The sequence below is a fragment of the Telopea speciosissima genome, chromosome 4 (genome assembly GCF_018873765.1).
Source record: "Telopea speciosissima isolate NSW1024214 ecotype Mountain lineage chromosome 4, Tspe_v1, whole genome shotgun sequence".
In the NCBI taxonomy this organism is placed as follows: domain Eukaryota; kingdom Viridiplantae; phylum Streptophyta; class Magnoliopsida; order Proteales; family Proteaceae; genus Telopea; species Telopea speciosissima.
In genome coordinates this window covers 13,916,598-14,060,322 of record NC_057919.1, presented here as the reverse complement: position 1 = coordinate 14,060,322, position 143,725 = coordinate 13,916,598, and the positions used below count along the sequence as shown (strand labels likewise).

The following is a 143,725-nucleotide window of genomic DNA, read 5'->3' as shown; positions in this document are numbered from 1 at the left end:
TTTCTATTTGAATACATCTCTTTTTCTATTTTTTTTTAACAAAATTTTTGTTCCTTGTCTTTGGAACTCATTATTTACATTGCATTAGGGCATTGTGGAACTCTGTTTTGCTAAGGTCTCTACGATGTTGTGCAATGCACATCACATATTGTGGAATGGAGGAAATCATTATGTGCATTGGTTATAGTGTTTGGACACATGTATAGCGGTCAACAAGTGGTCACTTGTGGAGATGGGTCCACTTTGTGGTTATTCCCCCATACCTCCATGGTGGAAAATGCATAATTGGTCAATTAATGAGGGAAGCTAGAGCGGAGCCAGTTGCTTAGCCAGTCCCACCTCCTTAGTCAGCAGCGTATGCGGGTAGTAGTAGCAGCACATCCAGTAGCATCCCAACACTTGGTTCCGTAACCACCGGCACAAGTAGCCGGATATATATGGAAGATCCAAAGCTAGAACGAGCATCCACGGTGATGGGGCCATTTAAGTGCAAGAACTTCAGGTTTGGCTTTGGCTGATTTGAGTTAGTTTTGGCTAGGATTGGCTGATTAGACTATTCCGGTTAGGTATCAATCAGAAGTCAGAACAGATCTGACTGCTCCATCCTTGTATGTGGTTTGTGGCCTAGATCTAACGAGCGGAGAAAGCATGGTTGTATTTAGACCAGACCCTATAGTTCCACCCAGACGAGATGCAAGAGTGCAGTTCTGTTTAATCTGATGAGAGAATTTGCAGTTCTGTTTAATCACCTGGAAGCTGTAGAGAATAAGCTTGAATGAGACATCGGAATCTTGATTGATTAGAGTTACCAGCAGGGGCCTTATAATGCAATAATTACTTTAGAGAGTTATTCCTGGAAACAATGTTTATAATTGTTGCCTCAATATTCATCATTGAACAAGCTTCAAAATTAAAGTCAAGCTGTGCCTCCAAGAAGAGCAGAGCGAAAAGGGGCTCCTTTGAGGGACACAAAGAGAAGAACCATGAGGGGCCAATCTTGCGATAGATTTGAGAATATCCCCATTGAACTGGCTGGTGAGCAATTGTGACGCCAATTTTGTCTATATATTCTTAGCTTGGAGAGGCCTTTTGCAGATCTTGTCTTGGTGGAAACTGAGCAAATGAGATGCACAATGGAATCCATCTTTGCCATCTAGAGGTCCAAAACTGTCCCTGAGCCCTTATCTAGGTCAATATTGTGTTCAACCCTTTTTCTCCCGAAGGTCCATCCTCTAGAGATCCGTTTTACGGAAGGATGGCCAAATTCACCTCCCCTGTTTGTTTTGTCTTGTAGAGCTCATGAATGGGACTTATTAAAATGGTAGGTCTACTCCTTTCTAGGTGTCTCCAACTCCACGTGCATGTTTCTTGTGGTAGCATTTGATATTCTGCTGATGGGTTCTGTATGAGAATTTGTTTTGACTTATTCATTTAATGAAATATTGCACTTATTCTGCATACTATTTTTTTATCAGCATGAAGTAGCAATTGAGGGTGAGACCGGAAAATTATACAGGGCAAATTTTCATGATCGGTTTGGGAGGACAGTTCTTATATTGCGACCAGGAATGCAGGTTTCTCTCTCTCTTGGTGCAATTGGATTATCTTTGATGAAGTGAGTGCAGTTTGTTCTGTTTTGGAAATTAACCAATTGTCATGACCTTCTTTTCCCTTTTGTACTTTTGGCAGAACACAAAATCACACGATAACCAGATCAGGCATCTAGTGTACCTGCTGGAGAATGCTATCCTTAATCTTCCTGATGATCAAGAACAGATGTCATGGTTAATAGACTTCACCGGCTGGTCATTGGCCAACAGTGTGCCCATAAAAACTGCCCGAGAGACTGCCAATGTTTTACAGAACCACTACCCTGAGAGGCTTGCTCTAGCATTTCTGTACAATCCCCCAAGAATCTTTGAAGCATTTTGGAAGGTTTGAACTCAACTCTTCCCTGAGTGCCTCTTGCTTCCTTGCTGAATGGATATTTTGAAAACCACTTAAAGATATCCATATTTCTTCATTCTTAAACTGAATAATAAGGCCCCATTTGGTTAGAAGTGAAGTAAAATGAAAACAATAACAAAATGGATATTTTCTAATTAATTTGTAATTGTGTGACTAAATAAAAAGCATATTCAATATCATAACTAAATTTTACTTCACTTTCTACCAAAACATCATTGCAAATATTTTTAACCTCTTACCTTTTCTATCTTGTGGACCCACATGTTTTCTTCAACCTTACTTCCAAACAAACACGTCAATTGGTAGTTTCTTCTTCAATTTCTTACATTTTATTTAACTTCTCTTGATCTCGAAATTTATTATTTTACTTCATTTCATATCTAGCAAATGGTGCCTAACTCTATTATCAATTTGCATGTGAAATGAACTCTTTCCATGCATGTGGTCTTCATAAAAATGTACTTGTTTCCATTTGTCACCTAGATCTGGCTAATTAAAACCCTTAAAAAGAAATGGTTTCATTTTATAGAAACCTAAAATGATTTTAAAAAAAAAAAAAAAAAAAGTCTCCTTAAAGTAGCCTACATTGTTGGTATAGAAACTACAATGTAAATCCGATTATCACCTTTTGCATAGAAATGCTATGGAGTTCAAAGTTAAATGATCTCACTCTGGGTGTTGGCCAAATGTAGGTAAGTAGCCTACAGTGTTGGTATAGAAACTACAATTTTTTTATGGGTCTTTAATACAGTAAAATTTTGGAAACAGCCTCTTTGAGAAAGCAGGGGTAAGGTTGCGTACATTATGACCCTCCCCAGATTCCCGCAGTGGCAGGAGCCTCGTGCACTGGGTACGTCCTTTATACTATAAATATTTTTGATAACCAAGATTTAACTGCTAAATGAAGAGAAGTTACACAAATTGGACACAACAACAACAGAGAAACAACCACAAGTAGTAGAAACTAAGCATCCACAGAACGCTGAGAACCATAGAAGGGAGCAAGGGCCCAATACAAACAAACCTCAGAAACCCCACCATTAGCCAACTCATTAGTCAATGAATTTGTAGATGGAGTTGTCCACATGAAAGTACATTGTTGTGAAGACCTAAATAGTGAGCCTTCTGGATTAGATGCAAACATCTCCATGGCCCTCCCGAATTTGCTTGGAGTCAACCAGTCATGAGCTTAAAGTGACCTTCAACAATAACCTGCATCTATCTCTGCTGCATAGAAATCTCCATACAAAAGAACTCCATCATAATCCCTAAAACACCTCCAATACAAGCCGGTCCTGGATTGCCTAGGGAACTACTGTCTGCATTGAGTTTGATCATGTTAGGAGGAGGTGGATTCCAAGCGTGCTGATGTTGTCATGCAAAACTGTTGGCGACTCCAACTCCAAATGTCTCATAAATTTTATTTAGTTCAACAAGTCAGAATCGGGCTCACCCGAGGCTATAGTCTACCGATAATACCACAGAATGTTTCAATAGTGATCTGAATCACTTGGTTGGTGGTTCTCTCCCACAGCAAGTGGTAACTAAAAACACAAACCACCACATAACCTTTCCCCTTTTGGCAAAAGAGATTAATTGCCAAAAGTCCATGAGATCACACACCCCTTGAAGAGGGTTCCAACTTTAGGTAAATAGGGTCACAAAGTGAGCCCAGATGGCTCTAGCTAGTGCACAATGGACAAAAAGATGACTCACGGATTCACCACTTCTCTTAGTTTAGGGTTTTTTAATTTAAGAGCTTTCAGATGGACTCCCAGAGTCATAGACCGTAGGAAAAATCCTTTCTCTGTTAAGAGTTCATATTCCATGGTTTAGCAAGTGTGTGAATTCTTACTAGTCATGCAAATTAGTTTCAGGTAGGGAATACAAGCTACTCACCATTCAGGTAACCATGTTCTCAATATGGAGTGGACATTGGATCATTCGGGCTTTAGCCAGTCAGCGTTCCAAACAATTCTTTTGCCCCTCCCTGCAGTCAGTCTGGAATCTTTTGGATAGGTACTGTATGTAGAACTTTACACCTCCTATTGATTGCCCAAAGTTTATTAAGTCCGGTGTAAAGAAAGGTCTTCAAAATAATTTGAAAGTGACTTGTCATTATGTCATTATCAAAAGTATCATTGTCTTGCACATTTTCGAGTACACATGTGAAATGATAAGAGATTTACCCTCATTGGGAAAAAATTGTTATACTAAAAGGGCAAGAAGTAAGGTGACGGTTTATTTGACACCTTAAAGAGTGTCAATAAGAAAATCTCCCTCTAAGTATAATATAACCTTAGGGGAAAAGATTTCTATGCTGCGTTTGTACAGCTTCCTCTATACCCTTCTCACATAATAAACAGTGGGGCCCAAATTGACACTCTCTATCCTATTCCCTCAACAATAACCCTGTAAATTTGTATCATGAGTTGTCTTGGAAATTGCCTCTGCTATGTGTTCATATGTTGCTCTCTCTCTCTCTCTCTCTCTCCATAATTAACAACTAAAGTCAATAATGAATGTATCCTGTATTCTAGCAACTTAATTGATTTACTCATTGTCTTTGCACTGCATGCAAGTCTTTCTGTTCAGATTATGTTTATAATATATTGGACTCTCAACTGCGTTGCACCTACATAGAATATCCAATTTGTAGTTTAAATGCTGTGGGATTTCTTCTGTCCATGCAGGTTGTAAAGTACTTCTTGGATCCAAAAACATTTCAGAAGGTGAAATTCGTCTATCCCAAGAACAATGAAAGCGTGGAACTCATGAAATCATATTTCGATGTGGATAACCTTCCAGCAGAATTTGGTGGGGAAGTTAAATTGCAATACGACCATGAAGAATTCTCAAGATTGATGGCCCAAGATGATGTAAAAACTGCTGCTCTCTGGGGAATAGACAATAAACTTAACCACATCAACAATGGGTGTCTAGGGGCAGAGTTGGCTCCAGAATCAGTGCAGCTATAACATTATGTATAAAGCAGACTTGGAAGGACCACCAAGAATGGATGAGTTAATTGGGATTACACTCATTGGAACTGATCTTTACTAATTGTTGGGGACGACTTTATCCACCATTTTATTTGTTACCCCCATGAAAACAGTAGTAGCTACTTGAACTTGACAAAGTTAACTTCTTAATGCTTATATGCCAGTTGTGCTGCAGCATGTGCCAATAATAAGAGAAACAGAGATAACATTTCCAAATCCACATGTATCTCATTTTCTGCGCATCAGAACACCATTTACCAGAATGATGCGCCAGCGATTATTACTATGCAGCGCTAAACTCCTCTTTTCTTTCCTCCCAGGTTGCACTAAAAACTTTGGGAGTCGCTGACCAGTGATGAAGCTAATAACAGTTCCTGTATGATCATAGTGAGATCAGTAGGAGCAACCTGCTTTGTAATCTACGACCGCAATCTCTTTCTTCACTTTTCCAGTTCAAAATTTCGTCATTGTCATAATAGCCTTGTTTAATAGATACATAATTTCACAAAGGCATACAAAGCGACAAAGGACTGTATCAGGTACTTATTAGTAACCACTTCAAAGTGGGGATACATGTCAGGAAGACAGGAACGAACGTAATTAAGTTAGATTCTTGGAAATTTTTTTTTTTTTGGGGGAGGGGGTGGGGGGGAGTAGAATAAAATTGAATGAACAAATTGAGCGTGGTTTACACAAGCCGCCTTTTGAAGTTTCTGGTGGTTGCTTGGTATGTGCGGATCAGCACACCTACTCCTATTCCAAGTCCAAGACAAATGCCAAGCCCAATCCCAACACCTACCCTCACACCAGCATTGAACCATGAGAGTTCACCTTCATCATTTTCTATGTATTCTTCCCCCGAGTACAGAAAGTTATAATCTTCCAAGCTTTCTGGTCTGTAATGGTATTCCGCCATCTGCAAACAACCGGAAAGGAAATGGGGAGTAAGATGGAAGTCAAAAGCAAGTTCTGTTACTGATTTATGTCAATTCTTAAACTGAAAAATTAGCAGGTTCAAGCTACTGGTTCTGCCCTTAGCTTGAGAGAGAGAGAGAGAGAGAGGTGTTAAGATTAGTAATATGGACAATCCCATAGTTCAAGGTAGAGGTACAATTGCCTATAGGAACAACTAAATCAACACCTTGAAGTTCAACTATGGATAATGGAGTTTGATTTAAATTGTCAAAATAGCAAGCCCTGGTTAATGTGAAAATGGATCTAGGAACTAGTAAGGTAAAAGAATATTAAGTTATAAACACAACAAGATTAGCCTAAAAATATATAAATCAATATTTTCATCATTTTTTAGCAACTCAGTCTGAATGTAGGTTCGCTAACTTTTCAAGGTTACTGACGTCTACCGGATTTAGTTATTAAATTCTACCCCATGACCAAAATTCAACAGGAATGGTATCAAGGAGATGTAAACCAGAATGGAGCACCTCAAGAAGTGAGGATTGAGCATCAGACCACCCAGGAATTCAGGACTTTAGAGATGAAAACTCTGATGACTGTCATGTCTAATGGAACACGAGTGTGGAAGAAGTCTTCTTTCAAGAACTCTGCCATTATAAGAGATGGGACTTATTTGTTTGATTCTAATATATCCACATTTATTAGAAGGGGGGGGGGGGGGTGGGAGAAAAATGAGAATAAGCAGTATGCACAAAAGAGGCTAGCAACCATAGGTGAGAAGTATTTTGGAGAAGACTTTGAGCCACAGAGTGCGTGGATATAATGACTGGTCTGAACCATATATTGTAATCACCATAGTAGCAAGGGGACAGGGACAAAAAAAAAAAAAAAAAAAAGCCAGCTCATTTTTAACCTTTTCTGAATTTTTCTTTCAACATGCTTGGAGTTTGGCAGTACTCACATGGAGAATACGAAAGAACAGAGATGATCTAAAAGCCACTAAAAGAAGAGTAGAAGGCTCAAAAGAGTAATTGGAGGTATCTCTCAAATACCCAACATTTCTTCATAGAAGTCCTTCAAAGTGGAGGAACTCGTCCCAAAAACAAAGTGAATCCCTCATCCTTTTTTGATGACTTCTTCCAAGAGTATAGGTGTATACTACTTTTCAAACACCCAGATTTATGTATGCATGTATGAAATGAATGAAATAACTGAGACTAATTACAAATGGATCAAAGGCAGGGATTCAAAACTAAAAGAAAAGGAAAAGCAGCGTAACTCAATATGAGTATGACAGTAATGTCTGATTTCTACACTTCTAAGTAGAAGATCATATAAGCATGATGTCACAGGGGGAAAGGGTAAATTTGCACTATCCATAACTTAAAAATATGTGCGCTTCCCATACCCCTTCTGACCCTGGCCAATCCATATAAGCATGATGTAACAGGAGGAAAAGGTAAATTTGCACTATCCATAACTTAAAAATATGTGCCTTACCCATAACTCTTCTGACCCTGGCCAATCCGTAAGATAAGATTGCTCTTTTCTTTTAGCAAAGAGGATAAATATTTATTGATGAGCAGAGGTTTACCACGATGCCAAAATGGGAAACCCCACCAATGAGAGGGCAAGGGAGACAAATCGTCCAATAGGAGGTCCGCATATTTATTGAGAAGAGAAAGTGTAAGTGTGGCCCCATGGGTCATTATGTGAGAGGGCGTGCGGATTCTTTCGCACTCTGGGGCGTCGTGCACTTCCTTTTAATTTTATATATTTACCTAAAACATAACATATAAAGTAGAGGGAGTGTTTCCTACAAGGGCAGTGTAGGAAGGATTTGCATGCTACACCAATGAAGGATTGCAAAATGGTATCATCCATATGGCGTCCTCATGATCAGAATAGGAGAATCAGTGTGTGCCCCATTGTTTATTATGTGAGAAGGGTATAAAGGAATCTGTACAAGGGCAGTGTAGCATCTTTTCCCCTAAAAAGTGTGTACAATGAAAGGCTGATTACACCGTGATAATATTTCACGGCCACCACCTGTGGCAATACTACTCAATCTAGAAGAATGTGGGATGTATAATATCCTAAAACATCAATCTCTGGCAAGAAACAGATACACATCCCAAGAGAGAGGCTTCTGATATTCATAACAAGAAGTTGATTAAGCATAAGTATGGTTGCCTGAAGTATTTTTTTCAACCCACAGATGCTTTTTGACAAGCATTTACGGCAATTGGTTGTGTGAACCAGACCCAACTAAAAGATAGGAGCACACTATCCTCAACTCAGACAATAAAGAATGCAGCTCGTCTCTGATTGCTGGAAGAATTGGCAAAAGAAAATCATCTTCCACTAGAACACAGTATCTTTGAATCTAGACCTGTGTTTGGTATGCATTCTGAGATGATATAAACAGTTGTTTATATAATCTTACGCATTAAAGATAGGAGCACACTATCCTCAACTCAGACAATAAAGAATGCAGCTCGTCTCTGATTGCTGGAAGAATTGGCAAAAGAAAATCATCTTCCACTAGAACACAGTATCTTTGAATCTAGACCTGTGTTTGGTATGCATTCTGAGATGATATAAACAGTTGTTTATATAATCTTACGCATTATCGGCTTAGAATGCATACCAAACGCAGCATAGAGGCCTGAGAAGTGTTTTTCCAACGAACATTTTCTAACACCTTCTAACTTAATATCAGATTTTTGGTCGAGCATCCAATCTAGCATTTCACTCACTTCCTACCCAACAAAATATTTTAAAATGACTTCACTCAACTTCCTTTCAAATTTCAGGGAAACCAAAGAGAATCCCATCTTCAACTAAACCATCCCCAACTCGATATCTGAAACAAACACCCCCTCCCCCCAAAAAAAAAAAAAATTTTTTTTACCCAACTTCTAAGGCAACCAGGCAGAAAAAGGGAAGTACCTAACAATGCGATAAAGAAAGGAGAAATAAAACCAAAAATGAATCTAAATGACAAATATTTGGGGTTGCTTAGCAAGTACCTGGTAGTCGAGTTCAGAAGGATCATCTTTTTTGCACTCAGTTGTCTCATACTCTGGGATTGAATCCAACGTACCCTTCCTAGCATGCTTCTTTCGAAGGCAAAGCTGCAGAGTTTTTGTTAAGATGATTGGAGTGCCAGAGAAACAACCAGCCACATAAACCTCAATAGTTGGCAAAGGTAATTCAGGACCCATGTGTTGCTTTCCTTTCAAGAAACCTGTGCCTGCAACTACATATGATTCACAATTCATGCTCCATCGCTTGCTATGGTTTTTTGATTCTCCATTAAAGCCATTGCCATTTGACATCTCCAAGACCCCAGAGATTATGAGATCGTCTTTATCATAAACATCAAATTTCACACTCCCAGTCATCCTTATACTATCTGTGCTCACAAATGTGACTTCCTCAGAATTCTTATCAACTCGATCCCTTCTAAGTAGGGAGGAGACACCTTCTGTGTAGATGCCACTTCTCACACCGTTAACTTCAAGGAGGGTATCTGGGTTCAGCGGGATATGATTGAGTGTGAGATGCTCGGGGGTCGAATTGTCAACCTCACAATTGCTGATCCTCACATAGAAGACCCTTAGATCAAACCAAGGAGATAATAGCTTGCTGCAGGCTTGGTATGGAGGCTGTCTGATGATCTTGCGCCCAGGTTCGGCGGATTCATCCCCGTTCAGTGTCTCATAAGAGCAATCCATGGCCTTGGAGTTTTAGTCCTCGTCACTGATATCTTTCCACATGCATAGGGATTCTTACTTGGAAATAACCACCTAAGAAACAATTAGAAGTGCAGAGGAAACCTGCAGTCACCAAAGAAAACATTTAAAGAGTCCATAGAAATTAATTTAAAGATCATTTCAGACATCTCAATATGGAATTAAAATGCAAAAACAGGAGCTCGAGCTATATCAACACAACACCAGCAGAATAAGATGAAGGCTGCCCCATGAAAATGGAACGAACATAAATCAATGGAACACTAGTGCTCACAAATTCATTACCAAGCAAAGTGCAAGTACTCACAAATAAAGAAAAGAGAAAGAAGAGGGATCCCAATTCAAAAGGGTTGCAACCCACGGGGGAAGCAAAGATTAACAGAAGAAGTATTTTTTGAGCTACAAATGATGCTGAAAACGAATGAAACAGAGTTCAGATAAACAGAAAGGAGACTAAATAAGAGGGGGGAGGGGAAGAGAGAGCCCAAAGAACAAGAAAGCACCTTAATGGTCTCTGTTCCAAACGACGAAAAGTCGACACCCAACCTAATTACAGAGACGGAGAGAGCAAAGAAAAATCGTTGATAAATGAAAAGGAAAAGGAAAAAAAAATTGCATTAATCTTCGTCGAGTTAAAGAAACCAAGCAGCACCTCCAACGAGCTCAGAAAGGAAGAAGGAAAAAGCTTACTTTTTATCGATTTGTGGTTCTGTTTCAATGCTAAACAAGAATAAATCCAACTTATATCACCCTCAATAAGCTGTCCGGGAAAAGAAAAAGAGTGGTGGTTCGCAAAATATAATATAGAAAAAGGACAAAAAGAAAACCGCATATTCGAACAAATTGCCGCCGCCGGGGACGGTAGCACGTCTCGCGGAAGCAGACAAAACGCGCCCTTTCTCTTTCAATCTCTCTCTGGCTCTTCCTGTGTTTTTCATTGCGATTCACGTCGAACATACAAAACCAGAAGCATTTATTCAATACCAATCTATAATTTATTTAAAAAAAACGCTTACCACAAACATCTTCCATTGACCAACTCTCGCTCTTCGTATTTTGCAGCCAAAGAATCGAATTCTAGGACCAAGTGAGTTATCGAATCGCTTTCGTAACGCAGGAGGCAGGGTTAGTGATCTTGGAGCAATTGTGACCAAGCAATGAATATCAATCAAAAAGAGAGTGTGCCCGTGGACTCAAATCTCATGTACAGACCCTTGAGAGAGAGAGAGAGATCTAGAAGAGGCGGGCTTTCATCTCCTTTTATTTTCCGTGAAGTTGAAGGAGAGATGGATAGGCCTAAGGCTAAGGGTATATTATAATATCCTATGAAGAGGACACACACATAGACACAGAGAGTGGAGATTGAAGAATCTGTGAAATCTGATCTGACTCGCATAAGGGATCTTATCCGGTAAACAGAATTCAGAATTGACGTTCACGAGGTGAATGTCTTGAAAGGGACGTCCAAGCTTTTGCATTTGGGGTGGAGGAGAAATGCGCAGGATAAGATCCTGTATCTTGAAGTAGGCGCACATTAGATAGAAATCGAAAGAGGCTCTTTTCTCTTCCTCCATGATGATGATGATGATGATGATTCCCCTCTCTCTGTGTAACAAGGAACAGTAAAGTACCTGCTTCTCCCCATTTTTGAATTAACAAATTAAGATACAGTAAAGGAGAAAATGGTAGAAGAGGAACAAGAAAGAAGTCGTTGCTGGGAGCCGCGATTCTGCTCCTCTGTTATTAATAAATGAGAACAGAACTCGCCTATAATGTTGCTGACGCGTTCAAGCCATGCCACTTGGCAAATTGGAGATGTAAGTACGTGGAAGTATGCCACTTGGCAAATTGAGGATGTAAGTACGTGGAAGTGTTGTATTTTATAAGGAAGAAGGTTTTAATTTTAAGATAGAGTAAATTACACGTCACCCTCTGATTTTCAAAATTGGTTTAAAATATCCAAATCACCTCATATTAGAACTTAATATGATAAATTAATCCTTACCATTATTTTTATGCTTTTAAGTGATGATGTCAGTCAGTTAAATAAATTTAAATCCTTAACTATCTTTAACATCCAAACATAGATTTTGAAAGATAGTATTGTAAATTTAATTCTAATGTCTTACTAAAGGATAAAATAATCATTTCACATCAATAACTGACTAACAGCAGATTAACACGGTTAATGTAGAAAGGGCCGGATGAATATTTTAAAAAACCAAGAGTGATTTGAATTTCGTTTAAAAATCAGCGGATGACGTATAAATTATCGTTTAAGATATCAACATGTCTCAGTTCAAATTATGACGTGGATGCGTGTCCAAGTCCTCCGTGTGGATGGATGGGTGGTTAAAGAGGAATTGAAGAGGATCCATGTCGGCTAGTCCTCTATCGTCTTTTCCTTGTCTTGGTTTGAAAAACAGCACGCTGTATCCCTCCTCTAAAATGCAGGTTTCAATGGAGAGCGAGTGATGGATATAAGAAGAGGAAAGGATTCCATTCGGTACAAGTAATCTCTGAAGTTGTGGTGGATAGTATTCAGAGGTGGATTCGAAAGTTTGAAACCTTTAAACATGCTACCATTACCAACAAAAACGGCCGCAGCCAGCCCTCAACAAGCCCGTCCTCATAATCATAAATATCAATAGTAGTAGTAGGATCACACTCACAGATCGGTGGGTATCTGTATCTGAGACTGAAGGATGCTTTAGATCAATTAAGGGCCTAATTGATAACAATTTCCCTCTCAATTCAAATCCTTCTTTGATTCCAGGTGGTTTTTTTTTTTTTTCTTCCTAATTCCATTCCATGATTTTTTAGGGTAAAATAATCAATTGATAAACTTTTTACTGGAAGGAATTGATTTCGGAGTACATTCAGAACAGAATCACTGCTTGGTAGGTATGCAACTGATAGAATATCATTATAACTTTCCAAGTTTAATTATGGAAATGTCATTTCAAGTGTTTAATCATTTTTTTCTAAGTTTCTAACCTTAAAAAGAGAAAGAATGAATAAAAAAAATGCAAATAACCATAATCCAACAAATTCTATAATATTGTTGTTATCTGCTAAACATTGATTTCAAAATTCTAACCAGTATTAAATTACAATCACGTCAAGTACGTCATATATGTAGTGAAACATGTCAGGTAGCAAGCATATTATTTTGCGTAACAACCATATTAAAGAGCACAAGAAGCTTACCAGAAAATTTTTTTTTTTAAAAAAAAGAGCAGAAGAAGCATCTAACAAAAGTACATTCTCTATGATCATGTAAATAGAGCAGTATTTGAGAGAAAATTAAACTTTCCAAACAACAAATTTAAGATAGCCCAGTGGTAAGTTCCAAGGTATAATCGATGGTTTGGCATCCCTTTCTCTCACATCATGCATGCCTCCTTCCTTATTCTTGTTTCCTGTACAAACAAACCTCAAACTCATAGCCCTCTTGCTAAAGTAATGATTAAGAACACAGCAATAACAGTTTGGATTATTTTGTATACCACAAGTTCAAAGTATTATTTTGGGGATAGATAATAAATTGATTGAATCCAATCTTGAAGGTCAAAAAAAATAAATATTTCAGATTACTACTATAAATGCCTCCCTGAATCTACAAGAAAAATAAATATCATCAAGGTTTTCATGACACGGAAAGAAATGATTTGGAAAAATCATTCACTTCCATGACACACAACGCATGATCCTCATCTACAATCACCCGTCACAGCCTATCGCTTCAAACAATGAAATCAAAACCTAATTAACTTGATAAGGTGCACAGGGTGGGTGCATCCATATGGAAGACCTTACTTGACCATTTTCATGATAAGTAAGTAACAGCACTCTGCTTTTGCAATTTCTTATTAGAAACTAAAACTTGAATTAGGTTGGGTGATCCATCAATAGAAGTTTGACGATATAGAGAACAAAACAAATATTAATGAATTGAGGAAACGGATTATGAAAAGGGGGGAAATGGAGTTTCCAAAAAGGATTAATCCTTGCTCTCAATTTGTTTCCAGAAATGCAACAATGGAGTTCCCACCCAAAAAAAGATGAAAATTTACCTCCCAATTTGTTGCTCGGGTGGAACCGGTATGAAAAGGGGAACAATTCCCTGTAAAACAATTACTCGGAGATTTCATTAGTCATTACAATTCCCTCCATAAAACCTCCAAATGAAAACCCCACTGGAGTCCATTATAGGGCTTCCAAAGAAAACGAATTGCAGTAATGTACATTTTGTAGTAATCTTGGTCCAATTATTATCATTAAATAAAGAACTAGATCGTAGTAATGTACATTTTGCCCTCTGTTTCTGATGAAGATACAAGCTAAGTTATTATACTAAGAAGCTCTATCAATCATTTAGAAGTAAAACTGTAGTTGTCAAAAATGCTTAAATTTTTGGGTCTCCCCTAGAAATGAAATGTTTGCCTTAGATCAGTACAATACAAATCTACGCACTTCACTTCAATCCTGGTTGAGTAAGAAACTAAAGAGGAAACCAAATAAGAAAAGCTTACAGAATGCTGTATCCGAGCTTCTCATCGACAGTAATTGATTGAGCCATCGTCTTCCTCCTCTCTGCAAACTAAACAATTTTCTAGTCTCTCCACAACAGTCTACACCCCCCCCTTATAGAGTCAACTAATGTCAGTCTCACAGCACTGGAGACCATGAAGGGCTTTCCCAGTCTTTTTCGTCTGCGACTGCGAGTCGTTGTTCGGTGGGAAACTGGAAAGAAACCAAACTAGGGCCCTCTCTTTTTGGCGGGTGTACAATCAGGTCAGAATAAACAATTGGATGTTTTATAACATATGGGGTGGTGGCGCAGTTGGCTAGCGCGTAGGTCTCATAGCTTCTGAGTGATCCTGAGGTCGAGAGTTCGAGCCTCTCTCACCCCATTAATTTTTTTTCTATTTTTTTGTTAATTCTTGGAAACTCAGGGTTTGGGTGATGAAGTGCACAACCCTCTAACAAGGGTTTTGATGCTCTAAGGTTAATTTGGTAAGTTCACTCCATCATCAAGGGTAGACTTACCATTTAAGGTTTTATTCTCATCTGATTTAAGCAACTAACAATAACTGACTAACAGAAGGGGCTTTGAGTAACAGGTTTTGTAAAGTAGGGATGGTTAGTGTAGTTTGTGAAACCTTGAGACTGGTCAGTGTATTTAAGCCTCGGTACAGGGGAGATTAGAGTAATTTATTCTAAAAGTTTTCATTATCTGGGAAATATCATAAAGTAAATTAAAAACTTTTCATGGTCATCCTTCACTCGATCCCTACATCAGCCAATTAATCACCTCTTGACAGTCCATCCATTGCTGCTATACTTGTCCATCCATGCTCTTTAGATCCCTTGCAAGCTCTAATGTAGGCCATTTATTCCTGATTCTTGAGGATTCCCTACAAAATTATTCATATAGGTCACAACAAATTGAGAGTTAATCATGAAAAAGCCTACCTTCTATTACCCATAATTGGTTCATTACTCGTATCACAAATTGAAAATACAAGAACCCCCATCAGATAACATTTGAAACCATATTTTAACATTCCAAATGAATAAGAAAAAAAAACTGAAGTTTATCTTAAATTCGATAATACAATGTCATATGTTTTTATTTTGGCAAAAGGTTTCATGCACGACCATGCCTTTAACTGATGGATGGGGATGAAGAACCATATACTATACACGATCATGCCCATCCAATGGTTGAAAACATAATCGTGCATCATGCACGATCGTGTATGAAACTCCTCCTCATTTATTCTTTAGGGAAGCAGTTTTCTGTCCGGGAGTGTGGACTACGTCAGCATTCCCATGAGTCTATCTCTCTCCTCCTTAAAACAAGGGGAGCAAAGGTGTCTTTTCACATGGGGAGGAGAGAGATAGACTCATGGGAGTGCTGGCGTAGGCCACACTCCCAGACAGAGATCTTTTTCCCTATTTTTTATAAAAGATGTTATGTTTTTTTTTTTATGTTGGAGAGCAGCGGCTAAAGGGAGAGGAGCTTGAGTTTACATTTCTACATTATTATTGTTCACTACCACAAAAGCTAAGTCTAGAAGCTACAAAGATATAGCTCACAGCAAAGCTCTATTGCCCGAGTCTAACCTGCACTCTAAGTCAAAGGCAACGGTGTCTTACAATCAGCTCGACCATTGGGAGATAGTGCTCTACACAAACATAAGGGCTCAAATTTTTGTTTCCCCACACAAACTCTAATTCAATGAAGGGAGAATGTTCTTTGTGCCTGGGCGCAAGCTGTGCTACGGCACAAAAAACATTCTCCCTGAAATGAAATTCACCTAATAACATGGCCTCCAACCCTTTGACTATCGAACAATGTCAAGTTGTAACGCCTAAATCGTTTCGGTACCCGAGTATCTCCATTTTTTTTTGTCTGAAAGGAAGAAAGAACTTATAAAGATAGAATATTGTTGAAGACTTCTCTAAAATCAGACCATCTTAACTTCATTAGTTAACCACCTAAACCACCAAGCTACCTCATGCTTTGCTTTAAAATATTACAAAATTATCATCATTCCAAATTAAGAATGAAGGCTTTGTTTGGTATGTATTGTTGGAATGCATTCTAGGTCAATTTTGGATTCTTGGATTAGAAAAATAGTTGCTTTTATTGTCCGAAAATGCAGAATCGACCTAGAATGCATTCCAAGAATGCATATTTATCGTCTGAAAATGAAAAATCGACCTAGAATGTGTTTCAAGAATGCATACCAAACACATGAAATCTCCAAAAGAAAAAAAAGACATCTTTTTTGCCACACCATCTCTTGTTTCAAGATCAACTTAGTAAGTAATTGAGAACGCGCTCGTCCATAATTCCTTCATCTGACACCCCATTCATTGAAGTCCATATAACAAGCTCTTATCTTTCTGCAAACCATAATCTAAACCCATCATGATAAACTACCGCTGGTACTAAATACCAAAAGCACAATCAAATTCATTATCAATTGAATTAAAGGAAACTCCAATTATAAGAACATAACAAGCCTGAATAGACAAATTTAACCTGCCTAGCATCATCAACCATCATAGTTTCGACAATCAGAAGGTGTTTGAACCGGAGAAGATCAGCAACTCACCTGAACACATTTCGGATAATACTAACAGGATCTGTTTTCAAATTTCAAAATACAACCTGATTCTTGTGGATCCATAGGAAACAACATTTAACACAAAAAACGCATGTTATATCTGTTGGGAAGAGATGTGGAAAAAACATTTCCACCTGTGTGAAATAAATAAAACGAAAAATGGAAACAAAATAAGTAACCACAATCGAAACGAACACACGATTTACCGTGGAAATCTTCCAATGTAAAGGAAAAAACGGACCTCAAGAATGACCCAAATGTGAGAGTAAAATCTCCACACAAAAAATCTGCACTTCTTCTTAGCTTCTCAATCAAGTTGAAACCCTTTCTCTTCTCAAACCTTGTATGTTCTCTCTTTCCTTAGAGAAAACCCACTAATTCTCTCTCTCGTTAGAGAAACCTAGTAATTCTTTCTCTCTTTAATTTTTTTAGAAAAAATTTCACTACACACTTCACAAAATGATTCTTTGAATTTTACAATCCAACCCACCAAGGAAAGATAGTGAATGCCAACTCATTGACCCTTTATCTTTACATAGGTTTTAGACCCAACTTAATCCAAACACCCAAACAACCCCACATGGGGTTGGACTAAAATAGTCAAATGCTCAACAATATCCACATGTAGAAATAAGTCAAACTCGAGAGTAACCAAAAACTCTAGAATTGAGAAACGTACTAACATTCAATTCTCCTTTATAGAAAAAATCACACGAGAAAGAGATATGTCATGTCCCCACAAAGAATTTAAGTAATTTTGTATCCGGGTCAAATTAGACTCACAACCCTCCATGTCAAATGACCATTTCAATCACTTGGAAGGATTTTTATATTTCTTCATTATAATGTTGCTCATTTTGTGAAAAAGTTAAAAGTTTTGGTATAAGTTTCTGATTTTCATTTTACTTTTCTACTATAAGTTTTGGATCAGGATCGTCTCCAGGGAGTAAGGAATGCCCAGGACGCTGTCAGCCATTGGGTTGTGCAGCATCCATCCCTAGACGTGCATCAAGATGTGTGCGGCACAGCTCAGCCACTGGATGCCCCCTGGCAGAACCCTAGGCGCACGTCTCCCTGGAGACGAGCTCAATTGATAAGTCTTAACACGTGCAAGCTGCATAGCATGGGATTTTCTCTAGTTGGAAATGCCAATTAATGGACAGTCCTAGAAAATCCTCTCCATTACTCTCTAAGACAGCGTTTGGTATGTATTTTTAAAATGCATTGTAGTTAATTTTACATTCTAAGATGATAATTCAAGAACACAAAGTAGAATACATTCAAAAAATGCATACCAAACACAGATAAGAGTCTAATTATGCTGCTTCTCTGCCATGTGCGCTTAGAGATCCTCTCCACCAATGGATAGGCAGGACACAAGGCGGATAGAATTGTAATTGGAAAAGTAACTCAGGGGTGAGGGTCCGGATTCATCGAGGAGGTTCTGGACCCTTGGGTGCAAAAGGAGATTTTTAAGGATTCGCTGATGAAAGTGGGTCCACAAACGGGCCAATGGAAAATAACTTGAAAGGGTGAGTGATTATCTCTTTATGGTATCAAATGGGTCCCATGTGGTGTCACTACTCACCAGTCAGCAATCTAAAGTGAGATGGCGGCGCTCCCTATAACACCTGCTCGACTGTCGGCACTCCGCATTCCGTAAAAGACCAAACGTGTGCCTTCCCCACTCTACGCGTCTACCGTCAAGTTGTCGACCTCGTGGCTCGTACTAAATTCCTCGGCGATTCTACCTCCCATCGCTAATTACATTTCCAAATCATCTTAAACCGTTTTAATCTTCTAAGCAACATTTTTATTCAATCCATTGGGGCAGGATAGTAATTTCATGCATTCTTGTGTCAGGCACAAGATCCATACAATCAGGCAGCCTTTTTTTTTTTTTATTATTTATTTTATTCGAAGAATAATTATTATTAGGAACGTTTATTATTTGATCAAATGTCGCAAAACATCTATTTTGATATGTGAAGAGATGATATTTCCATTTTGACTATTGGATAAAGAAGACACGACATAGATAGAATTGACATATTTCAAATTTCAAATGCTAATTCAATCAAATACCTTTTTTTGTATTGATACACATATTGTCTATGTTCATACATGTGCAATTGTGTATCAATACTCTAGGCATTACTGTGGATGCACGTTCCCAACTCAAAATGAGAATAGACAATTAAGATTAAAAAAATATTAAGATCAATAACTCAGATTTATCTTGTGATTTGCAAAAACATCACATTTCATTGTGACTCAGAATAGCAAAATGGAGAAGTTTGGAGTTCTTTCATCGATGACTTACTTTTTTTCTCCCCTATTGCCAGTAGAAGTAGGGGAGATCGACATCAATTAGAGAGGGCCGATGGAAACCCTGATTCTAATCCTTACCAGAGGGAGAGAAAGAGAGATCAAACTGATTTTTCTTGTGTCTTATACACAAGGTAACAACACTTTTAATTTTTAAGAAAACACTAAAACCTCTATGCTATATAGATAGGTTAAAGCACAAAAAATCAGTTCACGTACAAAGCCTTTTAAAGCCCAAAGAAAAAGATTCTTAGTTGAAGTACAAAGAAAAATGATGTTGTTAGTTCAAGAGTTCTTCTCTAAGGCCCAAAATCTCATATGTATAGGCATTAATTTACCTGTGCGGACAATCGCTAAAGACTCTGGACATTTGTTGGTCTCTATGGTCGAAAATATAACCATTGAAGCTTCAACGGTCAGAAATATGACTCTTAAAAAATGACTGTTTTCTAACACGGATGTCTATGCCAGACTTACGAACGTGCTCACAAGAGTGCAAACTTCTTCAAGTTCGAGAGACTTTGTTACCTATTATGAGATTGTCTGTTGAGAGTCTGGATCCTCTACTTCCGTTTGCTCTTATTTTCGTGTGCATTTTGTTTGAACAGGGGTAAGGTGGTCTTTAATTATGCATCTTGTTGTGTGTATGGGACATACGAAAATAGGAACAGGCGGAATTAGAGGATGTCGATTCGTCTGTTAAAGGGTGTGGACATCTCCTACCATCAAGAGGACCTGTACACTGTAGTGCTGACGTACCCAAGACTGAGATCTTTGTAAACCCAACCAAATTGTTTTGACATCTGCACAAGAGTGTGGGTATTAATCTGAGGTTGTGGACCTCGATCTCCTTAGTCATGCGGACGTATTCTGGACTCAGGACAAGGAATTTCTCTAATTAAAATCAAACGTCTCTGAAATAGTGCGGGCGTCTACTTAAGGAGTGCGGACGACTACAGACACGATTTTTTTTTCTTCTGTCTAGACAGTTTTAAGTCAGTTTTCTATCCTCATAAGTTAGAGGAATGTTCCAATTAGGTCCTTAGTGGCTTTTAAAGGGCTTTTCAAGTGCGAGAGACCTACAAACATAGGATTAATTAAAAAGGATATTACAAATTTAGGAAAAAATCCTATGCTATGGAGTTTTCTTCTTCATCGATCCTTCCAAGACTTGGTAATATTCATCTTTTGCTAAGCTTGGGTTTGGGAGAAGCTTTCCCATTTGATCTTGAAGGCTACCTTGACTTTAGCTCCTTTTGATGCTTGCTCACTTGATGATAAATCTCTTTAAAGCTTCTTTAAACTCATGAGATTGTTTAGACATTTTCATAAGCATACACATATTAGTAATCCCAATTGTTCATCATCCCACAAAGTTGTTTCTACACTTAGCCATTGGTTGTGTGACCTTCAATAGATTCCATGTAGGGATCATCAAAGTCTTCTTCTTGTCATCGTCACTGGTATCAAGGCTAAGTTTGAGTTCCTAAAAGGGCGTAAATTGGATGGGTGATCTCCTCCATGTGGTCGTTCAGATAGAGAATCATCACTATCACATATAGCGCTTCGAACAAAAGAACACACACTAGGCAACATCTTAGAGCTTAGGTTGTTCCCCATTCCTCCTGTTGTACCTCTCCTCTCTATGCAGGCTTGATTTGTAGTATATTTGTGATTCGTTCATTTTTTTATTTTTTTTCTTTTAGTTAGACTTTATCTTGGATAAGTCTATATAGTTCTGTTCTCTCTGTTATGATTTGTCTATCTCAGGTGATATTTCGAGATAGGTCTCAACACCCACCACCCTGATCACAATGACCGGGCCAAGAGCTTTTTTCTGAAAGACTGTTTCATTTCACTCTCTTGATCTAAACATAGGAGACAAGCGGCTTTCATACCTTTATGGATTTCAGCCTTGTAACGTAGTTCATACTCCCCCGGCTCAATCAATCAAGCTATATATCCTAATCCTTCATAAAGATGGCGAGGCCAACAAGAATTGTTGACTTTATATTCAATGTCTTCCTTTATATTTTTCATTTTAATATATTTTTCCTTCTTGATCCTCTGGAAGTGTAGGGTGTTGGAGATTTGGAATAAACTAAATCTTGTCTGAGATGGTAGAGGTCGGAGATGAGGCTCCGATTAGGCTCCGGTTAGGTCGATTAACCAAAACGAGTATGATATGGTATTAGTTTGGGAAGGGAAATTAAAACCGAATACTAATCAATTTGATTTCGGTCTATATTTATTCCATCTCGAATCAAACCGTTTAACTAGAACAAAATCAATTACACCCTTGGGCCCACCGCCCACCCATAGATGTGAAAAAACCTTAAAAAGAAGATCCACCTCTATTAGGTAAAGGTTTACGTTCTTGTCAATAAAGTTGGGGAAAAGGTTTTGTATAAGACCGCTTTCGGAAATCGAAAGCTTCATAAATAGGGGGTGGATTTTGGTATTTTAAAGTAGCTATATTCCCATCGTAGGGTTTCAAGTACGATCATGCATAAAACTTTTTGCCATAAAGATGTGAACTAAAAAGTTATAACCATCTTTTGATTCCCCTTGTTTTATTTAAGTAAAAAATTAAAAAAAATATAACTTTTCCAAAAATTTTGACAGCTACTTAACAATATGTTTCATTTTTTTTTGGTAATATAACAAGGGTGACCGGTGGCAATACGTACATTTTGCCAATTAATTCTTGCGTTTTTATACTGTAATCATAGATTAGGTATAAAGTTGATCTCAACCGTTCATTAAGTTTCACTCAGTGACAGGTTCTTGGCTCTTACGGTGAGAGCCTCGTGCTCTCTCTCTCTCTCTCTCTCTCTCTCTCCATCTCTCTTTCTGCAATCCTTCCCCTCCCATCGACCTATTTGCATCTCTCCATCTCTCTTTCTGCAATCCTTCCCCTCCCATCGACCTATTTGCATTTCTCTCCCGCCCTTCTCTCTTTGTCTCTCCCCCTTCTCAACCCTAGCTCTCTACATCTCCCTCCTTACGTTCACCATGAACCTTGCAGAAACCCCTCCCTACCCGCTCTGCGCCTCAACATCCCCTCCCATCCCACTTATTTGCATCTCTCCCATGCAAATCCAAGTGGCTCGTTGATTCTTTCCCATTTTAGTAAGATGGAAAGATGACATTCTATTCTTGCTTGCAATAGTTGGTAGCGTCGTCGATTCGGAGTTCCTAAAAACCAAATCAAACAACCAAACCGAACAGAGAAACACATTACATTTCATGGTAATGATCTAACTAGGGAAAGATTTTTTATAGACGAAAAGGAGAAAACAAGGGAAGATGTTAATTGCTATCTGCCAGACAACAAAGTAGCAGCTAGTGATTGATTTGCCCCTTCTCATTAACAAGGGGGTGGCCAAATAAGAGCAGATGCACTTCGAGAGAGCCTTCAAAATAAAACAATCTATCATTCAATTGAATTTTCTAAAATTAATGTTTGTGATTCATAGATATATGCCTTGGGGCCGCTCAATAAAGGGTGAAGGAGAAGATGTCCTTGTACTCTCAATCAAACCAAAGATAACTAATGGATTGACAGTAGGATGGGGAGGATAGGAGCCAGTAGCCTCTGAAATCACTCGCATTTCATCCACCTACCTCTGCTTCGGAGCACAAGCTCAAAATATCACATCACTTTTCTCATGAGAAATCGTCTCCTGTTCGTACCATTTCTCATGAAATCAATTTGTTCTCGGTTCCCTCAAGCTATGCAACTTGGCAAAGGAGGAAAAGTCTGTGCCAACTCCAACTTCCCACCTCTCTTAAATTACAAATCAAAGATCTGTAGGTATAGATAGAAGAAGATATCTGCTTCCTTTTCATGTCAGCGAAGAGTCATAATGCTTCCTTGATGTTCACTGTAAGAGAGAGAGAGAGAGAGAGAAGCGGGGAAGGGGACTACAGGAAGTGGGCTGCCATCTTTGGGGAAGGGGGGAGAGATCAGGTCGTAGCCGGTCTCAAGTAAATAGTTCAACGGCTGTGATTGGATAAGTTAAATCAACGGTTATCAATAGAAGAACGAACCGTCAAGTTGTTTTTGCGGACGTACTGCGACCTTTTAGCCATATAGGGGGTATAATAATATGTTTCATGAACTTTTCAACTGTTGTTCATTTACAATAATCTAACATCAAAAGAGTCGATCTCTTGACCTCCAGGGTGGTATGTGCTCCAACTGGCAATCTACTAGTAGGGGGAGGGAGGGGGAGAGGAGGGTGCCTTTTTTATACACAAATATGCAAAAATCAAAAGAGTCGATCCCTTGACCTACTGAGGGGTATGTGTGGGGATGTCAATACCAAACACGTACCGTTAGACCTGACCGATTAAAACCCAAATCGGATCGACCCAAATAGTAAACGTGTCGGGCTTAAGCCCGCACTGTTTATATTCGGTTGTTCTTGGTGTACAGGTTGGCACTGTCGGGTGCCCGATCGGATCGACCGTTTACTTCCCCGATCAAAACCCAACCCCTTTACCCCACCTAAGCCCGACCTTATAGGACGTTAGATATTTTCTAATCTACCCCCATTTTGGAATCTTGAAAGTTGAAAGGATTGAGTCACAATTCAGAAAGGACTCCCAAGTCCCAAACATTCAAACTTCAATGTGGCAAACGACTCAAAGTCTCAATTCCTAAGCCCTAAGGTTACATTTTTTACTCTTTCTCCTTAATGTTTTTATCTTCATCACTCTGTCGCCTGAAGCAGTGAAGCTTTTGTTATACAAAGCAAAGACTGTAAGACTAATCTGTAACACGGTAATAGAAAAATACCTGTTAGTAGCACTGAGACACGAACCAAAGAAGAGAACTCCGAACAGCACAAATAGAATCAATCACGAACAGGGTGAGTTGAGTCGTATCTGACAGATACTCTCCTTAAGGTTTTAGATGCCCCCACTTCTGCAACTGGGTTGACCTTGCACCTAACCTCCAAGAAGAAACAACTCCTAAACGTATAGGTTGCAGAACCTAATACGAGTACTGAGGATACCATACGGCTATACTAGCCCTCCATTAATTAAAAGAAAATACAATAAAGATTGGTCTCTGGAATGGACTGTTGCAAAGACAATTTGTTTATGTTGTGTGTATGAAATGTCAGGCAAGACTTGGTATTTATAGTGCTGGAGTACCCTTTCATGAAGGGATATATCCATACGAATACATGTGAGACAGTACGTATTTCCTTCACGTACAGGGAAGGGGTGTATCTATTTGTATACATGTGCGAATAGGCATATACGGTTCAACCGTATAGATGAACCATGGGTGAACCAAATCGAGTTTTAAAATGAAAAATTAAAACGCAAAAGTGCAAAACTTCTACTATCTAAAAATAAGGTTTTGCCCATACCCCGGCCGCGTAGCGCCGCGCCCCGTCGAATTCAAAAGAACCCAAGGACCCCCCCCACACACTAGAGAGTAGGGTGACTACCTCTCCAAAAGGCTCACACCTTAAGGAACCAACCATATATATATACCTCTCAAGTTACTCTCCCACAACCGATGTGGGACTATTCTTGAACTCAATATTGCCTCTTGCACACAAGAGTGTACAACAAATTCAAACCAAAAAAAGGAGGGAAGGTAAAAAGGAGGGAATGAACAAAAGACACTTTTAGAAACTTTGACTCTCTTTGACTCTAAAAGCACTTTTTAAAAATAATAGTACAACAACTTTGCTCCGCCGCTACAACTGTAAGTCTGCAACTCTCAGCTTGGAGCTTGAAAAATGGATTCAATTATTCTCACACACCTTTCTCTCTGGAGTCTCGACTAAGAAGCACGAACACAGTCAACCAGTCACTCCCTGAAGCTGTGCTCCGCCGGTTGCCGCTGCAACCCAAAGTCCCAAACCACAGTGCTTCACTAAACAAAAGAACTGCAAAAAAATATTTGAGCATGCCTGGATAAATCTGTGATTTTGCATTGAGTTCTATGGATGAATCTTGGACTCAAACAATGTGTTTAGGAGATAATTTTTCTCTTTACTTGTTTAGGAAGCTACAGCTACATTAAGGATGTTCTTGTAACACTTTTCAGGAATCTAATTCATATTAGCGGATTCTTTTTCCTTAAAACATTTTTTAATGAGTAAAATAGTTTACTATCCAGAATATTGTCAGCTACTCAGCTGTTTATCTTCCAGTTCTTTGGTCGTGTCTCATGAGATCATTCTCTCACTTGAGAATCTTTTCTAATTTGTTGTAATAGATGCAGCTGGTTTTCCTCAAATCAACATAAGTGATCCATATAAATGGCTTGGAATTAGCAAGAACTGACTGCCCAATCAACAAGTCCACAGTGTTTAGAGTCTGTTTAGAGTTAAATAGGCCATTAGCCCGACCGAGACCAGTTTCAGGTCCGTTTAGTCCGAATAAGGCTGCCCCGATTAAAGACTGAACACCGACTGACGAAAATGAAACCGTACCATGTCCATCCAAGGCAAACCAGAAGGCCTAAACGGTCGGACATGGTGCAGCCTATAAAATAGTGAGACCCATCCAGACCCGACCGAGCCTGACCAATTGACACCCCTATGTGCTTCAAATGGCAATCTGCCAACTAATTGACCAAGCAATGATTTACATTATGCTCTCAATTAGGTAATGATTTCTTATCAAGCTTTTTTTTTTTTTTTTGTAAAGGGTTTTAGTTCATGGTAACGAATCTGTTATCGATTACAACTGATATCAATATGATATCGATCTGTATCGATCAATATCAATTGCAATCAGCCAAAAAAAAATCATATTTTTTTTTATCGATTTTGATTTCCAACAATACATGTCAGCATTGTATAGTTATCGATCAAAGCCAAAATATATCGGTACGGATCTGCCGATCCAATATCGATCCCTATGGAATTGAGCTCGTCTCCAGGGAGGCGTGCACCCAGGGTTCTATCAGGGGACATCCAGCGGTCAAGCTGTGCCACACACATCTCGATGCATGCCTAGAGATGTATACGAAACAACCCAACGGCTGGCAGCGCCCTGAATGTTCCCTTCTCCCTGGAGACGATCCTGATCCATCCCTATGATCCTATAGCCCTGTTCTTATCCTTTTAATTCATTTACAATGCACTATGTGAAATTGTGAATCACGAAAATGACCCCTCATAGACCCTCGAGGGACAACCAGATAACACAAACACAACACATGAGGAAATGAGGAAGGCAGTGAAAGGAGGTTATAACATCATTCTCACTATTTGTTGACCTGCAACCCCTCCCTTTTGTTGGAGATTTTTTTGTCTATTCTTTGGCTGTGGATAGCCTTCTGGACCCCCCCACTAATGCTGCTACTGAGGCCGCTATAGGGAGTGCTAATATGTTTAGTCCAGCCCCTGCTGGTGCTGTGCCAGCTGTACCTATTTCTGCTGCATTCCCAGCGTCTGACTCTGTTGCCGGTGGCCAATCTTTTTCTACTTTTGAAGGATCATCTATGGCTGTGCCTGTGTGTAAGAAGCGAAAGTTTGTGACCTTTGATCCTCCTCCCCGGCTAGCTATGGCGTTTGAGCACATTAAAAATTATCTTAATTGCTCTTTTGAAGCTGCTCCAGATCCTGTTGGCCTGCGTACCATGATTAAGGATTGGCTAAATGAAACCACAAACCCTACCTCTCTCTATTCTGTTGATGACCCGGATATTGATGTGGTGTCCCTGAGCTCTGATCGTGAGGTGCTGCAGGAGCCGTGCATTCCCAGCACGGTACAGGTTCCTTCCTGTCTCTTGAACTTTTTGCATTACTTTTGTGTTCTTTTCCTTGTTATGCTGTGCATCTCTGTCTCTCTCTGTGTTCTAAATTCTCGGTATTTTGCTAGCGAGTTTAAGCCCCAACGGCGGGTCTACTAATCACTTTTTTCTTATTCTACTTATTTCTTTTTTCTTTTTTCCTCCCTGCTAATTCATGCTTTTGCTTATTTTTTTGCTGACTGGCTTGCTCTCTTTCATGATTTTCATGTCCTGGAATATTAGAGGGATTAACAATCCCTTCTCACGACGTTGCGTGAAACTCTATGTGAACTCTTTTAAATCGGATCTTTTATTTTTATGCGAAACTAAATGTACTAACCATTCTAAACTCCGTATACCTGGTTTGGCCTCCAAATATTGCCTTTTCTCTTTTTTCAATACTGTTGTTGGTACTAGGGGTAAAGGGGGTTTTTGTCTCTTTATCAAGAGGGATATTATTATTCTGGATTCCGTCACTACACAACAGTTTATTGGAATTAAGGTCAAGGGCAGTACCTATGGATGTGTCTGGTGTTTTTTTATTTATGGCCCCCCTCAAGCCCATCTTCGAGGACTGTTCTGGAATGAACTGAGGGATGTTATGTACCCTTTGACTGATCCGATTTGTCTCCTTGGTGATTTTAATGAAATCCTCAAACATGAAGACAAGTTTGGGGGTAAGCCTTTCACCTTAAGCCCCTCTGCTACTCTCCTATCTAACCTATTGAACTCTTTAGCCTTTGAGGAAATCAAGTTCAGTGGGTCACACTTTACCTGGTCCAACCGCCAAAAACCCCCTCACCTTATTAAGGAATGCCTTGATTAGGTCTATGCTTCTCCATCTTGGTGCAGTTTATTTCCTGGTTCTACCCTAAGGAAAGGACCTGCTATTTGTTCTGACCACCACCCGTTTATCTTAGATACGTCTCCCTCTACCCCCACTTTCAAAAATTTATTCCATTTCCAACTTGCCTGGACACATCATCCAGACTTTAGCGATGTGGTTAAGAGTTTTTGGCATTCCTCCTCAGGGGACAACTTCCCTTGTCGGCTGTCCTCTTTCTCGAATATTCTTAAGACTTGGAATCGCAATATCTTTGGTCGGATTGAGCGCCTTAAAGAATCTTTGGTTAATGATATTGGCTTTTTAGAAGAGGTTGACAGTGCAGATAAGGAAGTTTTACTTTTGTCTACCAGGAAGTTGGGATGGGTTTTGGATGCTGAAGAGGCTTTCTGGATGCAGAAGTCTAGACAGAACTATATCCAGTCGGGCGATAGAAATAACAGGTTTTTCCATGCCACTGCTAAGCTCAATACCCATCGTAGGAATCTTCATTCTATTCGCCTCGATAATGGAGAGACTCTATCAAACCCTTCAGCTATTGCTAGTGCCTTTGCTTCTCACTTCTCCCAATTTTTACCTCTTCGGCTCCCTTAGATGTTGATTTTGTGGAATGCCTTTTTTCCCCCTATATCCCTAAGGCTGTTGTTCCCACCCTCTGCTCCCCACCCACTCTGGAAGAGTTGCGATCGGTTGTTTTTTTGTTCCAACCTCTGAAAGCCCCAGGGATTGATGGGTTTCAAGCTTGCTTCTATCAGAATTTCTGGAATGATATAAAGGATTCTATGTTCTCCTTTATTTCTGACTGCTTTCTTAAGCTTTCCATTCTGGACCAAATCAACCACACTCTTCCCTGTTTGATCCCCAAATCTGCTACTACCTCTGGTCTTGGGGATTTTTAGCCTATTAGTTTGTGTACGGTCTTGTTCAAAGTCATTGCTAAGCTACTTGCTAACCGTCTTAAGCCCTACCTACCCTTGTTTGTGTCCCCTTTCCAAGATGCTTTCGTTCAAGGACGGCAAATCTCTGAGAACATTGTCATCGCCCAGGAAATTTTTCATTTCCTAAATCATAAGAAAGGGAAGGATGGATGGGTGGCTATTAAGATCGACATGTCCAAGGCTTACGACCATATGGAATGGTCTTTCATTGTTGGGATTTTTCATTTTCTTGGGTTTGGACAGCAGTGGTGTCAGTTCTTACTTAATATATTCTCCTCTACTGCTTTTTCTATCAAGCTTCGCGGGTCCCCATTTGGGATGTTTAAGGGATCGAGGGGCATCAAATAGGGATGCCCGCTTAGTCCTTACCTTTTCATTACAGGTATGGAGGTCTTATTTAGGCTTTTAAATGTGTATAGGGATCTTGACATGTTCAGAGGTATCCGTGTGGCCAGGGGCGCGCCTGAAGTTACCCATTTGCTGTTTGCTGACGATATCTTTATCTTTTGCAGAGCAACTTCTGAAGATTTATCAACTATTAAGGCTCTCTTAAATCTTTTTTTTGACTTGTCAGGGCAAGAAATTAATTTTGATAAAAGCGGGCTGCAATTTAGTAAAAATGTGCAATCGGTTGAACAAGCTCGTTTGAGTGGGATTTTGGGCATTCCTATTATGCACACTGGTTCTCTTTATCTTGGCACTGCTTTATTCCCTAGACGGTCTAGGGTTAAACAATTATAGCCTCTTGTGCACCGAATGTCTGCTAGGCTTTCCTTGTGGCATTCTAACCATCTATCTTTTGCAAGGCGTGGTGTGATGATTAAATCTGTTTTGCAGTCGATACATACTTACCTTATGAGCTGTTTTTATTTTCCCAAAATTGTTTGTAAGCAATTGGATTCTGTGTGTTATAATTTTTGGTCGGGTGGGGGTCCTGAGAAGAAAAAGAAATCTTTAATCTCTTGGAAAAAGATGTGTACGCCATGTCATCTTGGTGGGCTGGGCTTTAGGACTGCTCGCAACCAAAACTTGGCCTTACTGCTTAAGTTAGGTTGGCGTTTGCTGTGAAAAAATAACTCGGTCTGGGCTAAGGTCTTGAAAGCAAAATATTTTCCCCATTCTACCTTTTTCCATCCTTCCACTAGGAATAAGCGTGGATCCTGGGGCTGGAATAGTCTAACTAAGATTATCCAACCTCTCAAGTCCATTTGCTTTCGTAGGATTGGAAATGGTATTGAAACTTTTTTTTGGACTGACCCCTGGATCCCATTCATTCCAGGATTCACGATCAACCCTGAGGCTAATACCAGAGTTTGCCCGGAACGTGTGAGCATGTTCTGCTCTGGCCAAGGTTGGAATAGAGATTTGCTCAACAATACGACCTTGCCCTATGTGAGGCAAATTATGGTTATTCCTACTTCTGATAGTCCGGATTCCTGGTGGTGTACCCTTTCTAAGAAAGGGCTTTTTAAAACTAAATTGGCTGCCTATTTTATCTCTTCCAATAGTGCTACTGAGTTTGCTTCTATCGCTTGGTGGAAGGTTTTTTGGAAACTCAAAATTCTGCCTAAGTTTAAACTTTTTTTCTAGCGTGTATTAAATGAAGGGATTCCGGTTAAGGATCTTATTTCGAAATGGACTCCGGTCGATACCACTTGTGCTTTCTGTGGTTCTTGTAATGAGACCCTCTGGCTTGTCTTCCTCTCTTGTGAATGGGTTAAGCACATCTGGGTAGCTGGTCCTTTGGGTCTGAGGACTGAATTCATTTCGTTTCCCTCTATCAAACAATTATGCATATCTACTTTGCTGGGCCGACAGCTTGACAAGCCCTCTCTAGTTTGGTTTTTTTCGGTTTTCATCTTGAATTTTTATGTTATATGGCAAACTCAGAACAATTGTCTATTTAATTCAATGGCCCCTAGCCCTATGGATGCCATTCGTAGGGTGAACCAGTGGTTGAATTTGTTGAACATTTCACCTCCCTCTATGTACTCTAAAATAACTCCGTCTTTGGACAACTTGGATTCTACTAACTCCATTGTTCCATGTCATTTTTGCTCACCTATATTAGATTTTCCTGTTTTATTATGCGCAAGATTTGATGCCAAGAAGATAGGTAAGCCCGGCTGGGTTTTTGGCTTTTTGGTTGCCAGTGAGCTCCTTTTTCTCTGTGCCGGTCGAAGTAGGTACAATCATTTTTTGGAGCCTGAGCTCACAGGGATTCTCTCAGCTCTCGAGTTCGCTGCTATCAAAGGAGTGAAGCTGAAAGAAGTTTGGTGTTCCAACTCTTTACTACCAGGACTTCTTCCAACTCCATCCCTTTCACCCTGGCCGCTTGAGGTGTTGGAATCTTGTTTAAAAATAGCTGATTTATCTGTTAATATTTCCTTTAGGACTAACCCTGACGTGCACTTTAGTGACTGGTTTTATTGATTTTATGTAAACGCCCCTAATATCCCTTGCTGTATGAACTCTGTTTTCTAGCTTTTAATATATTTCTCGTTCCCATCAAAAAACATCATTTTCAGATTTTAGCTAGAAAAGGTGATTTGAAATTACAAAAACAAAATTAGAAATCCCTTTCAGGCTTTTGACCTTTCTTGTTTTTCATCATAATTAAAGACAAACCTTTCTTTTCTTTACTTTGTTAGTCCTCCTCCTAACTTGAACCTTTTTTCACACAAATAACCAGTTAAGAGCTTTCATTTCCCATCACCGAATTCATGCAAACACCCTAGATGATAGTGTGTATCAAGTATCAACCATGCATGGTTGTAAGTATCGGCACGTATTGATGTATCGGTCAATTAGTATCAATATCTTCAGTATTCGATATCGATATTTTCTATACTGAATATATTGATACTTGATTTAACGTTCAATCAGCTCTAGAGTTTTTAACGTATCAATCAAGTATCTAACATTTGAAATCTGAGCCGGAGTCACTAAAATGGCTACCAGATAGGTAGAAACCTTAGGGTAAATTCCAATACAAATTGAAAATTAGTAATTGAAAGGGATTGGATTACAGGGTTTGCTCTAAATCCATGGGTTCTAATTAGTTCCACCTCTTTTGGGCCAGGACCAATAGTTTTCCCAATAAACTAATCGATACGAAATCTATCAATTAATAATGAAGAAGTCTGATTCTGATTCCTAATCAATCTTTATCAATACTTTAGTGATAAAAATTAAAAGATTCCAATAAAATGATAAGGGCAAGTCTTAAGTGGCTCCATCAACCATGGCTGCTGTGATGTCATGGCGATTACATTACATTTCTATTGGGATAAATGGTTCCTACTTCCTAAACCACATAGAGAGAGAGAGAGAGAGAGAGAGATGCTCTAACCCGGATATGGATCGTCTCCAGGGAGCCCAGTGCCCAGGGTGTTGACAGGGGCCATCCAACGGTTGAGCTGTGCTGCACACATCTCGGCATATGCCTAGGGATATGTACGGGCACAGCCCAACCGCTGGTAGCACCCTGGGCGTGCTGGGCTCCCTAGAGACGAGCTAAATACCTCTAATCCTCTTGATGAAATTAAAAAAGAAAAAAGTTGAACAGCATGGGCAAAATCAGAACGGATCATGGTTCGAAATATTAGTATCGGTGCCAGCATCGGCCATCGGTCTCGGCCGATACCAATACTATTATTGATCCGTATAAATATCGGCCAGAATCAGATGATTTAATCCTCTTTTTTTTATTTTTTTAATAAATTTGCATTCGAATCGGACCATTGCACTGATACGGAAGTGGGCAAGTATCGCTAGCGGCCTCAGCCAATTAATACCGATATTATAAACCATGGAACATGTCCTAATTGGTTCTACCTTTTTGGGGCTGAGATCAAAACTGTCTTGATCATGGTTTTAGGTATTGAGATTGGTTCGGTTGTATCGGCATTGGCAATCATTGATACCGATATTTGACCGATGTTGAATCAGTGATGTTAGAACATGTAAGAGCAAAATGATCAAAAAAATCCTCATATCGGTATTAGATATTTTTTTTACGAATGTCAATTAAGTATCATAAGTAAATGGATCCCGATTGTTCAATCAATGCCAACTGTGATCGATACTGTGGTGGGCCCACTTTGGCACAACATACTGATGGGAGCATGGATGTAGTTCATAGTATCGGCACCAATATTGGTCGCGGGTGATATTGATGCCAATAATGATACGTATATGTTGTATTGAGCTGTATCAGTCCGATACAAGAATAAAACACCGTTTTTTTTTCATAAATAACACCATTTCCACATTGTATTGCCAATGTATTGACTGATACAGTCGATCCCATACCTATACCTAAACTATGAATGAGAAACGATTACAGTCCGGTTTTGTTTCCGATCTAGATTAAAACCCGTACCAAGCTGAATCACACGGTTTGCATTAAATGCATTCCAATGCACGAGGCTCCCGTTAGTGTAAGTGTGCAAGTTTGGCCCCGATGGCTTGAGCCCGTCTTGAGTCCAAACAGGGTCTGGATTGAGATACCTTGGCTTTGAGGGTGGGTCAAGGTTAAAAATTTTTGGTCCTGTGTCAGGGTTGGATCGGACCGGATCAGGGTTGAGGCCTCGAACTGAGCTTGACCCAACGCTTTCTTTCTTCTTCTTCTTCTCAGCTTGGCCAGCCCATGTATCTCCCTCCCCCCCCCCCTCCCCCATGGTTAGGACTAATCAAGGTCAGCCCGGCCTGACCCTAAGGGCAGGTTAGGATTGGATTTTTTTGGACCTGAGTCAGGGTCAGGTCGGACATGGGCCCTGCTAAGGACAGGGTTAGGCTGAGGTTTTAAAAGGCTTGGCCCAACCAAACCTTGTTGCAACCCTAACTATAAGGGTGTCAAAATCAAATAAGAAACGTATATCAATTGAACAATTTAAGTCAAAACCATGAAATTGTTTAATAAATGATTTGATTATGGTTTAAAAATTAAGACTATTTAAGTAAATGATTTAAATTGAGTCGGGCAATTTAACCGAAATAGTCTGTTTAATACTCTTAGATATATATATATAAATGTGCAAAGATCAAATGACAACTGTTTACTGAAATCGAATCAAATCGTTTAATAAATGATTCGTTTATACTTTTAAAATTAAGACCATTTAATTATACGATTTAACCAAAATCAGACCATTTAACACCTTACATTCCTGCAATAGTGCAAGGCCATGGAGAAAACTCTTTCTAAGTTTCGAACCGCAACCAATAAAAGTTGCAAGTTGCAACAGTACAACTTAACCGTTGTGCGCCGAGGCTCATCACCGTGGGTCCACTCTCAAGTCAAATCAGGGAAATTGCATTATGGCCCAATTGCCCAAATACAATCTGAGGGATGTGGGTAAGGACAGAAATGTCAGTGGTGGTGGTGGAATGGGTGGTTTCTCTCTCTTCAACCTTCGTACACTAGTTGCGTACAAAACGTAACCCCACTTCCCGCAAATTCATTGTCGTTCTCCTTCACTCCTCTCTCTTAGAGTTTAACCATGGTCCACTCTAGTCAACACATTGGGTTTACTCAGGAAATTATGGTTTGAGGTATCGGATTGGATCGATCGATTTTGGTTGGATCAGATTGGTATTGGTTGAGATCGATCCGATACAACTGTACGGACAAGGGTAAAAATATAAAAAATTAGTTTTTTTTTTTAAGAAAACAAGGACAAAAGTGTCATATTTGCCCAAGTTTGGGCAATCCCAATCCGATCTAGCCGATACCAAAATTATGAACCATGCTTCGGATATAAAAATATGGAATCAGAGACGGAATCGATTTTCAAATAATTAAAAAAAAAAGGAGAATGTTCTCTATGCCGGGGTCGCATGCTGCGCCCAGACACATGGGGGTGGGCGGAATGACTATCCTAACCCCTTGAGTGGGAAAATTTTCACCTCAATTTGTCTGCCCGTCAACTTCCTCAATTCCATCTAATAGAATGAGATGGACCCTACTTCAAATAGTGTGTTTGGACAAGGAATAGGATGATCATTTCTACCTTCTATTAGATGGAATTGAGAAAATTGAGGGACAGACAAATTGAGGGGATAAAGATCCCCCTTGAGTGGCAGGCCCATGTGTCTAAGCATTGCCTGAGAACATGAACCCAAGAAAAACAAACCATGAAAACTTCTAAGATCGATCATGACTGGTTCACCGATCCGATTCCCGATTCTTAAAATCCTGGGTTTACTAGTCTACTCTATCATACGGTTGAGGGTTCTTCCCCATGTCCCACTTCACCCCTTTCCTTTTATTTTCGCTTCTCTCCCTCCCTTGTCCCACTCCAACTCCCAGGCCCCTCTCCTCCTCTTCTTTCAAAGCTCCTTTTCTTTTCCTCGCAGAAGAAATGGAATTGATTGATAACGATTTCGATTTTTTTATTTTAGTGTTTTGAGGGTTCTGGGTATTGCTGGATTCGCTTCTCTTGAAATCCTGGTTTGTTTGTTTATGGTGGTTTTGGATCGAAGATATTGAAAGAAGAATCATTTTCCCAAGAAGAAGATATTTGAGAAACCTGATATTTGGTTTTTTGAAAGAGTATTGGTTTCTCCTTATTACATCGGTTTGAGGATTTTAGCAAGTAGAACAGAAGGTACTAGTCTGGTTTTCTTCTCGTGCCTTCTGGATTATTATTGTATTTTATTTCGTGTATGGTTATGGAAGTTTTTGATTTGTTGGGATTGGTTTAAGCTTATTATTGTTCTGGGAAAGATCCAAGATCAATCATCGATGGGAAAGAAGATTAGCAAGAAAAAAACCAAGGAAATAAGGGAGGTAGTAGGAGAAGCATCGTCTGGTTCAATCGTTGGAGGAGAGACATCAGAGCAGCAAACTCAACCTCGTAGAAAACGAGGAAGACCTCGCAAAATCATTGAGAATACCCAAATCACTACTGAAGTTGAAGAGGAGAAAAATCGAGCAGAGGAACAAAAAGAAGAAGAAGAAGAAGAAGCAGAAACAGTAGTGGAGGAGAGCGATTCGAAGAGAATGAAAAGCAGCGACGTGGAACAGATGAAAGGGATTAGGTCGACAACGTCGACATCCGTTGGTGATGTGAAAGGAGGAACTGGGCCATCTGATGAAAGAAAGATTAATGAACCTGCAAAGAACAGAAGATGGAGAAGAAAAAGCCAACCTCGAAAGAGCAGTTAATGTCTTGTTTAATCTTATTATCAGGTAAACCCAATTAATTAATACAGTTTGTTATACATCACAGTTCACACTTCACACACAAGACACACAAGTTAGATTTTCTCTCTTTCTGATTGCTTCGTTTATCTCAATCTTATGAGATAACGAGAGATTTATGTTTGATGATGGTTTGTTAATTGCTGTAATTTTTAGTTCTGCTTTGAACAACCAGAAGGCAATACGATTGAAATCTGAAACTGTAAAAGAAAACAAAGAAAGTAATTCTTTTCACTGTCTTTTCCATTGTTTTTGGTGTTTTCTTCCTTTTCCATTAATTTGAAGAGAAACAGGAAGAACTGAACAAACCCAAACTGGGAAAAAACAGGAAGAACTGAAGAAACCCAAATTGGGAATTAAATTAAAAACAGAGCTACTGAGGATCATATTTAGTTCTATGTATGGGTTTCTCTTCTCTTTCCCCACTACCTATGGCCTACGTAACTACGTTTTATTCAAATTTTGCAGAAGGAAGGAAATTGGAAAAGCAACTTATTAAGTTCTAGCAATTAATATGCAACAAACATACCCCACTTGTCTAATAAATTACTGATCACAACACATCCTACTCCAACATCCATGAAACCTGCAACTCATCCTCTCTACTCCCTCAAACCATTTAAATTTCAAGTTTATTCCACGTCTCTGGATAAACTGGGAAACAATTGCAGCAGAGAAAAGTATGAGATAGGATTATTGGCTGGAAAAAGTGAGATTTCTTCCAAGGGTATTTGGTCGGCAAGGCTTTTCTTTTTATTATCAGCCACAGACCTTTTGGGGAATTTTAATTATTATTATTTTTTTAATTCTTGTGATACTTTTCCTTCTTTTCCTACCTTTCCTCCCCTAACCCTCGTGCCAACCAAACATAAGCTTGGAGGGTTTTTTTTTTTTTTTTTTTTTTTGGTGCCTCCCTCAAAAAACCATGAGGATAATTGCATATTAGCAGACAGACAATCTTTTTTTTTTGGAGAGTCACCATCAAATAGGCCCCATCTTATAAATATGAACTTAAATTAAAATGATCTAATTATATCTTTGGATTGAGTTTCTCTTCACCCACTATGAAGATTGAAGAGTGAAGAGTGACATTTGGCCGGGCGAAGGCCGGGTGTTTTCGATTTCATACAATTGGAGGTTGGAGTTACCGATGAAAAGTTGTAAACTCATTGACCAACGGTCCAATTATAAAGTTACATCAATGTGGATGAAGAGATTCTCTCTCTATCATGATTGGCGATGAAAAAATTTCTTTCTCTATCATTTTTAAGAAAATTTGTACATACCTAAACAGTGGATAAGAGGGAGCGTTCAATGAAGCTTAAGAAATTATGGAAGAAGTTTATCAGTACTTACTCTCTTTTTTTTTTTCTTTTGGGTTGGGGGGGGGGGGTGTTGTTTGAATGGGTTGAGCCATGTTGGTCCAATATTCCCTTTTAAGGCTAAAATCGAATCCGTGTTGTCATTTTGATTATGTAAATCTAAGCGATCTAGAGAATGTTTGGAGTAAATGAAGTTTTGACATGTTTGAATCATTTTAAACCTCAAAATCGAATCCATGTTCTCAATTAAATTCAAATGTTTGGGAACTTGCTCTAAAGAAAACCACTATATAGGTTTAGAAAATGATTGGAATAAAATAGAATTATGACTTTCTTGGATCATTTTAAACCTCAAAATCTTTTTTGGAATAGGAAAAATACATTATTTTTTAACTCCTCCAATGAAGGTGATATTTGATACCACGACTTTGCTACAATCAGTTGATTCTTACTAATTTCGCTTGCCGGAAAATAATTTTATTGGATTACATATTTGAGGGGTTTTCCATTGTTCACCATCTTATGATTTTAATTCAATGAAATTTAGAGCTCATGAATTGTACATCATGATCATTTGACATCCACACCCTCGAATGACAAACACTTCATTCTTCACCCTGCACAACCTCAGTGCTAGTCCCTCAAATGAATGATAACTTGTGGTTATCTACTTATCTTCGGTTCATTCTTCATCACCCTGCACACTTTATTGCTAGTTCCTTGAATCGTTGACATGATGATCGACAATGCCCTTCCCTCAATCACTGTCTTCACCCTAATGCGGCATCCACACCTTCTCAAATGAGACCTCTGAGGCCACGACACTTTACCATTTAGGCCCTCACTTCCCTCGAACCATACCGTAGGAGTGCCCACCGCACTTTTTCTATCTTAAAACATGTTGTTTTTACCTTAGCAATCCACGACAACTTCCTCTTTATTTTTTATAAAAAATCTCCTCCACTTGTCTCAAAAACACGTCGCGTTTCTACCATCGACAGTATTCTTGGTCACCAACCATTAGCTTTGACACCACTTGTTGGGGGGATGAAAGCAATGTTTTGCTTCCAATGTGAATAATGCATGAATTCGTGTACAGCACACAAAATTGTATACAATCTCAGAATTGTGTGACACATAAATATATATATGCAAAAACAACAAGCACATTAAATAAACCAAGCACACATACAAGAGAAGGGATTTATAGGTTCAACAATACCACCTACGTCCATGGAATGAGATCTAATCTTTAACTAAAAATCAAGAGAAGATAAATAATACAAACCTTTGTGATTTGATTTCCAAACTCAAGCCCCCTTGAACAACCTTCTCTGCCTCTCATTCTCTCTACATTGGTTTCTCATTACTTAGATCCTCACTTAGTCCTTCTACATATGTTGCACCCACCTATAAATACATTATACCCTTGGAGTCTCACTTGGATCCTCGTATCTTGGATTCTCACTATCCACCTTTGGTAGACACCTCTCTCATTGCATAGGGCTCATCTTCCATTCTTGGAAGACTCTACTCTCTTAGAGACTTCACCTCTTTGAAGATTTCACCTCCTTAGAATCCTCCACTCACTTGAAAGACTCCACCTCTTCCACTCTCTTGAAAACTCCAATCACTTGAAAACTTTCACCTACTTGGAAGACTCTACTTCCTTTGGAAGATTCAACCTTCTTCCAATCTCTTGAAAGACTCTACCTCTTCCATTCTCTTGGAAGACTCTACTCTCTTGGAAAACTTCACCTTCTTGGAAGCCTTCACTCATTTAGAAGACTCCACCTCCCCCCACTCTATTGAAAGATTCTACCTTCTTGAAGATTTCAACTCCTTAGAAGACTCCACCTTTTGGAATTCCATTTCCTTGAAAGCCTCTACTTACTTGAAAGACTCTACCTCCTTGGAAGCATCCTCTAATAGCTAGTAGTTACATGGTGATATCGTGAGTCGTGACCACGAAGCCTTTCCTATAATAGTAATTGGAGAATAAAGAAAAACAAACCACCTTTAGTAGTAGTAGTCCAAAGCCAGTCATAATCCATGTTATTGGCTGATGTGCAATTGGACGCAACAAAAGACGGGTAATTTTCATGGTTTCAAATTTGATTTAACAAGGCAAGCTTCAACCCTTAATTAGTAGTCCAAATCCAGGCTTCTATTTAAAACGGAATCAAGAGCAAAGGACCACAGAAATAAGGCAGCCAGACCCAGTGTCCCGGCTTAGCATGGATTTAGTATTTTAGTGCATGGCATCGGATCAGGTATTGGCCAACCTTAAAACCGATACGGATCGACATGGATTGGCCCGTATTTCTAACAAATCGGGTTTTTAATAGTTTTATCCATGGTTCATACTAATCGTCAAATATGGGATCGGCCTGTGCCAATATCAATACAGATCACTTGATACGACCAATCCGATACTGAATACATCAAACTATGCGGCCTAGAACTGATATTCTGGGAGGTCATGGAAGTCTCGCTGCTGCAAAACCTCTTCATGTGGATCCAAATTCCAATCACGGTCTTATTGTTCCCCCCTCAATTCTTTTAGAAACAGAAATACACAAACTGGACTGTCTAAAATATATATATATATATATATATATTTTAATGGGAAAAGGAATGTCACCCGGTCGTGCGTTGTGGCATGTACCTGTGCCCAGACATAGTTGGACGCGAAATGATCGCCCCACCACCATGGAAAGGCAGGGGTGTACTAGTCATTTCGCGTCCAACTGTGTCTAGGTGCAGGTACACACCACAGCGCACAATCGGGTGGCGTTCTTTCTTCCATTTTTTATTTTACTATAGTTTTGTCATGACTATAATATTCATTAGGGGTTACAATCATAGTTGGCAAAAATGGGAACGGCAGAAAAAGGGAAATGGACAATACGAGTTTTAAACGATAAAAAATTACAAACAGATGGTCAAATAAAATAGTAAAAAAAAGAAAACAGAGTACGGTAAAAAACGAAAAAATGGACAATACAGGTTTTAAATGTATATATTTCAAAAAAATGGCAATGTAACTTGGCTATGGTGTTGCTTATTGTTGTCAACACAACCAACACACTCATGGAGCTATGCATGTTCAGTTGGAAGTGGGAGTCATCCCTTTAGGAAACCATTTTCAGTAGATGCATTAATTTGTAACTCAATTTTGGGGTCAGTGCGTTGACCTTTAGTTGAAGTTGATATCATGAAAAATGTAGCCCTTCGAATCATCTTTACATCGACGAAAAATCAGGTCTATCAAAATTCTAGAGAGAGAGATATGAGTTAAGCAAGTCGGTGTGGATAACAAACAATACTACATAAAAATGCCAAAAAAATTAAAAAAGTGTTTTGAACACACGTTTAAAACGGGAAGCTTACCGTATGTTGTTTTTTCCAGTATATTTGGAAAACAAACGGCAAACCGCATTTAAAATGGTAAAAATCAAAACGGGATTTTGCTAATTATGTTACAACTATCTGAATAGAACAAGACCGCCCTGTTCAATTTTGGTATGGATCTCTTTTCTCTGCTTTAACCAAGATTGATCATTGGAAGATTGGATCAGAAATTGGGTAAAATATTGAGAGGGATTAGATTGGAAGGTATTAATATGATCAGTTACGTATGACAGTGGCGTGGTAGACATGGAAGGGTCGCAACAACTAGGTTTTCAACAATTGCCAAGCTTTTTCTTTTCATGTTGATGGAGCCATCTGAAGAACTACCATGGCTGTTCGAACCGTGAGCATGACTTCATTAGATGCTCTGTCAGATCCTTTTAAACCAGAAGAGTTTGAATGCCTTGCATTTAAAGAGGCTATATTTCTAACTGCGGAGATGGGGTTGCAGGAAGCTTTCATCGAATGAGATGCCAAAGTTGACCAACTCCTCAAAGATTTAGACAAGCAACCTCCATGGAGATTTAGAAACTTGATCAATAATTGTGCGATTAAGGTTTTGGAGATCATATGTTCTAATGCTAAAACTCAGAAGAAGCCTGCAGGACAGTAATTATCTCATTGAAATCCAGATTTCAAATCAAGCATCGGTGCACTTTGTGAATGGATGAAGAAGACCCATTTCAAAGGTACACTCTTTCAGCTAGCTCAACTGGTTAAGCTCTTTTTCTGCACTACAGTTTTTCACCTCTGGAAAGAGAGGAACAACAGAATATATTAGGATTCAGCTCAGGCAAGTAATTCAAGTCACTGAAGCCATAAATAGTCCGGAGTAAGATGACACGGCTAGACTCGAGAGCTTTTTCATGCCCAGGAGCACTAGAGTCTATTCTCATCCCTCCATTAAATGTATTCATTGGCAGGTGCCAAGAGAGGTCTGGATATCTACCAACACTGCTGGATATCAAAAAGAAAAATGGTGCTGGGTATGGTACAATTGCTAGAAACCATTCAAAGGAAACTGAGGAAATATGCATTGATCTACATAGAATACCAGAGAATTTGCGTAAATCTATAGAAAGGGGGTGGCCTTAGGCAACAAATATATGAGGATGTAATTTCTGTATTGCCAATTCCTTTATTAGTAATGTTAATAGATATCTTTTTCCTACCTCCCAAAAAAGAGTGGCTGATTTGGTATACTTAGTAGCATTGTTGTGAAACTCACTAAAAATCAATCACACACTAGATCCATTGATGATTGCCAACATTGTTCTTGCAGCTACCCCCCATTGTTCCACATCTTTTCATTGATTGGCTTACACAACAAGTTCTGCCATTGGGATGATATAGGTGGACCCAGTATGTACCAGATCAGGATTAGGAGAGAACACGAACGACAGATCTGCTCCTAAATCTCAATTCTACAGATTGCAGGCTTTATAACCTTACAACAGTTCAGATGCATCATAAATGGAAGCAACAGGGTGATGTTGTGCTCGACTCTACAGCAGTCCTATATCAGTTTGGAAAAATATCACAAGAACACTCAGTCCAACTTCTACATTATCTCAATTGATGGTGCATCCAATGAGAACCAAGAAAGTAAGTGCAGGGTGGTTAATCAGGGATTTGTATATCAAATTTATATTACCAAGAACCAGAATATGCAGAGCTGCCAACACAAGAATGATTCAAATGTTCACAATCAGAGACGCATAAGAAGTGGCAAGAAAGCAAGCAACTCAAATGCTCCAGAGATTGTTTAGATGGTTCATCAATTCATCAATCAGTCGACAAAGGGAAGGCCCTGGTAGTATTTTGACAACCTATCGCATATGCAAGGAATGATTAATCATCCAGTGAATGCCATCTTCATTATCTACTGCCCAAATATAATGTGCATGTAAATTGTATTGCACAAAGGGGTTTAATAAATTAAGTTAGTAACCAGGTGTTTCATGTGTGTTCATGTCAGTTATAGCCTTTGCTTATGATGATAATGTAGTTTCATTGTGCTGGGTTTGTGTGTAATGGAGAGCAGAACCAAGACAACCATGAGAACTATTTTGGTACTGCTTTTTTTATCAACAATATTTAGACTAATATTTAACCCCCAAATAATAATAAAAAAATCCTTGAAACTCAAAGGAGCAGGTGGTGGCAATGAGAAAGAATGATGTCAAGCACAGGCTTCTTGGGCTTATTGTTCAGGTCCAAGACCCCTAGAACTTGGGAGTTTTCTGTTCCTCTTGGGAATTAGAGCTGTGTTTCACATTCCCATCAGTCTCTTGGTATTCTCAGGCTCCTCCTACTGGAGACTGGGTGTGGTTCGTATTAGAATGTTAATGGATCGTTGAGAAGTAATAGGGGTGGCTTTGGATGTTTAGTTAGAAACAGTTCATGAGCAGTTCTAGTGGTGCTTGCGGTGGGAACTAATCCATCCATCATTCAGCATGAGTTACAAGGGACTTTAGGTGGTCTTGGTCTAGAGCTCACCATAGGATTTAGGAAGTGTGTTTTCAATCTGATTCAATAAATGCTGTTGAGTTTATAAGTGGCATAAAGAAGGCTCCTGTGGCAAGTTTTGATGCTGCTAAATGACATTAAAAGGAAGCTGAACAGGCCGGAGTATTATGCCCTTTTTTTTTTTGGGTGAAAGGAGTATCATGCCATTTGATTCACTTACCGGAAGCAAATCAATCTCAGGTAGGGGGGACCACAGGGTCCTATAGAACCACCAACTTGATAAATGACACTTGGTAGGGTGAGGCTTTCCAATTTGATGACTGAAACCCTCAATAGCAACTCCCCCCCCCCCCCCCCGCGCACCCCAAATAATAATAATAATAATTCAAATAATTTCCTTGCTAAGATTCTGCTTGTTTCCAAGTAAAAGCCACATAAAGGAAATTCTTCAAATAGTTCCGTGCAAAAAATAAAATGTAGAACTAATAATCCTCTGAGTTGTCAGAAGTCCTCTTCTTCTCAGCTTTTGAGGATAAGCTCATATAGAAACATAGAATCTGTCGCAAAAGCATGTGCATTCATGAGCTCCACAGACCTATATACTGGCATTATCTTTATCTTTAAGTGTGTTCACCTTCGAGCTTCATGGCCAGGCAGCTGATCAACTTAACAGTAAAAAACTTCAATTTAATGCTCCAACTATGAGAGCTGAAGAAACTTATAAAATATTCTGGCATGGCCTTCTTTCAACAAAGCAAGCAGGCCTCCACTACACATTCCATATTGACTACACCATGTAGATCGGATAAACATTCCACTAGGGCTGGCTGTTGAATCTCTATTCCCTGAACAATGGAAGCTTAAGCTACAATGAAGATTTCAGTCACAAAACTTTTCTATGTGCAACAATCAGGTTTTACACAAGAAAGAATTGATGCCTATCATGACCAATCTAATTCTTGTAGTTTGATACAACAGCCCATACCGCCCCCCCCCCCCCCCCACAAAAAAAAAAAAAAAGATAGAGAGAACAGTGATATAAGGATGCCCTGCTTGTACATATGAAGTATGAACACAAGGATATAAGGCAATCATATATTTCTCACAAGGACTACAAAGAATTTTTGTTCTTCATTTGAGAAAAGCAAGGAAAACACTTACCTTACTTTTATGGGATATAAAAGGAGTGGGAATATCACAAGCTCAGGGTTTCTCCCTCTTAAATGACATGGTATTTTGGCCATCCAACATAAACTGCCCGCTCAAGACTTCATGGTCGCCACATTGTTTTCTGGGCGCAGATGATACCCTCCTTATCCTGTGCATAAGTCATTCGGATCTCCCAATGTAAACTTCTCAAGATTACCTCCAGAGGATCAAGTATCTCCACCTTGTCACGTATAATGGCCCAACCACCAGGCCGTAGTATTCGGTCCATCTCAACAACTATCCCCACCGGCTGCTTACATCTGCAAAGTCAATTTTTATTAGGTGTCAAAGACAATCAAGTATCGAATTTGGGTTTTGGATACATGATTCCTCTTTTAACATTCAAAAACCTCGGTTTTTCTCTGAAATGATGCAATTTACAATGCCTTGTCAAAACTCACAAAAAATGTCCTCTCAGATTTTTCCATACACATATGAAGCAGGCCGCTGGAGCAAGCCTTCCCATACCACTTAGATGGTATTTTATGAAGTTCAATAATTGAATATTATCAGCATAGCTTTCCACAAGTTGCACCAAGGCATTTCATCAACATATAAATAAACTATGGTTAAAGTTGCATAGGTTGCCTCTATGACATCTCTGAGAACTCAGAGTGATGCAGTGGAGCCAGCCAACCCAGCCCCCCCTAGATTTTCAGTCACATGATTCAGAAACTCAGCCAGCCACTCTGAAGGTTCCATAAGAACATCCAGGAGTCCTGTTTGGTATGATGAAGTTATTTCTAACTTTCGTTGAGACAGGTAAGAGTCTACCACCACATCATATTCATGAATTTTCTTTTCAATTTCTTGAATTTATAAACTTCATCTCAACCCTAGTGTCATTCTTATTATTTACAAACTGACTTCTTCTTGAATTTTCTTCTATTTGAATACCCTTGTGCAACCTCTATTTTTGACTGATTGATCCTAAACTCTAGCTGCAGACACCCCCCCCTCCTCCCAACCAAAAAAATCGCATTTGTTCCTTCCTAGTGACACTAACTGTGTCCCACAAAATGAGTCCTAACCGTATCATAAAATCGTTGATCAACACACCCAATCTCTGGAATTCTCAACCCTTACTGACCTAATTTTCTTTAACTTGTCCAGAAAATCAAGCAGCTGAGATGTTTTTGTGGAATGTCCTACACTAGAGACATTCATGTGAGTTTTATATTTTTGGAAGACAGCCAAAAAAATAGTCTTATACTAAGAAAATACTGGTACAACCTTGTATAGAATATTTTGGTATTAAATTATTAATATCTGCGATCCCAATCATCCATACTGACAGTCTGAGAGGCCACATCCCACATTGGCTTGATCCAAAAATCAGACAGAACAGATGTTCTAGCAATATGTTGATTGCCTGAATTTACTGTCATTGTTCATGTTAACACTATAGCCCGTAGTAACTGACTCAAGCTTCGGTCCGGAGACATCCAAGTGGTGGCCTATTAATCACATGACCCATAAAGATAGGAATGAAGGATTACTGAGTAAAACGCTACGCTGAAACTAATTACTGTTTACATATAATAACAGGATTCATCTCTCTTGAGGCATAATGAGCAGAGACATACAACGTGATAAGAAAGAAAAATATTAAAGAACAAGATTTATTCTTAACCTGTTCTTAAGCCGTGAGAAGAGGTGATCGGTATGCAGAAGGTCGTAGGATCTTGGGTAAGTGCCAAAAGACTCGCACCAGTCATGGTAGATGCCCAAAAGTCCGCGCTCATATATGACGGCAAGTGTTTCTGGTACAGTGACTGGGACCACATTCATCACCCAAACTTTCTGTGATGACAGAGCAGCTGCAAATCTGTATAGCCACAGCAACATTAGTATTCTGTTCTATATTAACTATTCACAAATTCACCCTTCCACTGTAATGGATCATTATTGAAGAAAAACAGTAAGCAAAAGAATAAACTACCCCTCCATAAACTCAAAAGAGATCATATACACATCAACATCAATTGATCAGGTAGTGTTACTTGTGTACCCTCCATAAATTGATTTCATGTCCATTACATTCCGGACACTTGACCAGTCAATTCCCATGCCATTGAGATAGGAATTGTTGACAATAGCCTTCCAGTGCTCAGTCTCTGCAACCACTTTCTCTTTGTTAGACAACCAATCAGGAAAAGTTTCAAGCCTCTTGGGCCATTCGTCAGGCCACTCAGTTCCACGTTGTTCAATAGCAACCGGAATGGTATGTAAGCAAGTCTTTATTGGAACATTCCTGATATTCATTTTTAAAGTTATTAAAAGGAAAATATACAATGAAATGTCAAGGCAAATGAGAGTAATGAGTGAATCTCTCTCTCTCTCTCTCTCTCTAAAGTGAAAAGAACAGAAGTTGTAATCATAAATTAAATCAATAACAATAACCATAAAATGTGCATGGCAGACCCATATTGGAACAAGAAAACACAGCAAAGGCAAGTTGTCCCAGCTTACCAAGCTGCATCTGGGTTCTCATCCTCTTTGCATATAGGAGGGCTTTTCTTCCTTCTCAACTCGTATATATCATTCAATTCTGGTTTCTGATATATCTTAACACCTAGTTCACTGACTTCATCCGTTTTATACGCCAGGATATTCCAACAAATTGATGCCGTCAATGAAGACATAGCTGAATTTTTTTTTTAAAAAAAATCACAAAAGAATAATATTCAATATAAAACTTAAATATATAAAAAGATGAAACAAAACTGTAGATAGGTCACATTGTCCCTAGATATCCCAGCCCCTAACGCAAGTATAATTATAAATCTTATCAAGAAAGAGGCTGTTACTTTAGTAGAAATACAGAAAATCCATACCTAAAAACAATTTATAAGTTTTTTGAAAAGATGGCTTTTCCAGTAAATCGTCCATTACTAAATAAAGTTTAAACACATGAGGCTGCACCTTCTTCCTCTTCAATGTTCTCATGTTTGGTAGACAATATAAAGTAACCCCCAGGTCGCAAAATCCTATTCATCTCTAGAAGTTTTTTCCCCTCTGCAAATAAAACAAATAAATAGAACTGTTAAGAATTTTATTAGAGATGAATTAAATATGGTAATAATGAAAGTGATAGAGCATATTCACTAAAAAAAGTAGGGGGGGGGGGGGGAGACAAAAAGTAAACCAATAAACACAAACCATTAGAATCCCAGCGTATGCCACATCCACCACAGTGAATGGCATCAAAAACACCACTAGGAAAAGGAAGCCTTCTTGCTCCAAAAGGGCTTACAACGGTAGGAAAACCACGCTCTAGAGCAACCTGTGCTAGATCCACTAGATCATCCTTCAAGCCCAATGACAAAGTTAATACCTCTTTTCCAAGAAGAGAAGCTACAAAGCTTGAGTCAGTGCATCCAATGTCCAGTACTATGCGAATATTCTTTCCCCATTCAATATCAGGTACCATCTGTCGTAGTAACCATATTTCAAAACACAAAATGAGTTTCCCATTGTCTGGTAAAATATATTAAAGCAAAAATATATCAAAACACAAAAACAACAACAAACTCAGCCTTATCCCAACTTAATAGGGTCGGCTACATGGATCCAATCAAAACACAAAAGAATCTTCAAATTTTGACACACTAAAAAGGCCAACTCAAGACATGTCCTTTGGAACTCTTGAGATCAACTTTCAGAAGTCCATGTGATTGCTTTAGAACGGGGCACCTAAACTACATGTAAACAGCCTTGGAATTAATGCTTAGATTATCTGATCGGAAAAAACAATTAAAAACTAATCAAACTAAAATAAGAAAGGAAAGCCAACTAGGACTAGGTTACCCCTAGTGGGTAACGTAGCCTTATCTCAACACTCCCCCTCAAGTTGGAGCAAAGATGTCGATCATGCCCAACTTGACTAGATTGGGATGAAACAGCTTCCCAGACAATCCCTTAGTGAAGATATCTGCAAGTTGATCAGTAGACGTCACAAAGGGAATGCAAATCAACCCTTCTTCTAAATTCTCTTTGATGAAATGCCTATCCACCTCAACATGCTTGGTACGATCATGCTGTACTGGGTTGTGTGCGATGCTGATTGCAGCCTTGTTGTCACAGTACAACATCATAGGAAGACGAATAGGAACACCAAGATCTTGTAGCAGCCCTTTAAGCCAGAGTAACTCACAAATCCCCTATGCCATAGCTCGAAACTCAGCTTCGGCACTAGAACGAGCAACAGCATTTTGCTTCTTACTAAGCCACGTGACAAGATTTCCACCTACAAAGGAGCAATACCCAGAAATAGACTTGCGATCTGCAGAACCAGCCCAATCAGCATCAGTGTATGCTTCAATCCGTAGATGACCATGCGTAGACAAAAGAATTCCTTTTCCAGGAGCTGACTTCAAATAGTGCAAGATACGAAGAATAGCCTCCATATGTGAAGAGTAGGGATCATGCATAAACTGGCTCACAGTACTCACAGAGACAGCAATGTCAGGACGAGTGTGTGAAAGATAAATCAGCTTCCCCACAAGTCTTTGGTACCGGCCTTTATCAACAGGCTCACCCTCTTTCTCCTTGAGTTGAACAGTAGGGTCCATAGGAGTATCTGAAGGATGGCAGCCAAGCAACCCGGTCTCAACCAATAAATCTAGGACATACTTCCTCTGGGAGAGAAAAATGCCTTTAGAAGATCTGGCTACTTCAATCCCAAGAAAGTATCGTAGTTTCCCTAGATCCTTAATCTCAAATTCTTGTCCAAGGAAGGTTTTCAACCATCTGATCTCATCACCATCATTGCCAGTAACCACTATATCATCAACGTAGACTATAAGAACAGTGAGTTTTTCACCAACCCTCTTTATAAAGAGTGTGTGATCAGCATTACTCTGCTTATAGCCCACAGAAATCATGGCCTTGTGGAACCTCCCAAACCATGCTCGAGGTGACTGCTTCAACCCATAAAGTGCACGCTTCAATTTACATACTTTTCCTTGGTTTCTATCACAAGAGAATCCTGGTGGAATGTCCATATACACCTCCTCATTCAGTGTTCCATTTAGGAAGGCATTTTTTACATCTAGCTGCTGCAAATTGTTAGAAGTGTTAGAAGTCATGTAACAGGGGTAGTTTAGGAACTAGTTACTTTACTAGTTGTCTTATTATGTAATTCTTTTTCTTCTTTATTTCTCTGGTACCTCCCTAGGGAGGTGATTGTAATTCTCTCTTTTTTATTATGTTTGAATCAATATAGATGAATGGAGAACTCTCTCCATCACAATCGATTACAACCAAAACTTGCTCTCTTCTTCTCTAACCTCTTCTCTTGTCTTCCTCTTCTTCCTTCAACCTCCTCTCCTCTTCCACTTACTTCATTAACCTAAATCTAACTTGGTATCAAAGCCGAAAGGTTTGAGAGTCAAATGCAGCTCCCTGTTTCCATTCTTTCCTTCTCTTTGAAATCCTAGGTCATAAAGGATTTCAAGGAGAAGCCTCTTATGTAAAGAATCTGTGATAATACTATGGAATAGGTTCAGGGTGATCTATTCTAGCCATTACAGCTCTTGTTTAAGCCTTGATGCAGCTCATTTGAAGATTTGAAGCCATTTCTGCTGCTCTAGGATTACCGCCAGCTTCCCATTGTAGCCTCTGTATCTCCTTCTTCCAGCATGTGTTTGAGCATTGGAATAGCTCTCTAGAATCGCCCAAGGATGTTCTTTAAGTACCTTGTGCTTCCTCTTGCTGCTTGAAGACCCAATCTGAGCATAGCTCCTTTTCGCAAGATCCAGTTTCTCCTTATTTGGGGATAAACTTAGTGATTGGAGTGGCCTATTAGAATCGTAAAAGGATCCTCTCTCAGCCTCTGGTGTCCTTCATTGATGGTTGTATCTCCTTGTTGAGCACAACTCAGTTTATGGTGTTCTTCCTCTACTCAGGTAAACCCGATAATGTTGTTCTTACATTTAGGGTACATTGGACTCCTTGTTTGGTTTGAGAGATGATAGTACACATCTGTATTTGCAATCTCGAAGCTTGTGTGAGCTATTTTACTCCGGAGAGAGTGTTAGGGTGAAGCTCTTCTTGGCTGCAGTCCTCTTTTTTGTGTTGGGAACTTTTTTTTGGGTTGAGTTTATACTCCCCATTTACTGTTGTTTATCCGGTTTATGGTCAAGTACCATTTCCCTTACATGATGCCTCAGTGCGAGTCTTCGAGCTTGGTTCGGCTGATTCACGCCCCTTCAATAGCTCCTCAGTTGGTTTATAAGAACACTCACCAACAGATTTCTTTTGTGAAGCTCGATGGTACCAATTACTTGGATTGGTCACACTCTGTGAGACTTTCTCTTAGGAGTAGGGGAAAACTTGGATATATCACAGGTACTATCAAGGCTCCTAAGGCTAGTTCACCCACCTTTGAGAAATGGGAAACCGAAAATTCCACAGTTATGACATGGTTAATCTTCTCCATGAAGCCTGAGATTGGGAGAAGGTTTATAAGGAAGGAGACTGCCAAAGCTATCTGGGATAGTGTCTCTGTAGCCTATGATAGAGTTGGTGACACTGCCAAAGTCTATCAGCTCCATCAAAGAATTCACTCCTTGAAGCAAGGTGATAGGACTATTTCTGAGTCCTATAGTGTGTTCCTTGGTCTTGTGGAGGAGTATGACCACCACAGGGACCTTCATTTGACCAACCCAGAAGATAAGGCTAAGGTGTATCAGACACTTGAAAAAGAGCGTGTACTTTCTTTACTTAGTGGTCTGAATCCTGATTAGGAGCCAATTAGACTCCAACTGTTGGGCCGGTCTCCTCTCCCTTCTCTTAGTGAGGTTTGCAGTCACCTACAGAGTGAGGAGACACGGCGGCTTACTATGACAGCACCTGCTTCTTCTCATGAGAGGTTTGCCCTTAATTCCAGCTCTCTTCAGGACACCCGTGGAGGTGGTAGAGGCCAAGGGCCTAACAGGGAAGAAGCCAGTACTGTAGAGACAGTTAGTGCCAGTGGAGTTGGCAGAGACAGATTCAAGTGTGATCATTGTGGGCGAACTGGCCACACCAAGGATAGGTGTTGGTCTCTTCATGGTTGCCCCCCCGGTACCCGTGGTCGTGGTGGCCATAGAGGGGGAGCTCGAGCTCATTCTGCGACTACTGAGGCTGATGCTCCACAGGATGACTCTACCTTTATGGATGCAGTGATCCGCAGGGTTGTTTCACAGTTGAGCACGTCCTCTACATCTAGTGTGGTTGGTTCCTCATCCTCCTCAACATTACAGGTCTCCACTTCGGCTTCCTCTGCCGCACAATCTTGGATCATTGACTCTGGTGCCACAGACCACATGACTGGTACGTCTTGTTATTATGATTCCTATACCATTTGTTCTGGTAAGGATAAGGTTAGGGTAGCTGATGGCTCCCTTTCCTCCATCTCTGGTAAGGGTAATATCCCTGTGACATCATCTATTTCTCTTAATTCTGTTCTTCATGTCCCTAACCTAACACTGAACCTTTTATCTGTGAGTCATTTGACGAAATCTCTCAATTGTTGTGTCACATTTTTTCCATCTCATTGCCTTTTTCAGGATTTGGTGTCGAAGAGGATTATTGGTAGTGGACATGAGGAGCAAGGGCTTTACTTCTTTGACCCTTTTTTGCCCACAGCTCAATCCTATGTCTGTGGCCGTCATGATAGTAGTTCTGTGGATTCTGTTATGTTATGGCATCGGTGTCTTGGCCATCCATCTTTTGTTGTAATGAGGAAACAATTACCTCACTTATTTTCTTCTATTGCCCCCTCTCATGTTTTTCAATGTGAACCATGTATGTTTGCTAAACATTGTCGGTCTTCCTATCCTTATCATGGTAATAGAACTGTTGCTCCTTTTCATATTATACATACTGATGTTTGGGGACCTTCCCCTACTACTTCTCTATTTGGCTATCGTTACTTTGTGTCATTTGTTGATGATTATTCACGTGCCACATGGACTGTTCTTCTGAAACATAAGAGTAATGTTTGTGAAGCCTTTCAGAATTTCTATCAAATGATCTTTACCCAATTTGAGACAAAAATTAAAATTGTCAGATCTGACAAAGGGGGGTAGTACATGTTTGGTGGTCTTCAATCCTTTTTTACTACTCATGGCATTATCCATCAGCTAGCGTGTGTTGACACGCCCCAACAAAATGGGGTTGTTGAGAGGAAAAATCGACATTTATTGGAAGTTACCCGTAGTCTCTTATTTGGCATGCATGTTCCCAAGACCTTCTGGTCTACAACTCTTCTCACTGCCTCCTTTCTCATCAATCGTATGCCTACCAAGCTTCTTAACTTCAAATCTCCCTTGGACACCTTATCTCCCAAGGTCTCTGCTTTCTCTCTTCCTCCGAGAGTCTTTGGTTGTGTCTGTTATGTGCATGTCAATATATCTGCTCGCACCAAACTTGATCCCAAAGCTCTCAAGTGTCTCTTCCTCGGGTACTCTTCTACTACCAAGGGTTACAAATGTTATCACCCATCCTCCCGGCGCTGTCTCATTTCTAAGGATGTTTCCTTTCTTGAGTCTGTACCTTTCTTTGTCCCTTCTCAGCATCCTCTTCAGGGGGAGCATTGTGGGAGTGAACAGGCTACTGATGACTTCTTTCTTTCCCCTCTATCTACATCTCCCTTTATGCTTGACATTGGAAAACACAGGACTGTAGATGTGGTTGAGATTGATGATCAACCAGGGGGAAATACTGAGTTGGTTGTTGAAAGTGGTTCTGGTAAGGAAAAGGATTACCACATTACATACCAAAAGGGTGAAGGCTTGCATAATACAAGGAAGAAGACCTACCAAGAGTCCTCCTCAGATCCAGATCCACTCCTCTCAATCAGGTGACACTCCTTCTCCTCCATCTGATTTGGACCTTCCTATTGCTATTAGGAAAGGGAAGAGAACTTGTACTAATCACATATCCCAGTTTGTCTCCTATGATGCACTTTCTCCTACAGGTCGTGCCTTTGTTACTGCCCTCTCTACTGCTTCTATTTCCAAGAATGTTAGTGATGCTATGTCTGACCCAAAGTGGAGACAAGCCATGTCTGAGGAAATGATGGCACTTGAGAAGAATTGTACTTGGCAACTTGTGGATCTTCCCAAGGGACGTGTCCCAGTTGGATGCAGATGGGTCTACACAATCAAGTATAAATCTGATGGCAGTATTGAGAGATACAAAGCAAGGTTGGTGGCTGAGGGATACAGTCAAGTCTATGGGATTGACTACCAGGAGACATTTGCTCCTGTGGCCAAGCATAACACAATAAGGGTTCTTTTATCCTTGGCTGCCAATAAAGATTGGCCTTTATATCAGTTGGATGTGAAGAATGCCTTCCTTCATGGTGACTTGGAAGAGGAAGTGTACATGCAAACCCCTCCAGGCTTTAAGATGCCTTCAGCTGAAGGGAAAGTGTGTCTCCTTAAGAAGGCTCTATATGGTCTCAAACAATCACCAAAGGCATGGTTTGAGCGCTTCCGACAGGCCATTTTGAAGAATGGATATTCCTAGAGCCAAGCTGATCACACCCTCTTTACCAAGCAGAGTAATGATATTATCACAGCTCTTATTGTCTATGTTGATGACATCGTGGTCACAGGAAATGATACTGTTGAGATAGGTAATTTGAAGAGCTATTTGGCATAGCAATTTGAAATCAAAGATCTGAGTCCCTTGAAGTACTTCTTAGGAATTGAAGTATCAAGGACCATGAAAGGAATCAACATATGTCAGAGGAGGTTTATTCTTGATTTGTTGACAGAGACAGGGATGCTAGGCTGCAAACCAGCAAGTTCTCCTATTGAGCAGAATCACAAACTAGGCGATGACTGTGGTCCTCCTCTTGTTGATGCGGGGAAGTATCAAAGGCTAGTGAGGAAGCTTATCTATCTCTCTATGACTCGGCCAGATATCTCTTATGCAGTAGGAGTTGTCAGCCAATTTATGCATGCTCCCAAGAGTGGCCATTTAGATGTTGTGTATCGCATTTTGAGGTATATGAAGTCCTCACCAGGGAAAGGACTCCTATATGCAAGACACAATCACTTGAGAGTGGAAGGCTTCACAGATGCTGATTGGGTTGGTTCCATTACAGACAGGAGATCTACCTCCGGCTATTGTACCTTTGTGGGAGGTAACTTAGTTACATGGAGGAGTAAGAAACAGCATGTTGTTGCAAGATCTAGTACCGAGGCAGAATTTAGAGCTATAGCACATGGGGTGTGTGAACTCATCCGGCTCAAGAGACTTGTTCAAGAATTGGGGTTTGACACTGAAGGACCCATGAGGATGTACTGTGACAACAAGAGTGCCATCAGTATTGCTCACAACCCTGTTCAGTATGACCGGACTAAACACATTGAAGTTGATAAATATTTCATTCGGGAGAAGATTGACTCTGGCTGCATTTGCACTCCTTTTGTGAAGACTGGTGATCAGTTGGCAGATATCTTCACCAAGGCTCTTGGTTCTCCTCAGTTTAGTACTCTCCTAAGCAAGCTGGGAATGCATAATATATATTCTCCAACTTAAGGGGGAGTGTTAGAAGTGTTAGAAGTCATGTAACAGGGGTAGTTTAGGAACTAGTTACTTTACTAGTTGTCTTATTATGTAATTCTTTTTCTTCTTTATTTCTCTAGTACCTCCCTAGGGAGGTGATTGTAATTCTCTCTTTTTTATTATGTTTGAATCAATATAGGTGAATGGAGAACTCTTTCCATCACAATCGATTACAACCAAAACTTGCTCTCTTCTTCTCTAACCTCTTCTCTTGTCTTCCTCTTCTTCCTTCAACCTCCTCTCCTCTTCCACTTACTTCATTAACCTAAATCTAACTCAAATCCCATCCAAGGTTGACTGCACAAGATAATAACAAACGAACAGTATTTAACTTGGCAACAGGTGCAAAAGTTTCCTGGTAATCAATGTCGTATGTTTAAGTGAACCCTTTGGCCACGAGTCGTGCCTTATACCTATCCACAGTGCCATCCACCTACTGTTTCACCACAAACACCCATTTGCATCCAACGGTTTTCTTCCCAAGTGGAAGAACCACAAGCTCCCATGTGTTTTTTTTTTTTCAGGACTTCCATTTCTTCCTTCATAGCTGCCTTCCACTTTCCGTCTGATAAAGCTTCCTGCCAATTGTTAGGAATACGAACAGAAAAAAGAGAGGAAACAAAGGCACGAAAGGATGGGAAAAGGGAATCATAAAAAACAACATGAGATATCGGATGCTGAGTGCAAGATCTGACACATTTGCGAAGAGCAATAGGTAAATCAGGAACATTACCAGGTGGAGAGGCAGGTTCTGGATCTGGGTTCGGCAATTGGATGGGTACTGGAGCAACAGTTGATTGGACCTGCTTATGTTTCCTTGCATAGGTCTTCATATTACTAGCATCAATCCTCCTCTGAAATTCACTAATAGTCCTCTGGACAGGAGTCTGGACTAGGGTAGCTTGCTCCCCCTGAATAGAAATGGTCTCCCCCTATATAGGAACCTCTCCCCCTGACTCAGGGGAGTACCAGGGGCAGGCCGAACTGGTTCAGACTCATGGTAAACAGACTAAAGTGGAGGTGGAGAGTCAATAATCAGCACATCTTCACTAACACTCTCCCCCTGAAGAGGTGGAGACACATAATATGGAACATTTTCATAAAAGACAACATCCATGCTGACAAAAGTCCTGCGGGATGGAGGGTAGTAACATTGTACCCTTTTTGGGTAGCAGAGTATCCCAAGAAAATGCAGCGGAGGCTACGTGGGTCAAGTTTACCAGGGGACCTTGTATCCCTGGCATATCAAACGCAACCAAAAACTTTAGGTGGGACTATAAAGGAAAAAGAGCCAAGTAATAGCTCAATAGGGGCTTGCGAAAGAAGAACCCGACTAGGCAACCTATTAATTAAATAGGCTGCAGTAAGAACAGCATCCCCCCAATAAAGGGAAGGGACATTGCGAGCAAACATAAGAGCCCTAGCCACCTCCAAGAGGCGGCGGTTTTTTTGCTCAGCCACACCATTTTGAGCTGGAGTATCGACACAGCTGGTCTAATGGAGGATTCCATATGTAGCAAGGTATTTTTGGAACTGACCTTCCATATACTCTTTCCCATTGTTACTCCTTAAAATTTGAAGAGTGGCATTAAATTGGGTCTTAATCATTTGATGAAAGTGCTGAAAACATAAAAAAACTTCACTTTTTGTGTGCATAAGGTATACCCAAGTGAACCTAGAATAACAGTCAATAAAAGTGACATACCACCGATGGCCAGTTAGGGACGCTTTCCTACTAGGCCCCCACACATCAGTATGAACAATATGGAATAAGGAAGAGGATCTTTTATTAGAAATAGGGTAAGTTGAACGTATCTGTTTAGCCAAGACACAAGGCTTACAAAAAAAAGTCTTCCTTATCACAGTTTTTAACTAATGCAGGAAATAAATTGGATAAAGTACCTAAGGGAGGATGGCCTAGTCTGGAGTGCCATTTATGTAAGTCAGGGGAGAAAGATGCCGAAGGTAAAGTCTGAGTATGTTTAGGATCGCCATCAAGTAGGTACAATCCACCATGCACTTTACCCGATCCAATCATCTTCCCCGAGTCCAATTCCTGAAAGACACAGTGAGTGGGAAAAAAAGTCACTATACAATTCAGGGATTTAGTGATACTGCTAATGGAAAGAAGGTTAGTTGTAAATTTGGGAATATGCAACACAGATGACAGTGTAAGAGAAGGAGAACAACCAATGGATCCTTTCCCTGAGATGGAGGAGAGGAACCCATCAGCAATTTTAACTTTATCCTTACCAGAAGCAGGAGAATATGTATTAAAAAGACTGGAAGAACCTGTCATGTGATCAGTAGCACCAGAGTCTATGATCCATGGAGTGGATGCTACTGATGCACAATGACCAGCAAAGGAAATACCTGTACGGCCAAAGAAGGAACCTGAATTGGCAACAGACGTAGTAGAGGCAGCAGATGTGTTCAGCATACGACGTAGAGCCTGGAGTTCTTCCTGGGAGAACCCGATGTCAGCAGTGGGAGTTGGAGCTACACTTTCAGTGTGATTGGCTTTGTTTTTAGACTTAGCACGACCACGGACCACGTTTAGCCTCAAAATCAGCTGGCTTCCCATGTAATTTCCAACACTGAGCCTTAGTGTGATATGGTTTGTGACAATGCTCACACTTAACAGGCTCTTTGGTAGTAGAAGTAGCAACACTGTCAGCAGGAGCAACAGGAGTGGAACCAGCAGTCTGTAAGGCTGATCTCTCAACTTTGAGAGTAATCATCATGGCAGCCCTGCGTGTCTCTTCACTGTGAACATAAGAAAAGGTCTCCTCTAGAGTAGGGAAAGGAACCCGTCCAAGGACTTGCACCCGAATAGGGTCATAGTCATCATTGAGGCCAGCCAGGAAATCATAGACACTGAATTGGTCTACATAGGTGCGATAGGCAGTAATATCAGCAGCAGTAGTAGGCTGAAACCGAGCATAGTGATCCAATTGTTGCCATAAACACTTGAGGGTAGCATAGTATTTGGTGACAGACATCTCCTTCTGAGTAGTGTTTTGGAGTGTCTTCCTAATTTCATAAACCTGAGCACCACTACCTAAACGACCATAAGTACCCTTGACAGCTATCCATATTTGTGTAGCAGTGTCAAGGAGAAGATACTGACTAGAGAGGTCAGTGGTCATAGAGTTTAGAATAAAGGACATTACCATTGCATCATTGGCAGCCCATCTAGTACGAGCAACCCCTTCTTCAGTAGGTTGTTTGGTGGTGCCAGTAAGATGGCCAGTGAGTCCCCTTCCAGCCACTGTTAGGGATAATGATCTGGTCCAAATTAAGTAGTTTGTACCATCAAGCTTTATGGCAGCAGCAAAAGGGAGAAAATCAGACCTTGTTTGATCTCCTCCAGAAGTAGCAGTAGTCACCTCTGAGTCACCCATGATTCAGCCAAGCAGTAGTAAAAATCAGATCTTCAAAAAACCTGATTTGAGTGTGAATAATGGGTTTTGACATTGCAGAATTTTCAGCCTGCAGAATGATCTGAAACTGATGTCGAGTTTCCCTCTAATAGTAGGGAAGATAGCTGCCAAAAATTAGCTCTTTCTAATAAGCCAATACAAAGCCCTAAATTTTTGCCAAATTTAGGAATAAAATCTGATTGCAGAAACCTTGATTGCAGGAAAAAGATGCAGAATTGGATCTAAACCACTGCTGCAGTCTTCAATCAAGGACTGGTGCAGACCAATAATAGCAGGAACCAATCTCCATAAGTGCAGACATCAAACTCCAGTTGAAAAATAGTTCGATCTCCAAGGATGGAAAAAACCTGCCGGCAGAAATAGGTCACACCTTTGTTCTTTGATCTTCAATGAGGTGACATTGAGGGCAGCGACTAAATTTGCATTCTATCACCTCATAGTTGCTGCCCTGATGGAGAGAAAGAGGCCAAGAGTGGTGGAGAGGAAAAAAAAAGGAAAAAACCAGAAACCGAGAAGGGGGAAGATCAGAAAAAAAGAAAAAACTGAGAAATAAGAGAGAGGAGAGAACCAGAAATCGAGAGTAGCTGTTCCTAGATCAGATTAGGCTTTGATACCATGTAAACAGCCTTGGAATTAATGCTTAGATGATCTGATCGATCATCCCAGCCTCTTATTTATAGTAAAAACAAATTACAGCAAAGATAGGAATCCCCCCCAATCCTATTCCTACTAGGAATTCCCACTATAACTAGGAATCCCAAATAGGAATCGTATAGGGGAGAAAAACAGGGAAAAAACAATTAAAAACTAATCAAACTAAAATAAGAAAGGAAAGCCAACTAGGACTAGGTTACCCCTAGTGGGTAACGTAGCCTTATCTCAACACTACATTTCACTACTTGTAAATTCCAGTGGTGTAAAGATGATTGACTCCTTTCTCTTACCAAACAGCTAGCCTATAAGGCTCTAAAAAATAGATGTAATCTTTTCTATGTTTTATAATATATCTTTTCTCTTTTGCCAATAAAAAAAAAACCTACATTTGGCAGGTCTTCAGATATCAACTGGTATTCTATACATAAATAGCTAACCACCAATTACTGCAACTTGTTATCAAGTCAATCATAGCACACTGTATAAGACAATTTATTATCAAACCCAAGTTTTCCAGTAGTAGTTAATATTATGTAGTTGTAACATGCTGCAACACTTTCAACCCTTATGTTTATTTGTTCAAGAAGGATGAGAGTTAAACATCCTCTCCTAAATTAAGAGGTGGTAGGAAAACCACTTCCTTCCTAGGTCCTGTAGAGTTCTGTTGGTTACACGCTGGACCTTAAAACTGATTCATTGGAATATAGGTCCATCAGTGAAAACACTTAAGGAGAGAGTCAAAATTGCTTTTCTGAGAATCAATTCACAAGCATTACTATGATTGGCTGCCCTCCTCCTCCACCAAAAATTTGAATGAATAACCAACTCTATTTATAAAAGAAAGAACACAAACTGCGATCGGGGGAGCAGAAATTCAACACAAAAGGAATAAAAGAGCAGCACATGGGAAAAGGCTTTGTTATATGATATTTCCCTGTTTACATATGACCTCCATGATCAACCCACTGTTGGCCAATTCATCAGCTTTGGAATACCAAATATTGCTTCTAATGGAATGAGATAATCCTAGACTAGCCAAGCACTCTTTCTTGCCAAATAAAATGCATGTATTTCCCAAGGACCTATCTTCCAGAGTTCATCCACCCAATCACCTAGGAAGTCTCAACAGATAGCACCCAAAGAAGGGAAAAGGCCAAGACCAAATACGATAGCATTTACTCCATTGTTATTGATTCAACCAAGCCAATTAGGCGTAGAACACCATCCCTATATTACCATCTTCCTCCCATGGTTTGCCATTGGACTTCACAATAATTTGAAGGAAACTAGGAGCAATAACAATACAAGAAATTGGATGGCAGTTGCATGGTCCTCCCTATAGTCCCTTAAAACTCTAGTCAGGGTGTTCATATCCTCAAAAGAGGAGAAGGAGTCTCTTTGCTGAGAGAAGTGCTCAAGGAGATGTTGTATTTAGTGGATAGGAGGTGACTTTGTAATCCTCTTCTCACCTTCACAAATTTGTTTCCACTTTTACCAATAAATTTTACAATTTCTTACTTAACCAATAATAATTAAATGAATGATGCAATATATATGAATTATTTGAACATTGCTGTGTTACAGAGGCATTGTGACAAAATGTGACACTCACCTCATCAATAGATTCAATGTAGTTAAGGACCCCACCCTTGAACTCTGACTGGTCTTGAGGGAAAGTAAGATATTGTTCAGATTCAGTTATCCAACTCCTTGTCTTGATGAATGCACTAAGTTTCGGATGTGCCACGTTGCCATATAATATCTGCAAACCACAAAATATTATCGAGCGAGAAAACAAACAACAAATGGTATTCCTCTTTAGACAATAAAGGAGGGAGGGGAAAGAAAATCGAATAATCTCCTCATGTACCTTAGATTTGCTCTCAGGCCAATGCACTGGAGATTGATAACCCCCAGAAGGAAGAGGAACGAGACACATAGGAGGTGTTCCAGGACAACTCCTTTCCCGATGTCGATAGCTCTGCAGCGTTTTTGTGGTATGCTCAATATCAATACATGGAATGTAATTGTATTTGCTCCTTACATTACATAGTTTCCAAGTGTATTGAGCTCTTGAATCGAACACTGGCCCCACCTGCTTTTTCTTCTTCCCTGTACTAATTGGTTTCTCGGTTTCTTCTACTATCTTCTCCTCATTTTGCTGGTCTCCTGAGTCATTCAAATCACTATCCTCAATCACCCTGCCATTTTCTTCCTCAGAATCATCCACTTCTTCTTCTTCTTCTTCTTGTATCTGGCCCTGATCCTCTATCTTTTGCGGGTCCTCATTGTTTGATCCTTCTGATACACTAGTAGCATTGGAGAATACCCGATCAGCTTTCTTATCCTTCTTCCCAGCATTGTGATTAGTATGATGGGAAACATGCCCACCACCCTTTTCCTTATCTTTCCCTCCCAAAATGGATTTGACAGTGTTATCACCACCTTTGGGTGCTTCATTTCCAACCGGCTCTCTCTTCCTAGGTAGCGCCCTTGAATCTTTTTTCTCATCCGCCGAAAAACTTTCCTTTATGTCACCAAAGCTACTTCTTTGGGAGACAACAGATGAAGACGATAAAAAAGTAGACCAAATAAAAATGAAACAGAGACCCAACAAGGCCACGGCGATAAACTTAGCACATAACCCATATGGGCGTTTAACGAGGCGGAAAACCCGTGCCACCGCCATCTTACTATAAATCAACTAGTAAGAATCCTGGATCTTTATCAAGGATCCAGCAAGATTTCCACCCACAACGCAGAAAATCCTTCAAGCAGCAAGAGGGATCCACACGTACATTTATTGAAAGAAGAGAACTCAACCTGAGTTTCAGCTAAACGCAGAAGATATCCACCAACCAAAAGTAGAAAAATCGATAAATTCCCTCTAAAAGGCGGAAATTGCGGATACCCAGATTCAAAAGAACACTGAAGATGAAGTGCAGCACTGCAGCTGGTTTTTCTTTACATACATAAACAACAATACCGCTGCTGCACAAAAGAACACCAAATTTGCAGGGAACGAATGGGGAAGAAGGAAAAACAGAGAGAGAGATTTGTTTATTTATGAATTGATGAATTCTTAAAATTAAGTCACAGTTACCTTCAAAAGCTGGTCTCAGGTCACATTGTCGAGGCAGTTCTCAACTGAGCAGTCTGAGCTCCCTCCTCAATCCCTTCTTCAGTAATAAATACACGGGAAGAGTATCTCCAGTCCAGAATCCAGATCGCAGCAAAAAAAACCTCAGCAACAAAAGGGAAAATATGCGCTTTCAAGTTTCAACGGGCTTTAATACTCCATATCTGAAAATTTTCTTACAATAAAGTAAGAAAAATCCAACACCCTACAGAATCGGAGAGTAATTTAATCTCCGTATCCGGATCGGATCGGTGTTTCGGATCGATATCGCTCAGGATCATCATACCCAAATATGACGCTTTTGTCCCTGTTTTTTTAAAACCATTTTTATCCTTATCCGTACAGGTGTATCGGGTTGGTCTCAGCCCATACTGATCCGTTCCAGCCAATATGGACCGATCCGAGATTAAGAACCATTAGCCACTACATTATGATGGTTGTTGTAGTAGGCTTTAGTAATTTACATTTGAGAACGTTCACTAAAATAAATACTAAGGCTAGAGTTTTTGAACACAGCTGTGCATCATGCACAGTCGCACACAAAAAGTTGGATGTAGGGGTGTAAATGATTAGCCGAAATCCGTTTTCGTATCTATGTCTGTATCCATTTAGCACTATCCGAATCCATCTGAAAGCTAAACGGATGCGGATACGGATAGGCTATAACTATCCGAAAAGCTATATTTACATGTAAATGGATAAAATATTCGATCCGTATTCATTTTAGCACTATCTGAATCTGTCTGAAAGCTAATTGGATGCGGATATAGCACTATCCGAGCTGAATCCAATTTGTTTACATCCCTAGTTGGATGAAGATAATGGAGAGGTCAAAATGACCAAACCCCCTCCTTAGTTGACGAATGTTTCTTTCCCCATGTGTGACTGTGCATGGACATACAATCTTATTTATTCTTCACCCTCTATTTTATTGGATTTCTGGTTTACGATCTTATTTTTTTATTTTTAAAAAATATTTGAAAAATCAGGTTTTTCAATGCAACTTGTCTTTTCACAACCTAGATCAGGATGAATCAATTTTTTTTCTTATTTTTTAATATTTTTCTTCTTCTCCTTCTCCTTCTTTGAACGAGGGGGGCCTAAGGTTATAGTTGCTTCACATAAAAAATTTTAGGATTTTGTTTAATTGAAAACCAAACTTATGATTTATGAATAGCATATGACTCAATTAAAATAAAACCACACTCGATGAATTTCATGTGACTCGAACAAAAACACCAAATCGATAAAATTCAAAGTGACCCGAATCTGATCTAATCGTTTCTTAAACTTGATGAGTCTTCATGATTTCTGACTAGATTTCATGATTAATTTGCTTCTCTTCATTGTTTTATTAGTTTCAGTAGCAAGGTTGGCAGTGGGGGAGTTCTAGGGGAGGGACACTTATGCCAACACATAGTATGGCTTGGCATTATTACAAAAAAAAAATCCCCTTAAAACACTTTCTTTATTCAGTCTTAAAAGGTAGGGTGGTTGAGCCTTTATTTTTCTTTTTTTGGTAAAATGTGGTTGAGCTTACTCGTATTAAAAATAAAAAATAAAAAAATTGACGGTTGAGCTAGCAAAGGTTATGCAATCGTTTTCATATAGAATGATGAGTTACAGAAAATGCCCAGTCATTACTTAGGTGGGAGGTTTTAATGCTAAAGATTGTATTTAATTAAGTAGTTTTAAAGGAGTACATTTAAGCCTATTATTATTAAAAACCTTTAGTGTTAATTGTTAATTAACCTGCTATTGTCCTTTACAGTTAAGAGGAATGTAGGTATGCAAAGTGCCCATATCCCTTTTAAATCATTTTAGACTCAAAACAATTCAAATTAGCCGTCCTTAGTATCAAGAATTTGAATTTTAGACTCAAAACATATAAAGGAGGCAGGATCCCATTCTCGTACGAGAATGGTGACCGAACTCCATGAGGTATCAAAAAAAATAATGGATCCTTCTAGGTGTCACTATGCCGGGTGAAATATGTGAGGTCTTCTATCACATGGACAAACTATGTAATGTAAATGGCCTCCAGATATACTAAAACCGGCAACTCAATTGAATACTTATAGAGCTACACATACTTTATAATATGTAATTAAGAAATTATGTAATATGAAACTCAACCTAATATGCATTCTTCCTATTCAGACTTATTTTTTGCATGGGGGATCTTCGTCACCATGTGGCTGCTCAATTGAGCTTAAAATTTTGTGAATAGGTAGTCTTTAAAGTGACAAAATAAGCTTTGATACATGAACATACATGGGATGGTAATTAATTGAATTTGAACGTCAAATTTGACATGTGACTTACTCAAAACATTTCTTAATATCTAATTGTCGAAATTATCATATCATCATTCCACATGACACAATTAAATATGTAGAACACAAAATGCTTTTTACTACTTCTTTTATGGGAAAGAAATCCCAGTCTGGTCCTCTAGAGCCTACACTTGCTCGATGGCCAATGGGAGCACGTGTGCAAGCATCGATCTGGGCAGAATTTTCATCTTTCCATGGGGGCAAGGCAGTACTATGTCTAGACACGGCCGCGCAAGAGCCATACTAGCCACAGGACCAGGTAGCGTTCTTTTCCCATTCTTTTATTTATTTATTTTTTCAGGTCTTACTACAATGCGGGTCCTCCATTTTATAAAACACAGCAAACAAGAACTGTGGCCCCTTGGCCGTCCTAGGCACTCCATGGGTCCATATTGAAAACTTATCTCCTCCAGTTCTCTGCCTGCCCAGTTCCCCAATGCTTCTAATAAGGGAGGTGTGGATCCCACCCGGGGATCTAATTAGAAAATTAGATGGGAGAGAGTTTCCTGCACTGCCAGTGTGCAAACTAAACCAATGGTTGTCTAGAAAAAATTATCATTCATATGGAACCCACAGATTCAAAGTAGGAGAAAATTTAACCAAAAACTTCTGTGACGGAAATTGCACTCATTTGCTCCCATTTGGTGAGGGGACAAAAAGCCCAACCTCCCATATGCCCATTGGCTTGGCATGGGAGATATGCCAATGCACACAGGCCTCGTGTAGATCCCTCCCCCAAAATATAGAAAAATTCAATGCTATAGTATATATTGGAATTGCATAATATTGGAACATATTAGGTGGTCATCCTCTTCCATATCAAATATCCCCATTTTCTTTTTTGAAAAAAGGAGCTACTTATGAGCAGGAAAAGAGCTAATGGAGATGGATGAAGATACAGTAAGACAAGAGGAGATTCCTAGAGTATAAGGTGTTCCCCTTGATCTTTAGTCAAGACAGATTAAGCCAACAAATTTCTTTTTTTTATCGAAAAATCTCAACGTCCTCGTTGAGAGTCACTCTCTGTGATATCAAATATCCCCTTGAGTTTTGTAAGATTGAATGCCTAGAGATAGATAGATGCTCATGCTCACTTTCTCGCTGAAGTTCTTTGTATGAATATACAGTGATTGAACATGTCACCATCCCATATCCATAACCTCTACCTCTCCATCTCCTGTTCCAAAAAACAGATGGAGTCATATATAATTTATGAAGTTACAAAGGGAAGACTTCATAACCAAAAGGATCTTATCTCATACAGTTTTCAAATTTGGGGGATGACGAGGAAAGCATATGAATCTCATGCTGTAGCCCTTTTATTAGTGGGAAGATGATTTGAAAAATAGATTCCATGATAACAACCACTACTCTTTCTTGCAGACTTTTTTTCGCTAAACATATATAAAAACATAAAAGATGTTTCACAATAACTTAGGTATATCTATTTGTGATAACAAGACATGCAAAGCATCCAAGAACAAATTAAAATGCACATCTAGTCATTAACTAATACTATACAGCATTTACTAATTTCAAAACTCAGGGACACAAGAATAGGTGAGGTAGGGGAATGCTGAGAGCTATAGTTGCTCCTGAACATTGGGGATGTTGGCATAGATGTGCAGGCAATTGGTGCTAAAGTATGATGGATTCTGATGAAGCCGCCTGGAGCACTTTCCCTTGAGATGCTTGCATGTTCACCTTTATCCTGTGTTTCCATAAGCACAATTAGTCCCTACATCATCTAGTATACAAACTCTATGAAACCCACAATCTCAATTTTGTCACAGATATCGTCTTTTAACAGTTGCAGTTCTCATTCAAGATACGTTGAAAACACAGAAAAAATTACAAAAATCCATACCTGTTGTGAACGTTAATGTATTCATCAGTTTCATCCAATATCTCCTCCTGACATGGCAGAAAAATTGAGCTCAGCATAGATCATCCAAACTAATGGAAGGAGAGAGAGAGAGAGGTAGAGGAAAAATTATAGGGAGAGGGATCTACACGCCACCTGCGTGTACTGGCAATGGACGAACAGGAGAAGTGTCTCACGATTAGCATACAGGAGGGCCCACATGGTCATGGAGGATAGAGAGTGTGAGAGGGTATGTACTACTGGCACTAAATACATCATTTTTCCCTTAATTATATTCTAATGCTATTTCACCACCACCCCCCAAAAAAAGGGGGGGAGGAGAGAACATATTATTTAAGCTGATTAGGATCTGAAGCACATAGGATTAATGAATAGCAGAGATACCTAAAGTAAATGATTTGTTTTCAAGGTTACTTGAGTTCTACGAAGGTTAAAGATGTCAGAAGGCATTTGTGTTAAATTCCACCATTTAAGTTGCACAATTGAAACTCGTGAATTTTCACATTACCAGGTTACCTGTAAAAGTTCTTCAATCACATCCTCCATAGTAATTACACCAACAACCTCTTGATTGGGTGGGATTTCTGGAAGTGGAGCATTATCGAGATCCAGAATGCAATGTGAACAACCTCTATGCCCCTTCTTTAAGCCTGGAATAGCTGCGGGACGATTTGTTAACTTCTGATCACCATCCTTCCTAGTTATACCTGGGAAAATCACATGAATCTGCTTTAGCTCCTAGATTTTAGGTCCCAGAAGTAGGGCCTACCTCTTCTTGCTCTGCAACTTCCAAAGCAAATCAATTTCTATAATTCAAGGGAACAAAGTATTCAATCCAAATGCATTATAGAATGTCCCAGTATGGAACATGATTTATCTATAATAAGCAAGAATGATAATAAGGGCGTACCCAGTGCACGAGGCTCCCGCCACTGCGGGGCCTGGGGAGGGTTACGCAGCCTTACCCCTGCTTTCACAGAGAGGCTGTTTCCAGACTCAAACCCATGACCACTTGGTCACAATGGAGCAACCTTTACCATTGCACCAAGGCCCGCCCTCAACAAGCAAGAATGATACAAGTAGAAAAATAAGTCTAAGAGTCACTTAGATAGTGAGGCTTAAATGCTGAGACTTCAATAGAAAAATGCAAACAAGCATGCAGAAAATAAGAGGATGGTTTTCTTGGGAGAACAAGAAAAAATTGCAAATAAGAGTTTCATAAAGTGGTGATGACACTGATTAGTAGTGAAGAAATAGCTTAGAAACCAGGACAACCCAAAAAAGAGAAATATCAAGTCAGAGCAGAGAATAGGATGAAGCATACGTCCATACTGTTAATGTTTATGACACCCATAGATGATGGCTTCTTTCCGTCCTCTCATCTTGAACTTGGTACAGAAAGGAAATTCCAGGATGAGAATATGGCATAATAAAAACTGAAACCTGTCCCCAAGTGATCCTAACAACTTGGAGAATTTCCACATCAGTGTAGTACTTATCAATTATCAATAATGTGAACACCAACTAGGTTCGTTCGATATACTTACCTTCATTTAACATTGTTGTATCAGGTGGGGCCATCTGCTTTTTATTGTTCACCTTACTCTCCATATTTTGCACCTCTTTAGTTTCCTTTGGTGTCTCTTTTGTATCATTAAGTTCCTTTGATACAACAGCTATGTGGCTGTGACCTTTCTGAAATTCATTCAGAATATCATAAAGAGGCATGTTTTCTGAAACCCTGAAGAAAGGAGAATGAATCAAGACAAAAGAAATAAACAAGCCTACTAACTAATGCAGCAGTATTAAAATTGTTTTCAACCAACCATTCAATGAAATGGTAGAGGTCCCGATCATTTACAGGTGAGATATTTGGAAGGGGGGGAAAAAAAAAGATCAGTGACAACTAGCAAGAACAAAATGATCCACAAAAAGCCTTGAGGTGCTTAAGCATCCTGTTGAGCCAAAAAAAGATATACTGTAAGGAATACCAACTTTGTCATAGATATGGTAGGAAGCGAGTGTGGCAAGTTTAAAAGGGGAAAAAAGGAAAGGAAAAAAATGTAAAATTTCAAAACAGATGTGCTCAGAAAACGGTAAAGTCAAATTTCTGGCATAAACAGGACATTTCCATCTCACATATCATGGTGGCATAAAGGCTAATTACAGCACTCAATCATTAGTTAGATAATTGTGCAATTCCCACTTCCACAATTGGCTGAGATTCAGCACAAAAAACTGAGTTGTGGCAATAAAATATTAAGTATACTAGATCCTCTCAACAGGGAGCAAAATATTACATGGCATAACAACTGATGGCTATGATAAGATGATAGAACAACCAATGGTTATGACAGTGAGGCAAAGCTGAACTGAAAATTTCACTCTCACCTTGGAATTTTTCTTATGATCATTTTTCTCAAAGGAACTGCATCTTTTGGGTCAACTGTCAACAGATTTTTTACCTGCAATGTGGTAAACTAGATGTGAGATAAAAGAGGAGCAGACAGAATAAATTGTTCTACTTGCCATCATGGAAACCCAAAGGAAACCGACAAAAGAGAATTTATACTCCATTGAGAACTATATGCTTGATGAATCGTATACCATATCAAAAGCTCTATTAAGTATATGGGAGATTTTGATAAATTCAGTTTCGTCAAACCTATTAAACTAGAAAAACCTCTCGACTGCTGAAACAAGACCAATACAACTTGATTCTTGAATTCAATCGGAATCTTGAAAAATGGTACAAAACAAAGGAAGAATCCCTTATTTGATACACTTCCCAGTAACCATCATCAAATAGCACATGAAGAAAACAGACAACTTCTAGTTTCTTATTCGAACTTTTATCAGTTGAAAGGACATCTTACGAAAAGCACCAAATTCTTTCTACCCAGCACTTGTCAAGTTTATTGTCTAATGTCTATCCCCTAGTGAATGTTAAAACACCAGTTATAAACTACAAATGCCAAAAGGAAAAGAGTATAAAGATACATATTAGAGATTATACACCAAAACAGATGGGAAATTAAAGTTAAAGTGTCCTTGAATGCTCAACAATTTAGGCCACTATTTGAACTGTGAATCCGTCCAGCCACAGTCCACACACACACTCAGAGAGAGAGAGAGGTACCAGGATAAGTCCAATTATATTAGTTGGATTCCCCACGTAAATAGGAACTCTACTATGACCCTTCATCATTATTGCATTCAATGTCTCCCTGAGGAGGGGAAGAAAAACTATAAGCTTAAAACTTAAAAAGAAAATAACTAAAATGGTAAATGGATTGTAAAGGGAACCGTAAACCCACGAATCAAGAGTGTCATCTAGATCCAGGGAGAACACTTTGGAAATGGGGGTCATGGCATCTTTTGCAGCCTTTTCTGTCAATTCAAGAGCACCAGCAATTATGGTAGTCTCATCATGCGTTAAGTCTCCACCTTTTCCAGCCTGGTCAACATAGCATAGATACTGTTACATTTTTTTGCAGTAATAAATAAATAAATAAATATAAAGAGAGGGAGAAAGAGAGAGGAAGAAGATGCAGGGGATACAGCACAAGACTAAACACAAAACATCATTGGTTTGGTAACATACATTTTGAATGTAATTTAAAGCAGGAAACATTCTTCAATGTGAAAAATGATAGGAACAGATTAACTCTATACATACAGAAATTACAAGCAATAATTTGAAGCTGAGTGAAGTACCTCGTTCCCATGAAAATCCACAAACGTCTTAAGCTCTGCTCGCCGTAAAAGGACAGCATGCCCCTTACCCAACATCCAATCCAGAAGCTGTATATTAAAGAGAATTAATAAATAAATAAATAAAAACTCAACAGGGAACAACAAAAGTGATATGAGTTCTAATATAATTTGACTCTTAATTGTCATAGATAACCAATCTAATAACTGCAGGAGAGAGCACACATACCATCCAGATACATTTGTGAATTATATCTGTACCTTACTAATTGGGTAAGCAACGGGGAAGAACAGCAAAAGAAGAACACGGACAAGGGGTGCCAATGTTGCTCCCACCGCCATGCCGTAACGCGTACAGACTGCCTGTGGCAGTATCTGTTATACATAATACATAAATAATAGAACCCAGCTGACCATGCTCAAAGAGCACTCAATAAAAGTAACTAAACCAAGTTTGACAATAAAGAACCTCTCCAAACACGAGGATCAAAGTAACAGATATGAGTATGGCTGCCCAAGGGGGTACAAGCGCGTCCAAGAAAATAGGGAGAGCCTATGAAAATGATCATGAACAAAGGATGCCATTAATAAAGCCGTCAGAAGAACAACCCATCAATTACAGCAACGAAATAGAACAAAATTAGTAAAGATTCACACCTCCATTGCCAAGGAGTTGCCAATCAACAGCGTACATAGTAAGAGATGCTGCCTCTTAATAACCGGAAATATTTTTGCTGCCAGAAACCCATCATCATTTACATTAAAGGAGGCCCTTTCTCCAGAGACAAAATATGGCAGGAAAAAAAAACAGAAAAACAACCAGCGAGTTGACCCAGTTCCCAGGCTCCCAACTCAGAACTCTGTTTTTTGTCAAAGTTACAAATTTCATCCGCCCTTCCTCACTTTCACCAAAAGGGAACCGATAAAGAATTACCAAGGTTTCTGATGCTCTTGCACAAGGGGAGAAAAAAGGGAGAGAGAGAGAGAGAGTATATATTCGGGTGGACTAGGAGACCTGCCTGCTCTTCCAGCAGGAAATTCTCGAAAGCAAAAGCACAAATTTTGCATTCCCTTTTCGCTCCACAAAGAATCAAAAAGTTTAACTGAAAGTTTGGGTTCCCAAATCCCATTGAGAAGAGTATTCAATTGTTTTTTCGTGTTCTCGAGTTGGACAAGACGAAAGAATCGGCAGAGGCCCCACGAGTTCAAAAACACGACTTTTGAGTCTCAAACCGCTCTTGATTTAGAAGAAGAACAATAGACACAGAGAGAGAGAGAGAGACTGACAGAAGAGAAGAAGAGAGTACCGGCATAGATGCGGTCCTTGGGACGGCCAGACTTGATAAGGACTTCGAGGTCCACGAGGCCGAGAGACATGAGACCCAGGGTGAGACCCGCCATCAGACCGGCGAAGCACACTAGTCCTACGATCAGCAACAGGTAGAGAGAGAACTTTGCCCCGCAACACGCTACGTTCGCTGCCATTTTCTCCGCTGTGATTGAATTATTGAATTGGATTCAATGATTCTTTCTACCTTAATTATAATTTTCTACCACTTTCTTCACTGCTACTTCCGTATCTTGTAGACTCCTCACTTCCTCAGTAGTCAGTACTCCACTTGCTTAGCTTTTATGCATCTTCTCTGCAAAATTCCAATTCCAATTCCTCTTCCTCTTCCTTTTGTTTTCTGTATCCTTAATAAATAAATGTTGTTCTCCTCAGTTTTCATTCGATTGGAACAGGTGGATTTGAAAAAATACCATTAATTACAGAACTGAAGAACTGAAAGTATGCCACTTACAACGAACGTGCCCTGCTGCCACCTATATCCTTTTTTGCTTCTTAATCCCAAAATGTCCACATACCTCAGTGCTCTTTGCATTTCTCGTGGAAATATTGACTTCGTTTTGGAAAAAATTAAACATCACTGTGTAGTATATGTATGTGTGCTGTTAGCCGCTTCACGACACGACTTTTTTTTTTTTTTGAAAGGGGAATGGTGGGGTGGGGAAGAGGTGTAGAAGTTGAATAACCTAACATCTTTTTTTTTTTTTTTTGGTAGAAGAATAACCTACTATTTCACAAACTAAAGTTGTGTAGAGTTATTTAGTCAGTCGTGTACCATTACACATTCGAATAATTATCACCTCCAATTCACGTGCACCTCCTCCAATTCCTCCAATTCCTCTAATAGGGGGAATGGATCCCATCTTGGGTGAATAATTATCACCTCCAATTCGCGGGCATCTCCAATTCCTCTAATAGTGGAGAGTTGATCCTACCTTAGGCAGTGTTTTCAAGCAAGGGGTAGGGTGGTCATTTCTGCCTCCATGTGAGGATTTGGAGGAATTGGAGAGGGCAACGAATTGGAGGGGATAACGATTCCACCTTGGATAGTGTTTTCGGGCAAGGGTAGGGTGGTCATTTCCTCCCCCATGTGAGGAATTGAAGGAATTGGAGGGGGGCAGCAAATTGGAGGGGATAACAATTCTACATATGCTAATTCTTTGTTCCAATTCCACTAGCAAACGAATTAGTGGTGTAATGAAAAAGTTCTCTAAGCCGTCAGGGGAGGGTACCCTAGTATCCTCTCTCTATCTCTTTCCTCCTTAAATGAAATTACCTTGCTACCTTTCTATGTATGAAATCATTCTACGGCATCTCATTGGTACGCTCCTCTATGCTGATTGCTCACAGAACCCTCTCCACATTTGTAAATATTCAGCTCAAAATGAGAATCTTAATAATTACAAAGTAAATATTCAGCCCACTCGATTCTCAGTTTCTTCGAATTATTGGATTTCGTTTGGCATCTTCACACAGTTTCATTCCCAAAGTAAAGATATTTGTTTGGAAACTACTGCTTGATCGAGTTCCGGATCCAGATCCTCTACTGCCAAACTGCTTGGTAGGACCGTATTGCCTAGACACGATGAGGCACGCAATGACCGCCTTACCCCCACTCGGGCAAGGCGCTCAGCAAAGGTAAGACGGTCATTGACGCTTCACGCGTGTCAGGTCAGCAGACGGTCCTCTGGATAGCTCGGCAATAGAGGATCCAAATTGTCGAGTTCCGAATCCAAGCCTTTTCTCTGGATTTAGGTTCCAATATCAATTCTTGATGCCCTTTATGTTCAATTCAAATCAATACCAATCATGTTTTTGTAAGATGCTCCATGGCCTCTTCAGTTTGGAGATTTATTTGGTTTTAGTGACAACAATGTTGTTTATGCTCTCGTTGAGTTCAGCCTCAATCATCCCTTTTTGTTTTGTGCTCATTCAGCCCCCTTCCTTAACCCCTTTTGGTTGAATGACGCAATGGATTTTTCTCATCTCCATATTCTATCTAAGGGTTCTTCCTCCTTTAATTAACTATTCTATTTACCCCCAAAAAAAAAAACACAATAATTATAGAAAAGAATCTTCTTATTGACACCCCTCAAGGTGTTAAATAATTTTGTAATCTTTTTTTTTGTCTTTTAGTATAGTATATAGTTTTTTTGAAGAAAAATAATACTATCATTTCACATGTAAACTTGAAAAAATATGCATAACAATGACACCTTTTAATAATGACATATCAATATATTATTTTCAAATTATTTTGAAAACCCTTTATACCCTATATTAAAGAAATTTTAAGATTAAGACAAAAGAAAAATGTCATTCACTCCCATACAAAAATGTCAAATGATAAGTTTCAAGGCAATAAATGGCCCATGCAGTAATACTGCAAAAGTTTTCCCGCTTGAAGAGATTTTCTAAGCAATCCATCTATTTTTATAATGGATACAGGCTTTGGCCCAGTGGTTGGCATCACTCATGATAGTGATGGCCTAGGGTTCGACGTCTCAAGTTCGAGGCACTCCTCCCGTAAGGCATGCATGGCATGCACCCCTTTACTCGTTTTCTAAGAAGTGGAGCCCTTGTGGGTCTTGTCCATGCCTCTTTGTGGGGCTCTATCCCTCTAGCGGGGACCTTGCACCCAAAAAAAATTATATTTCTATCATGTTGACGACCATTGGGTAATTCCAACTATTGGATACCAAAATAATTTGGATTGACCAACTACATATATTTGGACTCAAATTCAATCATATGCTGCCTATAATATGTCCTTTCATCCTTGCATCAGTCCGTCATCCATTTTTTGGCAAGCAACATCTCCATAGTCTTTAGTTTTTTAGTACTTAATTTTACCATTTGGCTAACTTCTAATGAAGTAAAACTTAACATGCGAGCATACAACCCTAGGGTTTGCTTGTTCAATAAGTTATAGCTCTGTCTGACCTGCCATAGTAATATTTAAATGGGAAAAAGATTGTTACACTATCCTTGTACAAATTCTTTTATACCTCCCCACATAATAAATAGTGAGACCCACGTAGACATTTCTCTCTTATTCTAACCATGTGGGTCACAAGTAGACCCCATATAGATGATACCTTTTCCAACCCTCATTGATTGTTATGTGCAAATTCCTTCTTACACTGCCCTTTACAGAACCCTCATTTGTTTTCTTTTGTTTGCTTTAGAATTGAAGACCAATGTGATATTTTTGTTACTGTAGCAATGGAAAAATTACTCATTTACTTGGATTTCAAACCAAAGAAGGGAAAACTATTCGGTAATATAAGGTGATGACTTCCGTCAATTTTGTCAGGCTGCAAAATCTTTGAAGTAAAAAAGACATTTGGGGTTGCATACGAAGTCCACATTTATCCTGGCAATGGCAGGGCGGAGCTGGATACTGCAGGGGTGGGACGGGGGCTGGGACAAGGGTGGGGCGTGGCTGGGGAGTTGCATGGGTGGGTAGGGTAGGGACAGGGGTAAGTAGTGGGAGAAGAGAGTTGCAGGTACAGAAGGGTTGCGGACACCAAATCAACTTACCAGTCTTATATGAGAGATGCTAGTTAAAGAAGTGAAGCCGGTCACGGGATTTGCTCTCTCTGTGATGGTGTTGGTGTCGAATTTTTATCCTCTCAATTACACTGCCTGTACTTGCCGTCAAGTACATCTAATAGAGGGAGGTGGACCCCACTTCAGGCAGGGGGTACGATAGTCATTTCTACCTCCTCTGTTAGATGTACTTGATGTCAAGTACAGACAGTGTAATTGAGAGGATAAAGATCCATTGGTGTCAGGGTTTCAAAATCAGGAATCAATGACGGAATCAATCATGTTGATTCTGATTCAAATTGGATCGGAATTGGCCTGAATTGGTCCGATTAACCCCTAGAATCGGCCTGGAAGGGCAGAAATCGAAATCAGTCTCGGCCGACTCACCGATTTTTGAAACCCTGGTTGACATAGGGGGGGCAGAGGGAGGAGATATTGCAAGGAAGATGAGAAGTGGGAAATGGAGGCAAGACAGGGGAGTGATGGAGGTGGGTGAGAAGACTAGTAAATTTGGTCTCGTTTGTTTGATGGGGAGAGTGGGGTGGGAATGTTGTGGGACTGGGTCCCACTATATAGTGGATTGGGGACCAAGGGTGAGATTTTTACTGCTTCCATGAATTGCAACCAAAGTCCTTTATTTTTTGTGGGACTCTGGATAACATAGAGGTGGGATTTCAAATATCATGTCAACATACAAAACATTTCCCTAAGCTTTTGTAAGTTCATCACCCCAAATTAAACAAAAAACGTTGGAATAGAATTTTGAAGTGCTACATCAGCACTCTCCCACCCCACCTAAGTCCCCGACAAACAAACAGGGCAAGGTGGGAGTTGGGGGCAGCACATGGGAGTGATGGGGGTAGGGAAGAAGAATAGTAGAGGAGGAAGATGGGGACAGGACATGGAACAAGGGTAAGTAGTTGGAGTGGAGAAGAAGAGCAGTAGTTGGAGATGACCAGTATATCCTAGTTTACTGGTTTAAAGAAACAATAATAGTGAAGATATATTAAGGGCAAAATTGAAAATTAAAAAGAAAAACTTGATTAACCTGGTTAATGTTATCTTAGTTTAGGAAAACAATCACCTTAACCCAGGCCTCAAGGTGATTTTTTCAATCAATTTCAATAACCAAAACAAATATATAAATATATATATATATATATATTCAACCGAGAGCAAATAGTATAGAGGAGCACACCAATGAGCTACGTCAAAACAGTATCAAGTATAGGAGGGCAGCAAGATCATTTCATGCTTGAAAAAAGAGAGATGGACATAAAGATGCTAGTGTACCCTACCCAACGACTCAGAGAACTTTTCCTTTTTAAAAATTTTTTAGGTAGAAGAGAAGACAATAAACAAGTCAATAACAGAGTAGAGTTAAAACTCTCAAGCTTTGAGAACCAACCAACGATGCACTCATCAACCCAGGTGACAAGAATGAGACAATATAAATGCATCTGTCACCTCTTTTGTCAATGCACTATCTTTCTTTCGTCACTCCCACAGTTCCTAAAGGCTAAAGCCATGGTGGCCAGTAATTCCTGATCCTAAGTGAACGACTACCAATCTAAAGCCCAGCCTTGAATATATATATAAGAACGCCAAAAAGTACTTTTCTTGAGGTTACATGTAAACCAGCTAAATGGCTCAACCACAATCTCCTTAATTGCAGAAAAATTAAAGTAGAGACTTGTGGGCAGAAGGCAATTTTGGGACCCCCTCTCTCGAATTTTTCTTTACCTCTCCTAATCAGTTTAACAGATAGCATCATAGAATAGCTGATTCTCGCCCTCTAACTCTTTAGAGTCAGTTCTGCTCTGGTTTATGTGTATATTCCATGAACCAAGGAAGCACAATTCTAATTTATGATTTCCATAAACTGCCCAGACAAGGGCAGCGTTAGTCTCATAAATAAAGCAAACAGAAATTGCCATGACACTTGATGGGAAACTCAAGTCTCAAGACTCTCAGTAGGCCTTTATTGTTGGTTTTGTTGGCTCCTTTCCTTTTTTTTTTTTTTCTCCTGCAGTTTGCAGTTGATAAGAATTAAGAGGTTGACAAGTGACACTTCAAACAGTCATAATGGACGTGGATCCACCCAACAGCTTCTCTTTACTAGTAACTACTGCGGCAAAGAGCTTAGATACGTTAGTGCGTTTTTCAAACGTTGGTTATGTGTGGTTCTCTTTTCCTTATCCCCTTCTACTGATCCTCTCCCTTTTCTCCACAAAATCCCTTCTCTGGAATTTTGTCTTAATGCATGGCAGTTGTTGGGTGTCAAGGCATTTTACCTTCTCCATTCCCTCTTTGCTTCTCAGTTCTTTGAAGCCTTTTTTCAGAATTTGGGTTACAAATTGAATGCCCTTCTGGAACATGTCTGTAAAAGAGAATAGACAGCCACAGGAGGGGGACTCAGCATGGCCGGAGCTGCAGCTCTCAAACTTGCTGTTATCTGACACAGTTAGAGCAATTCACACAACCATTAACAATGAGTGGGATTCACTTCAGCGCACCGCATGCCAGACGGCGGCAGGAAGAGCCTTGTGGAAACATGTGATCCATGATCCACTTGCAGAAGTACTGGCTGGGGAGGCCTACCTGAAGAATTTCCATGAAAAGATGACAAGAGACCGTCTGAACAATGCCCGCGAAATTTCTGGAGTCATTCTTGCTGTTCGAACCCTCTGGTTTGATTCAAAACTTGAAGCAGCTCTCAACTCTTTTAATGGTGAAGAGGCCCAGGTTGTTCTACTAGGTGCAGGTTCGTAATTGCTCTGTTATATCCCCTCAACTGCATTCTACCATTTGAGAAGCCAGCACTAGTTTGTCTTGTATTCAGAATCAACACGGCCCAACTACAGTTAGTTTCCACATGTAGCTTTGTTTCTCCATAAACTTATTATCTGAACATGGATTAGATGATCTAACCTATCCAAATATATATATATATATATATATATATATATATATATATATATATATATAAATGATCAAACCAAATTGAATGCAAATAATTGACGATCATATCGTAAGGTTCAAAGCTAGATTTCAAAACATGGATTATCAATCAAATATTAAAGTATAGTTTTTAAATACTATACACCAACAATAAAACAGTCCACAGATGAATGTTGTTCAATTAGTTTACCTTTTTCGGTCAGAGCCTATCTTAAAATCAGAGTAATTAACCTCAGTGCGATGTCAGTCCACAGATGAATACGCCATTGTGTATGTGATGTATCCCAGATTTCCGATTTTTTTTTTTTTTTTTTTTTGTGTATGGAGGGGAGGGGGGGGGGAGGAAAGGATGTTAGGGGGGAATTCCATGTTTCCAAGCACACAAAGGGGTCCTTAACCATAACAGTCTCTTACACAACCCACCCAGCAATTTTTTTATCCACAATGGATGGTGCAGGTTTTCAAATTTTGATTCAAAGTCCTCTTTTGTAGGAATGGATGCTAGGGCATACCGCTTGAACTGCTTGAATGGAAGCAACGTTTTTGAGGTTGATTTCCCTGAGCTCCTGCACATGAAGGCCACTCTCCTGCAAGCAGCAATATGGTCCACCAATGAACATGAGCAACTGAAGGTGATAGCAAAATCCATAACCAGAGTGCCTGCTGACATCAGAGACGATAACTGGCTCGAGAAGCTTCAACATTCTGGTTTCATTCCTGAAAGGAATACAGTGTGGCTTCTAGAAGGGATCCTTTATTACCTTTCCCACCCCCATGCCATGCAGGTACTGAAGACCATAGCAGCCAACTGCACCTTGACTCACACAGTCCTCCTCGCAGATTTCATGAATAAGTCCTCAACCACAATCTCCGAATCTACCTACCACTTCTATAGTGACTGGCCTGATCATCTTTTGCCATCTCTTGGATTTTCTGATGTCAAGCTTTCACAGATTGGAGACCCTGATGCCGATTTTGGCCTCTTGCATGATCCCCTAAATATATTCAACAAGATCCGCAGCCTGCCCAGGTCAGTCCAAACCCACCCAGATGATGGAACACCATGCCATCGCCTCTACTTGGTGCAGGCCACAGGCTCACCCAACAATAGCATTCCATAGAAGGTCAATGATCTAATAAACATAGACACCACACATGAGCTGATTCTCAAAGGTAATTGTAGGCACTAGCAGTGTTATTGTGGCATTAGGAACACAAATGCAGCTTTAAGCTAGTGAAGTATATATATATATATATATATATATTATGGGAATGTTCTGTTTTATGGACCGGCTTCACAGCTTGGCTAGTTGGAACATACACCAGCGTGAGATACCTCTGCTTTCTTTTTTTCTTATGATAGAAACCAACCCCCTCTCTCTCTCTCTGTCTCTTCTCTCTATTCTTCTTCCGTTCTTGCTCTTTTCTCTTATTTACTCCCAGCAGTAGTTAAAAAATCCAGATTAGTGAGCTAATAATAAGTCTGGGAACCACATCTAGGTGTGGTGAAGACAGGATTTAGCATCAAACCTCAATGAACCAGCCAATCAAACTGTTTTGTATGTACACAGCTGACATCACTGTTTTATACCATATTCGTATTTTCTTTAGAAAAGAAAAAATCCTAAACATCCATGGCCCCATCAAAATGTCAGGAATCACACATTTTTCTGAGATGCCACTGTGCTGGCTGTGATTGACATTAATCCATCAGTCGACAGAGTAATTTATGATTGTGAAGAATGTCTACTGCAGTTTATTACTTTCTTTGCTAATGATAGATTTTGTAGATCTACACTCCATCACTGTTGTAGTATAAAACATTGTTTCCCATAACTTATCAAATTGAAGGATATGATGTGATAGAATATTGGTACCACTATAAACTATACCTTACCAAGTATTCTCAATATACATAGTGACATATCATAGGCATATCATAAGAGTAAGACACAAACTCAACTGTAGCACTACCACACTGAATAATACAAATGGGTGAACCAACCTTCATTCAAGTAGTTTTACTCTTTCCTCTAAACAATTATTCCCAGAACTCTTTACTGAAAACTAAAAATTCTAGCACAGTTTGAGGATCAAAATCACAAAGCAGCACATCAAAGAGGTATAACATTATGGATCAATAGAAATCCCATTATCTCTAATCAAATTAAGGTAAAACTTCACAGTTTCTTGGAGCATAAATTTTGGGGGAAAAAAACTTCAAATATTTCACTTAAAGTGTATGACTATACCATATGTTCAATATATTGTCTTCCTGATTAATCAATAGGCCTTTCGTTATTTTTTGAAGAAAAAAAATGCAATAAAATATTGAGGGAATTTTACTAGTTTCCACACTTAAGATGACCTTAATGAACTCCTTCATCTATAATGATGTTATTAGCATATTTTAAATCAAAAGAAATAAGTGATATTACAAGTGACACAAGTTAAAGGTTTAGTCATCATCCTAGTAGAGGCTGGAAGAAAGAAAGAGGGAATTTAAAAAAACAAAAAAAGGAGAATTCCAACTACAACAATCAAGATGATATAAGCACCCTATAGGACTGAGATAAAGAATCAAGATATTTAAGCAGCTAAGAAGTCATATGGTCCAGCTAGGGCATAATTTTCACAAAATATGTTTGAGGATATCTCATAGACCCAAAAAAATGTACACCACCAGTACAACCATATCCATATGTGGAACATCCATCCAAAATTTCATTCCTTCCTGTAAATTCATCTCAGAAGATTGTCACATGCATTTCCTTTGTCAAGAAATGACACATATATCATGTGCCACTTTTCTTTTTCTTTCTTCGTTAAGTCATTAAAACAAGAGAAAGTAATCCAAATCATATAGCTTAATGGCAGATACTGGCAACTGTACCTTGTCTTATCCCATGCTTGAGATGCAGTTTCGAGAATTGATATAGAAAAAATAAAACAGAATTCAAATGGATACCCACGTATTGTGAAAGCATACATTCTACAATGTCAAAAAGCAACACCATCCTCAGAAGGCTGATGGGAATTTTCTATATTGGTGTCACTTTCCTCTACACAACATCTCAACAGAAAAAAAAAGAGGAAAAAGAAGGTACCCTGAAGATAGAGTTCTTTTAAAAACAGAAGACTCAGTCTTCAGAAGGTAAAATAACATGAAGCTTTAAGAAAATTTTCTTGAAAACCAAACAAATATTTTTTTGATAGGTGCAGATGGTAAATTTTGGAAACCGACTTGATCCCAAAATAATTGAAAAGATTCACTATTTTACATTTAGTCAAAATACTTCAGCTAGTTTTCAAAAAATAGTCTTTCAATAAAATCCCCTCAATAGAATTAACAGGCTTTTGGGCATGAGTACAAACACCACAACAAGCAAACAAGTTCACTTTAAACTAGCACGAAGGTTTGAATCATTGTTGTGACAAAGCTTGATCCCAACAACCAGAACCTATGAAGAAGAAAAAGAAGAGAAGAACAAACAACTCTATCGTGGACAGCCTCTCCCTTATATTAATTAAGCAACCAACTCTTAGTAGGAAACCTAGCAGGAGAACACTAACCGGTCGTGTAGAGCCTGCACCAGTGGGAGGCCAATAAGAGCGAGTGTGGGAGCATTTGACTGAACGTGATTTTTTAGTTCATTGGGGGCTGACTGAGCAGTAATTTCATGTGGTCCTGTGTCTAGTTGTAGGAACCACGCTACCGGTTAGCGTTCTTTTTCCCCTAAAGTAAATAACAATGATGGAACAACAAAAATAGATATTAAAGACTCCCACTCTTGACTTGACGCTAACTCTGTGTGTGTGTGTGTGTGTGTGTGCGTGGGTGCTTGCTTGGAAGTTGGAACAACAAGAATAGGTATTAACAGAAAAAGTAGTCTTGAACACATATAGCAGCTGTAGACATACAGAGAGAACTTCATTCTGGTATTAATACCAACTCAAGCACACCAACCATCAGCAACAATAGTAGAGAAAAATCTTATGTCGAATAAATCCAGACAACAACAAACAAAATAAGCAGCAAAGAATACCAATCACAATCCAAAATATCGTAACAACAACATCATAAGCCCTTCTCAAGGAAGGCAAGTAGTATTCTTCACAAAGAAGATAGATAAAAGTGCAGCATAGGTTGATGTGAACCACTGATAAAAGTACAGTATAGGTTACTACTGACCACTGGTAAAAGTGCAACATAGGTTGTTGCGAACCACTAATAAAAGGGCAGTATAGGTTAATGCAGACCACTAATAAAATTGCACCATAGGTTGTTGCGAACCACATAACATAGCAAAGGTTGCTAGGAACCACAAAAAAGAATCTTGTTGCTGAAAACCACAAGTATAATCATCTTCATAAGAAAATATGTTGTTGATGACTAGAGTAGATGACACAAACAATAAATAACCTTACTATTAGCCATCATGGTTAGGGAATGGAAAAGGACTTTCAGCTCTGATACAAAATTATGCAATCCAGGTACATTTTGGATTGCTTATGGACCCACCTGAACTAATATCAACTCAATTTAACCAAAATAGTGGTAAAACTGTAAATTACCTCACTTTTCAAAGGAAGGTGGCGTTTGGCAATTAAACAAAATCTTAAAGCTCCTTAAGAAGGTAAAGTGGCAGGGATGAGAAAGGAATTAGAATTAAAGGGCAAGGGCAAACATAATGAAACTAACTAGTGGACATAAACTGAATTAGAAATAAAAGGGAGGGGTACTTATGAAAATAAAAAAGTAAGTGTTTTTTCAATTTAGGTTGTCTTCAACTTCTCAATCATGAGCAGGTTGGAAGAACAGACTTCGATTCAGATGTTCAAACTCCTTTGTTTGGAAGCCGTTCAACCCGAGATTACAGTTTTACTACTAGTCTTTCCAAATAAGACCAGTATAAATCAAAGGGGTGAACTCAGGTCTGGTGGTCAGTACAAAACAGCAGCAACTCCCGGCTTCAATCTCGCGATAGGGGAGTTGCCGTAAGGAAGCAATCTATACCCTGGATTACCAGGTTGTTCAGAGTTGTATCAATGGTGTTCCAATGAACTCTCTAAAGACCAGCAGTATCGCAAACAGGAAAAGGGTAATATTAACAGAAATAAAGAACTGAATTAATAGGAAAAGAATGAGAAACGAGTCCAAATCAGAATGGGGGAAGAGCAAGGAAAGAGGAGTAGGGACTAACCTGCGAAGAAGAGGACTGGATCGAATCAAGAGAAAACAAGAGAGAGCGAAAAGAAAGAACTGCAATACGCCACTCACAACCCTCAACTCCAATTCAATATTCTCATTCCATCCTCTAATCGGTTGCTACATGCATATAAAAAATTAAAAGACTCCAACAATAAAATAGAAACCAGCTCTACGACAGAACCTAGAGCAACTAAGAAACTTGAAATAGGGAAATTATCTCCTACGTAGTTTATCTTCCCTTATATAAACTCAAATAGAATAAAGATTACAAAAATAACCCCAAGAAACAATTAATCTCCCTACCAACCCCTTTGGACCAAAAACTTATTTAGGTCCAGTTCACTTGATTTGGGTTTCCAAATCCGATCGTATCGACCCAACCACAATAGCTCCACTGCATCAACTCCTCCTCTGAAAAGAACTCGACTTCGTCTGATGCCATGGCTCTAGAGTGGTTGGACCAATACGATAGGCTTTGGAAACCCAAAAAAATGGAACCAAGCCAACTTGGGTTTTTGGTCTAAAAAAGGCTGGTAGTGGTTTAGTTTGTAGTATTTTATCTCTTTTATATTATCATGTTTTGCTTTGAAAAGGTTACATATGAATAGGAGATAGAGTTCGAGTTAGTATGGGTTTTACATTCCAGTTAGGAATCTATATATTTTTTTTCTTTATAAACTTGCCTGGACTTCTGTTAGCTCGTAGTATTAAATTGGTTAGTGTGTCGGTGTTTTCAGATTGCAAATCTCTAATTGCATTTCTGAACAATGCTCCTTCGACATTAGATTGGGCCTCTTCAGTGTTAGTAGAGGATATTCATCATTTGATTCAGTGTTTATCTTCTGTTGTTTTCTTGTATATTCCTAGATTGTTAAACAAAGAAGCTGTTTTAGCTAGAGGGGCTTCTCTGTTATCCTTTTCCTCTGTTTGGTGGGTTAATCCCCCTAGCTTCGTTGTAAACCCTTCTCTTCTTAAGGGGAGGAACATTTCTGCTTGCTTTCAATAAATTGTTTGGGCCGAAAAAAAAATTGATAAACAGATTTGAAATAGAAAGTTGATTGGGTATGTTCAACGTGAATATGGCATGATTATGGTTACGTGATTCTCCTTCTCCCCTAAACTCCGAGTTTATATCTCAGATATCTTCCCGTTCTCTCATTGAGCGTCCACGAATTTGGTATCAGAGCCAAAACTCATCCAGCTTCCTCCCCATCAATCTCTCTCTCTTCCCTCTACTAAGGTACGACCTATCCTTCTCTCTCCCTGTTTTTTCCTTCTTCCCTGCTGTTCAAAATTCCCTCATATTCTTCCCCATCTCCTAAACCATAGATTCCCATCCCCAAAAACCCTACCCTGCTATAGTGCTATGAGATAGTTTGTGTTCCTCTTAGGGTTTCCGCTAGTGAAAGAAAACAGATTGTCTATTCTGTTGAAAGGTGGGAAACTGACTCGTACCTGATTTAGAAAACTCTTAATAGAAGTTCGACTTTTATCCTCCGGCATGTTGGACTTCTCGAATTGGAGTTCTACTTGTCGAACTTAAACATCATCTGCTACTGGTTCTGTTGGCGCAGGGTTGAAGACAATTGTTTTCCCCCCTTTCCCTTCCTCTCTCTATCTGTGGGAATCCAATACCCATCCCTGGGCAAACCTACACCTGAGATTTCAGGCCCAGCCAATAGCAATTGAAGGAGTTCTTCTCCTTAGTGGGTTCTGGTCTTCCGCTACCTTGCTTCGATCGGGAGGTTGAAGGCAACTCCTTTTTCCTCCCACGATATAAACCCCTTGTTTTAAATTACCCCTTTCCCTCCCCCCCCCCCCCCCCCTTATTTTCGAATTGACTTAGATACCCCCTTACTCCTTTATTATATCGTTTCCTTATTCTTCCTTTAATTCCAGAATTGCCCCAAACTATTGTCTCCTTTTAAGTCTTAATTCTGTTTTCTACCAAAAGGAACTTACAGTTCTGCGGCTTTTGCCACTCAATTCTTGATTTGGTTTATTTAGTGTTTGGGTGGGCCCAAAGCGAACCCAAACAGGGTTGTTTGAACCGGGTTCCACATCAATTTGGAGATTTTAATCATATCCTAACCATGGTGCCAATAGTGAGATTCACCAACAGCAGAATTCCTATAAAGACGAAAGCAGGATAGAGATTGCCAACTTCACAGATCGTGTTGATACCTTCGACATAGTTGTCAGTTCCATCCAGACAATGATGGCATCCATGCAAACTTCTATTGATTGACCAATGGCCTCGGATAAAGAAAGAGTTCCATTCAGTCTAGGGATTCTTTAAACCCCATCCCATAGGACCTGTCTCATGTTACACCACCGCCACCACCACCATATGGAGTTTGGTCGATATGATGATCCTCTTTATGGAGCTGAAAGAGAGCGAAGCTGGACATCCTCAATTTTTATGGGGATAGCAACCCAAAGCATTACCTTAACTGGGTTCAGAGTTTGGAGATATTTTTCAGATGGTATGGTTTGATTGAGGCTAGAAAGATTCTATTTGCCGAAGCTAAACTAAAGGGCATGGCTCAAGTCTGATGAGAATCAAACACCAGCAACAGAATCGAACTCAAGGTATTGGGTTATTCACTACTTGGGCCGAGATGAGTAATTCCATGAACTGTAGATTCCTGCCTACCAACTACAAGCAGTGCAAGCACCTCAACTTTGCACAGTTGAGGAGCATATAGCCAAATTTTACTATTTAGCCACTTGATCTGATTTTGAGTGGGATGAGGAGGTATTAGTGGCAACGTTCCGCAATGGATTGCATCCTCAGATCAGTGTTGCACTAACATCCAGTTGACCGCCTACGATGGAAGACGCAATAAAGGTGGCATATCAGGTTGAAGAAAATCTGAAGAGACCTTACACTCGGAAGACTTGTACATATACTTCCCTTAGGGGTGATAGTTCCAACCAGCAAGTCTTCTCCCCAAGTAAAGTAATTCAGCAAGCCACAGGCTAGTGATTTATCTATGGTATCTTCACGACCTAACTAGCCATATTCTCCACCTCGGCATGGTTCCTACAGATCTCTTGTGATGCCAAAAGCTGTCATTCAGTGTTTTACATGCAAAGGGTATGGGCATATTAGCGCCTGTAAAAATCGATGGCATCCAGCTTCGCTTTTCTTTTATCTCTATAAAAAGGATTATCAAGTTGACCAGCTCAATATGGTGGTAGGGATGCTATAAAATGTGACAGTGGTGGTGGTGTATGTGACGATAAGAGTAGTGTAAAATATGGCGGACCCTGTGAAACAAGGTTCAAGAACTCGGTTTTGGTACAGGTTTCACCCAGCCAAAAAACCGAGTTGGGCCAAGATCTCAACGAGTTGGTGTAATTTTTTTATTTTTTTATTTTTGGAACTCGAAAGCTGGTTTTGGTGGGTTTTAGACCTAGTTTAATCCTGAAACTTGGTACTCAGCCTATTTTAGGCCATTTTAACACAGTGGCACTATTAGATTTTGCAAAAACAAAGTCCAAATAGGAGTTTCACTTTGGACCCTAGGTTGGTAGGCGACGACGTACTAATAGGCCTTATTCTAGACATAATTTAGTAATTGAAAGCAATCCAATCATACAATTAATATAAAACAACTTAAATAAACATTACAAACGTAAAAGTGTACAATACATCAATCTTAACATATTACATATATCTCTATCATAAACCACCGTCGAAAATCCTCAAAAATCAGGTCAAATGCACACTTCTTTGTCAAGTTCACCGAGATAGTCGAGTTCTGGAGAGATCTCGACTGTCTCGGTTGAGATATGTACATTATAAAGGTAAGTTTGGTCCAAATCTCAGTCGAACCGAAATCTCGAACCGAGATCTCGACTCGACCAGGTTGGGGTAATATTTCATTTCACCTCAAGCTCTCATTTCGGTTTTTTCAAAAAGAGAGAGATTACCGAGATCTCGGTGAGTTCTTGCACTATGTGTGAAATAGAATTGCATGGGACTTTCTCCTTTATTTGATGGTGCCAATCTGTCAATGGAAGCCTGCAGAGATGCCATGATGGCCGAGAGAGAAGCAACTGGGGAGTTGAGGTTGTCAACACTAGAGACACTAAACCTCAGTGAGTGGCTTGGAATTCTCTAAGGGAGTAACCAGTTCTGTAAGATAGGCAATAGTTGCCTCATTTTCTTCCTTATGAAAGTTAAATCGTTGAATAACCTCACTATTGGCCACCATGGTTAGGGTATGGAGGAGGACTTTCGGCTCTGATATCAAACGATGCAACCGGGGGTTTGAAAACCCTACATTTGGATTGCTTATGGGCCCCACCCAAACTAATATCAACTCAATTAAATAAAATAGTGGTAAAACTGATGTAACCTAGGTGGAATAAGTCTCACTGAGGACCAGGTTGTGTAATAGGGTTGGCCGAATGGGCAGATTAGGTTGATTAGGGCAAAATTAGGGTTAGGAAGTGGAGTTGGAGTTAGGGTTTTATTGGGTAATCGTATGCAGGGTTTTAGAAGTCTATTGGTATAGGTTCTAATTAGGTTTGAATAGGAAATAAGATTTCAGAATTATAGGGTTAGGGTTTTGGGTTTTGGGAATGAAGGGAATAAAGGGATCTAGGGTTTCTAAGGGGAGACAGGCCAAGGGCTTCTGGCCGAGTGTCACAGATGTGGGGGAGAGGGTTCGGCTGAAGTTTGATTGGATTTTGATGGCTGGTTAGGTCTAGACAGGTTTTAGGGTTGTTGGGTTTTAATGGTGAAGGAGGGATTTAGGGTTTTTATGGATAATTGGGGCTGCAACTGAGATCGAGTGGGAGGGTTAGTGAGCAGGGACTGTGGCTGAAATCTGAGAGTAAACTGATGAGGGAACAGGGCTGTAATGATTATAGATGAGGCTAGGGTTATGGGATCGATTAGGGTTCTAATGGAGGAAAGTAATGTGGATTGATTAGGGTTAGGTTGGGAGCTTAGGAAGAGGGGAAAATAATAAACCAGTAAATTAACTTACTGAATTTGCAGGTTCTTCAATGGCAGCTTGGAAAAACTTGATTGAAGAAGAAGAATGACCTCCCGATCTACAAGATGCAAGGAGTCGCCGGAGTCCACCAGCCCTAACCCTTGATATGACTCACAAGGGGTCTTGATATGACACACAAGACAGTTCTCTGAAGAGAGAAGCAGCAGCAACAATGGTTAACAGCAGGAAATGATTTTTTTAACATATTAAACTTGTGGGTGGAGCCTCTCCCACGATTCTATTAAATAAAGAGGCCAAAGGCCTATTCCTAAGTCTATTACAAATCAACTCTCTCACTTAAATCGTGGAGAGGTGGACCAATGTTAAAACAATTTTAAAATTTAAAAGAAAAGACTCTTCTACCCCTAATGACTTAAAACAACTTAAACTACTTAAAATAAAGAAGATTCCCTATTGGCCAATAGGATCACTTCACTTAAATTAAACCAATTGGATGCAACCAATCCGGTTCAATTAAAAACACAAAATAAAAACTAAGTATGGAAATAAACTAACCTAAACGAAGGCTCCTACTAAAACCCTAGGTTTAGGGTGGCTTCTTCAATTCGAGGAGGCTAGGATCTGCATCAAAAACTGTAAATAACTTGACGTTTACAAGGGTGGCAATGTGGCAATTAAACAGAATCTTAAAGCCTACTTAGGAAGGCAAGGGGGCAGAGATGAGAAAGGAATTAGGATTAAAGGCCAAGGGAAAACTTGGACTGAAACTAACTAGTGGACATAAACTGAATTAAAAATAAAAGGGAGGGATATTTACAGAAATAACAAAGTAAAGGGTCTTGAAAAAAACAACCCCAATTTCAGGTTGTCTTCAACTTCTCAATCATGAGCAGGTTGGAAGAACAGACTTTGATTCAGATGTTCAAACTCCTTCGTTTGGAAGCTGTTCAACCTGATATTACAGTCTTACTACTAGTCTTTCCAAATAAGACCACTATAAATCAAAGGGGTCTGAACTCAGGTCCAGTGGTCAGCACAAACCAGCATCAATTCTCAACTTCAATCTCGTGATACGGGAGCTGGTTTGGGGCAGGGATCTAGGGTTTGAGTCGCCTTAGGGAGGCAATCTATACCCTGGAATACCAGGTCATTCAGAGTTGTATCAATGGAGTTCCAATGAACTCTCTACAGACCAGCAGTATTACAAACAGAAAAAGGGTAATAGTAACAGAAATAAAGAACTGAATTAATGGGAAAAGAATGAGAAACGAGTATGAATCAGAATGGGGAAGAGCAAGGAAAGAGAACAAGTAGGGACTAACCTGCAAAGTAGAGGACTGGATCGAATCAAGAGAAAACGATAAGAGACCAAAAAGAAAGAACTGCAATACGCCACTCACAACCCGTGAGTTAATTCAACTCTAATTCAATATTCTCATTCCATCCTCTAATCGGTTGCTACATGCATATAAATAATTAAAAGATTCCAACAATAAAATGGAAACCAACTCTACAATGAAAACTAGAGCAACTAGGAAACTTGAAATAGGGAAATCTTCTACATAATCTACCTTCCCTAATATAAACTCAAATAAAATGAAGATTACAAAAATTAACCCCAAGGACCAAAATTTTGGTTTAGGTCCGGTTCGCCTTGGTTTGGGTTTCCAGATCCTATCGTATCGGTCCAGCCACAACAGCTTTACTGCAGCACCACCATATGCATACATACATATAAGAAAGAAATAGTGCATTCAAGAGACATTGTGTTTCCAATTAATGTGAGTCATATATAAATATATAATCAAGGAATCAGCTATGATTTGATGACCAAGAGCATGCCCTTCTCTTTGGTTCTACCATCTATAAGGAAGAAAAGATTAAACATACAAGATGTTTCCCATAGAATTAGTAAGGGTGCACAAGGAGTAGAAGCACTGCTGAAGTTATGACTGCATGACATGCAACACTAAAATTGAAGGTGAAGTTTTATACTATGGCTACACAACAATTCTGCTTTATTGAGCAAAATGTTGGGTGAGACAATAAACCAACACACATAAAATCCATGTGTCTGATATGTGAATGTTGAGATGGATTATTGGAAACACTATAAGAAAAGAAATGAATACATATACAAAAAACTTGGGATAGCACATGTAACAGAAAAGATAAATAAGAGAAAGTCAACTGAGATGGGCTGTTCACTTATTACTAGAATCAATGACAGCACTATTGGGGAGTCACAGGGTGCAAGTTGAAGGCATTATGTGGGAAAGGGAAGATCAAAGGTAATTAAGGCTAAGGTAGCAATAGAAGAAATGGGTGCTTATGACATAACATAAGATACAGTCATCAATAGAGTGGCATGGCTGAAGACAACTGCCCCCAAGCAGTGCAGCTAAGGCATAGCTAGTTGAGTATCCAGGCAATCACAGAAATGATACAAGAAAAATGGTGCAGACGTATCCACAAATAAAATTCTAAAGCCCAAAAGTACTAAGAGAATGAATACAAAAATTACCTTATAAGTAGCATAGCTTTAGCTTCCAACTTTACAGGGTTCTTATCTCAAGTAATGAAGTTGCACTATTCACAATCAACCTAAATGTGCAAACCTGTTAGCACATTATGCACGCCAGGGTTAGTCTACTTTTAAGTTTAGATCATAATAATAAAAGCAACAGCCACAACACTAACAACAAAAGATTCAGAAAATGCTGTCCCATAAGGCTAGAAGCTACTCGAACTGTAACGATATGAAACTCTTGACATAACAACATGGTAACCAATTCTTTGGAAACGCAATGGCATCGTACGTAAAGAAGTAACGGATCACGTATAACTTTAACATATAATTTTCATAACCTCCCACTAAAAAACTTAGGAGTATGTATTCAGAGCCTCACATCCAGATAATTAACATGAGTAGAGTAGATTGATTACCATAAAAATCATGAACCTCTACATAATCTCACTTCCTTTCTAAATTTTGTAACAAAATGGGAGTTCAACAAATACTGGAAGTTAAATCTCCTCCCCCCCCCCCAAAAAAAAAAAAAAAGGTAGTTAACTAACTCAGAGGGAAACCAAACCTCGATTCCCGAATTAACTTGAAAGGACACGAACGAATTCCTGCAATGTGGAAGTGGAACACAGTCCCTCGCAGCGGACCTAAGCAATCTCTGGACTTCTCCCAAGGCCACGGTTGAATAATCAAAATCACTAGCCGCTGTCAAGAACAAGACCGAATTCATCTCCAAGCTGACAGAAAAATCCAAAAGAAATGGCAGAGAAACAAAGGACGAATCAAACAAGGCTCTCTAAGGAGGCGTCAATGAGGACCAAAAAGAGTTTTGAAGCCTTGTTCTTGAAGGCGCATGAGAAAAGCGAAAGAGATTAAGGAATGAGTCATGAGTCAATAATGCATTGACTTGCTGAGGATCCGCAGAGAGGGGATAACGACGAGCAGAAATCCAGACGGGCCAAGAGGAACCATTCGGGTTAATAGGAGACAAGGCTGTCTAGAAGAAATCCAGACGGACCAAGAGGGGACAAACCAAATAAACCTCCCTCTCTTTTTGGTTAGCGTTCTTTTTCTTTTTCTTTTTTTTTTTTTTTTTAGGTAAATGATACCTGAGGCACCTAACGGTTGGAGAAATTGTACACTGGGTATCCAATGTTTAGAATTTTATCAATTGAGAAACCTCACGCTTATAGACATAGACATGAGGTTTAAGATACCTCACGTTTCATTGATATTACGTTTGAAGTTCTTATTTTTGAAAATCCCACTTTTATCCATGTCGTGTTTTCCTTCTGACGAAAGAAATGAATGGGGAAAGATAGCAGAGGAAGCAGAGGTGGGGGAGACGGGGAAGTGGGGACTGTGTCCGTCCATCTCAAAAGAAAACGAAGAGGGTTGCACAAAGTCGTTGGCAGGGGTGGTGGTTGGGGGTTACAAGGAGAGAGTTCCAATGGGGGATGGAGTGAGACAGGGTGGTGGATGGAGTCACAAGCCACCACAGGGAGGGACAGAAAAACTCTGATCTATGACGGAGAAGAAGAAACCATTGGAGCCGCTTTGCTTTGATCTTTGACGGAGAAGTAGAACTAAAAAGCGTTGGTGCTGTTTTCTCTCAGCATATATGTTAGGATAGTATGATTCAAATGGGGACAAAACCATAAAAGCTAGGATCTCCATCGGGCGTTTAAGAATACAATCAAAGAAATAATAGAGAATCAGAGATAGAACCACTAAGCATGTTTCGAATCCATAGTGATGATAAGCGTAGCGAAAAATAAAGACCAAAGATCTAGGTGCTTCTCTTCTATTCCCAAAGACAAATGGTTTGATGAGAATACCATATGTATAAGGATGATGAACACTAAATATCTCCCTCTTTTACAAGAATGCACTTCTCAACAGAGATTATAACAATTAGTTGTGATAGGTAGAGGGGGACCTAGCTCTCTTTATATAGTAATTCTTATAGGACCTCTCTCATCATAGTCCCAGTAAGAATCTAACTAGCCCACACTAAACCATACTACATAGGACTCATAAAACCGCTCAATGACCCTCTTTATTAGACCATAACTAGAATTAACCTAAGTTTAGAGATTTAATTTGATACACTAGAGTTCTATTAGAAATAGAATTCTAACAATATATTCACCTGATCATACTCCCCAAACTTTTCCAAAATCTCTGTACAAATCCAAACTTCTCATTCTCAATGTCCCAAACATCTACCAAATAAACAACCATTTTTTTAAATCGGATGTTTAGTTTTTGTTCTCTGTTTTCTCCATCACCAAAAATTGGGAATTAGAAACAGAAAAAGGAACTGACAAGTAATAGAAGGGAAAAAGCAAACAAAAAAACTGAAAAAGGGAGTGAAATGTTCAACGGTGAGAACTCTAGTCTCTCCACTTGCGTAATAAAACTTGTCGTCCGGATAGCAAGGAAGAAACTTGTTGTCGTAGTTGCAAATGAACTTGACGGTGTTGGCTTTGGATTCCAGACAAGTCCGACCATGCTTCTCCAAGGGTCACCAAACCCCAAGAGATATCAAGTTTAACTTAAGAGGTAAGACTGAAATAGTTCAGTAGGTAAAGTTCTAATTTGGAAAATAGAAAAGCAGAAAAAACAAGATCAGAAGTGTGAGAGAGAGAGATGCTCGAGTGGCTCCTTCAAGCCTCTCCTTGGCACCCTCCATCCCTTATAGTTGTTTAGCTTCCAGAGGTACTGGTCGGGGTAGTGTGGGTGGGGCGGGTGAGGGGGTGGTGGCGATGGCGATAGCAGGTTAGGTTAGAGATGTAAACGGATAGTCGAAAATCCGTATTTGATCCGGGTTTGTATTCGTTTATGAGGATTCGTATTCGGAAATTCACTATCCAGAAACTATCCGAATCCGTCCGAAACTAATCAAATTCAAATATGGTAATCCATGTTTTCGACCGATTATTATCCGATTCATTTAGCTATCCGACGGTATTAAAATATCCGAAATAAAATATTCGTATCCGTCTATCCGTTTAAGTTGCCTTCTTGGATTTTGTATTTATTTATATTTATAACTTAGTAGCTAGTAAGTTATAAAATATGATTGTTTTATATATATTACTATTTGACTATGATAGATGTTATCATATACCTATTAAAAAAACATATAAAAACAAAACAAAAAGTAGAAATACATAAAAAATGTAAATAAGACAAAAAAAAAGAATTAAGCAAACCAAAAGTCTAGATGGAAAGCCAAAAGTCTCGATGGAAAGCCACAAGTAAAAATGTAAATAAGACAACAAAAAGATAGGAAAGCCAAAAGTCTCGATGGAAACTTGGAAAGCCAAAAACCTCTTTGAAAACTGAAATCTTGGATTCTCGGTCTCTCAACTCTCAACTTTCAAGACTCTCAAGTATAACCCTAAAGCTCAATGTTCTCTTTGCCTTCCATTCGTTGTGACTACAAATCTACAATCCCTCTCTCTCTGGTTTCATATACATATCGTTTCATGCCTTCCAGCGCACATCTTCGTTGTTACAAGAGACGTCGTTCTGCATGCGCAATCACCAGTAGCAAATGTCAAAGGTAAGTCTCTCTCGCTCTCTCTCTCTCTCTCTCTTGTTTCATATGCATCGTTTTCTTCTTTATAGCATTACCCTTGGTGCCATTTCTACCATTATAATTTCTAGTGAATCCATCTCTTGGATCGTCCTCTGAAGTCCCAAAACTCATTGTTCAAGTTGTCGATCTCAAGCTTGTCGGCAACAGATTTACGTGAGTTTCTATCTTTCAAATTCTGTTTTTTTTTTTTTTAACTGTATGAATCTGGTTGTTGTATGTTGGATTTGTTATTAGTCTTATCTATAGTATCACCTATTGCTTATATTTGTTGGGTTGTTCCATATTCGGATACTGTAGGTTTGGTTGGGTTTTAGATCAGGCTTTTCTGCTTTATTATATTCCTTGCATTTTATGTATTATGTGATACAGGATTTCAAATCGGTTTGAAAAACAGAGTGTAATGAAGTCATTTCTAAGAAGAAATAAAGCTCAATAAATAAAAAACAGTAAGCGGACAATCGGATGGTAATCGGATAGAAACATTCGGATATTTGGTATCCGCTAAACGAATCGAACCAGATAATATCCGGAATCCATTTAACAAGTCGAATTCGAATTTGATATTGTGTTATTATATTCGGCGGATATTCGGATCGAATTCGGATAGCGGAATTGTAAACGAATTCGAATTCGGATAGTACCCAATCCGATTCGATTTCGATCCGTTTACATCTCTAGGTTAGGTGCTACAGGAGAAGAGGGGGTGAGATGGGAGTTGAAGAGAAGGTGTGGGGGTGGGGCTGTGTTGGGTTGTGGCAAGTTGTAGGGTGGTGCAGGGAAGCAGGAAATGTAGCGTTGGGCTAGGCAAGGCAGGGCAGGGAGGGGGCAGGAACAAAAGGGATGGGTGATTGCGGGAGGAGGATGGTGTGGGCACTGTGGGGTGGGGTTGGGCGGCGCGGTGGCGATAGTGGCGGCAGAGGCAACAACGGTGGTGGTGATTGGGGTATAATTGAAAATATAAAAATAAGTATCTCAAGTACAATTTTACAAACATTGGGTATCCAACTTGCAATTTCTCCAAATGTTGGGTAACCAAAGTATCGTTTAATGAGGGCCTAAGGATTTGGGAATGAGGTGTAGTAAGGGCCTGAGGATCTGGGAGGATGACATGTGTATTATTTTAAAATTATATACATACTGAAAGCCTGAGCTTGAGCCTGCCAGCATGGCCTGAAACCCAATGGGTTAAGCTTGAGCTAAGTCCATCATTGTTGTAGAATAGGCTAATCGTGGTCCTATCAAAGAAGGACGACATATTGTTTGCATCACCTATTAATACTAGTGTTAGGTGTTGTATGTTGAAAATCTATATTAGCTTGTATTAGATTATAGGGCACTGTTGTGAGCTCAATTTTATTTTTCTAAAAGAGGTTTTTAGTTGGTGTTGGACACTAGGAGTGAGTGGACATTGTAATGCATTCTTGGTTCTATGTTAGGAAATTGGGTGTGGGTGCTCCCAATTGTGGGTGCAACTGAAGTAATGTATTGAGTCTTTATAGGCACTACTTTAAGGACGCATTCATAGTGCCAAACCTCGTAAAAATATTCATATTGTGGGTGTGCTTTCTATTTGTATTTGTGGGGTTAAAATTTACAAGTGTTTATATGTAGGATGGATGTACACACTTGATAGAACCTTTGATTATTAGACTCGGGTGTATACACAAATATGTACAAATATGTATTAAATGAATCATTTTGGGAAACTATCAATTTCTTTATAGAAACTAGATGCTTCTGATCAATACACAGGAAAGAAAGAAGCCACTTTCTATACGAGATTTGTTCGCCCTCTTTGTTGGCTTTCCTTTTATACTTTTTTATTTTTTGAGTAGTTTTTAATTTTTAATCTACAATCATTCGTTATGGTTTGGTGGAAAGAATGTTGTTGATGGATTCCAGAATTTATTCTTATGGAGCACCCGATTTCTGTTCCTCATAGTCATAGACTCATGGATGAATTCGATATGCCATCACTTTAAAAAAACAAAAAGAAAAGAATCTGTACATGACATTTAGCAACTTTAAGTGTATTCATATCCATTTAAAGGTTTTACTTTGGTAGACGCTTTAGGCTAAAATGCTTCCATTAAAAAGAATCTTTTATTATTCTAACATATACTCCACCTAACAACATATATGCGAGGTGACTTGGCATTCCGAGCTGCCGACCACACCACTCTCTTATTGCTTTGCTGCGCAATACGCATCTTTTAATCTTTACGGACATTTACGAAACACCCCTTAATGCAGTTTTAGGGTGTGTTTGGTATAATTTTTTGTAGATTTATATTACAAGTCGATAAAAATATAATTATTTTCGGAAAATGCAAAATTGACTTAGAAGTTTGATTACATACCAATACAATGAATGCATAAAAGACAAATAAATTTCTACAAAAATGAAAACATTGTACCTGCATTAAATACAGTCAGACTAATGCCAATTTAAAATGTCATAAAAACCCCTAGCCCACTTATTTTTAAGCATTTGAAAAAACATACCAAACACAACTCTTTATTCTTTCTTCACCCATGATCTTAAATATGTGGACTCACTATTTATTTAACATATATTTGCCATCTCATTTACTCAACCTTAGCATATTTTGGGTTTCAGACATATTATTCCCTGATTATCTCAACTCTAAATTGTGGTTAAAGACAATGAACCATATTGTCATACTTTTAAAGTTTTTGAAATCGTGCAATCAATTTTTTATTATTTAAAAAAATAAAAAATTAAGAATGCATTCGGTATGCATTCTTAGAGTGCAATATCCACCTAGAATGCATATCAAACGCAACATAAGAATTTTATTAACCATTATATTAAGGGTTAAATACACATACCTCCTAAAATGTACCCAATATTCCTCATGCGTCCCTACTCCCTAAGGTTCTGACAATTCCACACGCACCCCTTGAAGTTTTCATGTACACCCCTACTTTTTAACTTAAAGCCATTTAAGTCAGCGCAATGCTAAAAACTTTTTTTCATTGGCCAAATTACCCTTCCTTCTAACCACCCCTATAATTTGTAAAGACTTTTTTGCCCAACCCTTATCTTCCTCAAATCATCTTCTTCTTTTACAAATGTAGATACCCAATACCATCACCACCATCACAAGCACCACCCACCATTGCTGCTAAAATCAGAAGCAGAGACAATGAGATCAGCCATGATAGGTTGAAAGTATAGATTTTTATTCAAACCAAAAAAAATTAAAAAGAAGCAGTTGTTGTCCACCTCCTTCAGCACAAAACCCTCCCCACCAAAGGTGGCCGACCCAAACAAGCATCTCTTCTACTCTTACGGCAATCACCGCCTCTCTGTTCGTCCAAATGGGTGCTTACCGTGGCGGTCCCCAAACCTTTGCCGTCGTTGGCCTCGCCTCCAAGCCCCTTCACGTCTTTGGCCATCCTTGGTACAAATGCGAGTGGATCGCCAACAACCGCTCCTTCCCCCTTCATTAAAGCCAAAGCCTATAAAATGCTTCCGGACTGGGGTTACGGTCGGATGTACATGGTCGTCGATGTGAACTATACCTTCTCTGTAAACCCTAACCAGGACAACGTAGGTGGAAAGCTCCAGCTCTACGCTTATTACAGCGAATCACCGAAAAGGTATGAGAAAGATTGTGGCTTTGGAGGAAGAACCAGGGTCCTACGACGAGTCAAAGTATCGACCATCTTGGTTCTTTGGGCCGAGCTCCCATTTTGTGTTCCACGATGCCGGTGGAGTGACCCCGACGGTGAGGGCTGCTCTAAAGCCACGGGTGAGAGATGGCAGGGTGACGGTTCAGGACATTAGAAACCATGCGGAGTTTGATGGGTACTACTATAACCAGTTTCTGGTGGTGAACGACTGTTTGCACCGATACCAACATGCTGCGAAGTGGACATTTTACTTCGATGTGGATGAGTATATTTATCTACCCGACGAGAATTGGAATCGGTTTTGCATGAGTTTTTAGATGCACAGTTCATTATTGAACAGAATCCCATGTCCAGCAAGCTCAACCTGAATGATTTGGGGAAGATTTGGGGAAGATGAGGGCATTTTGGTCTTTCCTCGTTCTTCCTTTGTGCAAAAAACGAAAGAGAATGAATATATCTTCTCTCATTAGGGCATTGTGATAATTATGCCCTAGTAAGGGTATAATCCTACATTACATTCTTCAATTTTAGATCCATTAACATTTAACGCTTGATATTAATGACGTAGACTTAAATGGTTTTAAGTTGAAAAATAAGAGATGTATGTGGAATCTTCAAGGGGTTCATGTGAAATTATCAAAATCTTAGGGATGCATGAGGAATATTGGATCCATTTTAAAGGGCAAATGTGTTTAACCCTTATATTAATTTACACGTGGGATTTAGTGAAAACATGAAAATCGAACCAGAAAAAATATACAGTTTGAAATCCATGTGGCAGTAACTGCGAGAGTTCGTCTGTTTCGTTACTTTCGTACAAGAGTTTTTGTTCTTTGTGATAGCGTTTACAGTGTCTGTAACGTGTGATTCTAAATTGGTTAGCAAAAAAAAACGCATGACTTTTCAGCCGTAAACATATCCTCCTTTAAGTTGGAGGGTCCCACACCAGAAAGCGTTTCCTTTTGTTCGTGTCTTTCACTATTGGCCTGACTCCACGTGGCGCGCAACCTCTGCGGAAGCCTAAACGCGTCACAGTTCACACACCTGACCTTCCCGATTCCACCATATCTATTCTTTCCATTTCTTTTTTTGTTCTTCCCCTCTCTCTCTCAACTGCAAATCCCAAGTTGATGAAAACGAAGCGCATTTCGAATAAGGTTCTCTTCCCTCAACGGAGAACGGAATATCCTCTTTCTCTGATCTGATATTCTGATGAGTGATGACTCTTCTTTCCATTTTGATATTTTTTTTTACTCCCAAAATGTGACTGCTATAAACGATTTTAATGTCTTCTCCAACAACATCGACAACTAGTACTACTCGCACTACGACGATTCGATTTCTTGGAACTGATTCGCTTTATCTAATCCGACTCACCTCCACGAAATGCGCTTTTAAACCCATGATGCGAATTCCAAAGAAGCCGGTTTCCTTTTGCATCTCCCTCCTCTTTACCTCTCAGATATCGCCTACTTTCGCCAACCCAATCCGTTTTCATTCTGGAAGTTTTGCTTGTCGACTCAGTTCAGGAGCAGGAGACCAAGCTTTAGGGAGCAGAAGAACTAGTTTCGACCTCGCAGGTTCGTTGTCGTTGGTTATAATCTTACTCTTGTAAAAAATGTAGTGATTTCGTATTCTTGTTTCTTACTTACGTACGTGTGTTTGTCGTTCTTGAAATTGGATTAGTATGAGTTTTTAGGGTTTAGGTTTAGTTGGGTTGTTAGTGTTGAGTGGCGTCGGGGTTGTCTTCTCTCTATCTTGTTTTTTTTTTCTTTGTTTTGGGTGGTTGAGGCTGTTGTTTACTTGAGAAATTGAATTTCTAGGTGCTCTTGGAGCGGGTTTGGGAGAACTCCAATTGGGACAGAACATCGTGCTCTTTCTGTTCTTTCCATCAATCTTGAAGGTAAGTTTCGTAATGTACTGTTTGTGGGGAACACTCACACTGCATAGTAAGGGTCCGTTTGAATGTTTCTGTACCATCACTGTTTTTTCATCTTTTTGGGAGATTTGGTTCTGGGCCAATTTCTTACGTGGGCTATGGCCTATGGCCTATGGAGAGAATTCCGGGTTGCTCTACGAATTTCATTCATATTTATGGGCCTCTTTGTGCTTTCTTTCTCCACTATTGTTTCCCTTTCTGGGTTGTTTTTAGCATAATTCGGCATTTGAAAAAGAAAAGTGAAGAAATCATCCTAAGAGTTGTGGAATGAGATGATGAGATTGTTGGAAAATGAGGAACTGACAACATTATCTATATTATGTGAACAATTCATATCCAAGCAGCTGAGTAGAGTCGTTTATTGACTTTAGGCCTTGGTTCATTGTATAAATTCATGTATTCTGGCGCATGTTGGATTTACCACTTTATGTGTTTTCCCCTAAACATACTAAAACAAATAATTAAGTGTTAAATTATGTGAACCACCAAAAAATAAAGAAAAAGGCCATAAGGAAAAGAAGGATTACACATGACTTGTATATAGGTTACTTGGATTAACCTCTTTTTGACTAAGATGTGGTGTCCACACTCTTTTTCTTAGCAACCCTCAAGCCATTACATGTATACCCCATGTGCATCTCACACCGTGAGGTGTGATGCTTCTAGTAAACATGCTTACGAACTCTGATTCTGATAAACGGGGATTGCTACTCAAATCCTGTTTTCCCTTTCAAATCTTTTATAATCATATTAAAAATTATTTGAAAGATCAGTTCTGTCAAAGGGTCTGCTGATCATTTGGTGCTTTGCAACCTTCAGAACAGTTTGACCTTCAATCGGGTCGTTCACCCTCTGCAGTTAGCGGTCTGAACTGTATTGAGTGCTCAGACCAGTAACTTATGGAAAGATTATTGTGACACCTATTGAAAATGCTAGCACCCATTAAAGGTTCATAAAATTCAGCCAGAAATGTTTTTATTCACAAAAATTTTAGAGTTGGAAACTTTCGAGGTGGAATTTGTACACTAAAAATCATCTCATAGGCTTTCTGGTGAGCTGGAGTCAGATTTTCTTGAATGTCTCTGTAAAACTTTGGGAAGTCTTCATAATGTCTTTGCATATGCATGGGCCATAATTAGATTTGATTACTGATTAGATTGATGTCCCACCCATTGTTGCTACTCATACTCAGCAAACACAACCTTTGCAAAGACTTCCCTTCTATCATGGAACCTCTGAAGCCTTACTAAGAATGAGGGTTGGAATCCAATGCTTCCATGTGCATTATGCAGGAAAATATTCCATGCCAGTATCCAACTAAGATGGAATTTGAGCATATAGTCAACTTTTTTTTTTTAAAACACTGGGAAGTCCTGTTGAGCCTTGGAATTCCGAGGCCTAATTGTCAGTTGTGATGAAACAGGACATTTAGTAGTCAGAGGTGCACTAAGATTTACTTAGTGAAAGTTAAATTTCTCATACAGATAAGTAATCTTCCCTAAGCTGCAGGGGACGCTAACAATCTTTCTCCAACTGAGTTTGATAAAGCTAATGGTCTTTATGTCACCTGAAGGGATGCTACAAATGAGTGATGGAAGCATGGAGGGTGATATATTATTTCCAGTCATTACTACGTCAGTACCTTGTATCTTATACATGTAAAGAAAAAAAAGGCATACCCAGTGCACGAGGCTCCTGCCGCTGCGGGGTCTGGGGAGGGTCATAATGTACTCAGCAATACTCCTGCTTTCACAGAGAGGCTGTTTCCAGATTCTAACCCGTGACCATTTGGTCACAATGGAGCAACCTTACCGTTGCACCTAGGCCCATTCTCTCTTGTATCTTATACATGTATTAAATCAATTTGCTGATTATAATGTAGTTGACCTTCTACCATCATGCTTACAAAATCTTATTAAGCCGAGTAACATGAGTTTGATATTGTTTTTTATTATGTCTAAAATTAATTTCTTTGTAGTGTCTTGAGCATTTTATTTTCTACATCAAACAATTTCCATTAAAAAACATTTACATCCATTTCAGAATTAAGTTAGTGCTTGCCCGATCCAATGGTTATATTTGCTAATATAGACAGCGTGATTCATTGATAGAACATGATATACATGTACCTGTGCTGATACTAATACTGTTGCTGTGTTTGCTATCAGGAGCCAATCAGTTGCATGCTAGCTACATAATGGACGGTGTTGGTATAGATGACAAAACATCACAATTTCAATCTGTTGTTTGTAGTGATGGTGGTCGGGATCAATGGATTTGGTCTTCTCCTGAAGGGGGTCGTAAAATTGATATGGGGAAGCAGATCTTCTGTAATAGGTCCTTAAATATGAAGAATATTGTTGCAGTCGGGTTTGATATGGATTACACCCTTGCTCAATACATGCCTGAAACATTTGAATCCCTTGCATACAATGGCACAATTAAGAAGCTGGTGTATGATTTGGGATACCCACCAGAGGTTTGTATGCATCTTCCTGTGAGGCTACCTTTCCATAGAAGGTTACTGAACTTTGGAATGGTTTCTTACAAATCTTGACGGGTTTTGATTGACCTATCTTATGATTTTCAAAATTTTAAGATTTAAACAAATATGCTTTCGTAGGGAGAAATTTTTGTTTCTAAAGCCTTTTGGGTGTCAATTCAGTTTTATAATGGAGTTGGGGATTTTTCTTAAATGTAACAGTGTTCTGTCTCAGACTCTCACAAGCTTGAAATATTGGGCTTCAAGACCCAGCCTATCAACTCAGAAAAAAGAAATTTCAATGAGGAGTGAGGACAATCTTTTCATGATTAGATAGAAGATTTCTATTTATAGAGTTAGGACAGTGCACTCGGTATTATAAATTCTTCATTCTGGACTACAGCAGTTTACAGAATACAGATCATAAAGGCAAAAATGATCTCAATGAAATTGATGATAATATTTTATGATATTGATCTGTAATAGCTAAAATCGTGGTGTCTTTGTTATCCCACATATGTTTCCTGATAGTGCTTTTAGATTCCTTTCTGAAGCACATGCTAATCACAATGTTTGGAAAATCATAAATAACAGAATAAGATGGTAAAATTCTTGTAGTTCTGAATATATGAATTTAATGCATAAATCAAATTTCTATTTCTTACTTAGAATTTAGAAAAAGAAAGAAAGAATAACATCTTATAAAATTTGAATGAAAATATTGTCAAAAGACCAAAGCTAACATGTATTCAAGGTATATGGTTATGTTTGGCCCAGATTCTATTGAATTTAACAAAGCAAAATAAATTGTCACTTCTATCAACATTCCAGTCATTTATTTATTTTACACTTATTTCTAGAGTTTGTTTCATGTTTTTAGTGCTTGCTTGATATATGTTGCTCGGGATAATCTTCGAAATGGAATGGTCCGTTTTCTATGTCTCCATATTTTCAGTTTGATATCTTGAATCTTTGATTGTTCCATTTCTGAAAATTGTTCCTGGTAAAGAACTTTCCTTGACGTTTGATGTTAAATTTTCTTCTTTAATGTTTTCCTCATTAACTATTTTTGGCAGCTTTTATAACTGGAGCCAATAAATGGATGTTTCAAAAATGTGGTTTTATGCAGTTACTGAACTGGTCTTTCGATTGGAAATACATGGTCAGGGGTTTGGTTCTTGATAAGAAGAGAGGCAACATCTTAAAGGTTAGCCTTGTTCAGTTTTCTAGGTTTATTTTCTGTTTCTTTAGCATCTTCGGTTAGTTTTGCAAAGTTTTTCAGTAACAATAGCTCCCTTGTCTCTTTCTTTTGCTGCTTCATTTCACTGCACGCAACAAGTATAACTGCTTATTCTTCCATGTGCAGATGGATCGCCACAAATATGTAAAAGTTGCCTATCATGGTTTTAGTGAAATGTCAAAGGAAGATAAAATAGCAACTTATGGGAACACCTTGTTACGAGATGCATTTGACGAACCTGATTATGCTCTTATTGATACTCTTTTTTCGTTAGCGGAGGCCTACCTATTTGCACAACTTGTGGACTTCAAGGATAACAATCCTGGAAAAGTTCCCAACGGCGCTGAGTATGAATACTACCTGTGATTCATTTCAGTAGAATTATTTGACTTTACATCTTAATAAATTAGTATCCATCTAGCGCAGTGATATCTTGGTTTCTTCTCTCTTTAAATAATGGAGAGCTCAGGATCTTATCCAGTAGTAGACTGGTGGGTTATGTGAAGGACTTGGTTGATAAATTGATAGTTGATGATGCTATATTCAATTAATTGATTTACTTTATTGTTATTGTATTCTATTCTCCTGACTTGATTTGGTCAAAGGAGGCTATTTTTTTTTTCCAGAAGTTGATTTAATGTTGTTTTTGTTCCTAGAACACCTAATTGTTAGGGTTTATAAACTAGAAAAAATCCATAATCCTAGAGAAGGAACCCAAAGATTTCAAGAGAAAACCAACAACAACAAATCAGCAACTCAGATATGGCCAGCAGTCTAGTCGAAAGCTTAGATTGTATAGGAGAATAGGGTATTCAAAACTTAGAACAATCCAAGGGTCCTGAAATATGAGAAAATCCCACCGAGATTATGATTCTATAATTAGAACTCAACCAGAAATCTATTTTCCGAAATTAATCATCCAGCACAGATAAATATAAAGGTTTAAACCAAAAAGAATAACAGTACCTGCAACCCAAATAATGATTAGAAATTAGATTCCAGAAATAGTAACTGAGAAACAAGGAATTCATAAAATAGACTGGAACTAGGATTCTTCAGAAATCGATGGAAAGATGGAACTTTGAAACTAGAATAAAAAAATCCTAGTCTTCTAACTACTGATCAAGACAGCATTCACGGAAGTAGAAAGTTCAGAACTAAAATAGCAAAGTGGTGCACGGGAAGTAGAAAGTTCAGAACTGACCTGATTCTTCGAAGTTCAAATAGAACAATAAGAAAAGAAAATAAGAGTAGAAGGGGTCTACCTTGGAATCACAACCAAGTGTTTCCTGGAATCACCACAGCAGGGAGAATTCTGAATCACCACAAAACCAAAGGCAAAGCCAAATTCATTGCTCAAAATCGTGTGCCTGAATGGCTGGTTACATAGATATATGTAGACTCTCAATATATGACACCTTAAATGACTAGAAAGAGCTTAAACCAACTAGTAATCAAACTGGCTACTTAACCAATAAAAGATTTAAAACAACTCCTATACTGACTCAAAAAATTCAGCTGTGTTTGGAGTTCCTAACTAGGACACTGACATAATTAAAGAAAACCAAATCCAAACAGGACTGATTTATAGAGTCATAGTCAACAGAGGAAAAGAAACTGAAAACTAAACTCTACTTAAATAGGACTCCATAGTGTACTACGAATAGAATTCCCAGTGAGACTGGGATTCCTAGAGAAACTAGTAATTCTGAAATTCCTGAAACCGCAACCACAGGTTCTTCTTCTGTTGCCACTGCTTTTAGTGTCCAGACACTGTATCATTCTTCTTGTGTTTGCTGTCATTAGTTTGTACATGATAATCGAAAAAGTCAGGGACCGATCCCTCATCCCATTCCCTGGTTGGTGTTCTGGTTGGTTTTGAAAAATATCTGGTATTTCCTTCTAAGGCTGGTGGTCATTGCTCTAGCAATCTTTATGAGCTAGCTGCATCAATTATAAATAATCCCATTGTGGGCTTAATAAAGTGTGAATGGTTCATTCGACAAGATTTGGAAAGCCATCTTCTTTGATGTCAGCTCCAGACTTCATATGCTCTCTCATGGTTCTCTTTTTGATTTCCCAAGGAACAGGCATATTGTTATTTCCTGGGGCCTAAATGTTTCTCTTTTTCAGTTTCCTAGCCTGCCTCCCTAGGCCATGAGGCTTTGTATAGCTCCCCCCTCTCTCTTTCCTCCCCGTTGGGGTTTTGGTACTGAATTATTTAATTCACCAAAAATAAGTGTGAATGTCCATTGTCCTTTGACTGCCCAGAAAACTACTCGAGTTTGTTGCTGCTGTTGCTGGTGATCAATATTCAAGGCTGAAGACATCTCCCTCGCTTTGATTATTGCTGCTGGGTGATCCTTCGACTCTGCTGTGCCGCACCTCTGCAACTCTCTTGTCTGCAACCTTCTAATTCCATAACACCTCCAATTCTCCACGAACCCTGCTGGGTTCTGAAACACCGTTTTCCCCTTCCATTCCCTCCACTCGATTGTCACTCCCACCTCATTCCACAGCCTGAAACTCCCAAATTCCACAAACCTTCTATTTTCTTTCCACCTCCGTAACTTCACTTCTACCCATCAGAACTTCATCAAACTTGCAGTAGAGCTCTCTCTCTATGGATCCTACACTCGATCCAAGTTTGATCACCATCACATGGCTGGTTTGGCCTGCAGAGAATTTAGTTTTTTTTTTTTGATGATAAGAAAAAGTAGCAAAAACTAAACATACATAGTAGGGGAAATACAGGTATTCCTAGCCATATTTTGAGCTAGATTAACGCCGAAGTGGTTACAGTTGTTAACAAAAATCACCCCTTGAGAGTTGTCAGATATATATAATAGTTCCTTAAACAGGTTCCATGGCCATCGGCATTTGGTGGGAGATGGAAGAGTATCGGAGAGGAGCTGATTGTCCATCCATATCTCTTTAATCTTCAACCCAATGCAGGCTGCATGGTCGATCCCTTTACGAACCGCAAAAAGAAGAGCTGTAAGAGCATCCCTAGGTGTTGTAGTTCCTGTGTCAAAAAACCGAATCCTGCCATTTAACAAAAAGAAATAGGACCATCTTGCAATGTTCAGTCCTGTGGAGAAGTATCCTGCACAGATCAACACAGGGTAATTGAGCATAGGTAAAGGAATACAAATACGATTAACAGAAACAGGTCCTGCATCATCCATTACATCCTAGAAACAAGGGGAGGTGGGGGATAGATTATGATAAGAGATCCAATTCTGAATCCACGTAATACCCCTAAGGGATCAGTAACTTCAGTGGAATGGATCACCCTATTCCTAGCGATCCAAACAAAATAACAAGTAATAAAGAACACAGTAAAGAACCACACAGCTAATTGTTTGTCCTTTTTAAGAAGAGAATAAAAAAACAAACAGAGGGAGTAGATATTGTCAAACTTCAAACACTCAGTTCTTAACCCCAATGGTCTTGCAGCCCAGATGTGTCTAACCCAATCACAAGACAAGAAAAGGTGGCATGAGGATTCAACACCATTTCCACAAAGTGCACAAGTTGAGTCAATCTGGATCCATTTCGACAGAGAAGCCCTGGTAGGAATTCCTGCATGTAGCAAACGGCAGAAGAAAATTTTAAATTTTGGATGAATTTGTAATTTCCAAAAGAATTTCCACCAAAGTAAATCAGCATGAGATAAATTAGAGGGTGGTGAAAGATAAAGAGCGACTAATTTAGTAGTGAGGACACCATTTTTGGCATGAACACACCACCATTTATCCTCAGAGTCAGAAATCATCACAGATTGGATAAGAGAGGATAAAGATTGGGGGATGCATTTAGCAAGTAAATCAGAATTCCATGAATTACCATCTAAGAAGGAATTAACCAGAAGTGACTTCTCAGCAGGTACCAGATTTGTGGGGTCCAGGTTGGAGAGATTACCTGAGATGGTAGGAATCCATCTATCAAACCAAAAAAAGGTAGAGTTGCCATTACCAATCCTTTTAATCACCAGTTGCTCCAGGTCAGGGATTGCAAGGCCAATACTATTCCACACCCATGAGCCTTTCTTAGAGCGTGTGGAAGGATCAAACAGGGAAAGGTTGGAGAAGTATTTGGCTTTAAGGAGTTGGGCCCATAATGAACAGGGCTCCCACAGGAGTCTCCAGCTAAGTTTAAGAAGTAAAGCCCTATTATGAATTTAGTTTTTATTTTGGGAGTTGTTGTCATATCTTCCAGCTCAACCATCAGAATCAATTGAAACTTTCAGCAGTGTTTCTACCCTATACAAGCATCATTTGATCCAAAGCTGGGAGAATTCCTTTGGCTGGTTTGGTTGATTTCATATACTTTCTAATTCTGCCTCTTGTGTCTATTTTGGATTTGTGGGTTTATCAATCCTACTGTAGAGTGGTTCTTAGCTGAACCTCTTCTACATTAGAGTCCCACTCTACTCATAGTTTTATGGCTTCACTTAGTTATGAAAGGTATTTTCCCCCTGATATACTTAATGACGCTTTCACATCTGAGATAGCTATATGTACCATACATAGTTAATCATTGTCTTCTTAAAGTAGCAAACCATATTTCTAGTGAAGTTTGCAAATATCTTGACCTTTGTTAGAATTTAGCCAGCGATCAAAACTGGTTGCAATTCTTATGATTCAGTGTTTTGTTTTAGGCTTTTGTCACTCTCTTATTGTCTTAAACTATGGTTCTCTAACTCTAGTGTACGTCAGGTCAATTTGCTGAAAACTAGGTTGAAAAATAGGGCTTCCCTACTAAATTAATGCCTGTTCTCTTCAGAGAGGCTACATTGGGATATGTTGTTGCACATTACAAACATCATCGGCCTAATAACCTAAGTTCTGTTAGAACTTTTTGCAATAATTATATCTTTGGTATTACCTTGTATGTCCTTCGTTGGCGGACAAGTGACAACATTGCATTTGCATGTTTAATTGGAGATTTCTGTGCCACCCTCCCCTAAAAAAAATCATAGCCCAAGTTGTTTGAATAAGGCTTAGTTGAGGTAATTTAAGACTTAAGAGTGTAATTTCTGCTTTTTTGATATGTTGTGTTTCTTTATTTTTTTGGATGAATTTTTTATGTTGTGTTTCTTGATTGCAGCTACTCTAGAATGTACAAAGATGTTCGAGCTGCAGTTGATTTGTGCCACCGGGATGGAACTTTAAAGCAAATGGTTGCCAAAGATCCAAAAAAGTAGGGTTTTTAAGTATGATCATTTCTGCTATTTCAGTTTTTGGAGAACAATAATTACATGAAGTACTTAAATTGTCTATCTTTATCATAGAAAAACATCTCGGTTTTGCAAGAAACTGAGACGAGATGGCATGCGATTTTACATATTCCCTTGTCTAGACCCAACTTGATCAATTTTGACCTATTTCGACCGAGATATTGGTAATTTTGCAACTTTTGACACTTATGCCCAATGAAACTTGAGGAAACCTAGATCGAAACTAGGACAGACACTTATTTATGCCGGAAACAGGACAACCACTTTTTTGTGACTAATATCATTTAAGTAATATTTCATTTACTTAAGATATTATTCATAAATAAGCAAATACCCCCTATTTGAATCCAATAAAAATAGTTGAAAAGTAAAAAAATCCAAAAGGCTAAAAAGTCAACCCCCCAATTTAAGAACAAAAACTAGATTTTATGCTGTATGTGCAATTTTCAACTTTTAAATGTTGGAGGGTTTCTCAAATCTATAAATTCCACAAATCTTAATATGGTAAAACATTGCTAAAAACCAAAAGTGCAGTAAAACTTAAGTTTGAAAGAAACATAACTTCCTCAATAAAAAGCAGATTTAAGCAAATCCAACAAATCCAAGATTTCTTAAATCTGATTTATATTGAGGGAGTTATTTTTCTGTCAAACTTAATTTGGTGCGTGCGAATGCTATCAAATTACTCTGAATGGAAATATTTTTTTAGACATCAAAACAAATGATTATTTTACTGCACTTTTTGTTTTTAGCAATGTTTTTCCATATTAAGATTTATGGAATTTATAGATTTGAGAAACCTCCCACCATTTAAAAGTTGACCAGTTTTTGTTCTTGAACTGTAGGGTTGACTTTTTATCTTTTTGGAATTTCAGTTTTAACTATTTTAATTAGATTCAAGGAGGGGTTATTTGCTTTTTTATTAATAATATCTTAAGTAAATGAAATAACAAATATAAAAACATATCTTAAGTATATGAAATAACAAATATAAAAACATTCTTAAGTGAATGAAATAACAAATATAAAAACATTTACTTAAATGATATTTGTCATAAATAAATGTCGCCTTTGACAACTATGATTCTTAGTACACTGTGCGTAGGCTGGTAAACTTGGGTCAATAACCACAAATACCATTTGGAGTTTATTTTTTTTGTTTGTGAATATAGTTCATGCATTGTGTTTAGAATGTCAAAAATAGACTGTACAGAAAAAAACCAGAGCAAAAAAAGCATTTCTGGGCCTCAAAACCACCAACTCGAGTTGGCTGGGAAAAAATCCCTGGTTTCGACCATATCTAGGTTTTGGATTGGTCAAAACCAATTTCTTAGACCTTGATCTTTAAATATTTTACTAACATAAACTACTCATTTATTTGCATTTCTTTTTTTAAACCAAAATTTCACCTTTCTTTTCCAACATCCTATACTTTAATGTATCCCAAGCCATACATTTCCCATCCCTGAACTTACCAACTATATCCAAACACGCTGGACTGGCAATGATTGTGATAATCATAATTATGGAAAATCATAGTGATGCAAATTATTAACCAAGATTAATGTGTTCTTTATTGTAGTGCCTTGTGTAAGCATTTGATGTCTTCAACCATTTGGCTTGATACGAATCTTGTTTTACTTATGTTTAAGGTATATTAATGAGGATCCTTCAATTGTGCCCATGCTTAAAATGCTAAGAGATTCTGGTCGTGCCACATTCTTGGTTACAAACAGGTACCGTTGTTCCTTAATTTTGCACAGAACAGCTTTTCAAATTTTGTGGTTTTGCTACAAGTTTTTTTTTTATAAATTTTAAAACCCGAATATTACCTGAGACCCGGGCCAGCCTCTAGAGATTTATTAAACATCAATCAATGAATAAAGAATACAAGGGGGGGACGTACCACCTTACCCCAACCCTTAGGAGACTCGCTCTCAACTCAACTCTGAACCCGACCCGCACATACATTTAGACCAACTATTTCCTTAGAACTGGTAGCCCAGCCTTGTCCTCTCTAAGGATACGCTACAGATCAGCTGGCAGCTGGTTGCTAACGTGGGAGCTGATGGAGGAAGCCGTATCACAGGCAAGGTTGGCCATCCAGTCAGCCGCCCTGTTACTCTCCCTATAAGCAAAGTAGACCAGCGCTCGAGTAGAACAAACCAAGGTCATGATCTCCTGGAAAAGATACCAACCCCTCCAGAGGTTACACCTGTTATGGCTAATCATTCTAATAGTGGAGGCAGAGTCCGAATTTACCACAATATCAGCAAAACCCAACTCTTGGCACAACATCAAGCCGTCTCTCAAAGCTCTCAATTCGGCCAAAGAGTTAGTGCAATCGCCATAGAAATGAGAGAAAGCAGCTAGCACAGCACTTTCCTTATCCCTGACCACCCCTCCACCCCCTCCAATACCAGGATTGCCTCTATAGGCACCGTCCACGTTAAGCTTCACTGAGAAAAAAGGAGGGCACCAATAAACAGGAAGGGGGCTTTTCAGCCGGGCAGGGAGAGGTGAGAGACCGAACACCTGCAGGATAAGAACCTCTCGGGGGGAGGAAAATATACTTAATGCTTGCTACAAATTTCATGGTCAATAATATGTGAAAAGCACCAATTCCATGGTGGTAACCGTAACTGTTTTTTTTTGGTGTTATGATAGTATATGAAAAACAATGTTATTCTTGAACCATTATTTGAAGTGATTCGGGCCTTTCTTTTTCTATCGATTAACAATTGACTACTGATCTTATTTGGTTACATTTTGTCTCATATTGCCCTAATCTATTTCTGATCATCTCACACATGCATGTCGGCATGTCGCTGATGCTGCATGGAGGCTGGATTAAAAGGTGTCATGCCAGAGTATGAGCAACAAACACATTTGAGATGACCAGAAATCGATTAAAAGAGTTTAGGACAAAATATAATCGATTGAGATTTGAAGTTCATTTACATCAGTAGAAAATGAAGAGGCTAGAAAGCAAGAGATCACTGTAGGTCAACATTCTGAGGTTCCTCATTTGCCCTGAGAAATAATTGGTTCTCTTATCTAATTGGGTGGAGTCTAAGTTTAAGATTCAGTTACACTGGTGGTTCTTATGCTAGCTAATATCAATGTTCGAGGTCGTGTTTTTTGGCCAAAGGTCATTTTAGGGATCAGTGAAGTCAATGCCAACTTCTTATCGTTTTTATCTAAATAGTTGTTTGTGGTTATTATATTTACATTTCATTGGAATATGAGACTACGTTGAGTTGATTGACTCGAGTCAATTCTGATCGAAATATAAATACCTGATTTTCCCATCACTGTTGAAATGAAACATACTGAAACTGAACATCTTGGAGATTTCAACTGAAAATCTTTGATATTTGATTTCATGTCCTTTGCATGTTGTTGAAACTGATTTCTTCCACAAACTTTTTTTTTTTGATAGGTTTCTTCCACAACTTGTATTAGTTGGTTATATCTTTTATGCTAATAAGAGAATTTCTGTGGTCTCTCATGCAGTTTATGGGACTACACAAATGTTGTGATGAATTTCCTCTGTTGCCATCGAACTTTGGATGGTAGTTCCCCATGCAACTTTGATTGGCTTGCGAACTTTGATGTTGTCATTACTGGCAGGTTCTATTCTTTTCTTAATTATATTCAATCTTTAAAACAATTTTGTCAGGATATTCTAATTATCATTTGAGGTTTTTGGTCTTTTCCCTTGTATGTTCGTGTTTCGGCTTTTAATATGCTATTTACTGTTTTTGAACAGCATATAAGCATTTTAGGGCTATTACTTATTTGATTTTTACTAATCCTGTTGTTTGATGTTGGTGAACAATCTACCTTTTGTCAGTTATGTTGGTTCATATTTGGTGTAGCCATTTGGGTTTGCACATGTTCAGCAGTATTATGGTTCATCATACCGAGGGATGCTTGTCTTCTATTGTTGTTTTGTATGATGCATGCTGTATATTGTTTCATGCACAATCTCCTTATTTTCCATAAAATCTATTTTCTTTGTTATAAAAAATACAATAGATTTAGTGAGCAGCAGCATTGTCTTTTATTCAATCTTTACAGCTCGAAGCCAAGCTTTTTCCATGAAGACAATCGAGCAAACTTGTTTGAGGTTGAACCCGAGTCAGGAATGCTAGTTAATACAGATAACGGCACTCCTTACCCTCAGGTTTGTGCAAGTATATTCCCATCAGTATCAGTAATGGAGTTTATCTCTGGATGTCCTTTCTTTACTCATCTTGTTGTCCATTAACAGATTGGAAGTACTTCACCAATGTTACCTTCTAAGGGGCTAAAGAAGGGCTGTAGAGTTTTCCAGGTGTCTTCTCAATCTAATTCTTGTTTATCCACTTTATAGATGGATAAAAGTTACGTATTTGCTAATACATGGTATCTTTGACGGCTAATGGTTGTGTTGCGGAACTTGTATTTTTAGGGAGGGAGTGTTGGTCATCTGCATAAACTGCTTTCAATTGAATCAAGTTCACAGGTACTGCATCACTTCTTATGATAAATTTTGTTTTTAATTTCCAGTTGATTATGAGTCTTATCTATGCCATGGACTCTCATCTTTCTGTGGACTCTATTTTCTTAGAAGTTCTTCATTTACATTGAATTTTTCAAGAGCCTTATTGTAGTATGTGTTTCTCCTTCATTATAGAGCATGTAAAAAGTTACATTTTGCGCTCGCCTAGGCATGCATAATGACTATATGTATAATGTAATATAATAATTAATTATTCCTATATGCAACATAAAAGCCATATTAATGCAATATGATATAATTATGCTAGTAATGACCTGATATGAGAAAACCAACATATAATAAACGGAGCATAGGGATATAATATTAGCATATTCATCGAAAAAATAAAGCAATAAACATAAATCAACGTAAATTCACGAAGTGTCAACTAGGCATGCTATCACCTTGTACCCAAGAAAGAGCCTGGACGCCTAGGCACCACCTGGACAACTATGGCGTGTATGTGTTAAACAAAAGCAACAAAGATAATCTGTGGTAGGTCTTCAGCACAAAATCTTACATTTGTTTTATTTAACTGGTTGCTGCGTCACTGAATTGGTTATCACGACAGTGTCATGAACCTGATAATGCCAATTCGACTCATGACTGGTTTATTCTACATACATTGGTTGATCCAGCCTCAAAGATTGGACTGATGTCAAGTGTTCCATATTTGGGTCAGAGTCATCTTGAGAGTTGGTCAATGCAAAACAGCACCTTACCCTTTTACTTATATATATATATATTTGGGGGGGGGGGTGGTGGGGTTGGGGTGCAGTGCTTGAAGTTTTGATGACTGATAATACAATAACGGGACCTAATTGGAATCCTAAACACTTGGACAATTAGTCATCATAAAGCATGATCTTGAGTTCCCAAGGTAGCTGTAAGTCAACATGAGAACTAAGAAGTTCCTTTGAGAGTCTGAGATTGAGTAACGAGTATATCAGCAAATCTGTTTTCTCCGTAGATATTTACTTGTGTTTGAGAAGTTTTGCAAGAAGCTGCTCATTTTTTCTTGCTTCTAAGTTCTAACTATGACACTACAGCCACATGCACCTTCCTTAAATTAGCAATTATTAAGGAATCTTATTCTACTAAAAGTCTTTGCATAGTTTAGATCTGGATTAATCAATAATGGCAGTATGTATTGCTGCTCATTTTTATACATGGAATAGATAGTTGCAATGGAAACATCTTGACAGTCTCTAGGGTAAACTCTGCTCAGCTTCCCTCTTGGAAAGACATCGGAACTCGTTTGAAACCACAACCTGGGATTGATCCATCTGATCAGTCTATCGCTCAATCCATCATTAGCTCCTGAACATTTATAGCACTACACACCTTGAGGAGGTGGCAGTCAGCCCTTATTTCCTTTGTCCTGCCATGCTGAACTGGATTAATGGCAAATAATTGTTGCCAAGCTTTCGGATGATACCTTCTAGATCCTTTCCTAGGATCCCTTAACTCCTCTAGGAATGTCTTGGGCCATAAAAGCTGACATACCAAATGAATGATGCATCTATACTTGGCCTCAGATATAGATGTGCAACAACAAACATGGTATTATCCACATGGTCTTTCACTTTTTTTTTTTTTTTGGGTGAATAAATAATTCATTACCAAAGAGAAGAAGAAAACAGGCCCCCCTAAAAAAGGGCAAGGAAAATGCAACAAATAATGAAAGCTAGGCTAGACCCTCAGGATGAGGAGAGGCCTGCAAAAGGGAGGGAGAAAGACCCCAGGAGATAACAATATGCTTGTTCCTCTGGAAATCAATACAACAGGAGGAGACAGAGGAAAGCTTGTTCCCAATGTCAAAAGAGATGCTGTCCCAAATCTGCTGAAAGGATTGAGAGTTGGGAGACCATTTCCTGATATTTTGCTCCATCCAAATCTGATTGATCAGGGCACCGAAGGCGAGCTTGCCCGCTACATTGTAGATTGATGATCCGGCAAAGGAAATGTCCTCCCAAATACATTCTCACTGAAAAGAGAGGATCCTACGACTTTTATGCCAACAATTTGCAAGGAATCCTTTCCAAATGGAAGAGGGTAGGGGACAAGCAAAAAAGAGACAATCAATATCTTCCTCAGCATTCCAACATAGGTAACAAGAGGGAGACACTGAGATCTGGCAAAATGTTGGCCCAGATCTCAGTCTTCCACTGTTTTAAGAACCAAACCCATCTTTTGTACTGGTTCTGTTCTTACCATCCTATCAGATTGCAGTAACTTTGCTTGATTTAATAGTTGATCAGTGGATCCATTGTTGGGTGCACTCAAGAGGGTTGTGGATTATCGATTCTCTCTTAAAGTTTCAGATCAATCAGAGACCATAAGAGGGAGTTCTACCACTCGAAACGATTCTGGTTTCCCTCCTTGTGCTTTCGACAGAAGTTTGAAGACAACCTTGTGTGTGGGTTGTTTTCTTTTATTCCTTAATCCTGTTTTCCATTATTACCCCTATCCTTTATCCCTTATTCTCCTTTTTTTATTATTTTGTGCTTGTTCCAAGTCTGCCCTTAAACATTAAATCCTAATACCTATTGTGTCCTTAGGCCTTTTACATTCCAAGTACCCCCTCTAATATTCTTGTTAATTATAATTCTGCCACTTACCCCTTGCTACCTTAGATATATGTACACTTTTGCCATTACCTTACTATTTTGGCTATTGTGCATTTGGTGGCCCCATCGTGAACCTAAACAAAGTTTTTTTCGAACCCGGGATTGCGTTAAGTAGTTTATCAACATGTGGTTGCAAATTGTGGACAAAGCAACTAAGCAAGTGCATCCAAAAACTTGAAGCAGTATAGAAAACAACGGTGAATTAGGAAAAACTACAGATGAATGAGGTTGATTATTGAGAGAGGGAGAAAGAGTGAAGAAGAGGTGCCACAAGCCTTGAAGAAACCAGGCTCCCAGTTTGGCTGAATACCTAACCATGAGCACTATACTATATTTATAATATAGTGAAATCAATGTAGGACAAGTGTACTCCTGATTTTAATCATTACACAAAATACCCTTAACACATATATATCCCCAAACTACCCCTGCAATAGATCTCAACAGTCAACACAATAACACCAATCTCAACATAGTGTAAGAAGGATTGGACTATAGTTGTCAAGGCGATCCAAGGCATCGGAGGGCACTTAGGCGACAAGACACCCCCCCAGGTGCTCTAGACGTGCAGTACATTGATCTATGTAATATAACAATGATAATTTTATATAATTATGCTTATATGCAACATAGAAATATGATATAATTATGTTAGTAATGACCTAATATGAGAAAATCAACTTGTAATAAACAAAGTATATGATATAATATAAACATATTCATTGAAAAACAAAGCAATAAAGATAAATGATAAATCAACATAAACTCGAGAAGTGTTAACAAGCGTGTTGTTTCCTTGGACCCAAGAAAGAGCCTGGACGCGTAGGCGAGGCCTTGACAACTATGGATAGGATGGGTGGTGGTTTGCAGAAGGGATGCAGAGCTTTTCATTAAATCATGTTGCAATAAACCTGAACACTGATTAGGGCAGAAATGAAGAAAGAAAGAGAGCAGATAAAAGAGAGAAAAGGAAAAGAGGAGATCTCGCATGGTGAGACACCTCCGTGCTTTCTGTTGTTTTGATGCTTCTACTTAACAGTGATATGATCCAGTGTATCTCATAAAATGATCCAGTATATCTGACTAACACATTTTAAGAGTTGCAAGCAACTTTTCTGCTTTTCCTCTTCCTAGACAAAACTTTTGAATACTGAATAAAAGAGTGAAAAAGACTATCTAGCATATACTTGCTTTGCAAAAAGAAGTGGGGAACAATTAATTATGTTGTTATATGCCGGATGTTCTCTTAGGGTTTTGGATGGATTGTTGCCCTTGTTTGGAATGAATTGGGTTCTCATCCACCTTCTGTTCTAACTTGTTGCTTTCACATATTGTGAGTATACAAGTCTAACTGTGCATGTTTTCATACGATAGTTCGAAGAGGCTTAACTAAGTTTGTATATTCCCATTAAATTCTTACATGGTCTTCTTGTTTAGTAGGTTCTTTATGTTGGAGATCACATTTATGGAGATATTTTGCGGAGCAAAAAAGTTCTGGGTATAGCCCTTGTCTTTTGTCACTTTCTTTCCTAGTTAAATAAGAATATCTTGGGATCAAATTGCTAAATGTCTTTCATTTTCATATTCCATTCCCCTTTTTAAGAAGTCTGCAAGTTTATTTTGTACATATCAAAATGTTGGAAAATTTGGATTTTTGGCAAAATTTAGGACTGTAAGAAAACATTGAAATCCTGCTTTGCTGTTTCAGGAGATGGCATAGCTAGAAATGGAAAAAAGAACAGACAAAGGGATAGTTAAATAAGCATGATCCCAAGAAAGAAAAAAAATACAATGTTGGTATAATAAATAATGTGTAAAATAATATAATATGACTGGTCCCATGTGGAATGATGCATGTAGATTTCACCAGCTGGATATCTGTTTGACAAGTTGTCTCAGATTGAGAATCTGGCCAAAAGTTAAACAATACTTTAAATGTTTTATGATTCCCTGCTACTTCTTTGCCATGGTTGCTTTGAGGCATAGAAGGGTGAGACTTCATCCTCCCATGGTTCATGCTAGCACAACTCTGTGAAGAGAGTAAAAGACCATGAGGATTATTTACAGTTTTTTCTTTATTGTTGGAGTCTTCTATTTTATTTTTTACCTCTTATTTTCTCTAATCTTTCTATTATGGTAATTGAGGGACTTTGCAAAATCTGGGGTTCTGTTCATCATGAAAAAGAATCTTAATGTTTTTTTGCATGCACGTTAATTATTAATAGATGAATGTTATGCATGTGTTTTATTACAACTTTAAGTGTGTTTTCCTGCTTTATGTTTGCATACATGTACTGTAGGCATGGGCACTAAGAAGAATGCTGTTTTTTCCCCATTGATATGTTTCTATTTTATTTGATTTAATTTTTTTTTAATGCCTTAACAGGGTGGAGAACAATGCTTGTTGTTCCGGAGCTCGAGAGGGAGGTGGAATTACTTTGGGAGTCGAGGGATACTCGTAAGGTATTAATGGAGTTTCTTATTTGTAAAACATATTGGCTATGGATAATTGAGTGCTTTGAGAAACTGAATGTATTTGTAGACATTTGATACTTATTAAGAATGCAGGTTTACATTAAAACTTGATCTTCTATTGTTTTTCTATGAAAACAAGTAGACAAAGCAATTGAACAGCCACAAGGAAAAGAACCTTGGTAGACTTTGTTAGTTTAAGACAATGATACCTTGTATTTATTATTATTATTTTTAATCCGAGAGCTAAATCTTTTAGATGGAAAACTAAGCAAGCATAAAAGATGTTTCAAAAAATATTTCAGATATCTTTGTGTAGCCAATTTTTTTATTATTTTCATGGATTTTTTGGAAGCATATTTCTTTCATAGGCGATGCATGTAGAAAGCAGAATAATTGTGCATGGTTTATCTAACATGTTTATTGTATATTAGCCTTTCCTAAATTTTAATTATTAAATTTGAAAAAATGGTTATTCTACACCCTACACACCCATTTTAAATATTGCCACATGAACAAATGATGCTTCTATTCTTATCGACTGTTGGATAGAAAGCTCATCTTTTGAACAATAATACAAAGAATAGCTTGGTTTTGTGATTTTGCTCACTGGTGATTGCTTTTAGGTTTCATTCACTAGACGTCTATAACTAGGTTTGTCAAGCCACACACAGATAACATTTAGAGTAATTAGTTTTGTTTATATGTATATATTTTTTTTCTGTTACATATTTCATGTTTTCTGGTCCTCCAAACTAGGAAGGGATCTTTGGGTGAAAGACCTATTTCTGCTACGTGGCAAGCTGTATACAGTTGAAATTTGGTGGACCAGGTAGACCCCAAGGTCGCCTGTTCACATGGTGACTTTTCAGCCAAATGGAGTTTGCCATGTGGCAAAGTGAAGTATTGAAAATTTATGGACTACCAAGAGGGTGCATGAATTAATGAGGGGATGTTTGGATATACATAGGAGGGTTAATGATTGAAATTGGTTCTGAAATTTGACATGTGGCCCCTAAACATCTAACGGTTGGTATTGACACATCGTACTTCCATGTGGTGCCAACCAGGAAATAATCATGATTCGCACAATCATTAATCTTTTTGCCTGCTTTTAATTAGTCATTTAATGTAGGAACTTCGATTGCTAAGGAAAGAGCGTGATCTTATTGAGGACAAAATACATCATCTGCAATGGTCTCTGAAGTGAGTATTATATCTGATCACATTTTCTTCTTGTGAATTCATTTTATTGGGATTCAGCTCTGCTTAACTCTGGTTTGCAATAATTTTTTTTCATTCGGTGTCTTGAATGATTTCCCATCATGGAATTTCCTTTGATTAACTCATATATTTGATCATACATCAGCAGTTCTTTTCTTTATTATTTCAATGTTCCAGTGTGATATTTCAATGGTGATTATGGAGTTGCTTTTACCGTAGCAATTTTTCATGTGGCTCAGGTTGTGCTTTTATATAAAATGGGTGTATAATTGGTTGAATTCTACGACATGTTTGTATAGAGTGTGAATTTTCAGTATAGTTCTTTGCTTCTCTAGAACTTCAGCTTATCTAGCAAAGTATATATATTGTTCACATGCTAAGAAGTATTTCATACATTCCAACCAATATTTTAAAAAATGTACATTATTGTGGTGGTGGGGCCGGGGGAGGGAGCAGTTTCCAACTTGATGGTGGGTTCATGTCTAAGGGCTGCTACTTCATGCAATGATGCTGAATATTAGGGCCAGCTCTAGTCCATACAACCCCACCCAAAAAAAAACACTGCAAAAAATAAGACTTGCACCAAGTTACTCCCTTTTTTGAATAATGCTGGAAGGATGTCTATTCACAAAATCCTCCACCCCCCGTTTTATTTTTCAGTAAGAATATAAATTTATTGAGGAGGGAAAGAGGAACAGAAAAGGACCTTATTATGCTTTACCAGACCTTACAAACAAGGACCTAGAAAAAAAAAGTAGATCCCAGACTCCCAGTGCGCCTCCCCCCCCCCCCTCCCCACCCAAAAGAAAAATAAAATAAAATAAAAAATAAATAAAATATATATAGATATATATATATATATATAAAATATATAAAAATATAAAGAAATGAATAAAAATAATCTGTGTAGTAGATTACTCAACTTAGCTTATCTTAACTGAATGGAATCAGCTACATTGATCCTGTTTTTCCATTCAACTTTATTTGAAGTCATATTTGTTGTTAACCCAAGGCTACCCATATCTTTTGTAAGCACTTCTTCTGTAGTCTGCAGTAGATACATCTCAATGATCTCATATGTTTTCCAGTTAGATTCCCAAAAAGTGCATAGATACATTTACGAACTGATGCAGATCAAGTAGTCACATCTGGTAGTGGTGGGAACGAGAAATATAGTGAGAAAGAGAAGAATATAATTTCAGAATCGTGGGGGGAGAGAGAGAGAGAGAGAGAGAGAAGGGCGAGGGAAAAGAGAGAAAAACGAGGAGAAGAAAAGGAGAAGAGAGGAGTGGTAACAACCTCTTTCTATTAAAAAAAACTAAAACAATCCATTAATCAAAACCGTGGGGAGCTCTTAGCCATTACAAGATATTTATTAAAAAAAACTGAAAAAAAAAGTTTACACTAATAGTCTTCCATTAACAATCCTTGATAAGATAAACCTTAAAACTATTCCTTATCTCCTCCAGCCAATGGCTGTAGTTGGAGTTTCCTAATGGAATAAAATATAAATAAAATAAAGAAAGCAAACTCCTAAAACTAGGCCCCGGTTCCTGGTTTCTAGAAGAACCAGCACTGAACCATCTCTTAGGCCATGGCCATGGGTTGAACCAGAATTTTATCCAAAAACTCAACCCAAATTATAACAATACTGTCCTGCATTACTAACCCACAAGGGCTATCATATATTAGGGACACCGTAAGTCTGTAATTTCAGGCTTTTCAGCTTCGAGGCACTTAGATATAAAAATTGCTGCAAGATCTGTCAACCCTAAAATGATGCACTCAAAAGAACTTTCCATTCCCATTAACTACTGAGGATTGAAAAAAAAAGGCTCAAGTTTAATGGATGAAAGAGAAGATCACTAACTGTACAAATCCATCTCACTGCTATTGTCAAGATTTCTTCTATCTCTAATGGTTTGTTTCTTACTTCAATCAATTCTTGGTTCAGGTCGAAAGGTATTAATGCTGAGGAAAAGATGAAGTTTGCTTCTAAGCTCAAAGAATTGGAGGTCAGCCATGTAGAAGCTTTGTTTATTGTGTCATCACATTGTGGATTTTATTTTTTGCATTTGGTCAATATTGTCAGATGAAAGAAGCTAGCAAACATGGAATCCATTTTGTTGGATGACTTGATCTTTAGTGCTGTTAAAATTCTGTATTTGGTAGCATTGTTATTCTTATTTTAATGATAAAATATTATAATGCAATTATCTTACTGTACTTTTTCATTAGTCTGCATGCCTCAACATTAGGTTTGCACCTTATGCGATAAAAAGGATTTTATGCTATCTGTACTTTTTCATTAGTCTACATTAGGTTAAGGAAGTACAAGCATGCAACACTCACCATGCAAACCCTATCTTTCTAACATATAAAAAATTGAAACGAACCTACCATGTCTATATATATATACTAATTCTTCTAGAAATTAGTTTTGGGGGAAAAAACCATTACCCTCAAGCTCCAATCACACAAATCCAAGTTGTAGATGGGTTAAATGCATATGAGAATGCAAAAGAGTGGTGATCAATGAAGTGATTTGGGAAAAAAAATTAAAGTTTGGCAAAATCCTCCTTGGCAGTGCTGAAACTTGTGACACCTTAAGCTCTCAGTCAAAACCTGTCAAAATAGACAGGTTTCGATCGCCTTGTGATAATATAACAATGGTTTGACCCTTTTTTTGTTCAAACCCAAGGTCCTATCAAAACTGGTTGAAACCTCAACTAACCCTGTTTTGACCCAAGGTCTCATCTTGGGTGGGCTCGAATCTGAGATAATCTCGGTCGTGCTGTTTCGACCAAAACTAAGAAATGTGCTTCTAAGAAAGATTCTACACTATCAGTTTTCGTATTTTGCTAATAATGTTGAATTTCTTTTCTTTTGTAACAAGCAGTACTAGCAGCAAGTTCTTTACTTTGTTCTTTTCTTCTCCCTGATTTTTAGACACAAAAGGAGAAAGTTCGTCTCCATCATCAACAGACTCAGCGAAAATGTCACCAAAAGGTAGTAAAACTTTTTTGGACACTGCACTTCTTTTTGGGTTTACAGAAAACATGTTTGCTTACATTTGATGCTAACAACTGAATTTGTTTTTTGCATTCCTAGAAAGTGGTTTGGTTAATCAACTCTTCATAGGTTTGAGAATGCTATGTATCATCATTATCATGATGTTGTAGTTGTGCTTCTTTATTTCTAATGCTCTCACGTTTAGATGCAGAAAGACAGATACTTGTGCACATGCTACACTTCCAAACCAGCTATGCCTTTTTATCTTTCTTATTTTTGCATTAGTGATTAGTTACTAGCTTCTTTAGCCGATTAAAAGGTATGGTTCTTCAGTCCAAAGAGTTAATAATTCTTTATTGGGAACGCGTTCTCTGTCCCTGAGTGTCACCCCTGCACAAGAAACGGGGGCCAATGGGAGCATGCGCATAAGCATAAGCATCAACAGGGGTGGCATTTCCACCTTTCATGGGGTGGGGCCATCATTTCGTTCCCTCTGTGTCTGGGTGCAGCATGCACTCTCCTGGACAGTTTTTTTTTTCCTTTTTTATTTTATGTTTTTCATGAGAATATTTCCATCTGTAAAAGGTTTTGGCATTGATCAAGAATTGACGGTTAAAGAATAAACCTCGTCTGAGTCACATAGTTGGTCTAACCAACCTCGATGTTGAACCAGGATGGCAGTTACTGAAATCATTTATGTCAAACTGTCTCTTGAATTGATCAGGAGAAGAAATAAAATTTTCTTCATTTTCATTTTATTTAAACAGTTAAGAGGGAGAAACCCTGCCCTTTACCATTTCCATCCAGACATTGTCTCCCCTCCACCACCAATTCCTGGAATTTGGAGTCATTCTTCCATAGGCTATATTGAATTTGACCTGACACAAATATAATCCCAAACAGAAATTTAGAATCAAAATAGGAAAAATATGAAGAATTGTTTGACTTAGTGCTAGGGTGATAAATCAGGTAGCCAGTCTCTACTTTACGTGGTTTTTTATTCCAACCACTTTTAAAGGAATCACATATGCAATAACTAATGCACTAACAACAACAACAAAAAACTCAGCCTTATCCCAACTTATTGGGGTCGGCTACATGGACCCAATCAAAACATAATAGAGAAACCATAGTTATATTAAAAAATAAAAGTTGAAGACAAGATAGGAGAAGAGGGGTGGGGAAAGAGATAAGAAATGACAAAGGAAAAGGACAAATGGAAGATGGGAAATAAAAGAAAGATGAAGGGTAGCAAGAGGAAAAAGGCACAGCCCAACACGCTGGTTAGTCTCAGCTAAATGGGGTCTGCGACATGGATCCTTGCCCTCCAAAAGGTTCTGTCCGAGGTCATACTTAGGACCAGACTTAGACTATGCATGTCCTTCCTCATCACTTCTCCTAGGTCATTTTAGGTCTACCCCTAGCTCTTTTAGCTCCTTTAATTTGGATCATATCACTCCTCCTTATTGGGGCGTCAATAGGCCTCCGTTGAATATGGCCATACTACCTTATACGACTCTATCGGAGCTTGTCATTGATAGGGGCAACTCCCAAGTCCGCTCTTATATGTTCATTCCGTACTTTATCCTTGTTTTTCCACACATCCATCGTAACATCCTCATCTCTGCTACACAAAGCTCATCAATATGCCCCATACATCAAGGCCGGGCGAACAACAGTCCTGTAGGACTTTCCTTTAAGCTTTAGAGGAATACGTCAGCCACACAGCACTCGGGACGCACCTCTCCACTTGATTTATACCACTTTAATTCTCTATTTCACATCTTCCTCTATGTCACCTTCTTTATTTATGATTGAGCCCAGATATCTAAAATAGTCACTTAGCGGTATCTCTCTTTCCTCAATTCGCACCATATCAATATCCATCAAAATGTGACTAAAATTACACATCATATACTCCGTCTTCGTTCTACTAATCTTAAATCCTCATGTTTCCAAGGTTGACCTCCAAAGCTCTAACTTAGAGTTAATCCCTTCTTTTGTCTCATACACCAGAATGATATCATCAGCAAAGAGCATACACCAAGGGATCTCCTCTTGAATGCTCTTGGTTATATCGTCCATGATAAGAGCAAAAAGGTAAGGACTTAAGGCTGAACCCTGATGTAATCCTATTGTGATTAGGAATTCCTTATCCTGACCTCCCACAAATCTCACACTAGTCACCACGCCCTCATACATATCTTTAATAACATCCACATACTTACTTGACACCCCCCCTTCACTAGAACATGTTGGATTAGATCTCAAGGGACTCGTTTATAGGCTTTTTCCTGGTCGATAAAGACCATATGGAGATCCTTCTTGCTATCTCTATATCTTTCCATAAGCCTCTTCAATAAGTAGATAGCTTCTGTCGTGGATCTACCTGGCATAAAGCCAATTTGGTTCATCGAGATTTGAGTCTCTCTTCTCAAACGGGCTTCAATAACCTTCTCCCAAAATTTCATTGTGTGACTCATTAGCTTTATGCTTCTGTAGTGCAATAACTAATGCACTATGGGTGGTTTTAATATTTTGTAGTTTTTTGTCATTGTGTTTTGTACATCTGATTCTCTTCTCTGCTAATTGCTTTTTACCTTTACCTCAATGAATCTCACTTATCAGGGAGAAAAAAGAACGAAACATAGAAAGATAGTGGAAGATTTTGCGATTTTTACAGATCACACAAATAAAAGATAGAAACATTTTAGTGCCTCTCTCTCTCTCTCTCACACACACACACACACACACATTTTTTTCACTTGTTACTACACCCTACTCCTTGACAATTGTTAAAACATCCAAGATCCATCCCCCATAGCCTGCTTCCATATGTATGCTAAATCACACTTTTTTTGAATATATGAACTCTGAAACATTTTTATTTAGTCAGCCATTCTTGAGGAGAAATTTTAATTGAAATCCAACAACATAATATTTTAGATTAGTCATCCAAACAGTCCGCAGAGAAGGTGAAATTATCATCTTCTTTTTTTTACCATTTACTTTTAGCATTTGAGATATTTTTAAAATTTGTCCTTTTTAAAAAATAAAATATTTATGAATAGTCAATAAGGTGGAGAAGTTGGCAAATAGAAAATGGTAGAGTTTAGAAGTGCCTGATGTAGAAAAAGGTTTAGCAAGAGTTCTACTTTTGTTCTCGTAATTGCTTTGGTGTTATGGTATGCATCATACTGTCAGTCTGAAAGGCTTTCTTGATTGACCATTAAATGAGGTTTGGGACACAACATTTTGCCATATGAAGAGGATCATCAAATTGTTGTCATCCTCATGTGTTCCTTTTGAAAATGATGCTTGTCAGATTTGTTAGCATACCCACTTCTGTATCTATGTTACATATTTCTTGCAATCTATTTCAGTTTCACAAAGTTTGGGGACAACTCATGAAGACTGGATTCCAGAACTCTCGCTTTGCACATCAGGTCAGTTTCCTTTTTGTGAAGTTTACCATACAGCAACATCATTGCCTATGCTAAAAATTCTCTGTAAGGCAACTTTTTTGTTTCTAATATGATCATTTGTAGGGAAAAAATGCTGACCAATGGCCATTATTTTACCAGTTTGCCGAAAGCCAAAAAAGTAGGGGGGGGGGTGCGGAATCTCTGCCTCGCTTTTTTGTTTGCATATGTTTCTTAGTGGCACAGATTGGATGAAATGTCATCCTCTCGTGGATCATTCGAGCTCAATTATTATTTAGTTTACTTTGTGGCCCCCCCCCCCCCTTCCAGTAACTTACATTTTTTTTGGGAATTGGGAGCTTTTATGTACTTTTTCTTTAGGTAGGGGGGGGGGGACTGGAGAGGGGGGGAAGGTAACAGTATCCTAACAGCCAGGATACTAGAACTCGAGACCTCCTGGTGAGCATGGGCCTGAAGCGCACCACAGCTCACCAACTGCGCTAGGCAGCTGTTGTAAGTAACTTACATTTTATGTTATATTTTCTGCAGTTTGAATGCTTCAACATGGATTTGGTTGCTATTTGTTGATCCATGAATCTGTTCCCCTTATTAACTTTTGTTCCTCTCAAAGGTTTTTGGGAAATGTTTGTCATAAAATTGATTCTGCTTGGCGGTGTTATCTTTTTCTGTTTCTTTTATCTTTTCCTTCTCTAGCAACCATGGCATCTATTCCCTAAGGCAACATGTTGCTGTCACAGTCTTTGACTGTGGTACATCTAGTTTCTTAGTTCCTTATCAATTCAACTTTATCACTTACAAGTATTGAGTTGTGTATGAAACATAGCTCTTATTTACCATTCTTTGTGTAGGTGGAGAGGTTTGCCTGTCTGTACACGAGCCAAGTCACCAACCTGAGCTTGTATTCCCCTGACAAATACTATCGACCCAGTGAAGACTTCATGCCACATGAATTTGATATTCTTGGAATTTGATGTGTGGCGTATTGATACTTGAAAAGCATAGAATCCAGTCTTTGAGATTGTGGAAAGAGAATTATTTCTAGCATGGGTAATGTGTACCTCTTAAAAAGGGTGGGAATGGCTGATCATTTCAAGGCTCTTCATGTACTTGGTATACCCTTGTTGAATTGTACCATATCAATGTCATGTCAAAATAATGTTTCATATGGTTCATAATTTGCGACACATTTGGTTCACACCCTTGTTGAATTGTAGCATATCAATGTCATGTCAATATAATGTTTCGTATGGCTCATAATTTGTGAGCATTTCTTGCACTATTTTCAGTTTACAGGGTAGAGTTACAAATTTCTTTTGTTTACATTATTTTCTATTTTCCTGTTACAAATTTCTTTTGTTTACATTATTTTCTATTTTCCTTTCAATGGCAAAATTTATTATGAGCATTTTGAAATTTCAGTTGGTGTCCATCTTTAACAGACTCAAAAGTGGTGGTTTTTTGTGGGATGTCAAATGGAGCTGCTTTTCGTGACTTTATTACTCAAAGTAGTGGCTCGACTAGCTTTTCTGAAAATTGAGGTAGGTGAGAGCCACGTGAACTTGGTCTACCTCTACACAACCAGATTTGAATGTTGATCAAGGTCTCATTGAGATGGCCTCATTTAATGGAAATAACTCTAAGTTGAGTTTGAACAAACTCGAGAACCAAATACCAATCACAATAGATAGCAACTCAGGGTAAAACAAAAAAGGGGCATAACCAGCGCATGAATCTCCCGCTACTTTAGGGTCTGGGGAGGGTTATAATGTATGCAGTCTTACCGTTGCTTTCGCAGAGAGGTTGACGTTGATTCCAGACTCTTAACCATAATGGAGCAACTTTACCGTTGCACCAAGGTAAGTGAAAACAACTTTTTCTAATGTTTTTGGCTGATGCTTTACTTCTTAGTATGGTCTAGCTCAGCTGGATCCTGTTCCTTTCCAATTTCTTGGGCATTCAACTCTTCTCCAACCACACCCATCCAATGGATTGGAGGACTTGAACACGCATCCCAACACCTGGGGATGTGTGTCCAAATCCTCTTGCCGGATGGGTAGTTGTAGTTGGAGAGGATAAAAATAATTAACTAGCCAATTTGCATTCGAGTAAGCTTCTTCCTTTTCTTTAACTTTAATTTAAGGGAGAAAGAATGCTAACCGGTGTTGTGGTTGAGCCTGTACCTGTGCCCAGACACAACCCAACATGAAAAACCCAGCACTGCCCCCTGCAAAGGTGGAAAGGATCAGGGGCATTGTCAATCTTTTTGCATTGGGATTTGTCTGGTGTAGGTACTCGCCCAGACACAACACCGATTAGCGTTCCTTTTCCCTTAATTTAATTTGCTCTTCATACCCCACTAAATTTATTCTCTCCCCTGATTTGACCCAGCTCACGAGCAGCGAGCAAGAAAGAATGGTTATGTACCGCTATCAAGCTCGGTTTTTTCCGAGTGAAGTTAAATGGTTCTAAGAAACAAGCTCAATCTCCATCGAGTCTTGGACATGTTTGGGTACTTAGAGAACAATCCTAACCTCTATTAGCAAAAACACGTTTAAAACTCTACTTTAAACGTGTTTCTGTTTTTTACCGTTTTAAACACATTTTGCCATATGTTCCCTAAACATACAATAAAAAATGGCAAACGGAAAGCATTCTCGTTTTAAACGCGTTTAAAGCACGTTACCATTTTTTTGGTGTTGTTTAAGACGTTGGACTCGTTGAATAATGACTTACTTAACTGACCATATTTCTCTCGCTCGAACTTTGATCGGCCTGATTCTTTCACTGACGTAAAGATGACTTGAAGAGCTACATTTTTCATGATATCACCTTCAACTCAAGGTCAATGCACGGACACCAAAATTAGAAGCATGTCTTTCAAATAAAAATTCCTCGATTTATATGAAAATAGTGCCATTTTTTTGAAATATAAACATTTAAAACTCATACCATCCATTTTCTATTTTTTTAACCGTTTTATTTGACCATTGTTTGTAATTTTTTATCATTTAAAACCCGTACCGTAATACTCCGTTTTTTAATCGTTCCTATTTTTGCTAACTATGATCCTGATTCCTGACCAAATAATCACCTAAATTTTCTCTATCATGCTTGGTGTCAGCAACTTCTGGGATACTCTTCATGTTGCTGGTTCCCGAGTCCAAGGGGCAGCCCCTTGAAAAAATTTGATTGGAGTTATCATACCTCACAAGCTTCCATTTAAAGTTACAAAAAAGTATAAGGTTTATAATATAGTTGGTTACAAACAGATTTGTCTCAAGGGTTTTGCTTGGTCTAACAACGGTTGGTTAATCAGTGCTTGGAATATTTTGTCCATTTATAATAGGATATATATATATATATATTTATATATTTAAATATTCATTATTTATGGGGAATGGATTCCTTGTTGAGCATTTTTTTTCCACTTACAATCAAATATTGGCGAATCCAACGCACTGATCTGAAAACCAGAGGCATCAAGCATTAGTACACCAGAGTGCATACCATTCGACTACAATAAGGATCTCTCAGATTTGACAACCGAAATTTATATTGTTTCACTAGCAACCGAGAGTAATGCATACAAGACTTTCCATTGATCGTGTTTGTTACACACACAATATGTATACTCATATTTGAATTTTGGAATCACATCTCTAAAATACGTATTATGACGATCATATGAATAAAATACCCAGTTTTGTTCCTAATTGCGAATTATTTAACGGCTAACCTTATGACAAACAATTGCCCAGTTTTATCCTTAGTTTTAATTTATTTAAAATCTTTAAATTAGGTTTGATGAATACATAATTTAACAATCAAGAGAACCAAATGATTATTACCAAGCATAAAACAAAGATACAAATGGCCTAGGTTTGACAACTTCCATGTCCTCAAACAAAGTTGAGTTGTGAACTAAGATCTATGATAACCCAAATGGTTGAAAATAGGCATGGTTTTTTTGATGAAAAAAATAGGCATAGTTGAGTCGAGGACAGTCGAGGATAACAATTCATATTACACCTTCCCTTTGTGTTAAATACACTTGTACCATCGCCTAGAAGTCAATTACTAAGTGCATGTTTGGGTAAGCTTGGGACTTATGTTTCCACTTTCTAAGCTTCCAATAGCCAGATTTGGAGGTTTAGAGAGTAAGATTCAATGAAATTATTTCATTTAAAGTTTTTCTTTTTTGGTGAAATATTTCATTTAAAGTCTTTATAGCCTTAAGTTAAAGAAATCTGGAAGCCTGCAAGGATTACCTTCTAGAGCTTCCGCGATAATGATTCTAGAAAGGGAAAATATTCGTTGTGCAGGGCTGCAGGCTGCCCAGACACATGGGGGTGGGGAAATGACCACCCAACCCCTTGAATGGTGGAAATGCCATCCCATGTGTCTGGGCACAGCCTATGCTACAGCATAGAAAACATCCACCCTTCTATAAACATCCACATAAATCATAAGGTCGACTTTTCTTTCACCCATGATCAGCGGAGAATCCCTCAACCCAGGCCTTAGATGATGTGTAAAGGGTATTGGAGAAATGTAGATGAATTATTGACTTCTAAAAAGCAGTCCCCAAAAGTTCACCCACGTACGCACTAGGTTTCCCGGTTCGACCGGTTTAGACAAACCGGGCTTTTATAAGGAAACGGAAAAGAACTAACTGCCCAACAACCAGGGTATAAAGTGGATAAAGTGTTGGGGATAACTTAAACTCCCGCTCAAAATTTCCAATGGCTAAGGCGAGCTTCTACTCCTCTTCACTGTCTTCACCTTTTGTGAGTTCGATTGGGCGCCCCAATCTGCTCCCGGCGCACATCAGCGTCCCCCGTTGCTGTTCTCAGCAACCCTCTTCGTCTCCTCTCGCCACAACCCTTGCAGAAATCCATAATTCTGGAGTCATCGCTTGTCTTCGCGCCAAAAGGTAATCAGTTTTTCTTTTATCCTCTTGTTAGAGATAGTTCGTTTTTGTTGATAATCCGGACGGTTCTTCTTCTTAAACAGTTGGAATCTTAGAGTTATATATGGTTGATGATTCGTTATAACAGTAGCTATTGATGAGAAATTTGCAAACCCTGTTAATCTTATTGGGAATCTCTTTATCAATTACATGGTGCCGTTGTGTTTATTTGACTGATTAGAAATTACACACCTGTGTTATTCTTTCTATTTGAATTTTAGAGAGAGAAAATTACTCATATGCTTTGTATCATAACTATCTTTTTCTACTGATTTGATCCCATAAATGAAAAAAAACTGTAAAAGTACATTTTTGATTAATTTGAACGTCTTGGTTATTATTTTTGCTTTGAATTTCTTTATATTATTTTGGGTTGTCTTGATGTTGATAACTTTGTCCTGTGGGGGTGGGAGTGGTGTTGGTGGGTTTAGTTTAAAATGTCTTATAATAAAAGGATTATGTTGATATAGTAGTTCTATTATATTTATGAATGCATTTGATTCATTGTTCAATTCAAATTCTCCAAATCTCTCATAAAGATTTTTCTTCTTACTTTTAACCTCATCCCGAACTGTATTTTCGGCTTTAAATTTGGGAAGGCAGTGGTGTACCTGCATTGCCCGGCCTATCACAACAGTGGGCCATTTCTACCATATGGCAGTACATGTGGCACTCAATTTTGCTCCGTTGTAGGCCCACTAACATGCTTAAATGCTTATATACTTCCATATATGTGCACATATGTATGAATATTGAATGGAATTATGATTGATTGTATGAGGGATTTATTGGTAAGCATTATTTTTCTGAAAATTAAAATCTGTATTCAGGGAGTGCCTAATACATATATATATTTAAAGGAAAGTTTCTATAGAGTGAGTTCAGGTTTCATTTTAAATTAAGCTTGAAAATATTGTAGCAATAACTGAGGACTTTTTTGTTTTTTTCTATCCCTTGTTTTTAGTGCAGAGCTGGCAATGGAAGCTGCGCTTGCTGCACTTAGAGGTGGCATCTCGGTTGTGAGTCTTCTGTGCATAAGGCATAAAGAATTCCTTCGTGGATGAACTTTATTGTCATCTTGATCTATAACAGAAGTGTTTAGAAGATTATCCATACCCCTTCCCCCCCCGGTGTATAACTGTAATCTGATATCCAGTGTGTCAACTGTATGGTTCAACTTCTTTATTAATATGGTCCAAACTTAAATACTTTGAGTGATATTTGTTGACTACATTAACTTGTGGGTAGTTTCATCTGGTAGAATTCTTTTGTTGTCTAAAATTAACTTGTGGATAGTTTCATGTGGTAGAATTCTTTTGTTGACCTTTCCTCCTGCAACCTGAATATAATTCGACTCCTCATCCCTGCTCTCCTCCTCTCCACCACCTCCCATCCCTTGACTTGGTGATTGAATTAACCCTCCGTCTGCATTTTTCATTCTGTGAAACTAACTGGTTTTTTCGTTGCCTTCAGGCTGCCAGTAAGTGGGCACTTCTGCCTCTAGTGAATTTCCTTCGTTTGGCAATACCTTGCATACTTTCTTTTAGATTCAGGTCCTTTGCTCTGATCCTCCTCAGAGACAGCAGTCCCTTGTTCTTCCAGCAGATCCTTTAATTTTCTCTCCATCTCCTCCAAAATTCCCTCCTCTTCCTTGTTCCACCTTTTGGGCTTGCTTTTCAGGTCTACAATCTGTTCTGTTCTGCCCCACAAAACCAGTGATCTTGACCCACATAATTTCAAATGAGTAATACAGTGTATAATGAGGGTGTGGATGTTTTATCATCATTATCATCTACTTATGCTCCCTTTCCATGTGAAACTCATGGATCAACAAGCGTGTGTGCCCATGTTATAGAGTAACCTAGACCCATCTCACAGGTCAACTTTCAGTGAATCAAGTGCAGAAAATGGTTAAAAGTGAATTTAAAGTTTCATAAAAGTACATGAATGCGATTTGATTGAAATGGAATCTGATGGCATTTCTGTATTTTTATGTACACTTCAAACTCATTTTTAATGAATGTTTATAACATGTTTTGAGATGAAAATTGACCAGTGGGATATGCATGTTCCTTTATCAAATGGGTTTATCCATTTTTCTGCGTGGCAAATTGGTGAAGGTAATGAAATATTGAAATGTCGACAACCCTTTTTGATTGAACTTTAATTACATTTCAGCATCTAGATTGGTGAAATGCTTTTCCCATAATCTTGAATAAACCCCTCACACCCCCCCCCCCCCACAAAAAAAAAAAAAAAAGAAGAGGAAAACTTTACATAAGTCTTTCTTCAATTTCTCCATATCAATAGTTGGTCCATTTCATTCTGAATCTACTTAGAATTAGACAATTAAAATTTTACAAGACAGTGTTCCATTTTCTGTTTTATTTTGTATGTTGTAGTTGGAGACTGTCCAAACCAACCCCCCACCCCCCCCCCCCCAAAAAAAAAAAAAAAAAAAGGAAAGAAAATAATCCGAAAATTTTCTCGAAGTCCAATTTTCTTCATTTTTTTGTAATGTCTACACTGGGTCCTTTCATGCTGAATCTACTTGAAGTCATACAGTTATATTTTATGAGACACTAACATGTGGGTTTTCTTTTTCTTTCTTATTTCTTATTGTGTAGTTGGAGATTGTCATGTCCACCCCTGGTGTGTTTGAGGTTGTTCGACATATGCATTTCTTTCAAGATTTCTGGCTGCACTTGACCAATAGGCAAAGTACTTATGAGCTCTTTTTCACTTGTACAGGTTTTACAAGAATTGGTGAGGGGCCATCCTACATCTATTATTGGAGTAATAATATTGCTAACTCAGTAGATTGAAATTCACTATATTCTTCATGTTTTATACAAGCCAGTTATTGGAATTGTTTTGCAAGAGTCGTTTCATGATGATAAGGATTTTGCAGGTTGGGACTGTTTTAAATACAATTGATGCCAAAAATGCCATAAAAGCTGGGGCTAGGTTCCTTATGAGCCCTGCAATGGTCAAGGTGTGCCTTAAGAACTTATGATCATTTTTCATCTTTTAGTGAAGTACAATTGTAGAACTATATTTTCTATCTTGATTCTTTCACCCACAATTGTCTTAGTTGAGTTTCTTTATTCATACTTATGGTTGTCAGGACATTCTGGATGATGTCCGAGGTGAGGAGGTCCTTTATATCCCTGGAGTAATGACACCAACGGAGGTAATTAGTCATTTTTTTATATTCCTTTTGAAGGATTTAAGATAAAATGACCATTCCTGTTTTGTCTGATGATTTCAATTCTGGAATCTGAACTTTGTGTTTTCTAGCATTCTGTTCGGGTTTGTATTTTGGACATTCTTTTTGCTTCTATTTAAAATTGTTTCATTTTCATCTTTTATGAATCTATAGGTATTGAATGCACACAGTGCCGGTGCAATAACCGTCAAGGTCCCTCTCACACCATCAATCTACCTCTCCATATTTCTCTGTTTGTCAGTCTATCTTTCTGTATCTTTTTTTAATTGTCGGGACATGGATGTGAATATGTGATCTTAGAGATAGTTTCTAATCATCTTCTTTAATGGACAGAAATAGTTCTCATGGTATTTCCCTAATTTCTGCAATTGGAACATAAATATTCATGCCTTTTGGCGAATTTTGATCTCTCAGCCTTCTATTCATTACAAGTCTGCATAATAAAGAATGAGAATTTCTGTCAGGCTAACGTGCTGATGATAGAATCTCAAGTATAAAAGAATATGGGTTGTGTCATTTTCGATGAGATATGTTCTAAATGCTTTGTTGCTTTAATAAGTTTAGCATTTTTTTGTTTTTTGACGTTGAATAACTGTTAGGCTTTGGTATGCCTATTTTAATATGTTTTCTTATGTATTTTATTTTATTTTATAGGTTTACCCTGTTTCATCATTAGGTGGTGCTCAATATATATCGGCATTGAAGAAACCATTCCCTCATATCCCAATGGTTGCATCTCAGGGCATTACAGTAGGTTCGTAGTTTGAACCATACAATACTTATGCTATTTTTATTTTGTTTTATTTCTTCTTAGGTGAGTAAGAGGGGCTTAGGCAGACAATCAACCTGCTACATGATGTCATATAAAATTAAGAGAGAAGGTGGTGTCAACCTTCAGTTTCCTCTTCTATAATGGGAGATGTATGATTTGAGGGACAAAAATAAAATAAAACCATCGTCACTATTAAGAAAGAAACTGTAGTTCAGGCACTCAATAAAATTCATCCAGACTAGGAATGGCTTCCAAAAATCGATGAATCAGAATTCAGAAAGCACTACCACAACAACCATAACCTTATCCCAACTAAATGGGGCCGGCTACATGGATCCGAAAAGATCATGACAGTAATAGACAGAAGAGCAGTAGAAGGAAGAAAAGGTAAAAAAGGATTAAAAATAAATAAATAAATAGATAAATAAAATAAAATAAAATTACTAAAGGAAAAAGTCTAAACAGTAGTCAAAGCAGCATCCAACTATTTTAAAACGACCTTGGTTTTCCAATGACTGAAGAATTGGTTCATCATGTAAATTGATCATGGCCTTGAGAGAAACTCTGTAACAATTCTAATGGATTCAAACTAATGCCATAGTAGATTTCAGAATCCCACCCTCATGCAGAACCGCAGGGCTTAAACCAGCTGTTTGAAATCTTCTATAATTTCCAAACTAAATCTCATTCGTCCCAAATGCCACTACAATAACTAGTTCTCCCCTAGCACTCCAAACCCTCAAAGTCTGATTCCAATCCAGTGTTGGATATGAAGATATGATTAGAAGAATCAAATTAGACACTAGATTCCAGAATTAGAAACAAAGCTATATCTTCACAACCACAAATCAGAATAGCACCATAGTAGGGTCAATTCCTCCATTCATTATGTAGAACAGTATAGATGAAAGCCATAGTTCAGCAACTCAACAGAAATAGCAACTATACATCAGATTTAGTAACTAACTACCCATACTGCCATACATCTCCTATCTGCAGGACAGATTAAGCTCATATTGGGGTCAAAGGAAGAGCTTTAATACTACTTAATATATTCCAAAAATCTCAACAATCCAAAGGCTGGATGTAGTACCTCAGGGCTACAGTTCAATAATGGAAGTAACAGAGAACCACAAGCATGTATTTGTTCAACAGAAACTTCAGATGTAATAAAGATATTTAGTACAGCAATTCTCTTCAAAAGTCTTCTAACAGTATTAAATCAAATAGAACCGTGAAACTACTTGGATGCGCAGGAACAGATTTGAAGAAGGTAGAAATAAGAAGATATATGAAAGGATAAGAATAGGGGGGATATGACAAAAGCTTCTCACTCATGCTTTGCTACTCTCTCACCAGCCACCTCTAGCTTCCCACTAGGGTTTTCTGCATCTCACAGAAGTTCCTGCTTCACATAAGAAAACAGCATAACAACCATATATTTTTTTTTAATCAAAGTCGTTGAGGTAGTGTGATCCCCTACTCTTTATTTATAACTTCAATGAAATAAGTAAAATAGGAAACCTCATGTATGGTAGGAGAAACCCCTTACAACTTAAGTTTTCCACAAAATAGAAACTCCTATATAACATTACAAAATAGTAACTAACTACTTAATCCCGTATAGGACTTAAATCCCTAAAATTTGGGCTTATAGAATTGGCCCATTACAATGGTAACCCAAAAATATTAAAGTACAAGGCCCATATAACCCATTGGACACTCAAAATTAAAATATTGGTCCATTCTTGGTCCAATCCGATGGCCTTATTTGCTACAGGCGTTCTCTTTTTTTTTTTTTTTTTTGATAGGTAGGGGGGAATGTAGGATGTGAACCAGGAGACTTGAACTCAAGACCTCCTGATAGCAATGGGCCTTTACGCACCACTAGCTACCAAGTGCGCTATGCACTTGACCACACTACAGGCGTTCTTGTTCTTTTGAACTACATCAAATTCTTTTTACCTCATCATCTTCGTGCCTTTCAATTTTTTTGATCACTTTTCCATTTATCTTGCGCATTCAAGTTCATGATTTATATAGTAGTTTAATTATGGGGTATAATGAAAATGTAACATTATAATGGTGCACAAGTAGCTTTAATGTGATGTTTAGGTTTTAATGCCTCTACCAAGTACTGGAATACCCAGCCAGCAGGGCCATGGACCTTGCATATCTGAGCACATACTTTGTCTTAGTAGTAGCCCAATCTCTTACTTCTTGACAAATAAATCTAACCATCCAATTTAAACTTTAGTTTTGGAGCTTCCTAGAGAAGCAATGTGGTGCCATACATGGGTTATTTTGGCAGATTTTACCTTTGCCAAGCATATGTCTTGGTGAAATACTCCTTGGCACTGAAAATCTGTCCCACTTTCTGTTGAGGTTTTGGTGTCTTGACTTCTTATGATGGATTGCTGTGTGGAGCCTCCGGGGGCCACGGAGGCTCTTGTGTGATTCACTTGTTGGACCCGCTTCGGACTATTGCGAGGTACGGAAGGGGTTCAGGGGCGGCAGGCCCCCAAGGAAAATTTTTTAAGGACTATATGGGTATTTCGGTAAATTTCCTGTATAGGGTTTCGCTATAAATCTGTAGCGAGAGTTCTTTCTCTATATTGAAAATCTGAGAGAGGTGTGAGGAACGAGCGACTGTAACCCTATTCTCCATTGATAGTGAAACAGATCTCATCTCACCGTGGACCTAGGCAACCTTGCCGAACCACGTAAATCTTTGTGCGCATTGTGTGATTGTGTTTGCGATTTCCATTCTTCTCTGCATCGTGTTAGGTTTTACACTTTCTGCTTTCAGAATGATTATAAGTTAAATTCATCAATAAAAATATGAGTAAAAGTAGGTGTCATAGTTGTTTAGGTACAGTGATGCCACTTGAAGCGAAAATGCACAATAGATAGAAAATGGAGAGTAGTTCTATTACAAAATGAGAAACCAAGTACGTGATAACAAAGGTTAGGGAGGACCACTTAAGGTTCAAAGAGGATCACTTAACTCAAGGGTCAAATAGGACCACTTAACTTTGGGGTTTTTAGGGGACTCACCCAAGTGTAGGACTCTCTCACCACTAGAGGACCTCAAGCACATAATGGAGCTCACAATGGCACACCCAAAAGTATAGGGTACAAAATCATAAACTTAACTTCTTTTCAAACAAAAATTCTAATATATAAGGGAAAGAAAAAAGAGCCGTTGGAAGAAGGAACCTCGGGAGAGAGACATTGAGAGAAAAGAGTTGTTGGGAGGCACTTTGGGAACTTGGGAAGAGAACCAATTCAAAAGGGGAGAGAGCTGTTGGGAATTGCCTTGGCGCATAAGAGTGCCTCGGGGAAGAGATAAAGTCGTAGAGGGTTGTTGCGAGGGGCAATGTGAGAGAGTGGGAGTGAGGTGATGAGCATTAATGGACAATGGCATCATCACATTGGAAGGCGCTTTGCTGGGAAAGACGTTGGAGGGAAAGAGTGGTGTTGGTAAATTACTGCTCATGATGCCATGGTTGCATCACGTAGGTGGCGCCTAGGCGACAAAGCTGTTTTTTAAGTTTTGGGCGTGTGCATGTCTTGTTGTTTCCATGCTTCAAATTTTTTTCAAAAACTTTTTTGTTATATAAAATTAATGCCTTTTGGTGGACGAGCTTGGTGTAACGATTAAGTTGCACTATTGCAACTTGTTGGTTGTGGGTTTGAAACTTTGAAACAGCCTCTCCTGCAAAGTAGGGGGTAAGGCTGCGTACACATACATATCCCTCCCAGACCCTGCAGTAGCGGGAGCCTTGTGCACTAGGATGCTATTTTGATTGGATTGTTTACAATGTTTACATACTGTGTCATGTATGGGATCATGTATGTGTAAACACCCCACCCCCCCCCCCCCCCCCCCAAAAAAAAAGATGAAAGAAAAGGAGAAGAAATCCAAAGAGGGTGGGGAGGGAGGGGATCGTGGAACGACTTTGATAAAGGAACCGAACCACTGCTTATTCTGGTGAGTCCACGATCGTCTTAGCTAGGTAATTCTTCTTCTTCGTCTCCTTCGCTTCTTCCGAGTTTTCATTTTTTCCCTTTCTACAGTTCTTCAGTAGTTTCTGTTTCTGTTTTTTTCCCTTTTATTTTTTCCTCCCTTTCTTTTTTTCTTGCTTCATTAGAGATCCATCCCAATATCGAGGTCCAGCCACAGTGGGTCATGAACCCATTGACGGTCGGATGCTTCACAGCTTCAGCAAATCTCATCTGACGGCACCACTGCACTATCAACTAGTCTGTCACGACCCCAAATACCCCGACCTAGTGGGACCATGACACTAGATCCGGCTGGGACCGCACAGGGAAAACATATTCAATCAAACATTAATAACAATGGAGCCGGATTGCTCAAAAGGCCTTATAAATTTAAACTTTGACCCATCAAGAACCATCTGTTAATAGCAGAAGACTTCATTGATTAAATTGGGGAATTCATTAACGTAAGCATCATGATCAATAAAAACCATCACCCCCAAACCCTGAAACCCTCTCTGCTTCTCCTTGAAACTCTATCTCTCTCATCTCCTCCCTGAATCCTACAGTGTAGTATAGCTTCTCCACCTGTAAAGAAAAGATTGTGTTGGGCTCCAGCTCGTGTATGGTGTTGGAGATGACGAATCAGTTCACACTTGCAAGAGGTTTCAGCAAACCAGGAAGAGAAAACAAGAGAGAAAGAATAAGAAGAGGAAGAAGAAAGGTTGTTCACGAAAGGGTGATTGGCAATAATCTATTGCATCTCACCTATATTCACATTAGATAACGAGAGAAGTAAACTACATCACTACCCTTCATTATTACCCAATACACATGCTTATTTCATATTCTATTTCCTATTCTACTCTTACAATATGCATTCTAACAGGATCAGCTCCCCTGGCGTACTCAAACGACTTATAGATGATATAGTGCACCACTGTGTCTGTGTCCTGCAGAAATGAGAAGAAGTTAGATGTTCCATGTAACTAACTATATGTAACTAGCATACACAACTTGGGTGTCTAGATGCCTAGCCACTGCCTTGGGTAGCTTTATTGCCGTGACAACTATGGTATGTGTGTTGTATCAGTTCTGGGTTAGCTGGTTGAGCTTTGGAGCTCTTCTCCTTCTTTGAAGGCCTTATACTTTCTTTCATTCTTTTTCAGTAAAACAGTGCCTTATTTGGAATGGGGGAAAAGAAGGTTAACAAGTCAATGTGCCTTCTGTTAATTCCATATTATCAGGGCTCATTTCATATTCTCAATTGAGATACCAAAGAAAGAAGAAACTGGATGCTTGTAGCCTTTTTTTTTTTTTTTTTTTTTTTTTTGATTCCAAATTAGTCACTCTTTTCATCATCTCGACTCTTGATAGTTGATATTTAATCAGTAATTGTGTGTGAAGCATGGATGTGGTAATTCATTTTGGGAGTTTCCTTTCCTGTGCAATAAATGTTTTCTTCTCATACAGAATCCTTAGGGACATATATTGCGAGAGGAGCTTCAGCAGTCGTCTTGTCTGATGCTATTTTTGGGAAAGAGGCAATGGATCAACAGAATTTTGATGCTATCCGTCAACTTGCTCAGCTTGCAGTTTCACGGGGTGATGAAGCCGTACAAAGGTGAGAATTCATGGTTGACTGTTTGTTGATTCAGTTGTTTCATTAACTAGTTCTGCTCGTATTCTCATTATCATCATTATTATCTCCATTCAATGATAACTGTTCAAAACATAGAAAGCAGTGGACTTGAGAACTAGCTGCAAGTTTGGTTCGTCATATTCCAGTTAGATAAAGTTTAGTTTAGGAGAGTTGAGTAATGTGTCTGATGCAGCCAACCGTAGACCTCAAATAAGAGATTAAGGATTTGATCTGCACATCACAGACCCACATTAAGGAGATTTTCAGTTGAATCTAGGGCTGAAAAGGCTTGCAGGTTCTGATATTCCAGCAGTCTTCAATGGGGGAAGAGAGGCAAAGGATGCTGTCTGAGGATAGATGAAAGACAGATGTAGAGAGGACAGGAGGGAGAAGAAATAGGAAGGAAGAAATAGATTGATGGAAAGGGCAGAGAGAGAGATTGATCCGCTATGGGGCAGAGAGGAGAGAGAAAGAGAGAAGGGAGGAGCCTTCATACACACATCTTCAGTTCAAATTTCTTTGTCAACTCTAATCGATTGGGGGTTTGGTTACATATTTATAAAAAAAATAATAAAGCCAAGCAAATAAGGGTCTGTTTGGTAACACTCTTTTGAAGTATTTCTGTTATTCTTTTGTTCTTTGGGAGCAATAAAGAACAAAAACATGTTTGGTAACACCGGTTTATGTTTCTCTTCTTTTGTAATGAACCGAGCAACTTGAAAACAAATATTGAGAAACAAATCGATTGAACACTTTCGATTATAGCCCGACAAACCCCATAACCCCCCCTTCTTCCCCTACACTGCCGCGTCTCCCATCTCCTTCTTACTGAAAAACAGGCCCTCCCCAACTCACAGGCACTCCCTGGGATCTCCACTGCTGGGTTCTACAACTCTCCTGCCCCACCCCCTTCTCCCCATCTCTTGTCTCTCTCAGAGTTTGCCGGGTCCAGAAGCCATTGCAGTTCTGAACCTGATAACCTCTCTCTCTCAGACCTTGCCATGGGTCAAAATCTGCATTTCGGTTTTGATTAATGTAGGCTCTGATTTATGTTTTACTTCTGCTAACCATCAAAATCTCGTCTTTCTCAATGCCCCTGCCCCGCCCCTCTCCTTGCCGCCCTTCCCCCACACTGCCACTCTCCCGCTCCCCTCCTCTCCCCATCTCTCTCGTCTCATTCAACGCCCCCTGCCCTGAAGAGATTTGTAGTCCCTCTTCTGTAATTTCCCAATTTATTAATGCTGTTAGCAGTAGCTGTCTCTCACAAGAAAGGAAAAAAAGAAAGGAACCCCCAGAGACCTTCCATGTTGCTTGATAAATAAAAGACTGTCACATGAGCGATGTGTTGGCGTGACCTGATCCAACAGATCAGTCAGCGGTCCCCTGCATATTCTTTAGTTTTTTGGACTAAATGCATACATTGCATTTGAGAACACTATCCATCTCTGCTTCTCTTGCAAAGCCCCATTTCAATATGTAATATTTTGTGTAAAGAAGGGATATACCCAAAGACCCAAAACCCTCAAAGAAGCAGCCAGTTTGAATTTATTGATCTGAATATCACATTATCTGGTGTTCTGGATATTTGTCCTGGAATCATTAAGATTGGCCATAGAAACACAACAATAAAATTAGTCACAAGAACTAGCAGTAAAACAAATCAAATTGATCAGAACTTGGGGCACATAGAACTGAAAAAACAATAATCAGATTATGTGTAGAACAAGTTCTGACAAAATGATCATATTGCTGATCAGGAAAGTATTACCAGATGTTGCAAATTAACATGTCAAATAAAAAATCACTTCACATGGGGTAAAGCACTGGTGCACATTGAACAGAGTAGCCTCTATACATGTTGATTAGAGGCTTGCAAATTACAGCACAGACACGCCATAACCAAGCACTCACAAACAGCAGCAAACCATTGTAGGTCTGTACTTTCCAGGGAAAGAGAAGAAAATGACTGACATTAATTCTCAAAATTCAGAAGATACAGGAATCTGAGAATCGATATCAATATCTGATTACAGGAAGAAAGAAAGAGGAAAATCTAGTAGAAATTGACAGGATCAGGTATAGTTTGACACTTGTCACAGAGCATGATAAAAAAAGGAGAGACACAAACTGATTATAGATGAAAAATAAGAGAAAAGAGAGTATTGTGCTCTTTCCTTCTCTCGGTTCCTCATATATATATAGTTTTATTAATATGACCAAAATACATAAATGCTCCTGCAGTTTATACTGCAGACAAACAATGTAAATGATTAACATTACTCATATTTTTTTTTATTTATTATATATTTTGCAAGATCATATAAAAACAGAATATTTTAGCAGTTCTCGTGGAAGCATCTCATTTTGACACTTAAAGGTGCCTTATCCAACTTGCTTTAGTTTTGGTTGATTGGAATGTCATACAGGAGGAAATTGAGATTGTTCAATTGATTGCTTCATGCTCGGCCAGCAATTCTGCTGTATCATCTATGTCAAGGTTTCTTGTGGATTCACTGGAGATGTGGTTCAGGGATCAAAATGATGCATTGCTCCTGGAAACTGTGCTTATACACAATCCAGAATGGGGTAAAATTTGACACCTTAATTGGGGTTTCATGCAACTTATTTTTCTCCTAATTCATAGGTTTTATAAAACCTTCATGTTTATGACTTAGTTGCTGCCAATATATTATGTATATTAGGAGTTCTGTATAGCATTGATTTTTGTTAAGACTTGAATATTATGGAAAATAAAATTCATTAGACATTTTCTGAAGTGCAATACTTAGGTTAATATGTTATTGAGGTCCAATTAATGGAAAAAAGTGCACCTCAACAATGAACTATGTTTAATATTAAAAAAAAAAGAATTATGTTTAATTGACGAAGAATTATCTACCTGTAGACAAGTTTCTAAATCTCGGTTTCGAGGCCGGTGTCGGCTAGCACTGAAACCGAGATATGCCAGGTTTCAACCATATCTCGGTAGATACCTGGTACTTTCTCCAGGCTAA

General features: G+C 38.8%; 8 protein-coding genes, 2 long non-coding RNA genes, 1 other non-coding gene and 1 pseudogene across 20 annotated transcripts in view; 8 read left to right on the top strand and 4 right to left on the bottom strand.

Moving 5' to 3' along the window:
- The window catches only part of LOC122658643 (phosphatidylinositol transfer protein 3-like), a 12,087-nt gene extending 7,132 nt beyond the window's left edge, over nt 1-4,955 (top strand). For both annotated transcript variants that reach the window (XM_043853685.1, XM_043853684.1), the window contains exons 4-6: nt 1,476-1,574; nt 1,690-1,935; nt 4,662-4,955. In XM_043853685.1, coding sequence (XP_043709620.1) covers nt 1,476-1,574; nt 1,690-1,935; nt 4,662-4,946 — 630 coding nt within the window. In that variant the 3' untranslated portion in view covers nt 4,947-4,955. The remainder of the gene's footprint in view (nt 1-1,475; nt 1,575-1,689; nt 1,936-4,661) is intronic.
- Nucleotides 4,956-5,446: 491 nt separating this feature from the next.
- LOC122658641 (uncharacterized protein At1g01500-like) lies at nt 5,447-10,885 on the bottom strand. Of its 3 annotated transcripts, none has more exons than XM_043853681.1 (3): nt 10,660-10,885; nt 8,918-9,727; nt 5,447-5,886 (listed from the first exon to the last, which is right to left on the bottom strand). In XM_043853681.1, exons 2-3 carry the CDS (start codon nt 9,623-9,625, stop codon nt 5,659-5,661), a joined length of 936 nt encoding a protein of 311 aa, XP_043709616.1. In that variant the 5' UTR covers nt 9,626-9,727; nt 10,660-10,885; the 3' UTR covers nt 5,447-5,658. The 3 variants fall into 3 exon arrangements, with proteins under 3 accessions (XP_043709616.1, XP_043709618.1, XP_043709617.1); XM_043853683.1 differs by lacking the exon at nt 10,660-10,885 and adding an exon at nt 10,334-10,524; XM_043853682.1 differs by lacking the exon at nt 10,660-10,885 and adding an exon at nt 10,147-10,278.
- A 3,589-nt stretch (nt 10,886-14,474) lies between these two features.
- On the top strand, nt 14,475-14,559 carry TRNAM-CAU. Its single transcript is given in 2 exon segments — nt 14,475-14,512; nt 14,524-14,559. It is a non-coding gene; the product is annotated as a tRNA-Met (tRNA).
- A 20,775-nt stretch (nt 14,560-35,334) lies between these two features.
- LOC122659700 (histone H3.v1) lies at nt 35,335-35,860 on the top strand. Its single transcript, XM_043854803.1, has one exon. It carries the CDS (start codon nt 35,415-35,417, stop codon nt 35,835-35,837), a length of 423 nt encoding a protein of 140 aa, XP_043710738.1. The 5' UTR covers nt 35,335-35,414; the 3' UTR covers nt 35,838-35,860.
- Nucleotides 35,861-44,151: 8,291 nt separating this feature from the next.
- LOC122657843 (probable methyltransferase PMT28) lies at nt 44,152-62,095 on the bottom strand. Its single transcript, XM_043852635.1, has 9 exons — nt 62,054-62,095; nt 60,821-61,672; nt 60,563-60,712; nt 47,450-47,720; nt 47,213-47,305; nt 46,760-46,934; nt 46,299-46,541; nt 45,921-46,115; nt 44,152-44,547 (listed from the first exon to the last, which is right to left on the bottom strand). Exons 2-9 carry the CDS (start codon nt 61,637-61,639, stop codon nt 44,349-44,351), a joined length of 2,145 nt encoding a protein of 714 aa, XP_043708570.1. The 5' UTR covers nt 61,640-61,672; nt 62,054-62,095; the 3' UTR covers nt 44,152-44,348.
- On the bottom strand, nt 44,838-45,049 carry LOC122657847. Its single transcript, XR_006332375.1, has 2 exons — nt 44,976-45,049; nt 44,838-44,888 (listed from the first exon to the last, which is right to left on the bottom strand). It is a non-coding gene; the product is annotated as an uncharacterized LOC122657847 (long non-coding RNA).
- A 3,878-nt stretch (nt 62,096-65,973) lies between the features above and the next one.
- On the bottom strand, nt 65,974-71,813 carry LOC122657844 (DUF21 domain-containing protein At1g47330-like). 5 transcript variants are annotated; one of them, XM_043852637.1, is made up of 13 exons: nt 71,332-71,813; nt 70,682-70,758; nt 70,494-70,577; nt 70,286-70,399; nt 70,028-70,114; nt 69,628-69,767; nt 69,450-69,537; nt 68,702-68,775; nt 67,858-68,051; nt 66,827-67,017; nt 66,293-66,339; nt 66,062-66,136; nt 66,003-66,031 (listed from the first exon to the last, which is right to left on the bottom strand). In XM_043852637.1, exons 1-12 carry the CDS (start codon nt 71,507-71,509, stop codon nt 66,064-66,066), a joined length of 1,347 nt encoding a protein of 448 aa, XP_043708572.1. In that variant the 5' UTR covers nt 71,510-71,813; the 3' UTR covers nt 66,003-66,031; nt 66,062-66,063. The 5 variants fall into 5 exon arrangements, with proteins under 5 accessions (XP_043708571.1, XP_043708572.1, XP_043708575.1 ...); XM_043852636.1 differs by having other exon boundaries at nt 65,974-66,136; XM_043852638.1 differs by lacking the exons at nt 66,003-66,031; nt 66,062-66,136; nt 66,293-66,339 and adding an exon at nt 67,643-67,769 and having other exon boundaries at nt 66,896-67,017.
- LOC122657848 lies at nt 66,791-90,121 on the top strand. Its single transcript, XR_006332376.1, has 3 exons — nt 66,791-66,801; nt 68,262-68,267; nt 90,000-90,121. It is a non-coding gene; the product is annotated as an uncharacterized LOC122657848 (long non-coding RNA).
- LOC122657846 (putative S-adenosyl-L-methionine-dependent methyltransferase Mjls_1072) lies at nt 77,058-79,127 on the top strand. The gene is made up of 2 exons (XM_043852641.1): nt 77,058-77,688; nt 78,378-79,127. The coding sequence occupies exons 1-2, from the start codon at nt 77,286-77,288 to the stop codon at nt 79,004-79,006; spliced, it is 1,032 nt and encodes a 343-aa protein (XP_043708576.1). The 5' UTR covers nt 77,058-77,285; the 3' UTR covers nt 79,007-79,127.
- Nucleotides 90,122-94,091: 3,970 nt separating the features above from the next.
- LOC122658996 lies at nt 94,092-98,261 on the top strand (annotated as a pseudogene).
- A 741-nt stretch (nt 98,262-99,002) lies between these two features.
- On the top strand, nt 99,003-127,373 carry LOC122658612 (5'-nucleotidase domain-containing protein 4-like). Of its 2 annotated transcripts, XM_043853636.1 has the most exons (18): nt 99,311-99,444; nt 99,688-99,767; nt 101,972-102,282; nt 103,415-103,492; nt 103,652-103,872; nt 108,638-108,730; nt 110,420-110,503; nt 112,284-112,400; nt 112,851-112,956; nt 113,044-113,106; nt 113,224-113,277; nt 117,384-117,441; nt 118,330-118,406; nt 119,551-119,621; nt 121,594-121,654; nt 122,589-122,648; nt 126,035-126,097; nt 126,943-127,373. In XM_043853636.1, exons 3-18 carry the CDS (start codon nt 102,001-102,003, stop codon nt 127,063-127,065), a joined length of 1,611 nt encoding a protein of 536 aa, XP_043709571.1. In that variant the 5' UTR covers nt 99,311-99,444; nt 99,688-99,767; nt 101,972-102,000; the 3' UTR covers nt 127,066-127,373. The 2 variants fall into 2 exon arrangements, with proteins under 2 accessions (XP_043709570.1, XP_043709571.1); XM_043853635.1 differs by lacking the exon at nt 99,688-99,767 and having other exon boundaries at nt 99,003-99,444.
- Nucleotides 127,374-130,777: 3,404 nt separating this feature from the next.
- On the top strand, nt 130,778-143,422 carry LOC122657469 (KHG/KDPG aldolase-like). Of its 2 annotated transcripts, none has more exons than XM_043852177.1 (10): nt 130,778-131,027; nt 132,028-132,082; nt 133,691-133,726; nt 133,815-133,859; nt 133,975-134,058; nt 134,191-134,256; nt 134,446-134,484; nt 134,947-135,046; nt 140,543-140,693; nt 143,138-143,422. In XM_043852177.1, the coding sequence occupies exons 1-10, from the start codon at nt 130,837-130,839 to the stop codon at nt 143,160-143,162; spliced, it is 792 nt and encodes a 263-aa protein (XP_043708112.1). In that variant the 5' UTR covers nt 130,778-130,836; the 3' UTR covers nt 143,163-143,422. The 2 variants fall into 2 exon arrangements, with proteins under 2 accessions (XP_043708112.1, XP_043708111.1); XM_043852176.1 differs by lacking the exon at nt 143,138-143,422 and adding an exon at nt 140,956-141,108.
- Nucleotides 143,423-143,725: the final 303 nt, after the last annotated feature.

Bases quoted from the DNA above. Each gene is read 5' to 3' on its own strand.
- LOC122658641 (XM_043853681.1), bottom strand. From the start codon at position 9,625: ATGGATTGCTCTTATGAGACACTGAACGGGGATGAATCCGCCGAACCT. The intron at 5,887-8,917 runs GTACTTGCTAAG...GGTTGTTTGCAG, and splicing joins CTTCTGAACTCGACTACCAG to ATGGCGGAATACCATTACAG.
- LOC122659700 (XM_043854803.1), top strand. From the start codon at position 35,415: ATGGGAAAGAAGATTAGCAAGAAAAAAACCAAGGAAATAAGGGAGGTA.
- LOC122657843 (XM_043852635.1), bottom strand. From the start codon at position 61,639: ATGGCGGTGGCACGGGTTTTCCGCCTCGTTAAACGCCCATATGGGTTA. The intron at 47,306-47,449 runs GTTTGTGTTTAT...TTTTATTTGCAG, and splicing joins CATACGCTGGGATTCTAATG to AGGGGAAAAAACTTCTAGAG. The intron at 44,548-45,920 runs GTTAAGAATAAA...TTGACTTTGCAG, and splicing joins TTCTCACGGCTTAAGAACAG to ATGTAAGCAGCCGGTGGGGA.
- LOC122657844 (XM_043852636.1), bottom strand. From the start codon at position 71,509: ATGGCAGCGAACGTAGCGTGTTGCGGGGCAAAGTTCTCTCTCTACCTG. The intron at 70,578-70,681 runs GTGTGAATCTTT...TCATTTTCATAG, and splicing joins GCAACTCCTTGGCAATGGAG to GCTCTCCCTATTTTCTTGGA. The intron at 70,115-70,285 runs GTACAGATATAA...TTTAATATACAG, and splicing joins TTGCTTACCCAATTAGTAAG to CTTCTGGATTGGATGTTGGG.
- LOC122657846 (XM_043852641.1), top strand. From the start codon at position 77,286: ATGCCCTTCTGGAACATGTCTGTAAAAGAGAATAGACAGCCACAGGAG. The intron at 77,689-78,377 runs GTTCGTAATTGC...CCTCTTTTGTAG, and splicing joins GGTTGTTCTACTAGGTGCAG to GAATGGATGCTAGGGCATAC.
- LOC122658612 (XM_043853635.1), top strand. From the start codon at position 99,150: ATGTCTTCTCCAACAACATCGACAACTAGTACTACTCGCACTACGACG. The intron at 103,873-108,637 runs GTATGAATACTA...TCTTGATTGCAG, and splicing joins AAAGTTCCCAACGGCGCTGA to CTACTCTAGAATGTACAAAG. The intron at 126,098-126,942 runs GTCAGTTTCCTT...TTCTTTGTGTAG, and splicing joins ACTCTCGCTTTGCACATCAG to GTGGAGAGGTTTGCCTGTCT.
- LOC122657469 (XM_043852176.1), top strand. From the start codon at position 130,837: ATGGCTAAGGCGAGCTTCTACTCCTCTTCACTGTCTTCACCTTTTGTG. The intron at 132,083-133,690 runs GTGAGTCTTCTG...CTTATTGTGTAG, and splicing joins TTAGAGGTGGCATCTCGGTT to TTGGAGATTGTCATGTCCAC. The intron at 134,257-134,445 runs GTAATTAGTCAT...ATGAATCTATAG, and splicing joins GAGTAATGACACCAACGGAG to GTATTGAATGCACACAGTGC.